This window comes from Glycine max, chromosome 3 (genome assembly GCF_000004515.6).
Source record: "Glycine max cultivar Williams 82 chromosome 3, Glycine_max_v4.0, whole genome shotgun sequence".
NCBI classification, from domain to species: domain Eukaryota; kingdom Viridiplantae; phylum Streptophyta; class Magnoliopsida; order Fabales; family Fabaceae; genus Glycine; species Glycine max.
The window spans coordinates 45,723,937-45,830,905 of NC_016090.4; the positions used below are offsets into that span (position 1 = coordinate 45,723,937).

The 106,969-nt window shown below is 32.0% G+C and overlaps 14 protein-coding genes and 2 pseudogenes across 25 annotated transcripts; 8 read left to right on the forward strand and 8 right to left on the reverse strand.

Annotated features, from left to right (window-relative positions):
- Nucleotides 1–540: 540 nt before the first annotated feature.
- Nucleotides 541–2,893, reverse strand: LOC100801678 (F-box protein At5g03970-like; annotated as a pseudogene). The gene is made up of 2 exons (XR_413708.4): nucleotides 2,769–2,893; nucleotides 541–2,210 (listed from the first exon to the last, which is right to left on the reverse strand). The product of XR_413708.4 is annotated as an F-box protein At5g03970-like (transcript).
- A 7,248-nt stretch (nucleotides 2,894–10,141) lies between these two features.
- LOC100800761 (inositol phosphorylceramide glucuronosyltransferase 1) lies at nucleotides 10,142–16,206 on the reverse strand. The gene is made up of 10 exons (XM_014774031.2): nucleotides 15,689–16,206; nucleotides 15,423–15,543; nucleotides 14,241–14,426; nucleotides 13,901–14,064; nucleotides 12,954–13,061; nucleotides 12,644–12,781; nucleotides 12,417–12,551; nucleotides 11,829–12,111; nucleotides 11,593–11,716; nucleotides 10,142–10,489 (listed from the first exon to the last, which is right to left on the reverse strand). The coding sequence occupies exons 1-10, from the start codon at nucleotides 15,941–15,943 to the stop codon at nucleotides 10,348–10,350; spliced, it is 1,656 nt and encodes a 551-aa protein (XP_014629517.1). The 5' UTR covers nucleotides 15,944–16,206; the 3' UTR covers nucleotides 10,142–10,347.
- A 1,093-nt stretch (nucleotides 16,207–17,299) lies between these two features.
- Nucleotides 17,300–19,357, reverse strand: LOC100802211 (uncharacterized). Its single transcript, NM_001254193.2, is given in 6 exon segments — nucleotides 17,300–17,565; nucleotides 17,653–17,767; nucleotides 18,383–18,492; nucleotides 18,838–18,907; nucleotides 19,020–19,097; nucleotides 19,286–19,357. Coding segments are annotated over 5 exon segments (444 nt in total). The 5' UTR covers nucleotides 19,084–19,097; nucleotides 19,286–19,357; the 3' UTR covers nucleotides 17,300–17,480.
- Nucleotides 19,358–21,971: 2,614 nt separating this feature from the next.
- Nucleotides 21,972–23,433, reverse strand: LOC100801299 (uncharacterized; annotated as a pseudogene).
- A 4,996-nt stretch (nucleotides 23,434–28,429) lies between these two features.
- LOC102667983 (uncharacterized) lies at nucleotides 28,430–29,551 on the reverse strand. Its single transcript, XM_006577685.1, has one exon. The coding sequence runs from the start codon at nucleotides 29,549–29,551 to the stop codon at nucleotides 28,430–28,432; it is 1,122 nt and encodes a 373-aa protein (XP_006577748.1).
- A 7,989-nt stretch (nucleotides 29,552–37,540) lies between these two features.
- Nucleotides 37,541–42,604, forward strand: LOC100802372 (histone-lysine N-methyltransferase SUVR4). 3 transcript variants are annotated; one of them, XM_003520798.5, is made up of 8 exons: nucleotides 37,541–38,020; nucleotides 38,738–39,639; nucleotides 39,823–40,088; nucleotides 40,819–40,885; nucleotides 41,325–41,375; nucleotides 41,642–41,735; nucleotides 41,984–42,067; nucleotides 42,184–42,604. In XM_003520798.5, the coding sequence occupies exons 1-7, from the start codon at nucleotides 37,726–37,728 to the stop codon at nucleotides 42,049–42,051; spliced, it is 1,743 nt and encodes a 580-aa protein (XP_003520846.2). In that variant the 5' UTR covers nucleotides 37,541–37,725; the 3' UTR covers nucleotides 42,052–42,067; nucleotides 42,184–42,604. The 3 variants fall into 3 exon arrangements, with proteins under 3 accessions (XP_003520846.2, XP_014629518.2, XP_040870171.1); XM_014774032.3 differs by having other exon boundaries at nucleotides 37,542–38,020; nucleotides 41,984–42,604; XM_041014237.1 differs by lacking the exon at nucleotides 37,541–38,020 and adding an exon at nucleotides 38,210–38,352 and having other exon boundaries at nucleotides 41,984–42,604.
- Nucleotides 42,605–43,136: 532 nt separating this feature from the next.
- LOC100802743 (peroxygenase 2) lies at nucleotides 43,137–44,879 on the reverse strand. The gene is made up of 6 exons (XM_014774033.3): nucleotides 44,502–44,879; nucleotides 44,165–44,314; nucleotides 43,909–43,994; nucleotides 43,716–43,810; nucleotides 43,511–43,636; nucleotides 43,137–43,418 (listed from the first exon to the last, which is right to left on the reverse strand). The coding sequence occupies exons 1-6, from the start codon at nucleotides 44,611–44,613 to the stop codon at nucleotides 43,265–43,267; spliced, it is 723 nt and encodes a 240-aa protein (XP_014629519.1). The 5' UTR covers nucleotides 44,614–44,879; the 3' UTR covers nucleotides 43,137–43,264.
- A 1,762-nt stretch (nucleotides 44,880–46,641) lies between these two features.
- On the forward strand, nucleotides 46,642–51,035 carry PHR10 (MYB-CC domain-containing transcription factor PHR10). Of its 4 annotated transcripts, XM_014774035.3 has the most exons (9): nucleotides 46,676–47,014; nucleotides 47,260–47,381; nucleotides 48,146–48,714; nucleotides 49,208–49,361; nucleotides 49,452–49,528; nucleotides 49,622–49,661; nucleotides 49,949–50,006; nucleotides 50,244–50,313; nucleotides 50,409–50,971. In XM_014774035.3, exons 2-9 carry the CDS (start codon nucleotides 47,342–47,344, stop codon nucleotides 50,706–50,708), a joined length of 1,308 nt encoding a protein of 435 aa, XP_014629521.1. In that variant the 5' UTR covers nucleotides 46,676–47,014; nucleotides 47,260–47,341; the 3' UTR covers nucleotides 50,709–50,971. The 4 variants fall into 4 exon arrangements, with proteins under 4 accessions (XP_006577307.1, XP_014629521.1, NP_001350645.1 ...); XM_006577244.4 differs by lacking the exon at nucleotides 47,260–47,381 and having other exon boundaries at nucleotides 46,642–47,014; nucleotides 48,151–48,714; NM_001363716.1 differs by lacking the exon at nucleotides 47,260–47,381 and having other exon boundaries at nucleotides 46,784–47,014; nucleotides 50,409–51,035.
- A 704-nt stretch (nucleotides 51,036–51,739) lies between these two features.
- On the forward strand, nucleotides 51,740–55,260 carry LOC100804330 (peroxisome biogenesis protein 12). Its single transcript, XM_003521720.4, has 9 exons — nucleotides 51,740–52,064; nucleotides 52,143–52,282; nucleotides 52,361–52,598; nucleotides 52,742–52,851; nucleotides 53,619–53,693; nucleotides 53,881–53,967; nucleotides 54,281–54,367; nucleotides 54,565–54,702; nucleotides 55,071–55,260. The coding sequence occupies exons 1-9, from the start codon at nucleotides 51,851–51,853 to the stop codon at nucleotides 55,140–55,142; spliced, it is 1,161 nt and encodes a 386-aa protein (XP_003521768.1). The 5' UTR covers nucleotides 51,740–51,850; the 3' UTR covers nucleotides 55,143–55,260.
- On the reverse strand, nucleotides 55,076–57,532 carry LOC102663852 (uncharacterized). Its single transcript, XM_006577246.4, has 4 exons — nucleotides 57,106–57,532; nucleotides 56,941–57,026; nucleotides 55,747–56,860; nucleotides 55,076–55,662 (listed from the first exon to the last, which is right to left on the reverse strand). Exons 1-4 carry the CDS (start codon nucleotides 57,199–57,201, stop codon nucleotides 55,582–55,584), a joined length of 1,377 nt encoding a protein of 458 aa, XP_006577309.1. The 5' UTR covers nucleotides 57,202–57,532; the 3' UTR covers nucleotides 55,076–55,581.
- A 1,511-nt stretch (nucleotides 57,533–59,043) lies between these two features.
- On the forward strand, nucleotides 59,044–65,145 carry LOC100802896 (uncharacterized). Of its 3 annotated transcripts, none has more exons than XM_006577250.4 (9): nucleotides 59,044–59,410; nucleotides 60,031–60,103; nucleotides 60,692–61,041; nucleotides 61,395–61,644; nucleotides 61,782–61,947; nucleotides 62,765–62,867; nucleotides 62,999–63,127; nucleotides 63,391–63,606; nucleotides 63,686–65,145. In XM_006577250.4, the coding sequence occupies exons 2-9, from the start codon at nucleotides 60,055–60,057 to the stop codon at nucleotides 63,965–63,967; spliced, it is 1,545 nt and encodes a 514-aa protein (XP_006577313.1). In that variant the 5' UTR covers nucleotides 59,044–59,410; nucleotides 60,031–60,054; the 3' UTR covers nucleotides 63,968–65,145. The 3 variants fall into 3 exon arrangements, with proteins under 3 accessions (XP_006577313.1, XP_040870172.1, XP_006577311.1); XM_041014238.1 differs by lacking the exon at nucleotides 59,044–59,410 and having other exon boundaries at nucleotides 59,420–60,103; nucleotides 60,692–60,829; nucleotides 60,914–61,041; XM_006577248.4 differs by lacking the exon at nucleotides 59,044–59,410 and having other exon boundaries at nucleotides 59,420–60,103.
- On the reverse strand, nucleotides 64,322–68,986 carry LOC100804861 (ankyrin repeat domain-containing protein 13C). 2 transcript variants are annotated; one of them, XM_006577247.4, is made up of 3 exons: nucleotides 68,736–68,986; nucleotides 66,427–68,441; nucleotides 64,322–65,078 (listed from the first exon to the last, which is right to left on the reverse strand). In XM_006577247.4, exons 2-3 carry the CDS (start codon nucleotides 68,101–68,103, stop codon nucleotides 64,686–64,688), a joined length of 2,070 nt encoding a protein of 689 aa, XP_006577310.1. In that variant the 5' UTR covers nucleotides 68,104–68,441; nucleotides 68,736–68,986; the 3' UTR covers nucleotides 64,322–64,685. The 2 variants fall into 2 exon arrangements, with proteins under 2 accessions (XP_006577310.1, XP_003521769.1); XM_003521721.5 differs by having other exon boundaries at nucleotides 66,427–68,528.
- A 4,106-nt stretch (nucleotides 68,987–73,092) lies between these two features.
- LOC100803428 (uncharacterized) lies at nucleotides 73,093–78,309 on the forward strand. The gene is made up of 9 exons (XM_006577253.4): nucleotides 73,093–73,269; nucleotides 73,351–73,430; nucleotides 73,728–73,915; nucleotides 74,720–76,112; nucleotides 76,241–76,341; nucleotides 76,501–76,560; nucleotides 76,790–76,840; nucleotides 77,556–77,626; nucleotides 77,911–78,309. The coding sequence occupies exons 1-9, from the start codon at nucleotides 73,154–73,156 to the stop codon at nucleotides 78,047–78,049; spliced, it is 2,199 nt and encodes a 732-aa protein (XP_006577316.1). The 5' UTR covers nucleotides 73,093–73,153; the 3' UTR covers nucleotides 78,050–78,309.
- Nucleotides 78,310–81,559: 3,250 nt separating this feature from the next.
- LOC778176 (myb-related protein Myb4) lies at nucleotides 81,560–82,798 on the forward strand. The gene is made up of 3 exons (NM_001250798.1): nucleotides 81,560–81,710; nucleotides 81,790–81,919; nucleotides 82,192–82,798. Exons 1-3 carry the CDS (start codon nucleotides 81,578–81,580, stop codon nucleotides 82,556–82,558), a joined length of 630 nt encoding a protein of 209 aa, NP_001237727.1. The 5' UTR covers nucleotides 81,560–81,577; the 3' UTR covers nucleotides 82,559–82,798.
- Nucleotides 82,799–85,054: 2,256 nt separating this feature from the next.
- LOC100805399 (uncharacterized) lies at nucleotides 85,055–90,662 on the forward strand. Its single transcript, XM_003521722.5, has 10 exons — nucleotides 85,055–85,243; nucleotides 85,398–85,497; nucleotides 85,587–85,691; nucleotides 86,070–86,147; nucleotides 86,977–87,032; nucleotides 87,794–87,851; nucleotides 88,023–88,148; nucleotides 88,260–88,355; nucleotides 88,814–88,885; nucleotides 90,311–90,662. Exons 1-10 carry the CDS (start codon nucleotides 85,149–85,151, stop codon nucleotides 90,371–90,373), a joined length of 849 nt encoding a protein of 282 aa, XP_003521770.1. The 5' UTR covers nucleotides 85,055–85,148; the 3' UTR covers nucleotides 90,374–90,662.
- Nucleotides 90,663–92,435: 1,773 nt separating this feature from the next.
- Nucleotides 92,436–97,032, forward strand: LOC100806463 (probable low-specificity L-threonine aldolase 1). 3 transcript variants are annotated; one of them, XM_006577254.4, is made up of 10 exons: nucleotides 92,436–92,747; nucleotides 93,423–93,870; nucleotides 93,977–94,088; nucleotides 94,677–94,727; nucleotides 95,399–95,470; nucleotides 95,577–95,709; nucleotides 95,846–95,904; nucleotides 96,152–96,252; nucleotides 96,397–96,463; nucleotides 96,694–97,032. In XM_006577254.4, the coding sequence occupies exons 2-10, from the start codon at nucleotides 93,428–93,430 to the stop codon at nucleotides 96,760–96,762; spliced, it is 1,107 nt and encodes a 368-aa protein (XP_006577317.1). In that variant the 5' UTR covers nucleotides 92,436–92,747; nucleotides 93,423–93,427; the 3' UTR covers nucleotides 96,763–97,032. The 3 variants fall into 3 exon arrangements, with proteins under 3 accessions (XP_006577317.1, XP_003521772.1, XP_006577318.1); XM_003521724.4 differs by having other exon boundaries at nucleotides 96,737–97,032; XM_006577255.4 differs by having other exon boundaries at nucleotides 96,740–97,032.
- The last annotated feature ends 9,937 nt before the right edge of the window (nucleotides 97,033–106,969 follow it).

Sequence of the window (106,969 nt, forward strand, 5' to 3'; positions counted from 1 at the left end):
AATCGGCTGAAAATTACATCCGTAACAGAATCCGTAAGGTGGAATCAAACACGCTATTAATCTTTTAACAGCTGAGTTAAGGTGAAAATTACACCCATACTTCGCATTAGTAAAAGTTCCAAAAGATCCCGAACCTACAGGATTCATACGAATTTACATTCGTAGCCGTACCAACATATTGTACTTTCTAATATATACACAATGCTATATTTCTCTAGAAAATACACAATGTATGAAAACTAGCGTAGAATAGCTTCCACTGGTGCTGTTCTCTAGTAGAAACAAAACTACCACCCTTGAGCACACCGAATGTGTTTTGCTAAAGGACATCAGTTTTCAATGTATGAAATTCATATACATAGTTACCATAATCAAACAAAACTATATTCAAATTCTACTTTAACAAAACCAAACAAAAACGGTTAAAAACAAGAGTCTTGCATCTTCATCTTTGGAAACCATTATATGCAGCTTGTTGCGACTGTATCAGGCTGCAATTCTGAATTCTTCTACGAGAAGACTAAATAGAACACAATCAAAAGAGTAATATTTTTCAGCGTTTTGATAAAACAGCAACCTCTAGGCATGTACAAGAGAAATGAAGGACCTACTAATACTATGGCTAGACTTCAAAACAGAACAAACAAGTTTAAAGCGTAGGGTCCGTTTACTTTGACAAAATGTTTTTTGGTTTTTACTTTTAATTATAAAATTGTTACCTTGTTTTCAATTTATTTCCAGTTTTCAAAGATTTGTATAGAAACTAGTGAAAACAACTTTTAGATTGAAAACAAGATGATAGTTTTCTAATTAAAAGTGAAATCAGAAAATAAAAACAAACCCTTAACTTTTAGATTGAAAAGACCAAGTGCATATAGATTGAAAAACGACAAGTTTTCCCTTGTTCCATGATGTCATGACACCGACACCGAGGAAGTGTGTGGCCAAGCTGGTAGAAAGTAAGGAACTACTTTGCTAGATTCCCATGAAATGGTACCTCCACGACCCTGATAATTAACAATTTCCACCGTTTTGGTCTCCAAATCACACAGCAAAATGTTCCACCCCGACCTAATGAAGATAGATGTAGAATTCTGAGGAAGGAATGACAATATCTGAGTTTCTTTAGAATGTGTGCTTAAAGACGGCATCTGCTTCCATAATACTTTAAAGTTTAATCTCCACCTCAGAATCCACTTGTACTTCAGATGAGTGCAGTTGCAGTAAATAGATGAGTTGGCTCCTGCTTCCTTCTCAAGTATCCATATCTCCAGACCCAAGTTATTGCTCTGGCCATACTGCAAAAGCCCATCAGATGACTCCCCAAGAACAGATTCCTCATGCTCGTGTGTTAACACACCTGTTGGTAGTTTTATCAAGGCTATATACCTGTCTCCAAGACGAGGATCATAAATGGCAAGTTTTCCCCACATTGCAAACCAGTGTACAACCCCTCCAACCACCATAGCTGCCGTCCTCGGGCACAATGCTAAGGTTGTGGAGCACATCAGAGTGGATTGCTTCCATTGTCTACTTTTTGATGAGTAAGTCTCAATTGAGACAGTGTTGCGTTCCTTTAGTTTGCATTCACATCTGCACGGATCACCTTGTAGCATATGTCACTATCCAGATATCCCTCAACAATCAATGCCATGCACAGAACTTTATAGAATTGCTGAGGTTCTGGGAGTCATACTTTTGCTTGGTCACAGTATTGTACACATAATATGCCTTTGGATGGAAACCAGAAAGAATAATGCCTTTGGAACTATCAACGAAGTACCCAAGATGTTTGAGGATTCCAGAAAGTTTCAAATCATCACCGTCTTTGCAAGTGGACAAGATTGGGAGGGCAGGCTCCCAACGAGGGCGACGATAGCCATCACGAGGTCTTCCAAGATATAAAAAATTGCATACAAAAAAACCCAAAAGTCGAAAACTTTGTCCCCATTGCCTCACGTAGCATTGACGAAATGAAGGACTGCATATCACACGCAGCCATATTTTTGATACGATAATTAATTTGGAGATAGTTGGTGGTGGTATTCGAAGTAGGATCTCATGCAGGATGTCATCACAGTTAAGTGCAGCGGGATAAACACTATTATTACGTTTCATCCTCTCAGTTTCTGTCAGGCCAGTTATATCCTGCTGAGCATAAACTAACAACATCTTCAGAAGAGCCAAAAAGAAGTACAGACATCTCTTAACTGATAATGAGATACATAAGTTCAGTCATCGACAATATAATAATAAATAAATAAAAAATAAGCCAACCCCATGTTCACCACTAGTCTAGATTTTGCAACTGTGATGACAAATTCAAACCCACTTATTCAGGGTTTCAGACATCAGAGGCAAAACTTAAATACAATGTGCATGAATATCTGACCAAGTATAAAACACGGTTTTCATATGAATTAACATAACCATCTTTTGTTTCATCGGGACAACCTGAATGTGGCTTTATATCAGTTAAAAGTAAAAGCATATTTATAATTTATGCTATTTCACTTGGTTCTTCTACTTTTCTGAGGCTAGTAAGTATTTATTAACACAATTTGCAGGAGACCCAGTTCCTAATCAAAAGTTTTTCTTTTTTTTAACTTCTTTTTGTGAAACACACATGCAATCGGTTAAAAGAATTGAACAATAAATGTATTCCTTCTGCGAAGAAATAAAATCGAAAAGGGAAAGTGGAGGGTACAGGATAATTGAATGCAAAGAATAACATTGACAGAAACAGAAATGGAAATGGATTGACTCACTCTTCAAAATTGGGGCTTCAAAGGTGAGAGCTTGCCCTCGTCGAAAGTCGATTGATCAAGCCAAGAACGAATTTTTAATATTAGAATCACATTTTATGAGTTGGGCATTTACTGTGCTGTTATTGCGTCCGCTTAAATTGTGGATCTGTCTTGCAATAGCCCATTTACACCATCTTATTTTTTTAATCTTTACACCCCGTCTCTCTCACTTTTTTTTAACATATATTCCGAAAATTAGTTTTGGAAATTTTTGGAATATAAATATAATGGGGTGTGCGAAAATCAGTTACTCCGAATGTTATACCATAATGTGTGTTTTTCTACTTTTGTATAGATGGGTAACTTTATTTTAATTTAAATATGTTTTTTTTATATAAACTAGCATAAGAGTTTAATTTTTATATATAGTCAATGTAAAAAAAAAATTATAGTATCATGATTGGGTGACAAAAGTAATTTACACAATTTATGGTTATACAATAATGTGAAGAAAAGAAAAGCGTACTGTCGATTCTAATTTAATTCTTTACATTTTTATTTTATTTTTATTGATAACAATGCCAAAATTATATAGTTTTGAAGAAAATTTCTTCTTCTATATTAGCATGGTTGGTACACCATTTTTTTATAAAACAAAATGTATGCCATTTTTTAAAGAGAAAAATATCAATTGAGAGGTGTATTTTCTTATGTATCCATTAAAAATAAAGGAAGTAAAAATTATAATAGAAAAAATAGCATCAAAGTATCAATTTTTAACACCAAACATGAGCTTATGGTTATTCTTTTTCTTGTCTACTAATATGTAACATTAGCCTCATCAATGCTTCTTTAGTTGTGTAAAGGGGTTTCATAATTGTTCCGACTACTCTGATTTTCTAAAACTTTTTTGTTTATATTTTTTATATATGCTTTTTTTTACACTTCCTATATTCTTCAAAGTTTTTTCATATTATTCATCCATTCTCTTACTTCTCCTTTTTCCCCTTCTTATGCCTCACTTTCTCGATGGAATATATATATTTGTTGAATGTGGAAATTTATTTATGAATTCTGTACTATATGCAGTTATATTAAACAGCTCGTAACCTTTAAAACAAATAATATGGTTGGGTATTTTCATAAAATATTAAAAATTTTCTAAACATTTTAATTACCATGGTAATGTGCAAAAAAAATTTACCGGCAAAATCCATATGTATACACTCAGACTCAAAGATGTCAAAGAAACTCCTTATTTAGATCTTCAATTTTAAAATCATTAGCAACAAATGCAAAATCTCATTTTGTTTTCTTTTGGTAAAGTAGAGGGGGGCACATGTATGTATAGTGCTCTTACTTTATTTAACTACAAATGAAATTAATTTTTATAACTTTTTAATTTACTACAAAATTATTTTCTGTATTACTCTTTATTTTTACCACCATTTTTTTAGTATTTGTATTTTTTTTATGGGCCCAATGACTCGATCCCCTCGTTTCAGCTATAATTCGCGGAATCTTAACCCAATTGGGTAATAGAATATTCATTTCCATTTATCTTCCAAGTTCCAACAATAAATAGATACTACACTACAAAATTAGGTTTTATCACTTTTACTTTTATCTTTTCCATAGTATTTGTTTTTTTTTTCTCAGTGGACCCAATACTTTAGATTCAAATTCTAATTTTAGTAAAATCTAAGAGCTAATAAGGTAATAATATATTCCATTAATAATTTTAATAGGTTGTTAGTGCAAAATATTTGTATTGCCAACTAATTATAATAATTCACGATTAAAATATTATACGACCATGTAAAACAAATATTAATTATTAGTTTATTCTAATAAAATGCAAAATAATTTTAAAAAATGTTATATCTCACTTCGAAATCTATGTCTCTTTATAAATACAACTTGTAATCTCCGGATTCTCAACAAATCTAATCCCCTCTTTCCTAACTTTCTTCTTCGTCTTCAAAGTGTTTTTGAAGAAAAACGTGATGAGACTCTCAAGGTTGAAAACAACATCAGTTTGGTGCAAGATCAAGTATTTGTTTGTGGGGATGTCGCTGCGGTTATTGGAGCCATGGCCAAATATAATACCACAAGAAAAGAGGTAGCAAGAAAGAAACCTGAAGAAATGTGCACTCTAGGCAAGTCTGATGCTTGGCTTTAATTTCATCGATCGATCTATGTTGTAAAACAAGGAGGAGGATTATATGATTTTCTGTTTTATTACAATGTCTTTCAATTCGACCAACCCCTCCCCTCTCCTTGGACATAGATAGATAGATGTGTTATGTTGTTTTCTCTTTCTATTATGTATATGCAGCACTGCAGCTGCATTTATTTTAATTTTTAACTTGTATGAAGTTCTTTTGTTTCATTTTTTCTCTTCTTACTTGTTGTTCAACATGAAATAGAACAATAAAAATAATTAAGCTACTACTGCTTTCTGTTAATAAATTAAGCAAAAACATGCTGGATTCATCATATAGGCTCATAGTTGGGGGTAGTGAGAGCATAATTAATGTTCTGTGGGGTTCATCTTACTTCTCAACTAGCTAGGTGTGGTTGTGGTATTAATTATTTATCCTCACAAAATACTAGCTATATATAGCTAGCATTTTTCACAGCAAATTGGCAATTAATACTAATTAAATAACTAGGTTGCCAAACAAATCGGTTTCATAAGGAGAGTTGTTATTTGTTAACAAACATATGTTTGCGATGAAAATGATGGGGATTCATTCAGTGACTTATGGATAAAGATTAGTTTTGGCTTAGTCGTCCTATAGTTCTCCTAAATTCTGTCGTTGACCGATCACTATATAGCATATATAGAGGTCTTTTCAGGTGTAAAGGCGAAACAGTTTGGCTTAATTGTGTACAAATCAGTTTGCTCTACTGGGTTTGGTTGCTTTCGATCAAGACTGAAGTTTTTTTTATGTGTGTTGGGTATCGGATTTGATAAATTTGAGGTGTTAGACTCGGTTCGCTATTATTAGTGATAATATAATTTCCCTTTCTGGTTGCTGTAAGAGTCCACTTGTGTGTATATTTATATATAATCCTAAACAGTAAACAGGGACCATCTAATAATATACCTAACTGGCTCTAGTAATGATCTGAGTTTGTGTATGTCTTGTACTCATCTAATAATATTTTCGGCTTTTTTATAACAAAAAAATAATTAAGCACGTGTTCCACTCTGGCTGTGTATACCTGAAACAATTCATCCATGATAACCATCCACTTCCCTGATGCTCTATAGTTGTAGCTTATGCTATTGACGAGGCATTAATTAAACCATATTTCAAATTGTACTTGAATATATCGAATTAAATTATAATGTTGCATATTTCTCATCGCTCGATGATATAGTTGTATATAAATATTTGGGAGTAACCTTTATAGTTTTTGGATCAAATTGAATTAAGTTTAAATTCAAATTTAAAAATGATGTTAATTAAGTCTATTTTAGTGATTATATTCTGGTACTTATCAGACCACTTAAATATTGAATTACTTACAAATGTTTAGATCTATAAATTTTACATTTAAGATGTCGGTATTGGAGTGATGAAAATCTCACATCATCTGATAATAACTACAATAGACTATATAACTGAGTCATCTTTTTAAGATGATTTTTGCAATTGAGTTAAACCGATATATACTTGCTTCAGTTTGTGTTGTGGCTGATGAATACTAGCTAGCATGCAATTTCAGTCCAGTGGCAGTGTTAACCACGACACGTACACTTACAAACTGATACAATAAGCATGCCAATTATATAGGCATAGGCATGCATGCTTCTGCATATAGCCATATATATATTTTGTTTCTCACGCTTCAAAGTTAAAAGGGTCATCGATTAATAACTTCAGGAAAAAGTAAGTGTTGAATACTTATGGATAAGATTCATTAAATATATCTGCCTACAATTCACAGCTGCAGAAATTCAGAAGGGGACCAATTAACGTTCACCCTATGCCAAGTAAATAAGAACGATTATTCGTTCGTGACATATACTGACATGATTATTTTAGAAAACCAGTTGAATCTATTATCTATATTATTATATCCAATTAAAAGAGTTTAACAGCAAATCTGTAAAACAAACAAATACGATTAATCATATTGAATTTTTGTCGCAGTTTCAAATTTCCAATGTGTATTTCCTACATTATTAATGAGCTAAATATATATTCTAACAAATTAAGATGAGTCTAATTGATAATTGAAGTACTCTTATCCCACAAGAATATATGCATGGGTTCAAATTGCATTACTAATACTAGAACTTTGTTGGTCGACAATTTATAAGAATCTTTCTGAGTCTTGAAGTGACCTAATCCTAATACAACTCTAATGAGTTTCATAACTCAACTTATCTATATATATATATAATGTATTATTATACATGATACAGTGCGTTGATATATAGTACACTTGGGTTTCACCTTTTTTTCTTTCTGCAACTATATAGCGTGCATGAATAGTTTGTTGTTTCTTAATGAATCTTTTCATAAGTGAATTTAATTACCTTTTATATTATTAATTATGACTCATTACATATTAACTAACATGCATTATTATACATGATACTTGACAATATTTTTTTTCTAACACTTAGTAAAAATATTACTAAAAGCTTATAACAATATTTAAAAAATGAAACCAAATATAAATATGTTATTAATATATTTTCGCGATATTTTATCAAATGCTATATATATCCTATGTCACTAAAATTACGTAAACAAGTTATTCATATTTAACAATATTTTTTAAATATTGTTAAAAGATTTTAGCAATATTTTTACTAATTGTTTTGACAAAAAAATATTAGTAAAGGTCACATGTATACTAGTGATGAAGTGCACCAATAAATTGTTGATTCAATGATACTAGAGTGATTCTTTAAATAAAATCTCGAGTTCTCAAAATTTATGGACGAAAAAAATGTAATTTTGAAAAGATAAAATTTCGTTAAAGGTATCGAGTTTTCTAACAAAGATTAATTATCAACAAAGTTAATAAATATTTTGATATAATAATATAATAAAAATAATAATCTAATGTAAAGTGTTAATTAATATAGAGGATACATGTAATACACTAGTTTTTTTTTTCTTTTTAAGAATGAAATATAGATATTAGATAATTATAACAACTTATGCATATTACTTAATTAATAAGTTAAATTTCTATTGAGAATATCGATATCATTATTTATAAAGTTAATTGTTTTTATCTACCATACTTTATTACTTTAGGATAAGGATTATGTCGTCAACTCCTTCCTCCTTTTGTCCATTATCTTCTTTTTAATTTCATTATCAGATGTGTTAGTCACCTTGTGTTCCCACCTGAAGTAAAGTGATGCGCACCACAACAAAATGTAGTGTAAAGTTTAAAGTTTAAAGAGTTGATTAACACATTTCTACTGGTTTATGAGTCATCTATGGCCAAAACGACAAGGCAAATATGATGATTGACTTTGACAACTTCAATGACATTTCAATTAAACTGAACAAAATCCAGAATTAATGCAATATGAGCTAGCTAGCAAACATGTTAAATTTACTTGAGAAAGTATCTTTATGAAAAACTTAAAAGGCATATATATATATATATATATATATATAGCTCGATTATGCATCATATTCAACCGGTTCACTCAGGCAAAATTTGTCCTTGCAAAAGCTTTTTTAAAAGATATTCACTTAATTTTTGCATATTATTTTTACGCTGCTAATTGACCTGAAAATTGTGTTTCCTTAATAGTAGAATAAATAATACATGTACTCACGGTATAAAGATTTCTTACAATACTATAATTTAATTACAAACTATTATGTGTGATAAATTGATTGATTTTTATAAAATTATTTTAAAATTATATTAAACATGATTTTTTATTAATTGATGGTCGGCACATATCTATTAGAGAGAGAGGGAAGGAGGGAAGAAACTCCAATAAAATAAAGCATGAATAACATAATATTTTCCTATGATAATAAGGTTCACATAAAAACCTGAAAAACGTTACTTTTTTAAAAAAAATATTTCATATTATACTTTAAAGTGACTTTTCCAAAAGTTATAAATAAATATTTTTAATAATACTATTAGTGTACGGATTTTTTTTCCCGCATTTTTGTTATTTCCCATTCATTGTGTTGACTTTAAGTGGGAGTATAGGATATCTCTAGTGAATTACTCCTGACTAACAGTGACGAACCACTTGAGAAGTCACGCTTGTACGATTTTCAACTTGTTAATTTCAACTATTAAGGATAGTTGAAAAGATATTAATAAATAATTTTAAAAAATCTCTTTAGAAGTGCTTGTTACACTAAAATTTAATTATAGATATATTCTATGAATTAGTCCATTATATGGTTTTCTAGTGCGAATTCCACTAGCAAGAAGGCTATGATAGGAAGCTCGCTTAATACACTAGTTTTATTGAAATGAAAATATACTATTTTTAATTTTAACTCTAATTTTGTTTCATTTTTAGAATACATCATATACAAAATAAAAATCATCATCAATTATTTTTATCAAATGCAACCTTAGTATAAATTCGAAACGAAATAAAAAATAATAATCTAAATGGGACGATCTATTTTGTTTTCTTTCATTGTTCTTTTCTTAATGAAATTAAAAGGAAGGAGAATAAAACAAATGATGAACTTTATATCTTCCTTTTTGTTGTTTATTGGAGATATGTTATTATTATATTCTCTAACATGTTCTTTTTATATTTTTTTGTTATTAATAAAAAAAATCATAAATTATGGAGTTAAGAATAGGGCACTAAATAAGAAGTGAAAGTCAGACATTAATTTAATTAAAACAAGTGTATTGAAATAGTTTGTTAGAGAGTACGTTAGTATTATTTCTCCAATAAATAATAAAAATGATCTGAGTTGGCAGAGTTACCCCTCATTAGTCATTACTTGGCCAACCCTTGTGCAGTGCCATCATAACAATAACTTATGCTTAATCTCCTGCACTTTATTAAATCGAGAGTAAATGATGTTCATTAACTTGTTTTAATGATTTTTTTAAAGAAAAATAGACAACTATAAAAAATTTAAAATGATTATTTTAAAATAATTTAAAATAGTAACTTAGGATTAAATAATAGTATAAAACAATTTTATATTATAAGTGTATAGACATTAAACTCTTTTTAATCTAAAAAAACTGTAAAAGAAAATCCAAAATAAACTAGCTCGCAACATTAAATGATAAGTTAACAATTTACCCTCTAAAATATACTGGACAAAACTAATCTTATTTTATGAACCATGTTTATGCCCACAACCACGTCAAATCAAAGAGCTGTTTGGAGCCACCATTATGCGTGATTTCAATAGAATAAGGTCATTTTCTGAAAGAATAACAATAATATTACAACAGGACCTCGGCAAAATACATTGTTAGAAGATAGACAAAATAGACAAAAATTCCTTAAATACATTTTCCACTAGAACAGCATTAGATATGTAAGCTGAAAAAGGGAAGAAAATATCGACCATAGTTTACATCACCACTTGCTATTGTCACAATCAAATCAACATAAGAAACACGAGCTACTATTTCGAGCATTATCGCGCTCATCAATGCCTTTAAGAAATGATCGGATTGCAAGATGTTCGGAAGCATATGTCATGAAAGACGCCAATATTATGCCCCCAACAACCATCAAACCTAACCTGTTAAAAATAAAAATGCAAATTTAATTTCAAGGAAATATTTGATAAATGATCTTTTAATACCAAAACTACTTTGAATTAACGGAAAAATAATGGCTAAATCCACTTCAAAATTAGAGAAGGCACTTTAGGAGGTTTCATTGACTTTCAACCACCACAGATAGTTGCTAGTTCTTACAATGTGATGTGATGTGATGATGTAGGGCAAAAAGTCAAGACAAAAATCTATCAAAAATTAGAGAATGACTGGGAAAAAAGAAAATTATAGTAGTATTTGATAATTTTGGGTTTATTATTCACCTAAAGGATCTTCCATTCAAAGACTAAGCTTTAGCTTCTATCATGATACAAGCTTAAGACCTCTCAATTCTCATATTGCATCTCTTCTTAGGGATTTCAGATTACAAGTACTAACCTACAACTTCCTAGGCTCAACTTACTAAAAAGCAAGTTACTAGTACACGAAAACAACTCCATAAATCTGACCTTTGACACTAACTACCCCAAGCTAATTAAGAGTCATGGGGCCTTTAAAATATGAAACAAAGTCTTAAATACATAACATAAAGTTAACCTGAAATACTACCCATACATAGAAGCCGCAAAAATTAACTAAAATATCTTGAAATTATAAAGATAGAGAACCCTGCATTAATTATAATTTACTATTTGTTTACTGCTCCTATATCATGAGTACAAACAAGTTATCGATGAAATAATAGCCAATTGGGCAGACATTGGACATTGGAAGTTCTTTTATGGTGTGTTTAAATGAAAGGGTAAAAAATAAAGGAGAAAATACGAAAACAATACATTTTCTTTGGTTTGGTTGAAGAGAAAATGAACAAAAGAGAAAAGTTTGCTTCTAGAAACAAAAATTCAAAAATTTCTTTCATTTTCTCTCCAATTCCTCATTTTCTTTCCTCTGAAACATGAAGAGGGTTATTGTAGAATTTTGACATTTCAAAATTGTCTAATAGTCAATGATATTGATAATAACAAAGACATGCCATTGCGAACAAAGATACAAGTTTCCTGAAAAAGAAAAAAAGTTTAGAAGTATTTTAACTAGACTAGCCATAATATATTAGAACATAAATTACCTTAAAAACAAAGCAGTTATTCCAAAAAGACAAGGCAACGATGGAGCTGCAATGGCCAACAAGGCCATCCCTAAACCATAGTACCATGTAGCAGAATCACAAGATGATATCTGTCGCTGATGAACTGTAAATACAGATAACATATAGATTCAATTAAAAAAAAAAAAAAAGTACCTCAACATCACAATTAAATGAAAAACAGAACCACAAAAGAAGCTTTACTCTTGAGAACATACATTTTTCTGAATCATAATCGGACCCAGGCTGTGACAAGGAAGATGCTGCTCGTGATCCCACTATTTTTCCCCACTGATAAATCAAATGGATATAACCTCCAAATAATATAAAAAAAATTGTGAATGTCCATTCATACATCAAAAGCAATCCAGTCCATGGCATCACTTGCTGAGGAACAATCAAGAGAGCTAGTCCCAGAGACACCACTGCAACCATAAAACAGACACAGACAGAAATGCCACCCAAATAAGCAGGAACCTTGTTCTGAGCACCATTTAAGAGCTGTTAGACACCATAGAAACAAAAATTAGTATGTTGAAAATATATAAATCCAACCATTAGGTACATCCAACTATAGGATATGCATTCTCTCGTTTGAAGCCATAACATGACCAGGTCATTTGATGATAGATAGTCATATAGACATAACTTCCTGTGCAGGAAAGAATGTGGGACTCAGTGTCAGGATTTGGGGAAATCACACATGCAGGGCATTGTGTTTGTCTTTCATCAAATGATTCCATCATGTGAGGTCATTGCATGGCAGGATACAAATCCTCAACTAGAAGACAGAAGAGAAAACCAACCTGATGGACAGAATTGGTAGTTGATGCCGAAATACTAGTATATGCAAGTGGCCCATTTGATCTAATCCTATAATAAAGGTGTCTGACTTGATCACATAGTGAGCTTCTACAAAGTGTACTGAAGTACCCTTGATTCTGCAGAAAATACAATTTTATAAGACTTATGTAAAGCCATATTAGCTTAATGCAAAGAGAATAGACAAGAATATCAATCCATGATAGCTGACCTTTGTAAATGAATGATAGCAGCAGAAGAGTAAAGCACAGAATGGTAGCAGAAAGAGAAATTTCACAAGAAAACTGTCTTTAGGATTCTGGCCCCCTCCTGTTCCAGGAAGGGATTCATCAAGCTGTTCCCTTACATCCTAAACATCCCACCAAGGTTCGAACAAACAAGTAAGTATACTTTTTGTAACAAGCTTCAACTGGGAAAACATGGTTACTTAGGCAAATGTGGTCTTTATAAATATGAGGATGAGACCATTTTTTTTTATATTAATAGAAAACCAAAAAAAGGATGATGAGTTGCGGAAGTACCTGCCAAACATCAACAGGTTTCAAAAGCCAAGACGTCCACCAGTCCCAAGGCTTAAGGGGGCCCAGTGTATAGTGAATCACACGGAGTTCATTCTCATCTACCATCCACTGGATAGATCAGCATGAATAGTTAGAATGTTAGACAATAGAATTGAAAGATGCAATACAAATGAATGCTCAGAGACAAATGCATGTAGTATTTGGTATGCAGGGTGTTATACTAAATCTTCTACAAAGTACTTGTTATTTAGGCTAGGTGCCCTATAATAGGACATAATAAAACAAAAATCTTAACAAGAATCTGAACTACTGATTTCTAAATGAAACAATTGTCACACACCTATCACTAATTTTATAAATTAGTGAAACATTTCAGAATTGATTGAAATCAGAAGTTTTGACAGACCACACATGCCCAAAAATTAAACTTCTAACACTAACTAAAGGAAAATGAAAATATGATGATGGAAAATCTTAAGATTTCTCAGATCATCACCTTGACCCATTAGTAAGCTCAGATTAACAAATATTGATTCTAACTGCTGCATGTGTGTTTGGTTTTCCATTGGGAAAGAGCCTAATGTATGTTTGCCTGCACACAACTAGTTATTACTTTTTTGTTTGCATGCTAGGGAATTTGTGCTAATGGAAAACCACACACTGTAAAACTACCACATTGCTAACAGTAATATAGGGTCACTTGAATGCCATAATTTATTCCAATGATCACACAGAATATCTGTTGAAAAGACAGTACATGTAAAACAAATCACATCATAATCATAGAACATCACAATAATTAAACATCATATACATTAAAGTGTGGGACTCTTTCAGAAAAGTTAACCATTGATTTGTAAAAACGACATCTCTCATGCAGTCATGCCTCACTGACTCTAGTTACTTAAAAGGAAAGTACTATCCAGTCATTATCTATATTATAGTACCTTGTTAGCAAGCATGTAAAGACCAACATCAGCGTTATACAGTGTTGATAGTCGCTCCATTTCAGGAATGGGTCTGGAACTCAACACCTCTGAGCTCAAATTTGGCTCAAAAACATGTGCATTGGGAAATCCAGAGTAATATGAATTGAGAAATCCTTGATCGCCTGTCAAAGGGAGAAAGACAGATGAAGACCATTGTTAAAAGCTATCAGGTTTAAATCGACATCTAGCATATATGGTCCTTGAAACAAAAAAATAAATAAAACAAAATAAAATAATAAATAAATAAATAAATAAAACCAAAGTAATAGAATATAGAAGTACCCAAAATTTGTTTTACCTCCAGTGTAAGATGCAGTAGTTTTTATTTTGCTCATCATGTCATTAAAAAGAGTAGCAGATGGCTCCACCACCATGACTCCCGAATTCAACCTCTCAGAATGCTTTAAGTTAGCACAGAATTTCCCACACTTGAAAAGATCATCAATATTTCTAACCACAATAGTGTCCGCATCAAGGTAAACAACTGCACATTCACATTCAACGCATAAACAACCAATAAACCACACATTGTACCACTTATAAGATAGAAAGCTTAAAACTTGAAACCTAAACTGTCTCCCCCAGTTTCACTTTATTCAAAAGCAACTAATAACTAACTGGAAATAAAAGGAAAAGTTTAACTAAACAGCACAGCATAGTAATTACTCCCATTTTTCAATGGCGAGAATTTAATTAGAATACACAGATTTTTATATTATCATTCAATCACATATTATTGGTATTGTCTACTTTAAAAACCATACTTGAGATTATTTTTGTATTGATTGTTAGTGCAAAAGTCTTTAACCAGGGAGTGCATAAAAATTAAACTCATAACCTAAATGAGAATTGTACACCATCCGGAATGGGTATCCAGGGAAACCGATTATGACAAAGGGAACGACTCACCCTTAAGCATTTATGCTACTAGGCTTAATTGGAGGGTTGTACACTATCCAGAATGGATATCTCGGGAATACCGACTCACCCTGAGGGTACTGGTTCTTACAACCGAGTAGCTGAAGCGACGCCCAACTTCCACTACGGCCGATTAGCCAAATCGATGGGAAGTACGGTACAAAATCGTACTCCAGAAACGTGTTGACAGGGTCAGGGAAACGCCGCGACCTAACATGTCAAACACACACAACCATGCACCCCATACAGTGTACAAGGGGGACAGGACTGAATCCGCACAATGGCGTGGCAAAAAGGAACCAACAAGACCCTTACACGTGAACACCATTGTCAGAGAACACCATTGTCAGAGAACACCATGTATAAATAGAGGTGAGCTGCATGGCTCATCTCAGGTTCATGGTTAGGCAGACCTAGGGGTAGACATTGATGGCGGCTTGAGCTAGAGCCCTCCGCCCTCTCTCCTTGGTATTCTCCAAGGTGAACAAGAATTATAAAGTTCCATCCTTATTTCTACAACCAGATGATATATACACACAAAAGGCCAAAAGAAAAAGGTTACCTTTCTTGTAGTCGGTCATGTTAAATATTTTGAGCTTTGTGTAGACACCCCAAAACCTCTTTGGACGCACTCGATTAGGATTAGCAAGTAAACTAATCATCTCCACTATCCACCCATCAGCCTTCACAAAATTCAAACACAAATCCACCAAATAAAGAGTTAAAATCACAAACTACACAAAACTCAGGTGTCAACAGATTCATGTCAAACATAGAGTTCAAATTTCAAATTTGAGGAAGACCCATTAAAAAGAAGATGATGAATACCCGGAGAAGGCTTTTGGCATAATCAGACACACCATCGGAGACCAACACTACCATGTCCTTGTTGGATCCAGTGTTCCGTATTGATTTTCCCAGAACTCTAACACCCAACAAGAATTCATCTCCGTACAAAAGAGTGACGTATGCCTCGTCCGTTTTCTTAGTCTTGGATGCCACACACCCTTCAAATTGAACACAAACTAAAACTATGCAAACTAGTATAGAACATAACCACCATGTAACACCATTTGCTTTCATTGCAACTCGATTCCGATTCGCCACCTTTTTTTCTTCCGTAGGACTCTGACTTTAATTTATAGTTGCGGATTAAATAAAGGTTGGAAGTTGAATTGAATTTTCGAAGTTTTGTTTTCTCCGTCGTCTCTGACAAGAACTCTGGCGGTCTTCTCTGGCTGCGTGCTTACGATTTGTGATCCGCTGCAGTGAGTTCCACGGGAAAACGCTGCCTCCTCCGCTGTCATTTTCAGGGAATCCAAGAATAAATCGCAACAATTCTACAAAAGCCTTTTTTTTTCCTGTTCTTTAACCCTTTGTTCGAAAATGAGGTATGGGAATTTATTTTTTGAAAAAAAAATTAAAAAAAAAAAGAAAAAATTGTTTTTAAAAATTAAGTCCTTTTATGTTCTTTACAACTAAAAAAACCATTATATGTATTTTTCATTTATACATTTTTTCTCTTGCTTAAAAATATCATAAAAATTCATTTTATATATTAAAAATATTTAACAAATATTAATCATTAACAAAATTAATAAATACTTTATACTGATTATAGTGATAAAAAAAATATTCAACAAAAGGGATATATTCAAACAAAATCTTGGTAAGTTAGTTGGATTTAAGTACTAGTTCATCCAATCTCAAATATAAGAAAATTAATTAATCATATTTAATTACATCAATCTTAATTAAAAATTACATAATAATCATTGTATAAAAAACAAAAATATATCCCAAAATGATTATTATTTTAATTTTTTAATGTAACATTAATATTTTTTTACTCATATCTCTAAGAACATCTATAATGCATAATACATAATTGTTTATATGGATTATTTATCATGATTTTAATTTTGTAAGACCTTACAATTTTACATAAATTTAAACATTCTACATTAAATTCACTTAAATGCTAAAGTTGTTGAACTGAGTAATTAATTTAATTTCACAGATCCTACTATGTTTGAAAAATATTCTATTGTATAAATTTACTAAGCAACAGTTACTCATATGAACAACACGATGTCATCTACTCCAATGAAAACGTCACTTAATAAAGTTAAACAATGTAAACACTCTCATAGGAGGATCTTCTAAGAATTTCAACATTCAAGTTAGTTAATATGTTAATATATGCAAGATATATCATTTCAAAAAATATGTGCAAGATACGAGTAAAAGGTAAAAATTAGAGAGATATCTTAGACCTTATCTCCTTTATTTATATTATTGTTGATCTAAGATATGCTCGCTTGTGACAGGAAGAGATGGCAAGTTAAACAGGAATAAGTGAATAACATTCCATCTCCCATGCAATTAGTCGACCCCTTTGGACCGTTTGGCCCACACAAGCTCTCCACAGAAAATTTAACAAAGATCGAAAGCAGATCTATCAACTCATCTATTTCAAAACGTATATCATACATAATGGCAGGACCTGTAATGATTCTACCACCAAGATACTTAGCGGCAACCATCTAAACAAAAATCGGAGTGAAAACAGAAAAATTATCCCTTTGGTAAGTGCATGCTACAGATCTGAAGGATTAATTTAAAGATTTTTTCGCCCTAATTGCCAAGTTAACTGATCAGCAGCTGCCATAGCCCTAGATGCTGGACCAATGGAACCTTCGTACCTGTGAAACAAAAAGATGAGTATACAGAGAGAGTAAATTGCATTAATAGGCCATGATAAATATGATGAATTTGAATTATATGCTTACATAGCAACCAAGATATAAGCTGCTGTTTGTATAACAATAGCACCTTCACCAGCAGGCTTTGATGTGTTTATACACCTTGCACTAAACCAGTTCTCATGAATTGACGTGATCAAGTCTGCTATGCAAATTTCCATTAGTAAAGTATAAGAAGGTAAACTACAATGCACCATGGCAGTAGATAAAGTTACAGATAAGGTATAAAAAGTGTAATGACTCAAATGACATGCATTATCATAACACATATATTATAACATGTATTTCCATGTATATCTGCAATCCACTCCAGGACATGGTAAATTTTCAAACTTTTTTACACATACGTGAGATGTATGAACACACACCTTGTGTGTTATTTATGATCTCCTAAAATAATTAGTAAATGTTCTAATGGAAAACAACTATGCATTTTATTCACAGACAGCCATATATACTTAAGCAATAAGTATAATTCCTTTTTTAAATCTCCTCAACTAACCTCTTAAACCTCTAAAAGATAGCAGGCGTTTAGTTTATATCTATATATGTAGGACTAGAATGCAGGTTATGAGCCCTCCAAGATTCTTAAATTCCTATTACCTAGATATGTGAGAGAATTCTTAAAATAGTGTATTCTTTTGTTTCAGAACCTTCAAATGTCCTTATAGTAGAGGGCATAAAAAAAGAAGTTGAAAAACAGAAAGCTGCAAGTAATTATTTAGGCAAATTAAAATACAGCTGAGTTTGAGCTTACACTGATTGGACCCAATAATGAAGAGCTCTGTCTGGAGTTTATTTTGTTTGATGAAGTCCACAAAGTGACTCAATTCAATGGGATTGGCTCTCATCCCTTCTTGCTCAGCACTGCCAGCATCAAATAACTCAATTGATAAATCCAATATTTCTAGAAATAACAAAGAAAATTCCGAATATGCAATAGAAGTGCCACAACAAAGGCAGCATGAAGTTTACCAGGCAGTTTGTGCAATTTTTCAGAAATAAATTATTAAACTTCTTCAACCACTGACAGTACTAAAGAGATTTTCAAAAAAGAAAAACACAGAATAACTGACAATGTTACAACCACTTTTGTGTTTAGATTAAAAACAATGTAGCAATAACAATACAGCTTCTTCTTAACAGCTTTGCTAAAAAAAAAAAAAAAACCTAAAATTGATAACAAGAATGAAACAAAATAAGCCTTCTTACATGGTAGATAATAATCGAGATGGTCCAGTCGGGTCATAATTAATAAGCAAAGCAGCTTTTAACGGATGACCTAGAAGATACGAGGATCAGATAAATCTCACCAATCTGACAATATGTACAATTTAATTTTTCAAACAGTTTGTATGCATATCAGCGTGGCTTGAAAGCAAGATGTTGCTGACCAGAATAACCAATGTTCGTAGAAGCCCACTTATCCCAGGTTTTATGCACAAAAGCCCAATCCATTGCGTTGATTGCGTCTGAAAAGAAGAAGAAGTTGAAAAAGGAATATAGTTTAGGGATTAGATTAGAGTAACCTTGTTTGCAGTTTAACTGGAAGAAAAGAGATAATTGATGATGTTACAGAGTAGGAAAAAGGGGTATTGATCTGTAATGTATATAGCTAGCCAGGATGACAAATAGAAGAAGCATTAAGTCAAATCAAAACCTTGATACAGTACAGGAAGATGCAGAGAGTGCCCTGCCCTTAACCACTTCAAGAACACAGCGTTTGAATCTCAAGTGCGGTACGGGTGCCAGGAGTACAATAAAGAGTAATTTTCTATTTCTACCTCGTTCCTGAATATAAAGAACGAGTAATCATTAACTGCAATCACGTTATATATATATATATATATAAAAGATGGGAGATAGTATTATCTTAAAACTTTTCTTATAAATTCTCCTCTTATGATAAAAAAAAATATATTGAATAAGAAATGAGTAAAAAAGTTATTATTGAAAACAATGGAAACTATTATTCATTTTACATTTTAAAACCAATAAATCAATAAACATAGGTTAAATTAATATTTTGATGACTCTAATTTATTATTTAGGTTTAATTTTATTATTTAAGTTAAATTTAATCTTTTGTTTTTTTAAATTTGGTTCTCTAATTTTTTTTTTGTTCAATTTAATTATCTAATTTTTAAAATTGATTATTTTTTAAAAAAATATATATATTTTGTGACCATGTAACACTGCCTAATGTGCAATTTTAAGTCATTACAAAATATGATTTCTTATAATTTAAACTAAAGGAGTAACTTAAATGATTTAAATAAGCAGAGGGCCAACTTGAATCAAACAAAATTAGAGAACCAAATTAAACTTAAATAATAAATTAAAAAACCAAAATACTAATTTAACCAACATAAATATTCATCAACCTTCTCTTTTGTTTATTCTTTCATCCTATTCTTTTCAACTACATCATTACATTTTGATTTATCTTTTAAATGGGTTATTTCATCCAACTTTTACAAAAAAAATATAATTAGGTTGAGTGTTGAGTTGATTTCTCACTCTATCTAGGTGAGTTTTGACTTAGCTGAGCAATCCAATTTACTTGCTCTATTAAAAGTTACAAAATTATATTAAAAATATTATTTATAATAAAATATGAAGAAAAAATATTATTTCTAATAAATTTTAACAATAAAAAAATATATTAAAAAAAGTGTGGTTAAATACACTCCTAATATTTCTCAAACTATAATAAAGACAATAGTTGGTTGTATTTTTTCTCGTATTAAAATTAAAGCCTTACCTAACTTAGGCTCCCTAGTTGTGATCCTTAAAATAATCCTATAAATAGTATTTGGGTTGTTTGTTCAGTTATTAGTGAGTAGGATCACTTTAGATTTCAGTCTCTTTTTACACCAACAAAATAATTCACTCCGTTTAACAAAATACTAGTAGTACATACTACATAGCACAGTAACAGAGAAGAATTGATGAAGCAAAGACGGAGTGAGGGACTAGTAGCAGTTTTGTGTATGTATAGAACCGTGTTAGTTTTTATTGGACGTGTGTTAATATTCGTCAAACATGAATATTGATATTGATCAAGATATTTGGATTTTGCATCGTAATTGATTAAGTTCGGAAGACTGTGTTCTTGTTCAAGCTGTTCAAAGTAACTTATAAATCCAACAAAATTAATTTTTGTGAATATTTTTTATTATTTATGATTTTATCCTTCTTCTTTTTTTTTTGCTTTTGAATAGTCAACAATCGTAATATATTTTCATTCTAGCATTTATATCTTTTCTCACCAACCTATCCGTGTATTAAATACTCTTTCACTAATAAATATAAAAATAAGTTATTATTAGAAAATGTGCTGCAGTTTATCCTGCCCAAAAAGAATATCAACTTAAATTTTACTTACTTAACAACATATTTAATATAATAACTCCACGAGGCTTTCCAAGTCCTTCACATTCCTTCAACTGCATGTTCATATTCATGTTTTAGTGCTTTTGTTTTGATTCAAAGGTTTTTTCAACCCTTCTCCTTCTACTACACTAAGTCACCCGAATTCCATCACTTTCTTCCCTCCATCCGTAACTTCTATCTACTATTAACCATTTAAATTATTTTTTTATCATTTTTAAATTTTAACATATTTTTAATATGTGTGATATTACCATAATTTTATTAGAAAAAACGCTGAAAGTGATATTGACTTTAATCATTATAAAGATGAAAACATAATTCTTAATTTATATGATAATTATTACAGTAAAATTGGCTTGGTTCAAACTCAAATTCTAAATGTTATTTTTTTCATCCGAGATGGAATGTGTTTGAGATTCAATAAGAGATCAAATTATAGAATTAAAAAAAAAACTAATAATATTATTGTAAGTCAAAAGTGTATGGTACTTTAAATTATTTTGTATCTATTGCTATTTTATATTTAATTGTTATGCTAATTTAGTTTTGTAAACTTTATTAAATATGTATGCTTTATTTTGTAAATTAATATATTATGCAAATGTTTTCAATTATTAATTTTATTGTACAAAAATATGATATAAATTTAATTATTTATTTTTAAATTATTAATATATATATATATATATATTTAGTGTTCAATTTTTATGTATCTAATATAAAATATCCCCAATTATGTTTTATTTTTAACTATTTAAAATATGTTTAATACAAAATACTTTTCCAAACAATTAATGTCCATTTTAGTAATTTACATATTTAAAATTGATTTTGAGAACGAATTTTCAAATAATATTAAATGTGGAAATCAATTTTCACATACAAGTATTCAAACAAAAATCAATTTTATAGAATCATATTGATTTAGAATCGATTCTACAAAAGCATATTCAAACACGCACTTCATCTCCAACCCAGTTGGCCTTTCCCTTTGGACCAATTGGCCCCTCCTCACCATAAAGCTCCGTAGGAAACAATTCAAACAAATTCACCAAAGAAAATCTAACAAACACAGGAAGCAGGTCTATCAACTTATCTATTTCAGAACGTGAGTCATACACAACTGTAGGACCCCACTCTCATGTAACCAACATGTTTCAGCAATAGCTCCCTCACCAAGATACTCAGCCGCAACAACCTTGTATCTGGTGCTGGAATCCACTGTTAGTTTACTTCTAGCTGCTTCATTCTTTGCTCCTATTCCAAGTGTGGATGATCCCTGAAGGTAGCTCCCAGGATGAGGGAAACTTTGCTCCTCCCAGAGCTGTTTTTACATGAACATAAAGCTCTGCACTCTCTATGTCTCCCTTCTTTACATTATTTCTAGCATCATCATTAGTAGGCAAATCTATCCAATAAGCACCATCATTTGTTCCTCCACTAGGTAATTTTGATCCCTGGTAATCTATTGCTTTACCCTTCTCACTGTCTGTTGAATATGCAAGTGCTCCTTTCTTGAAAAACCATTGCACTGATGATGGCAAGTATACTCATCAGGGTGGAAGTATGCAGTGGGGCCATAATGATTGATGAGTGCATGAACTTGGTTTATGTTTGGCATGGCATGTAAGGTGGAGTCAAGATTCTTCAAGCAAGCAATATCTGCTATTTTTCCAGAGTTATTAGAATAGGTGCTGCAGAAGAATGTCCCGACTGATACACCTCTACCCCGCGTCCCTCTTTTGCATGCCCTTGTGTTCCAAACCTTGAATGAAATTTTTGAAAAAAATTTAGTTCATAGATAGTAATAGATCACAAGTCTCACATGTTTCTGTCAAATCGGTTCGCACACATCTTACTTCTTCAACTTCAGGTTCATCTGGTTTGTTAGTAACTACTAAGCCCATTGCTTTGTGTCCGAGTGGAGGATTTGGCAACCAAAAATAACCACATCCATCATGTGGTGAATCAGCACTCCATATCAAAGAGTAGTTAATTGGTTTTTTAAGAGCTGGAGATTCGGCTTCAGGTTCAGAACAAGTTTCACGAGCCACGAGAGCATGTCCTCTTAATGGCTGATCACTGGACTGGCAATAGTGACCTAGGCAGGAAAAATCATCTGGAATCTCTAAAGGTTTGTAAAATACATGACCCGATGATTTACCATGCGAACTTGGGCAGCTCCAAACTCTCTCAAACTTTCTTACTTTTAAAACTTCTAGTCTTCCAAGGCTTATTATTCCACTAGCAAAACCAACACCTGCACCATATCATTCACAAGTTTAGATAAAGAATATAATAATTACGCCACAAACATTTGATGGCACGGCAATAGAAAGTCAAATACATAATTAAAGAATTATTGATAACAGGATCGGAATTCAATTTTGTAATTAAACCTGCGCCAGACATTATGCTAGTCAATTTTGCAATTATGGCATGTTATTGATGCATTAATTAAGAGCCAAACAAACATCCATTAGAGGCATCATGAAGAACAAGCTGAATTAATAAGAAGTCTCAATAATTTAAAAAAATTATGGCGGTATGGAGGTTAGCATCTAAAATTTCATAAAAATTACCTAAATCCCTCACCACAAGACCGACCTTAAATGGGTCTCAATAATAATTGATAAGACATTAATCAAGTGGAATCAGGATAAGAAACTACAGTTGGAGTACAAGAACAAGAATAGGTAAGTCATGTGGTACTTTGTTTTCCAAAACAAAAACCACAATGGTTGTTACTGCAAAAGGAAGTATTCGGGTACAAATCAATGGCATTTCTCACGTAATATCAGATGTATACTATGCTCCTGAGCTTAAGACCAATCTATTAAGTCTAGGGCAACTCCAAGAAAAAGGTTTAGCCATTCTAATTCAAAATGGCACGTGCAAGATATTTTACCCAGACAGAGGCTTAATTATTCACACTACCATGAAAGGAAACAGGATGTTCTACTTGTCAGCATCTATAGGTCCTAAACACCCCCTGTGCCTCCAAGCTGAAGACGTCTCGGAAAAGGAAACTCAACTATGGCATAGTCGTTTTGAACACCTCAACTACAAAGGACTTAGCACACTCGCAAGCAAACAAATGGTACTTGGGCTACCCTCTCTGAAATCTCCCAAAACAATCTGCACTACCTGCCTCGTTGGAAAACAACATAGAGACTCCATACCAAAGCAAAGCTCATGGAAGGCGTCAACGAAGCTTCAGCTAATCCATGCCGACATCTGTGGTCCCATCTCGCCTCCCTCACACAGCAACAAAAGGTACGTTCTAAGCTTTATTGATGATTATTCACGTAAAGCTTGGATTTACTTTTTGCATGAAAAATCTGAAACAATTACTGTGTTCAAAAGCTTCAAAGCCTGTGTTGAAAAGGAAGCTGGTATCTAAATTGTTTGTCTAAGAAAAGATAGAGGTGGTGAATTCACCTCTAAGGAGTTTACAGAATTATGCACTAATCAAGGTATCTCTAGGCAATTGACGGCTGCCTACACCCCACAACAGAAAGGAGTCGCCGAACGCAAAAACCGAACTATCATGAATGTTGTACGAGCAGTATTACACGAGAAGCAAGTTCCAAAATCGTTCTGGCCCGAGGCGGTTCGGTGGTGTGTACACGTATCGTTCTGGCCCGAGGCGGTTCGGTGGTGTGTACACGTCCAAAACAGAAGTCCAACCTCCGGGGTAGATCAACAAACTCCAGAAGAAATATGGAGTGGAGTCAAGCCACGAGTGGATTACTTTCGGATATTTGGGTGTGTTGCACACACTCATGTTCCAGACCAAAAGAGACACAAGTTAGATGACAAAAGCCTAAAATGTGTTCTCTTGGGAGTGAGTGATGAGTCTAAAGCCTACAAACTATTTGATCCTATTTCAAAGAAAGTCATTGGGAGCAGAGACGTAGTGTTCGAAGAAGATAAAAGCTGGAACTGGCACGGACATGCAGAAGAGAATAAAGCCAATGTTCTTGATTGGGAAGACAAGGAAACTGAAGAAGATGCAGAACTTGTACAACATGAATTAATAGACGGATATGACAGCAATCAAGACGTACTTGAACCTCCCTCAAACTTAGAAAGCAATGCTAACCAAGATTCCCCAGTTGACGCATTACCAGTTGAAGGGAGGGTAACAAGGACTAGAAGACAACCAGCGTGGATGACTGATTACGAAACCAATCTCTCAACAGAGGAAGAGAGCTTAATGGCAATGATGATTGCTAACTCTGACGATCCACACTCCTTCGAAGAAGCACGTACAAGTCTGAAGTGGAGAGAAGCAATGAATACGGAGATGAAGGCAATTGAAAAGAATAATACTTAGGAACTTGTTGATCCTCTAGAAGGTGTTACACCCATTGGAGTTAAATGGATTTTCAAGACCAAATTCAATGAAAGTGGCAATATAGAAAAGTACAAGGCCAGATAAGTGGCCAAAGGATATGCCCAAAGATATGGAGTAGACTATATGAAGGTGCTTGCACCAGTTGCTAGACTTGACACTGTGAGGGTACTTTTAGCTTTGGCAGCTCAAGGTGCATGGGAAGTATTTCAACTTGATGTAAAAAGCGCCATTTTACTCGGTGAACTCCAAGAAGAAGTGTTTGTCCAGCAGCCCGCAGGATTTATCAAGAAAGGAAAAGAAGATCAAATATACCGGTTAAAGAAAGCACTATATGGACTTAAACAAGCACCAAGAGCTTGGTATAGCAAAATTGAGACTTACTTTGCAAAGGAACAGTTTGAAAGATGCCACAATGAACACACCTTGTTCACCAAAAAGGATCACGACAATATTCTAATAGTTAGCCTCTACGTTGACGATTTGATTATTACTGGAAATAGCAGAAACATGTGTGAAGAATTCAAAAGTTCAATGAAGCTGGAGTTTGATATGACCGACTTAGGTAAAATGAGACGCTTTCTTGGAATAGAAGTCATACAAAGTGATGCTGGAATTTTCATTTGTCAAAGGAGATATGCTTGTGAAATTCTAGCCAGATTCAATATGACAGATATTAATCCTGTGCGAAATCCTATTGTTCCAGGAACCATACTATCAAAGGATGATGAAGGTGCTGCAGTAGACGCTATAAAATTTAAACAAGCAATTGGAAGTCTCATGTATCTAACAGTAACTCGACCAGACTTGATGTTTGGAGTAAGTCTGATCAGCAGGTACATGGCAAATCCAAAGGAGTCACATTGGGCTGCAACAAAAAGACTCTTAAGGTATCTAAAAGGAACCACTGAGTACGGCCTATTCTATAAAAGGGGAAGAAAAACTGGTCTCATAGCTTACAGCGATAGCAATTATGCAGGAGATTTAGATGATAGAAGAAACACCTCTGGCTCAGTATTTATAATAGGGATTGGAGCTGTTTCATGGGCTTCGAAAAAACAGCCTGTGGTAAGTTTATCTACCACTGAGGCTGAATACATTGTTGCAGCATTCTGCACCTGTCAATGTACCTGGATCCGAAGAATCTTAGAGCATCTTGGATCGGAGGAAAAGGAAGAAACTGAGATTTTATGTGACAACAGCTCTACTATCCAACTATCCAAGAATCCTGTCCTTCACGGAAGATGTAAGCACATTGCAATAAGATTTCACTTTCTCAGAGATTTGGTACACGACCAAGTAGTGCGCCTGAGATACTGCAGTTCTGATGAGCAACTAGCTGACATAATGATCAAACCATTGAAGCTTGATCAATTTGAAAGGACTCGATGCATGCTTGGAGTAGTAAAAGCCACTAAGTAAGCTAAAATACAGCAGATGCATATAGCTTAAGGGAGGGAATATTGGTCAAATTTTGTGTGTTTTATTTACTGTTATGTGTGTCAGTTAATAAAATCCCTACTTTCAAGGGTTGTTCTATTCTTTAGGTTAGTTGGGTTACTTGTTCCTATTTTATTGTCATACAGAATGAACGTAACTCTATTTTCTGTTTTGTAAGGCTTATATAAGCCAACTATTGCTTATGAATAAAACACATTCTCTCTGAATTCATTTGAGTTCCTGCCCACTAAAAACAAAACGAAAAGGTTGTTTGTGGGTTACAGTGAGTTAACTGATTGTGGATGTCACTATCAATTTGGACACAAGTCCCCGTCCCGCCATTAGCCCTCTGTTTGTTTTGTTAGGAAAGCAGATAATCGTAAATAAGACGTTGGTTTCAGCATTAAGATATGCTTGGTTAGCTATTAAGAAAAAGTGAAGTCGCACCGAAAATTAAGTTATAAGTTCTTCACATTCCTAGGGTAATTGCCTCCTTCATGTCAAATGTTGTCCCTTTTTCCTTGATAGCATACATTGACTTCACTTGATTGTTTTCATTCTCATTTCCTCTTTGTATTATGATGATTCGCTTCATTTTCAAGCCTTATTCAAACATTTACGAGGTTTAATTATTCCAATATTTGCACGCACTATAACAATATATAGCTTTCTACTAACAGTATTGTATGGTATCACTTACCAAACCAAGACACTAGCTAAGACTACATTATAAAACTGCAAAAGAAAGACTTGGTTGAGTTCTGAAAAATCACATAAAAAATATAGCAACAATTTCAGACATATAAAAATTGTCAAACCACTACTAGCTACTCGCAGATATGTGTTTTTGCAACTTACAGAGGATGAAGATAAAGAGAAGAAAGGTGATGAATTAGGTGTGTGGAGGAAAGGAGTCGTGGGCAACGAACGTATCACAAGAGTCATAATTAAGCAATTGTGGCTTCAACGTAGTTGCAAACTTGCTCATTTGGCACCAAATATTTACTGGAAAATAATTGGGAGAGAAAGCATTAATTACAATTTCAAGGATGACGTTGTTCTATAAATAAACCCTTTAGATAATTGGAAAGGTTGAGATTATCTCTAATGTAGGGAGAACAAGAAAAGTGGACTAATTTTGTCAAAAAAACAAAAAAAAAATGGACTGATCATAAAGCATCGAAATCCCATGCTGCATGCATGTGATTGGATTCCGGTAGCCTATTTTCTCATTAAAATTATCTCAAACCAATAATTTGTTGTATTTGTATATTTTTTAAAAGAAAAATACATTAAAATGTAAAAAGGCCTTGTAAAATAACACACGACCAAGAAGATAAAGAGAATACATATGAATTGAATGACACAAGAAAATGAATATTTAAATAAAGAATTGAAAGAAAAAAAAAATACATGACGTAGGTAAACAAAACCCCTTTTGGCTCAATGGACAATGTCTAAACATAAATGTCAAGAAAAGAAGACGAAAGAAAAAAAGAAAGTAGATCGATGAGATAAGAGGCTGTTCTTCTATCTCAGTATTCCGTGACAAGGTTTATATATACCCATTCCATTCCATTAATTCACAGCCACATGCATCCTGTACGTTCCTCAAATATAGGAATCATCGTAAGTGAGTTCAGACGACGCACTAGTTACACGACCCTTGTCACCTCCCCGCCCTTTCCGCCGGTTCCCGCCGCCGCAAGTAATCGAAATCTCAACCCCAAACACCGACCCGAAACACGAACACGGCCCACCGCCCTGCCCGCGCCGCCTCGGCGTCCGACCCACGCGCTTCGACGTCTGCCTCAACACCTTCCGCTCATCAACGTAGTCCTCATACGCCGGAGTAAGCTCGTTCCTCCACCTCTCAATCTTCGTCTTCATCCCCTCCGTGCCGCTATTCTCCGACCACCCATCCATCGTGGAGCTCTCCACCGTGCGCGGCGCTGGCGGCGGCATGGGGTACAGCCCCTTCGCAATCGCAGCCGCCACCACCGACGGAGAGGGGCCCACGTCGGAAATAAGCGAGCCTTCGTTAAAAACGGCACCTTTCCGCATACCCACATCGGAATCCTGCCCGTCGTAACCGTAATGTTTTGCATTGCCATGGTAGGCGTAATCGTTAACGGTGGAGTCGTTTTTCTCACTCTGACAACGTTGTAGCGTCAAAAGACTAGAATCCAAGGGCGAGTGATGATGGTGAGTATTGTCGTCGTCCTCCTCGGATTTCTTTTTTTTCTTAGATGATTCCATGATGTCCCAATAGCCGACAGTGGAGGAGCTGAGTTCAGAATAAAGCGGCATGCTCCGCATGGTGCTGTCGAGGAGGTTGACGCCGATGTTGAGAATCCCTTGCGGGCGGCCGGAGGGTCGGCGAATTTGGAGGGCGACGAAGCGGAGCTTGGGTTTTCGGTTGGGAGGGAGGAGGTTGGTGAGTTGGACGGCGACGGTGCCGATGAGGACGTGGCGGAGCCAGGCGTGGGAATAGATCTCGATCATGATGACGGAGTTGTCGGAATTGAGGAAGCTGTCGTCGACGCGGAAGACGAACTTCTCGTTCCAGGTGGGATTGGTGTGGCCTTCTTGGTCCACTTGGGTGGCCAATTTGCGCTCAGGGTGGAGCCACGCCACCGCGTAGCCCCGAACGGATTTCGACACTTGGGCCAGGTCTTGGGCCGAGATCACGTTGATCTCAAGGAGCTGGTATGGGGGTGCAACCACCGACATGGTTGGATTTGAATAGGGGAGGGATCAACGATCACAACCACACACTCAGCCGTCGTGCCAATTCAAAACTCAAAACTCAAAACTCAAAAAAACTCTTTCTCTCTATTCGTTAATAATTTTGGGTTATGTTGTTCATCATTATATTGGAAGCCTCAACCTTTTTATTTTTGGGTTATGAAACTTACGGGATGACAACATGCGCTGGGAACGGAAAATACACAGCGAACCCTAACCAATTGTAAAAGAATTGGGTGAGTATCGTTTTAGGAAGGGGACTGTTGGAGATACGTTCGGAAGTGCAGCAGCTAGCTGAGTTGCATTTGTTGAACAATTTTGAGCTAGCTAGCCAGCTTGAATTCAATGTGACACCACCAACACACCCGATTCTGTTAGGACTTGGTGCACCAGATAAGCTAGCCTACATGCGTTCAACACAACACGTTAATTCAACCAAACAATTCTAATAATTAAAACATGTTTTTCGTTACTTTAAAATTAAAAATTTTGAAATTTATTTCGGTGAAAAAAATTATATATTTTTTATCTTCATAAAATTAAAATATGTTGTTTTTTCCTCGGAGCTGCAACTACTTACATGTTTTTTGTCTTATGAATACATTTTTAAAAACTTTAATTAAAAGTTAAAATACATTTTTCATCCCTATAAATAGAAATATTGAAAATTCATCTTACAAAAATTTGAATTTTTTTTCCTTGAAAAAATTAAAATATGTTAAATTCAAACCTATTTATCACTCTTTTTTTTATTGGCTTCATTGATGATTATGAGAGTGAGTGATTTATAGGGGTTAAAACCCCACACAAAATACAAGAAAAAACACTCACAAATTTGTAAATCTCTCATTTCCAAACTTTTCTTTCCTAACTTTCTTCATCTTTAAGAGAGAGGTGAATTTGGAAGTCAGATTGTTGAATTTGTGGATGACATTTAATTTTACAAGAACATTGGAATTGGTAGTCTTAACATTGAGTTTGAGAATGAATGTGTTAGTTTTAGGGGCAAATTTCAAACATGTCAATATTTATATGGATGGAAACATATTTTAATATATGATTTAAGTTTTAAAATATGTCACGTAGACTCGGATTGGTTTAAGCTTAATTTTGGATCAAAAAATAACATATTCCAATTTTAGAGGATGAAAAACATATCAAAAATTTTACAGGTTCAAATTTCAAATTTTTTGATATTTGCAAGAACGAATTTCAAACTTTTTGATATTTACATGGACAAAAAATATATTTTAACCTAATTTTTAAATATTAAACATTGTTTATTTTTCATGCACTAAAGTATTAAATTTACTATTTTCACATTTTTATATTATTATGATTTTATAAAATATATGTGTTAATATATATATACATATATATATATATTAAAATTTACAAAATATATTATTATCGTTGATCTATAAAAACTTAAATAAAAAAAACATACACAAATTTTTCCACTAAACAAACATTCTCATGTATAAACGCACCATACGTTAACACTATGAATTTAATGGTTTATTCATATGACTATTAATTCTACATTTCAACCAGAAATGCTTATTTAAACAATTAATCACATAATTATTAGAATCATAATAGTTTTTAAAAATTAAATTATTTATGATAATGGAATGTTAGCTAATTGACCTAATATTTGAAATTCAAATATTTACAAATCATTAATTTGATTCAAATTTACTGCAAAATCAAATTAAAAAATTCCATGATTTGTTCATTTAAATTAATGGTTCATAATTTAATATATAATGATTACTTAAAATCAAGACAAGTATTTATTTATTTGGTCATAAATATTAATGAAGGATAGTTATATATTTTTTTATCCGTCGAAATTTAAGATAGGACCAAAAAATTTACATCGATTGCAGATGTTCAACTAAAAAAATTACTTAAAATCAAGATTTTCACGACAAGTATTTATATTATTTGATAAAAGTGACGTAATATTTTTATTAAGGTAAAAAAATCAAACCAAAAAAGCTAAATTTTCACCTTTTATGGAATTTTTTAAGACAAATATAATAATTTTTTTTTGATGAAATAATGTTTTCTGATAATATTATTCTTAAAATAATAAATAAAACATGAAAAAATATTCTAAATTAAAATTTTCTCTTATACTATCAAACGCCATAATATTGTTTGTTATCCCCTATTTATTATGCTCTAACGGACTCGGCGTGAAAATAGACGATTCTGCTTCCGCCGCTCTCTCTCTCTCATCTTTTCATTAGCACGCCTCTGGAAGGTTTAATTCTCAGCACAGGGCTGTGTGGCTGTGAATCTTTGCTCTTTTTTCAGGTAAATAACTGCTTCAACTATTTACTTTTTAACATTTCAGAGTAATGTATCTGTCTACTTCTACTCTTTTAAAGTGTGCCCGTGGTTGCAATTTCTTCACAATCCTTCATACTATAGGAGATTGTTAGCAATGCCACCATTGATAACATATTTTTTTATAGTTAATAAGCTTAAATATCTTTTTAATTTTTATAATTTCATTTTTTTATTTTTTCTTTTTATAAAACTATTTTTCTTTTTATTTCTTCAAAATTATGTTTGTTTTATTTTTTTGTTTTTATAACATGTTTTAGATAATATTTTTTTATTGTTGAAAGTATTATTTACGACATTTTAAGGACCGAAAGTAAAACAAGTTGTAAGTCTAAAAAAAATATAAGAAAGAAAAACAAAAAATGCTAAATTGTAAGAATTACAAAGATATTTAAATTTAATTAATATTGGCAACCAAAATAAATTCTATATTTTGTTAATGTGACTTTTGAGGATCACAATTTGGATTAGATTTGTCATATGGGAGAAGTGTTGGGAATACATTGTTTATTACACTCTCAAACATATTTTTTAATTTACTTAAATTTATTAAAAATAATAAAATCAAGTGAAAATTGATTTTAAACAAATCAGTTTATATTTTTTAAAAAAAAGAAAAACTGATTTCAAACAATATGAATAAAATCACCAAATATTTATTTATAATATAGATTATTGTTCACTTTTTAAGATGATAAATTAATAAAAAAATAAAATAAAATATTAAATATGTCTTTTTATGTCATTTGACACTTATCAACTAATTTGTTTGGCAAATTAGCTGAAAAGTTAAGGTCAAAAGCTAATCGGTTGAATCATAACTATTTAGTAAAATTATATGTTGAAATAGTTGAAAAATATGAATTATATAAAAGATAAAACTAATAAAATTTTTCCTTAAATATAAGAAATCAAAAGGGGAATCTAATAACTATTGAAAAACAAAAAATGAATAAATATAAAAAGCTAGAATCTAGAAAGTTAGGTATTTTAAAAAACATTACTTCAAAGTATAATCTCAAATAATATTAAAAACTACTAAAAAAATTTATTTACTAAACAATCATCCAAATTTTCTAGCTAATAAAAAAAATTAAAAATCAGTTGAAATATATTACCAAACACACTCGTTGAAATATACTACTAAAAAAATTAAAAATCAGTTGAAATATACTACTAAAAAATTTATTTACTAAATAATCATCCAAATTTATTTAGTTAGTTTGACCAACTACAAGATCATATTGAACACATCATATTGTTAAATTCATTTCATTCCTTTCTATTTCTCTCTTTCTATCACATCATATAACATAATATCTATAATTTTCTCTTTTTCCCTCCCTCTTACTAAGTGTAAAGTAGCATAATTGGTGTTCAAATATATTTTTCCATACTATAATTTTAGTTTCTTAGGTTTTAATTGTGTATCATAAGTATTACAAACTTACAATTTTAGTCTTAATTTTTTATTATGTCAATTCAGTTCTCAAGTATCCCTTGTTTTAGTCCCTCCTTTTTTATGGACTAACATTATTCTTGATAATTTATTTGAGATACTACTTCTATTTTTAAATATAAAATTATTTTAAACTAGTTCACACCTTTTAAGAAAGTCAGGTGTTTTAGTTAGAGACATTAAATTTGTTATAAATTTGTATTATATTTTAAAATTATTCTTAAAAATATTAGGACTTATCATCACTTAATTACTTTCTTCCTAATTAATCATTGTAAGCTAATCTTTTCTTTGATCCTTATAACAAAGATAAAAAAAATTTGACCTTGTTAATTCATAAAATTTATTTTAAAGTAATTAAGGGTATTTTGGTCCAAAGATATTTAGTGCAAAAGACAAATTGTTTATTTTACCTTATTAATTTATAGCATTTATTTAAGGGTTTAATGATTATGCAATGATAGTATAAAACAATTTTATACCTTCATTCCATCTCAAATCTTCATTTGAATGACTTTTAAATTAATTATTATAAAAGTCAACAAATTTATTATACAAGATATTGTGATTACATAACTATGTAATATTATTTTATATTATCCGCACATAATATTTTTTTATCTTTATTTTAAAGTAGTTAAGGGTATTTTGGTCAAAATACAACTTAAAAATAATCTAATAATAATGGACAGATAAATATAAAAAGTCTTATATTTAAGAAAAGATAATAATACATATTCTATTAAAAAAGGTAGTAATATGTATAGATTAAAATCATTTGTAGTAACCAATAATTATTTTTATATAAATATATTTTTGCCAATTATGTATGTTATTCAATAAAATTTAAATGTGGAAATGGGTTGGATTGAGTCAGGCCTTGCCTCTAACCTGTATTATATATTTATAGTCCAAGTCTAAGTCTTTTATCCATTACGAGCTTGATTCTAGCCTTTATAAAAGTTGGTCAGACCAACTTATATTAAGAAATGTAAAAATATATATATATTTTAAACAAAATCAAAGATTTTTCATTACAAATAATAAAATAATTTTAAATAACAAGATATAGACAAAATTTGCCTACAAATATTATGTATGATATGCTACTAAAGTCTTTTAAATTCCACCAAAAGCAAAAATCAATATTCATGCTACCCATCAATGCTTATGTGAATTAACCTATTTCAAACATGAGTTAAAATGATTAAAATCATCAAGCTATAAAATAATTTTGTAATTTAAATAAAATAATTCTAACACTATATATCATATTAATAATAATATTTTTATTATAAAATATTATATTACTAAATGGGTAGGCCTATCGGACTTCATAGGTTTTTCTAACCAATTTAACTAAATAGGACTTTTTAAAAATCTTAAGATGAACCTTTTACGAAATGAACTAAGTTACATCAAATCTTAAATGGATTGAGTCAACCGATGGTTCAACCTATATCCAATTTTTTTTTTGTTTAATATATTAAATTTAGATACCAATATTTAGATATATTCAATTTCAGTACTTATAATATATTATCCTTGAATCAATAATACAGTAAAAAAAAAAATCTTTGAACCAACCATGTACCTAAGTCAAATATATTTTGTTTATTTTTTTTGTAGATATTATTATTTAAATTTATGTGAAAATTTGAAATTCATAAAATTAAATTTTGACACTCCATATTACACTAGTATCTTAATAATTGATCCACCCAATCTACTTTTAAAATTTAAAAATACTATCTTTTTAATTTATTTCATTCAAAAGTCTTATTTCTTTAATTTATTATGATCATGATACTATACAATAATTTTTTGTCCTTGAAAATGAAGAAATATATTCTATTATATTTTATTTCATATTAAGAGACATGAATTTATCATAATAATGATAATATTTTTTCTTTTTATATATTTTTCTTTGAAATTATATTTTTGAATTGATCTAAATCTTAAAATATTTGTGCAATACTCTAAACCTTCAAAAAACCAGAAGGAAATACAAACAAATGAAAGTAATGGTACTCTTTAAATTGAAGAGTAATTTTTCTTTGGTAGTGAACGAGAAAAGACTAACAAAACCGAAGGAAAGATAAACTACTCCCTAAATTTAATGTATTAAAATTCAAGTTATAGTTTATTAAGATAAGTTAAATATTTCAACTTAATATGAGATTTTGAGTTTGAGATCTTAACATGCTGGCAACTATATTAAATATTTTCAATGGAGTAAACTTGTGATTCATATTAAAAATATATTAAATAAGTTATTTTATTTATTTTCATTCCTGTGCCCAAAGGCGGAAAGGAAGGAAAGTGAAAAAAAGAGAGGGTTATGAAATGGAATTGAGCTCCCAATTTCATTCTTTTCCCTTGGAAAGATGGTTTTGCCATTTGGTTTCATTTTTCGTTCTTTTCTTACCATAATTTCCTTTTCTTTTCTTTACTATCAATTCAAACCAACAACCCAAAAATGATATAACATTGCGTCTGAATTTAATATTAGACATAGGTACAAGTAGTTTAATAATGTTAAATGTTGCAAACGTGTTCGATTTTGTTTCTCTGCAATTTTGGAAAGACACTCATTTTATTGAAGATAACGCTGTCCTGGAATTTTCTCATTGCTTACTTCAGACTTCAGAGATCTATTGCAAGATGTTTCACCTTCATAATTTCAAGCTCCCCTAACATTGTTTTATATATATTGAACCTGTACAGGACTCAAGTCTTTTGTACAAGTGACTCCTGAGATAGTGGTAGATTCAGGTGACACTTTATTTTTTGGAACTTTCATGGCCCCTAATCCAAGAGTTAATAAGGCCTTTAGCTTTATGAAGGCCTTAGGAATTTCTGATAAGGATGTGAAGCCAGTGTTGATAAAGCTGTTCCGAGTTTATGAAGGAAACTGGGAACTTATTGAAGATGACAATTACCACACACTTGTAGATGCATACTTTGATTTTGAGAAACACAAGGTTCCTCTATATTCATTCTTTGTTTTTTTAAGTATATTTAAGCATATTTTATAAATTACCATGTGAATAATCTATAAATTTAGTGATTATTCACCAACGTTAATATTGTAAAACATTTTTAATTGTGATTAAATTATAAATTATTGTTTGTACGATTTTTAAAATAATTATTATAAAAATTAATAAACTTATTATACATAGTTATTTGTGATTAAATATTTCTGTAAAATTATTTTATATTATAAGAAAATAATTTTTTTTCTCATGATCTATTTATGTTGACTTATGACTTATGTAGACATACTTTTTGGGCTTACATTCTTCGTATTAGATAGTAATTATACTATTTTAATCTTTTAATTTTTAATTTTACAAATTATATTTTTCAAGTATATAATTTTTTTGATTTTGTTTGACATGACACTTAATGATGTTGTGGTAATAATAACTTGATTGTATCGTTTAACATGTTTGATTTTGATTCATAGATAAGTTTGACTTGATGATCAGTCTATGGTTTAGTCTTTGATTAAGATGATTAGATTTTTTCGTGACTAAGATTGGCTCAATGATTAATTCATATACTAACATGACTTAATTTTTCTTTTGATCTCTTTAAAATAATTGACCTATTTATTATTAATGTTAATTGTCACATCTTTGACATTTCATTATCCACTTTAAAAAATAGAAAATAAAAAGTGAACCGATTTAAATTTTTCTTATAAGTTAAAATTCACTTAATATTTTTTTTTGGTTTAATTATGTTTTTATTCATTTATACAAGAGAGGGTAACCATTTAGGCTGAGTTAGTACGTGTGTAGTTGTGAAGAAATAAATGAAAAAATGAGAGAAGTTTTCAAAATTTTGTATGAATCTCGGATTCTTTATCTTTTTTTTTCTTCTCTATTTTAATTCAAATATTTCTTATAATTTCTCTTTCATTCTTTTCTCTTCTAAACAAATAAATATTTCCTACTCTCAATTTTAATTCAAATATTTAGTTACTATTTTTATTTGAGGGGAATGATTAAAAGAAATTATCTAAATTAGGCCCTGTTACCTGTTTAATGCCCGTGTACTTGTTAGCATCTTGAGAAGATGAGAAGAGAATTATTTAATGCTCAGTAGTATCTTTGGTTGTATTGTATCATTGGAATGTGCATCAGACAGCTTTTTCCCCTTTTGTTTTTTGTTTTTCTTTTTTCTGCACATCTTAACATTTATTAATACCTTCTTCAAATAGGGAGTCGAAGGTGAGAGAAAAGCTAATGACAGTTGTCATGGTGGAGAAAAACCAAAACGGGGACCGCTTTTGGTAGATGATGATGATGACGACAAGGATTTGCAAACAATGGACAGTTCAAGTCAAATGTTAAGTGCAGAAGACAATAAAATATCACCAAAGACATTTGAACAGAAAATCATTGAGCCATCTCAAACATTCATGAAAGATATTAAGCCCAAAACCAGTTCACAAGCATCACATACAATGTTGAGTGAGGTAGAAAAGATCTCAAATTTACCTCGTGTGGCAGCTAAAGATAGAAAATCATACCCTGAGAATGCATCATCTGCAGTTGAGAAAGTGCTAGTGAAGCCAAGAACTAAGAAACTCAAGATGCAACTTGCTTCAACGAATCATATTGGTAATCATGCCTACTTTTTCGAGTATTAAGTTTTTTTTTTATTAAATACAACTTTGGTTCTTTATTTTTTTAAATTTACAAATTTTGTCCCCCTGTTTCAAAATAGACATTTCACCTTCTTATTTTAAAAAAATTATCATTTTGTTTCAATCTTTAATTTTGCTAATATTTAATTCTTACATTTTGATTAATTAAATCAATTTAAAGATCCCCTCAAATGTTTTTCCATCATCATTCATAGTCACTTTCCATGTTTTCCATAGCCTTCAACGCTCTTGGTCTCTGCATCCAAAAGAGAATTAGGGGGAAAACTCATGCCTAATTTTTAGTGGGTTAGTGACTTAGTGATACTATGAGTTTTAGCTGTTTTTTATTTCTGATGTAGATTAAGCGTGTGATTAGTTTAACATTGGAGAATTAATTTTGGATCCTGAATTGATTTTAGATAAATTTTTACATCTTTGGTTTCACGTTGGGCAGAGGATTTAATAAATAGGATCTCTCTCCTGTTAATGGTAAACCGTAAATAGGAGAGGATCCAAATCCAAGGAAAAAAACTTTCTTTAAAATAAATCCTTAATTTTAGAGAGTCCAACATCCATTGATTCCTTTAGCCAATCTTTTGTAGTGGCGCAATGAATGGTTGTTCTCGTTTTATATTGTTTCTTCTTATATAAAAAATTGCTATGTAGTTAAATTTTTGTTGATTTTCTCTAGGTTTACCTGATGCGTCGGATGAAAAACTGTGTCTCAAACCTCTGTCAACTCAGGATCAGGATATGGAAAGTAAAGATGATGTTATATCCGCCTGCGACCGTAATACCCCAGCTTATAATGGAAATATTACGATTGCTAGTTCTTCACGTCTGGGAGAAGTAAAAATATCTTTGAATTGTGACTCTGCGTTGGGACAACCAAACTTCAGTATTCCTAATTTGGATATTGTTATGAAGTTCATGGACAAGAAGTACATTCGCTCTTGCAACACTGTTGAGCCTCAATTTTCTATGGCAAAGCTATTGGATGACCTTTGCAGGATTTATCTCAAGTTGGGATATCGAAAGGGATCAAATTCCAAGCGTGCCAATTTACAGCAATATGTTAATCAAGGTGAAAGGAATCCCTTTCGTTTTATCAGTGACATAACAAAAGGTTCAGAAAAGGTGAAAATATCATTAATAGATGAAACTGGCAGTGAAGACTTGCCAAAGTTTAATTACATACCATGTAATATAACTTATCAAAGTGCTAATGTAAATATTTCTTTGGCTCGGATTTCGGATGAGGGTTGCTGTTCTGATTGTTCAGGCAACTGTCTTTCCTCACCATTGCCTTGTGCATGTGCTCAGGAAACTGGTGGAGAGTTTGCTTACACTCCTCATGGTTTGTTGAAAGAAGAATTTTTAACAGCTTGTGTATCTATGAAGAATGAACCTCAAGACCATCATTATGTGTACTGTCAAGAGTGCCCTTTGGAGAAGTCCAAGAATGAGTACATGCCCGAACGATGCAAGGGCCATATGGTTAGAAAATTTATAAAGGAATGTTGGAGAAAATGTGGATGTGACATGCAATGTGGGAATCGGATAGTGCAACGGGGCATAGCATGCAAATTGCAGGTAAGCAATTCTCTGAATACTGTTACAACGTAGAGCATATGCTTGAATTTTTGTTTGGGGTGCTCTAAATTCAGTTTGGAAAGTAAACTCAGTTTTTTGGCATGTTTGGTTATGAAAAGTATGTTTGCTTGGCGCTACCAATGTTAGCTGTTGATGAATACATTGTCATCTTTCCTTCTTCAGGTGTTTTCAACTCGTGAAGGAAAAGGCTGGGGCCTTAGAACGTTAGAAGATTTACCAAAAGGAACTTTTGTATGTGAATATGTAGGAGAAATATTAACCAATATGGAGTTATATGAGAGGATTATGCAGGATACTGGCAACGAGAGACATACATATCCTGTAACTCTTGATGCGGACTGGGGCTCAGAACAGGGGTTAAAGGACGAGGAGGCACTATGTTTAGATGCAACAAAGAATGGAAATGTCGGAAGGTTCATCAATCATAGGTAACCATATACCAAAAATTATACTACCTCTGGTCCCATATATAAGAAACAAAAGGCAACATTTTCTTGATCCTAATTATAAAAATCATATAACTACTTTATTGCTAAATTTCCTTTTTACCCCTAATTAATTGTAAGGCCTATTGATAATACACTCATTTCCCCATGAAAGTGAGTGTGTTTATTGAGTTGTCATCAAAAGAAGACATACTCATTGCTTGAAAAATTATCTTTTGAAAAATAACCTCTTTAATCATTAATGTAATGGATAGTCTTGAAATGAAATTAAAATTTATGACTAGTTAACTAACCTTACTACTTTTATTGATTTTGATAAATTAGGTAATTATTTCTTATATACAGGACAAGAAGTTTACCGTTTTGAAATTCATCAATAGCATTTTCCATTTAAAATTAGAATTACAATGTACCGATTTTTTACACTATCATCTAATTACAAATAATCGTGTGTGATAATTTTGTAAACTTTTGTCATAACTACCTTAAAAGTCATACCTTAGATGATTCCTAATTGGTTGAAAATATAAAAAAAAAAAAATTAAAGTGAAAATATAAAAATCCTTACAATGACAGTATGAAAAGTAATCTCTTAAAATTACTATTTGCAGGACCAAACATAAAATTTTGGCATCTTTAATGGCCATGTTCAGTTTTATGTTTCACTGTCTACTGTTCACCAACCATTATTGATCTTTGTTTGTTATTGCAGATGCTATGATGCAAATCTCATAGACATTCCTGTCGAAATAGAGAGTCCTGATCATCATTATTATCATGTAATGATTAGTTTCTCTTATATTTGCATAGTTCTCTTTTACCATACTGATTTACTTAATTTCTGTGCAAGAGGATAAAATTAAAGGTTTAATTGTACTTTTGATCTCTCAGATATAATAATTGTGTGATTTTGGTATCTCAGTTTCCAATTGCACGAATTAAGTCCTCCAGTTATCACAATTGTGCAATTTTAGTCACACTTTTAGTCCCTATGATATCACATTTGTGAGAGACCAAACATGATGTCATCATATGTGTCAAGCAACATGTCAGCTGCCACCATCATCTAGTGTCATGCCAACAAAATATATTTTACAGAAGAATGATAGAGGGATCAAAATTGCACAATTGCAATACCTGGAGAACCAACATTGTTATGAAGCTGAAATTAAATTCGGGCATATACTTAGATTTTTGTGTTTTGTTCCTTTTGTGCAGCTTGCCTTCTTCACCAACAGGACAGTGAGTGCAAATGAGGAGTTGACATGGGTAAGTCAGTTGGACCGATTTAAGACATACTTTTTGTTGTGCATTTGCATTAGTTTATGAATTTAGTTTAATGCACTGATGTTGTAAAGAGTTTTTGCATTATCATTTAGTTATAAATTGTCCTGCAACGTGACGGGTTTTAGAGAGCTTTTGGCAAAAAAAAAATAAAAAATCCTTCAACATTGGTGAAAAGCGTGCTTTTGTTTTGGCACCAGGCATGGCTTTCTGGTGTTAGGTCCACAATACTTATATGACATTATCTGCAGGATTATGGTATTGATTTTGATGATCACGACCATCCTATTAAAGCATTTCGGTGTTGTTGTGGAAGCGTCTTTTGCTGTGATAAGAAACAAAAAGGTTAGTTCAATTAAACAAGTGTTGTTTTGCTTAGATATTGTTTTTCTGTGATAGTTTGACTGGCTTCTCCATTCTCATCAAGCTTTATCCGTATATTGTTTATGCTTCCAAAAAAAATATCTGTATATTGTTTGTTACGTTCTAATAAATAATGTTTAGGAGGCTTTTGGTCTTTGACTATGTTGTTAAAAAGAGTATGAGAAGACTGATGAAGTTTCTACTTTCATTTATGATGATTCAACTTGTAGGAAAAGGAAAAATAGAAAATCAGATTAATGTAACAAGAGGGATGTCTGAACTCAAACAATTGGAGTAAAGTGAAGAACTCGAAGGTGGGAAACAAATAAATTCCTTGAGGGATTCCTTGTTCTATTTTCATTATGTGTCTAAACTGTTATTTCACCTCCATTTGGTTCACTTCATATATTGAAGCATCATGTTCGTACAGATTATCACTTTTAATTAGATGATTGTCTGGAAATTTTTCTCTCCAATGATGTCTTCTATGAAGCACTCTTTGATCTGCTTGGTGCCTTGGCTTAAGATGCCGTTGCCTGTCTACTACTATTCATCATTTGGGGAAGGAAGTACAATGCTGAAAATGAAAACTATGAAACTCAGGTGTCTAGATGTACAGGTGGGAGTAGTTTAGACTTTTTATGTTATTTTTGTCTGCAAATGTTTTAGGCATTTGTTGTTAATTGATTTGTAATTGTAACATCCTACCCAAAGTGGGAATATAAATAACTCAATTTGAATTTAAGTCAGAATTTTATTGTAGTCAATTAGGATTGAATCATCCTTTTAGTTAAGGATAATTTGAGATAACAATCCGAGGGATCGTTCTATATGGAAATTATCTTAAAGTATGCCTTCTTAGGCTATTTGACAAATTCAACTGAAAAGTGAAAGTTGATAACTGTTTATTTATTGAATTATAAATATTTGATAAGAAAAGAATTATTCATTAACAATGTAAAATAATTTTGTATAATCACACATTATCATGTAAGATGTTAATTTTTATTATAATTACTTTACAAATTATAAAAACAGTGATTTATAATTATTTAATATAAATGTATGTTGGTTAACTCTTGATAAAATTATCTATGATAGTCAATAAATATAAAATGACAAAATTAGACACAAATTGCAACAATCATGGAAGATTTGTAGCTACATCTCATCTCTCTTTCATATATTTGTTCTCTTTCTCTTTTCCAAATTACCATTAGGAAGGATAAAGGAGATTCTGATACCTAAATTTTCTAAAACTGTTTAATTGTGTTCTTCATTCTTGCAATTCGTTCAAATTCTAAAAATTTCAGAAAATTCTTTCGTATTTTTTGGATTAAAAACTAATTATTTTTTTAATAAACTAGAAAGTAAGTATATATATACCATATAATAATTAGACTTCTATAAGACAGCACACATACAATACAACTGCAAGACAATTTTGCACCGAAGGACGTTCTGTTTTGCAAATTTCGGTGAACTTAAAATACAGTAGGGAACAATAACTGTCAAGCCATCTTTCCAGCAGCACCTCTGGGGTTTTTAGCACAATACTCAAATAAGCTCCCATCAAAGCAACGCCTCACAGCTTCTTTTGACAGATACCCTTGTTCATCTCTTGCTAGGACATACAAAACTCCCCACTCAAATTTACTGGCAGCCCTGCAGTTAGTTAAAAAAAAATCACCCATTTTCGGTTCAAGATTCCCAACATGTGTGTGTATGCAAAAAGTTGAAAGAGAAAGATAGAGGACCAGCCAAAGAAGTCATATGCAACTCTATTTCCTTCAGTCATGTGCCACAGCTCCTTCAATGTCAATTTATCAGGCACCTCACGTGCGTACTTACTAAAAATGAATTCCAAATTTGCTGGCATGAACCTGCAAATTGCAATACTTGATGTTACCATTCACCCAAAACAGGCATAAACATGTCACTCTTATTATTAATTTTACTTACCTTCCCTCTGTGTCATAGGTACCAGTGTCACTTCCATGCTTTGCCCTATGTATGTTTTTTATGTAAATTGGGAAAAAAGGTGAAGGCAGCCATGTCTGTGTTAGAAATCATAACATGTTACAAGTAAGTGGGAGTAGTAATGGTAAGGTAAATCAAATACACTTGGGCCAGTTCCATGTAAAGGGTGACTCACAGGAAGAGTAGGGTAACTGAGAGTCACATGAATACCAATCGAAAATATGAAGGAAAGAATCACATTGAAACCGAGTGCACGGAATCCTGCAAAATTATGAAAAAAAAAAAAAAAAAAGGTGTCTCCTTCGTATTAAAATAATACTACAAAATTGATCAAATTAACAATAGACACGTATTCAAAAGAAAATGGGTGAGGTGTATTAAAATCATGAAGATAAGCATAGAAACAATAAACAAGATTGAGAGTGGAGTACCCTTATATGTCTCCAATGGGTAGACCACACCATCATTGTTTAGGTCGAAGAAGGATACATGCTGCTGAAGAACGGACATGTCGTTGTGTTTGTGGCCCCGCGTGCCATTCACATTCTCCGTGTCAGGGGCACTCAAAGCTCGTGGCAAATCTGAATTGATTAAAAATAACAGATAAAAGTCCAATTCCCACAAGTGCAAAAGACAAACTTGATCAAACCCCATTAAAATTTCCTCCTTTGGAACCCTTAATTAGATGACATCTTAGGCTAGCTAGAATATCATATTCTTTAATCCCATCAAACACACACAAAAAAAGAAGAAGAAGAGAATGATTACATGGTTTGGGGAGTTTGGTGTCCAAGTCCTCAGGGAGCTTTCTCTCAGAAGTGATTGGTGCCTTGTTGGCCACTGTAGCCATAGCTTCATGGGATGTTTCTACTGTTGCCATTACAATATATTGTATTAGCGAACTTGGATGAAGTAAGAAGTTCCTTGTGTTTTCTTTTCTTTGTTTTGGATGCCGAATAATAGTAATATGCTAGGGAAGAAGAAGAACTTAAGAAGTGTGGCGAAGAGAGAAGAAGGGAAGCTACACGCTAACAGTAACAGATTCTTCCTCGTGACTAGCGTTGCAATGGGGCACACAATCTTTAACAAGTTGAGTTTTGACACCTTACCATACCATACCAAACATGCATTATTGCATTTTTTTTTCAAACAATGTTCGATTATGATTTGGCTACTCAAGAAAGTAAACTTGACGTTCTAACTTAGCGTCACGTCACAATCAGATTTAACGCAAAAGCTTGAAATGGTATTAGCATTTTAGTTTCACGTCCATTAAGCTACGCGCACCTAACAGTCACCCAGACGCAAAACCAACCTCTAGCCTCTATCTTGATCTTAATTATAGACCGAGCCGTGCAAGTCCATGCCTCTTTACCTATTTTAATTTTAAAAAATAATGGATAATTATTAGGAGAGAAATAATCAAAATTTAAAAACTGTCAAAGGATAAAATGATATAGTAAAATGCCTACACCAAATGAAAATGTTTTCTTTATTATTAGTATTAGTACAGATGTATAAATGATTTCATTAATTTTTTTATATTGATTTGATATTAGAGGTTATTTATTACCCTTTCTAATGGAACAAACTTACACTCTCTAAGGGACAGGCAACTTAAACTTTGAAAAACATTAATAAATATTTTTTCTTTTTATCACCATCATTCGTATATTCTCTATATTTTTGTTCTCGTCTTTATTCTTCTTGTTTCTTGTCAATGTTTATGATTATGAGGTTCAAATGCAGGAACCCCGAACCGAACTACAAGTGGAGTTGGATTTTTTTCTTCTTGCTGCCGTGGGCTAAGCCCAATTTGCTTGTCTTTTGGATCCTACACTCCTACTCCACTATTGCATCTTGCACCTCAAATTGCATTTCAAAAAACTTATTTGGGATTATGGGCATGTTTGGGTAAGCTTCTTTAGAAGCACTTCTAAAAGAAGAAAAAAGATGAGATGAATTTTTTCATAAACAAAAATAAGCTCTTCATAAATTAATTTTTAGAAGCTCACCAATATAGCTTCTCTAAAAGATGAGATGACATCTACAAATTATCTAATGGAAATCTCATTTTAGCTAATGGAGAATCTCATTTCATTTTTTTTTTCTTATTTTCTTCTAGAAGTACTTCTAGAGAAGCTTACACCCAAACAGACCCTATAAATTTGTATTCTGGATTAGATTTTTCGGAATACAAGAGAAGGAAGATATAATAGTAGTAGCGTAAGAAATAAGAAAATTATTATTTCCACTCCCTCTAGTTAGTAATACACTCCCCTTTATAATTATTTTTCCTAAAATAGCCTGGAAATTATAATTTATAGTAAACGTTCTCCAGAAGACCGCACCCCCTCCTCCGACCTGTTGCATATATACTAAATGAATAATTATTTCAACTTTGGTTTGGTAATGAAAGCGGAATTGCTGCATCCGGAAAAGGTGAGATGGGAGGAGATAGCTAGTGAGAATGACTCCAACTAGGTCAAAGCAATGTGGAAGAAGAAGTTCAGAAGTTGGGATTTGGTAGAAATTGGGGATTAAGGGAATTGTTTGTGCAAATGGAATTTGGAAATTAAATGTATGGAATTATGCACACCTTCCATACTGTATTTGGTTGGTGCGTGATATTTAGCTGCCATCCATGAAAATATGAAATTTGAGAATTATTAGTTCATTAGTAGGAAGGTGGTACGAACTACACAGTACAGCATAAGCATGGCTTCTATTCATTTTCCACAAAATTGACACAGCGAACTTGCCAAGAAAGTGACTTGGATTGGCCATTTTGGACTTGTGTGCGTGTGTGTGTCCAGTTTCACACCACTCATCAGCAGCCAACATTACATTACTTGCTTGCGTTATCAAAGTCAACAACTTGCGAATGGCAGCTAAGAACAAACAAACAAATAAACGCAATCATACGACATGGACTAGAATCGGACGGCTCAGAACCAATGTGACCCACACGTGTGAGCCGCAGGATGTTTTTGTTCTTTTTCTTTTTCGCTTCACTTTGTTACCATAGTCACTCTAGAACTAGAATCAAAAGCAAGAGCCTATAGTTGACGGCGTTGGTTGGGGTTCTAAGATTGTTTTGTTTGAGTTAAACGCGACAAACTCAAATACGTGTGCATTACAACTCCTAACCCCTCACCATCCTCTTCTTCTCTCTCATTCATACCCCTCCTTTTTTATTTGTATTCTCAGCTTTGTTAGATTCCGTTTCTGGTTTTTCCCAATTCCATAGTACTCTGTTATCGTCGTCATCCCTTTTATAGGTAAGATTTTCTGTTCACCCTTTTCACACGACACTGCTTATAATTATTGGTTTGCTTATGTTTACACATAGGATTGTTAATTATTAATTGAGTTTCATCTATTATACTTCTGTATGCCTTGTTAAATTTTGTAATTTTAGTTGTTTTTTTTTTTTTAATGAAATTTCTTTGAATCTGGGAGTTTGATTTTGATCTGTTCTGGTCTGAATTGGGTGGTCTCAACGAACGATTATTGGTTGCAAAAGAGGCATCTTGTGTGGCGGGTACCTTTTTCTTTAATTGGTGGTTGTAAAGAGCGAGGTGTGGGGTGTTTCTGTGACACGAAGGATGACACTTGTCATTTGTCAATGTTTGCCTTTAACTAACGGTGAATTTCAGTGTGATGGCCCCCTTTAACACTCTTTTTCTTCAAGCCTCCATTCTGCCAAAGCTGATGCTTGAACTGAACTCGTTTCTAATTTACCATTCATATTGGTATTTTCTATATTGGTTTTTGTGTAGCTTTGTTTTAAAATGCAACAGCAGCTCACAATTACCACCACCCTTTTGTTTTTGTTCATGAGCTTGGCTAGCTTCTAATTCATGACTTCAAGCTGATCACTTTTTTATTTTATTAGTTATAAACAGGCTTGTGCTGTATGCTATGCTTCTTATTTCATGTTATTTACCTTGGCGATTACAACTTGTTTTTATTCTCAAGATAATAAGATTCAAGGTTAAATCAATGTACACTGTGTGAAGATGCCTCTGATTTTCTTTTTGTACCCGTTATAAGTTGCAGATATTGTGATTCAAATAACATTGTTTCTGACCTTGTGTTGGCTAGCATTTTTTCCCTTCAAAGGCTTTTGCCATTTTTTGAATAATATCCATGAAAACTGTGATGTGTAGGGGTATTAGGTAACTGTGTTGGTGTTTCATTACTTCTATCTGTTTTCTAGAGCTTTTATGACTTAAACCCTTTACTTCTCATAGGATTAAGCTTGAAATCTAGACCAGTGAGATATGAAAAGGCAGAAAAAACACTACCTTACCAAATTGCTGTATATTCTGTCCAGTAGGTGGTAAAGATAACTTATTATTAGTGGTTGATTAGCTGACATACAACTTTTTTTTTTATGTTGAAATCAGGACAGACAAAGCTGATTCACTTAGGAGCCTCGAGAGCTATGTCTACATCTTCTCGTGTTCTTCCCACTCCATTGGAAAACAAGTATATGAAACCCCCAGATTCTTTTCAGCTTTCGCCAGTCAGAGATCTGACTGCAAATTCAGCCTCATCAAATTCAATCAGAAGTGCTGGGAAGATGTTTTCTTCACCTTCTAAATGTCCCGATGACTTCCCTTTTTCCTCTGTTTCACAGCATGATAGGCAATATCAAGATCCCCCCTTTGTTTCTCAGACAATTGGTGATAGCGTGTCTTCCGAAATACATTCAATGACATTCATTTCTCACCCTCAAGAAAATGAAGATCTTTCCTGGGGACCAGATCCATGTCAGGATATTCTTGGCTTTCCTGAAAATGTTTCTGTCCAGCATGATCAGGTGGAAAACAATGGTTGTTACATAAATGATGATAATGTCAAAAGATCTGATTTTGGGGAGTGGGTTGATCAGTTAATGTCAATTGATGATTCTCTTCACCCGAGCTGGAGTCAGCTTCTTGCTGATGACAATGTAGCAGAACCAAAACCAAAGGTTTGTTTCTCGAGCTGATTACTGCCATGCTTGTTCTCACATGTGAAGTTCTAGAACCAGTAGGTGGTATCTCATTTTTGGATTCCTCTTTGTGGTCTATGGGTCATGATTTTCATACATGAACTAGTTACCGATGCAGATGAAAGTTAAGTTAATCTTGATCTTTTTATCTTGTGATGACAAGTGAGTAAAATGATGGCTATAAATCTCCGTCTAAGTTTCCCCTTAAATTTACCTTTCTACATGGAGATGGTTGTAATTTATTTGGTGCATGTAGGTGCTAAATTCTAATTTCTATCTATTTCATCACCATGTACATGTGAATTTGTGTAAATAGTTCATTCCCTCTTCTCTGCTATGTGTAAATGTGATTCTTAACAGTTTGAACTCATGTACCTTAACTTTTTTTGTTCAATAGTTTCTCTTATTGATGTATATTGTGTTTATTTTTATTGCACAAGTTGCGGAAACATATCCTACTCTGTTGATGCAGGCATCTCAGGTTCCTCCGCAGCAGCATATACCATCTGGAGAAGTTGTTGGTAATTCAGCATCAACTGCATCGCAGACTAAGGCTAGAATGCGTTGGACTCCAGAACTTCACGAGGCCTTTGTGGAAGCAGTTAATCACCTTGGTGGTAGTGAGAGTATGTTTACGTCTCCATAATCTTATACTTTTTTACCTTACTTCTAGAATTTTTCTTGTCATCTCATGATGGTAACAACTTAACACGCAGAGGCTACTCCAAAGGGTGTGTTGAATCAAATGAAAGTTGAAGGTCTTACTATCTATCATGTAAAAAGCCACTTGCAGGTACATTTGTGATTTATCATCCTCTTAAATAGCTTATGGGTGTGATGTCAATTTATTTAATCTAATGTTTTTCACATTATTTTTTAATTTCAGAAGTATAGAACTGCCAGATACAAACCAGAGCCATCAGAAGGTATGTAAAGTGTATTTATGAACTCTATTGTGCATATAACCAGACATCAAGGAAGATGTTCTTTTTCGTCTTCCTTAATCCTATTTTTGGATTGAGAAAGAAAGTAGTGAGGAAACAAAAGGAAAGTGTTGAATGCCATTTTTCCTGCCATTCTCCATACATTTCAACAATAATGCCATTTCTTTAGGGTCACAGTGCATTATAAGCATTAAGCACACAAAAATTCCTTTTCATTTTTTGACAAAAAACGATTAAGGGTGTGAACGAGTCCTTTTCTATGCCTGCAGGAACGTCTGAGAAAAAGGTGACTCCAATGGAAGAAATGAAATCTCTAGACTTGAAAACGTGAGCTCTGTCTCTTTCTCTCTCTCTCTATGTTAGTTATTGCATAATGTAATGTTTACTCAATGTAACTTTCCTCTAATTATTATATATTTTAATTTGAGATATAACCAAACAAAGATTGGTACCAGTTAGACGGCAATACAAGTTTGAATTTCACTGTTGCAAGATATATTTTCATGTCGTATGTGAACAGTTGCTTCATAGATTTTCGTACTTGAGTTTGTTTTTCTTTTGCAGGAGTAAGGGGATCACTGAAGCATTACGTTTACAGATGGAACTCCAGAAGCGACTTCACGAACAACTTGAGGTAATTAATATAGTAGTACTTGAGGTTTTCTTGAGGAGGAGTTTTGTTTGCTTTGCAAGTTTTTGGCATGTTCTGATATGGCAACTTTGATACAGATCCAAAGAAAGTTGCAGATTCAAATTGAAGACCAAGGGAAACGTCTTCAGATGATGTTTGAGAAACAGAGAGAGATGGGTGACAGCAAGGTTAACGTCTCCTTGGACGAGCCTTCTGCTGCTGCACCATCAGAAACAGTAGAAACCACAAATGAGGAACGCCACAAATTTGAAAGCATTCCAAAAGCCATACCCGAAGAGAAGGAGTCAAGCACAACAAAACAAATTGCAGGTGAAGCTGAAGAAATGATCAAGGAAGATGAAGTTGCACCACCCACAAAACGGGTGAAAAGTTCGTAACAGCAGGATCGTTGTTTTATGCCTTCTAGATTTGTTTAATATTCTTAGACTGGTTTGGACTCCATGGAACTTGTAGAAATATTATTGGATCCAAGGATGTTTCAACTTGCTCATTTATCACAGCCATTTCCTATGAAAATATGGCATGAGTGCCACAAGTAATGGTGGCTCATTGTGATGGAAATTTTGTTACCATCCTCTTAGTGGTCCTTGAGGTTTTTTTTTTTTCTTTTCTTTTTCACATGTAAACTAGCATTTATTTATACCTGTGTTTAATGTATTATATAGAAAATCAGAATTGAAAAATAAAAGTAATATTAAGACTCCAAAGAAATAATACATTTTCAAAAAGTTCAAGAGGGCGAATTTTCTTTTAAAGAATTTGTGTTTGTTGAAAAGAGATATAGAATGAAGTGAGATGAAATAAATATTACTATTAATGATAAAATAAGATGAAATTTAGATGAATGAAAAATGAAATGGAAAGAAATAAAATAAAATAATTTTAGTAGTTTATTATTTAAATTACTTAAAGTAAATTGAAATAAATAACGAGGATAAAGATTTATTTGAGTTTAATAGACACGTACAGTTTTTATATTATCAATAATAGAAAATAATAATAATAATAATAATAATAATAATAATAATAATATATTTATTGAAGTAAGTATTACAATAAATTGATAAGTTTAATATATATATATATGTGTGTGTGTGTGTTTTATTAAATCAATGCATATATTATTAATCCAATTTATTTTGTTTAATAGTACTACTATCATGCAATTTTATTATTTCAGAAACAATGAAATAGATATTTTATTTTGCTTTGTTACAAGAGGTTAATTTTAGTACAATTTTTTTTTAAGAATAATTTGAGTACATTGTATCATTAACTAATTAAAAATCATTTTAGATATATAGTAATTATAAAATTAACAATTTTATATAATAATAATAATTTAAGATTAGATTAGATGAAAATGTAAGATTTGTATTTTAATTAAACTTCTATTAGAGATAATTACATGTGTAAACAAAACATAGAGCAAGTAGAAGAGATAGATAAATGGAAAGCGAGCTAAGCATGGCGGTGGTTGGTGGTGGTGCCTGCCGGAATTGAATTGAATTGAAGAGAGATGTTGTTTCAGGTGGGCGGGCAAGGCAGTCGCCCCACCTTCTTCGAGATGGCGGCGGCTCAACAACTGCCGGCGAGCCTCCGCGCCGCTTTGACATACTCCATCGGCGTCTTGGCCTTACGGAGACCCTTCCTTCACAAACTCCTCGACTTCGAAGACGAATCCTTCGCCTTACTCATGCTCGTCCTCGAATCCCACACCTTACGAACCACAGGTATAAAAAAATCAAACACACCCTCACTCATAATAATAACATCAACTAATTCATTCTTCTCTCCTTCCTTCTTTCTAGATGCTTCCTTTTCGGAATCTCTCTACGGCCTCCGAAGAAGGCCCGCCAATATCGCCCTCAAGAATGACGACGCCACTACCACCACCACCAGCAGCAGCGCATTACGGAGGCGCCAGAGAGTTCTTTCCGTTGTTTTTTTGGTACTTTGCTGTTCTCATTTCTCGTGTAACCCTAATTTCCTCGATTCTTTCTGATTGAGTAGTGCTGTGTTGGAAAAGGTTGTGTTGCCGTATTTGAAATCCAAGTTGCATTCAATCTACAACAGAGAAAGGGAAGCCAGGCTTCAAGCCACTCTATGGGGAGATGAAACCCAAGGCTTTGATGATGGCCGAGGAGATTATTCTCCGGTGTCAACGCTAACTTCTGATGCCGCAGCCTCCATTTCAATGCGCATCGCAAACAGAGTTCAGAGAATTGTTGGGTTTTGCTACCCGTGGTTACATGCTAGTACTGAGGGTATGTCAAATTCAAATACAAATTAACATGATTTTAATAATTCAATTTTTTTTCAAGGTTATGCATTCTATTCTATCTGTGACAATTATTTCTTTGGAGTCTGAATATCCTTAAAGGTCTAAAGTATCATATTTACAATGCAGGCTTGCAATTTGCTTACCAACTCTTATACCTGTTGGATGCTACTGGATACTACTCGCTAGCACTGCACGCACTTGGGATTCATGTTTGCCGAGCTACAGGGCAAGAGCTGGTACACAATTAGAAATTAGGATATTGCATTCAGAAAAATCTTCATTTTGTGTTATTTGGAAAAAAAAAAAATTGGCCATGCATTTATACATAATTTTTATTTGCTCTGTTTCTTTTGTTACTCCAGTGTTTTTTCTTTTACTTTTTCACACGAGCAATATCTCAACTCTCAAGCTTGCCATACATTGGCGGCAGCCTCCTTGTTCCCAAAGTGTAATTAAATGAAATAACTTTTCCACCATGCCACACTTGTCAACATTTAAAAATATTCTTACCATCTGGTGGTTGTTAAGTGATAGTATAGTGTTATGGGTTGCATGTTTGTTTGTTTGTTTGTGAGTGTGTGTTAAAGTGGTTAATGAGTGAATTATGAAAGAAAAAATCTATCGGTATGTAATATTAAACTATATTTGTAGTTGTTGCTAATTTAATGCACAATCCTTCCAAGAACTCCAAACATGTTTCAAATGCAATGAGTGGTTGTCTGCATCAGTCTGTCATGTACCTATGTTCTATGGTGTTGTAATTATGCTTGAAAAAATATATACTAATATACTATTATTTGCCTTCTTCAATATGTCAGACTCAAATAAATAATTCAAAGTAACAATTTGTGAGCTTTGTTTTGTGAGTGTATAACTCTGTTAGTTACTCACAATTTTGTGGCTTAAAAACATTATAATTGTTGGGTTAATTGGTGAAAGAGAAATTTGTTCATTTCTGTTTGTGTGATTGATTTTGCTCTTTTCTCCTTTCATGTCAAGATAGATGGATACCTCTTCTAGGATTTCAAAGATGCGTAACCGTGAACGTGAGAGGCTTCGTGGGCCTCAATGGTTGAAGGTATGTGATTTTTTTATCAGTATAATGACTTTTATCTTTCCCTGATTTTCCATGAATTAAGAAGAAACTGAAGAAGTTAGTTAGTTAAACTTTTTTTCTGTATATTTCGCATGAAGCATGATAATGCTGACTGTATGAATTAATGTTCTTTTTATGCTCCATTTTAACCACATGATTCGAATCTCAGACATTGCAAGGAGCATTGCTCAGCTGTTCGTACACTGTACTTGACTATGCACAAACCGGATTGATTGCAGCAGTGTTCTTTTTTAAAGTGAGATGGCTAATCCTTTAAATACATATATGTTTTTCCTTTGTTCACTGAGTACTAACAATATCCTGAAAGATGTACTAATGATGTTGTAGCATGGTAGATATTATTGACTTATTTAGATTTGATTTGTATCCTAACTAATTATCCAATATTTCTACTAATGGGAGCTAGTTTATCTTAAGTTTGACTTCTTGTTCTGTCTAGAGGTTCCCTTAAGTATGCTTTCTGGTGATATGCTGTTAAATAGGTTAGCTTTATGTGCTTATTACTAAGGAGCATAATTATTAACACATCACCTATTTGAATTATGTAGATGATGGAATGGTGGTACCAGTCTGCCGAGGAGAGAATGTCAGCTCCTACAGTATATCCTCCACCCCCTCCTCCTCCACCACCAAAGGTGAAGAAGCAAATTTAAGCTTTTCTCCCACCTCTCTCCACGGGCAGTTGTTTTGACTTTGTTTTACCTGAATGAATTTTCTGGACAAATAAATTATATCTATTTTCAACTTTCATTGTAAAAGCTTCTTTTTCTTTTTCACTACATTTTCTATGTAGTGTCACACACTGTCAGTAATTAGAATCTTGTACAAACAGGTAGCGAAAGAAGGGATACCACTACCACCAGACAGAACAATTTGCCCCTTATGCTCGCAAAAGCGTGTAAATCCATCTGTAGTTTCAGTTTCAGGGTTTGTCTTCTGCTATGCTTGCATATTTAAGTATATTACTCAGGTGAGAGCTCTAGACATCCTTACTGTGACTAATATATAACCTACATATAAATGCAAACTGGTTTTACTTTTCATGATTCTCTATACTGACGACTTCATGACTAAATTTAAACTATATTACGAGATACATTAGAAATTTCTGGGAAGTTCAATTAGATATATTGCGGATGCATGAAGCCTTTTGGTTGCCAGAATTTACATGATCCCACTGTGGTTGTCAGATGGGGATCACTCAAACAACTGAATAACAATGTTAACTCATTTCTGTCATATTTATTATGAATATCTTGCAAATCCCACTGAAAATAATCAACTGATGAGTCGTCACTCGTTTTATCTAATGCAAGTTTTCGTGTTTCCCCATTACAGTATAAGCGCTGCCCAATTACTTTAATGCCTTCAACGGTTGACCAGATAAGGAGACTCTTTCATGATGTCTAGGCCAGTTGGAGCGGAATTGGTAGAAATTACAGTTATCTTGAGTACATAGGCAAAAGACTCCCAATTATTGTTGTACTACTACTACTACTACTAATATAAAGTATATCTTTTTCTTTTAGTAAGTGGCTTAATAAGAGGTATCATTTTTGTTATTTTCCTCTTATTCATTCGTTTATGAATACTATATACGTCGTCGTCGCTCAGTAGCACTGGTGGCACTCCTGGCTTTGGCAAATGAACTATATTAATTATTACTCGACATTTGCCCAAAACAATTGCGAAAGTAAGAGCTTCAACTTAGAATTATCTATGCATTAAATGATTAAAGAACTGAATAATATACTAGTAAAGAAATGCATTTGTCACGAATATCCAGGGCTACAACAAAAATCACGCTTCTCTATCACCGCGAGAAAAGAAAAAAAAACCACCTCGTAGCTCAAACTCCTGCAGCACTGGCTTCAAACGCTCTTTCTAGTCTGGTCTGCAATGCCGTTGAACTCCTCTTTGGTTTCACATCCTGCAATACAAGCAGCTATGATTTGTCTACTAACTTCTAATAGTAATGTATAAAAACATAATCGTAAGTAATTCTGATACTTACCTTTCCACTTTTGTTGAATTCCAAATCCATGCTCTGCTCTGTGTGACTCCAATAGCTCCCAACAGTACCTATGATGGGTGTCTCGTCGGGACTCCGGCTTCTAGACCTTCTTGAAGATGCAGATAAAGACAACATCCTGATCTCTTCAAGGGTTAATGCTCCTAAAATTGGCCTATCCTCATGACTCCACGGTGAACCTCTTCTTCCTTTTGGTGTTTGTTCTCCCACAGAACTGGTATTGTTGACGGAATTCAGGGTGGTTTCCGATGATTCAACCAACCAGCTCGAGAGGCTGGTGTCCACCCCAATTTTGTCATCGAACCTCTGCCTTGCCTTGCGGTTTGACAGCTTCAAACTAGGCTCTGGACTAATGGGTATGTTGACATCTTTCACTACCAAGTTGATGTTTTCTTTATCGTTCTTCAGTGTTGCTTTGACTACTGTCCTCTGACTTGGATTCAGCACTGACGAAACATCTGGAATCTTTCCTTGTGTGATGCTGTTTGTGCTTGTAGCATGAGCTGACATTTGACTATTAACTTCGTTCTCTGCTTCAGCTGATGAAATTCGTATTCTAGAATTAGCGGACATAGAAAAGAAAGATTCTGAGGACTCTTCTTGAACCCATGTTTGGTTAACATCAGCGCCTTCTACCCAATCTTTCTTCTCATTGGAAGGATCATCTTCAAGTGTAGCATCCAAACTAACATTTAAATTATTATCATCGTACCCGTCATCATCAGGGCAATCTCTATATCTATACTGAGTGACAGGGTCATTCGCTCTTCCTTTTTCACCTTCCTTCTTGATTAATTCCTTGGTGGCAGGTTGCTGTTCATTGTTCTCGGATGGTTTTCCTTCTTTAACACTTGGGGATGACCCAAATGTGCATACGAGTTGTATTGGACTGTTAACTTCGGCCTCGGCATCTGAAACTTTATTTCTAGAAGAAATGGAGAGGGAGAACAGTGACTCAGAAGACTCTTCTTGATGCGATCTTTTACTAATCTCATCATCTTCTTCTTCCTTCTTACATATCTGAGGTGCTTCCTCTTCCCTTGACCGCTCCTCCTTGGTTTCAACACTCTTAATTGATTGCTCTACATTTTTTATTCTGAAAGCGTAAATGAGGGGATAAATATGTATAATCAAAATACTACAATAAGATCATAACGGAATGAATGTATGGTTTACTTTGATTCTGCTATGCAATCAATGAGTTCTTCAACATCGGTCTTTTGGCGTGCGAGAGGTTCAAAAGCTCCTTCTCTCCCATGGGTCTGTGACAAACAAAATATTTGAATCGTTAATGGAGAGAGAGATGAAGGAAAGTGAGAGAGGTTTTGCTTGCTTGCTTACTTGGGGTTCATCTGTGGAGGGTGTTGCATCGGCGGAACGCAATTGGTTCCTCCGTTTAGAAGTAGGAAAGCAAGGTAGAAAGCAGCACCTCATCATTAACTAATTGATTTTGTGAAAAAAAGTGACTTTAATTTGATGCTTCTAAAGAAGAGAGAACTAGAGTGAGAGTGTTTTGGAGGTCATGGGAAGAGAGAAGGGATTTGAGGAACAGAACAAAGAAAAGAAAAGAGGGATTATTTGAGGAACAGAACAGAAAAAGAGAACCAAACGGTCATGAAAAAGGCTTCAGAACCTGGGATCAGAGCTTTTCAAATTTGACCGTTAAGATTCCCACATCATTCAATAAACACTCAACTCTATTCCTTGTACTTGTACAAGTCCTTGGAATCTGTATTCTCGCACCGTAGCACGTTCCAGATGACTATTTCACTTTAATTAATACCACTATTTCTTTTTCTACACCATCACTCGCTCTTCTATGTTTTTTTATATAGAAATCAAGAAATATAAATAATGACAATAAAGGTGTAGTAATCACAAATGAGTAAATTATGTGATCTTAAAATAATTTTTTTCCTTCAAAATAATCAATATAATACTCTGAACGAATCATATTAGAATAATAATCAATATAATACTTTGAACGAATCATATTAGAATAAGATAAAATTTTAGAGATTATGTAAGTGTGAGATTAGATAAATTAAGAATTATTTATATTAATAAAATACATTTATTTTATTTTATGTAGTTAATTACTTAAAAACTTCATAATTAAGTGTTTTGTTTAACTTTAATTAATTATGAAGAAGTTTTAGTGGAAAATATGTGAGTGAATAAATGACCTAATATTTTTTTAGATTTTTCAATACAATAAATAAGTGAAAAGAATTAAAAGTATTCAATAAATAGTATTAAATAACTGATAATAAAATAATAAATGATATTAAATATCCTTGAAAAGTTAAGCGTGTAAAAACAAAATGTATTAAATAAACTATTAAATAATTTAAAATACTATTTTACCCGTAATACTAGTATTTCTTATTAAACATTCTAATAATTTGAAGAACGTATTGATTAAACTATTCAGTTAAATGCTTCTACATAAAGAATATAAAAATTATTAAACTAAATAATAATATATTTTCTGGAATTAACATTGGAGCAACTTAAATATACCACCAGCTTTTAAAACTGTTATTTTGAATGAGTCCTGAAGATTTTACTTAAAAGGAGCGTTTTTATTAACATATGATTGAGATTTTTTTGTTAAAATTCAAACCTAAAATTTCTGTTTTTTATCATTACAAAAAATAGTAGGAAGCGCAACGGAGCATGAGAGGATCCTATGGCTTATCTTTATATATATATATATTTGGTGAAGGCTTATCTTTATATTATGCATCTAGTTTTCATATATTGTGCATTTAGTTTTTATTTATTTCTTTTTATAAATTTAAATTGATTTTAATTTTAAATCTTAATAAATTAAAGATATTTTAATATTATTGTAATTTTAATCTACTCCTATATTATAAATATTTTAAATAAGCATACACAACTTATCTCAATTTGACATTCCAAAAAAAATCTTGCTATACTCTCAAACCACTTCCTTTATATTGGGATACTTCTTATATATATATATATATATAGTAGTCCACTCTTTCATCTTTATTTTTAAATTGAATTTTAATTATTTTGTTGAGAAAGGATCAATAATTAAAATAATATTATATTATAATTTAAATTATTTATTGTAAATCTAAATTTAGTTTATACGTTTAAGAATATTTATTTATTATAAGTTTTAATTATAATATCATTTATATATTTGAAAAGAGTGTGAACATATAGTTTCTGTGTACTTTCTTGCCTTCTACTGTTTTGTAATTACATGAAGGGAATGTTGGTTGTGGATTTTTGGCTTAATAAATAAAGCCAAAGGGAATGTGGGCACATTTTATTTTGATTGAAGTTGAGGTGCAGCTAGATAGAAATGAAAGAAGAGAAGAGAGGGGACCATCATGGTTCATGGATTGGGCACACAAGACATTATAGCAGTAAATGCCAAGAGGCACCACTTCTCACTTCCCCTTCACACACAGAAACCTGTGAATTCTGATTATGTGGCATCAAAATGCTGCATTTCACTCTTCTCTCTTTTCTTACCCCAACTTCAACTCAACATTCTCATTCATTTACCCTTCTCTTTTAATCAATATGTATAAATAAAAGAAAAACAAAAGGGACAGGTAAGAAAAAAGATAAATCAGGCTCACAGTTTGTTGTCTTGCTCACGGTATGTGTCTTTCTTTGCCACTTTTGCTTAGCCAGTCATCAAGTCATGGCTTCTCATTCCTTTCTTAATTTGCAATGCCTGTATTAGTAGTTGCCGCTTCCTTCCTACCTTCATCCAACTTTTATCACGCTTTTCTTGTGTGTATAGACAGGATCCCCATATTATATTATGCTCAAATTTTGTATCTATCTTTTTTCTTAAATATACTCAAATTTTAATATGACTCTACACTTATCTAGTTTCTATTTCTAATAAGAGAGATATACCCAAATTTTCTGACACTATAAGAATGTAGCTTCCATAAATTCTCATCATGGCCCAAAAAATAGTGTCTTTAGAGAAGTTGGAACAAGGCACGGGTTTGAAGCTTTATGGATCATGAAAAGCTAGTTAGTCCATGAAAATTTTTGAGAAAGAAAAGAAAGGAGAAACATTTTTCTTTTTTTTTTTTAAATGAAATGGAGGCATTGAATGAAAGATCTCTTGCGAGAGTGATTTCGCATAGAGTCCTTCAAATGGGAATCTCATTCCCATGTCAGATTTGTGTTGTGGGGTTTCTTTGTGAAGTCTGTCTTGCCTCTTTCATCTTGGCTGCTCTCACTTCCTTTGGCACTTTACAGCTTGATCGATTTTCATTCTCAACCATGTCAATGCTTAATTTGTCTTGGAACTCTGATCTCAATAACAACATCAGTGAGTTAATTTCCATCTCACCATTACTATAAGTCTATAATTATTACTTTAATTTTATGTCTCTGTTACCTTTTGAAGTTTATTAATAGAGTAGGAGCAATTCAATATACTTTCATTCCTTAGTAACTGGTTTAACAAGTCAAACGTAATTTTTACCAAAATTGTGCACAAAAGAAAAGCAAGGATCAAACAATTTCTCATTACATTTTTCTTCTTCTTTTTTGCTGAGTCCCTACCGTTTTTCCTAAATTGAATGCAAATAATTATTAAATTCAGTTGAAACTTTAAGGACACTGAAATAAGCTTGATGAGTATGACTTTTATGACTTGTAACCGAAGCAACTTATAATTATACTAATGTTTATGCACTATGCACATTGTTTTGCTTTGCATAATCACTACTACAATAAGAACAATCTTGCATACACCAACTGTATATAATACTATCATACACATAAAACTGGTCACTTTAATGTAGTAACCCTTTAAACAATTTCATTACCATTATCATTATGGGTATATAAGTATATTAAATTAACTTAACAGAGAATATCTTTTTCTTTGGCCTTCTTATGGTGACAAGAACAGACTGCAATTTTAAACCCAAGGAAACAGAGAGATTGACGGATTTGAAGAGCAGGGAAGAGAGAGAGTATTTGCTTTATTCAGCTTGGAGTTGTGTGTTGACTAAATCTGAAAGTGAGTGCTTGCTGAAACTTGGAATTAGTAAGTCCAGTTTGCCTAAATCCCCTCATTTGGAAAACTGCAAGGTGAAAACGCAGCTATATGATTGTCTTGATAAGCGCACAGGAAATCATAGCTTCCCCCCATGGACAAGTTGGAAAGGATTGTTGGACACACACCCTGCTGCTGCAACCACTGAGCAGATTAAGATATTAAGGCGTCAAGCTGTACTTGAGAGTGCTTATCCACCTTGGGTATGTTTCTCAATTATTAGTACTTTATTATGGACTCACTGACATTATTATTTTAGGAAACTATTATCATATTAGTTTTGTATTTAATTAGGATTAGGATTTGATTACTATTGGGTTACAAATGCATTATTATGTAATGGAGTTTTGATATAAATTTAATAAAAATATTAAAAAAAAATCAATTATGCGTTACAAATTCCAACATTTAGGATACAATTGTTATCTGAACAACAGCATGTAAAGAAGATTCATGAACTGCATCATTCAGATCATAAAAAAATGACAATTAGATTTGTATCTAAAAAGAATGTTGCAATTACCTGCCATGATTATTATATAGAAGCTTTTGGCAGATTGCAGGATCTGATGAAGAGAACTATCCTTTAACTAGAAAAGTTCAACGTGACATATGGATCCATCAGCATCCATTAAACTGTAACAACCCGAATGTCAAGTTTCTTCTAGCTGATTGGGAGAGATTACCTGGCTTTGGCATTGGTGCTCAGATTGCTGGAATGTGTGGGCTTCTTGCTATTGCAATCAATGAAAGAAGAGTCCTTGTCACTAACTTCTACAATAGAGCTGACCATGATGGATGCAAAGGCATGATAAATTATTGTGATCAATACTCTGGCACTGTACCATTTTGCGGTTATTGTTCAATTAATTTTGAACAACTTGTGTACAATGTGAACATTGGCTAGAAATTGTTACTGTAACTGACACCTGTGTTCATACAGGATCTTCCCGGTCTAGTTGGAATTGTTACTTCTTTCTAGAAACTTCACTAGAATGTCGTCAACGAGCGTTGGAACTCATGAGAAGTGAAGATGCATGGAGTAAAGGAATTGTGACTACAAAAGAAAATTATACATCAAGGCATATATGGGCAGGACCAACTCCAAGGTAGTCACAACAAAGATGCATGGAGTAAAGGAATTGTGACTTAAAAAATAAAATCACTTAAATATCTTTTTAAATTCTGATATATATATCTAGGAAGCGATGCAAGAGACCAAGGTCGCTTTGGAGAAAATCGTGAACGTTAGGTTAAGCGCTGCAGCAATCCGCGGAGTTCAATTCGGGTGTTAAGGATGGTTGCGGCTGCTTCTCAGTCATCTTGCCTACTTTTCCAAGTCATGCAACCCTATGTTGCATGACCAGAAGGGAGATCAATAACAGGGCTTGTCATGAAAATGAAATTTGTCCTCACTATATCAGTAATCTCCACTGAATCAGCAATGCTATAATCTGCATCTCCCTTAGTCTTTTCACTCCCACCTAACCTAGAACCTAGGATAGTTAGAGGTTTAGGATCAAGACTAGCCTCAGCCATGATCTCCTCGCAACAGGTCTCGGAAGCCCACGGTGGTGGCGGAGTGGGGGCCCACCGAGGATCGGCGTCAGCGGAGACGCAGAGGACGCAGAAGTGGTTGAAGGCAACTGGGCGGAGGAGGAAGTGGTCACGGAAGAAGGAGATGACCTTCGATATTTTGATTTATTTATTTTACTTAAAAATCTTCAGAAAATTTAAATTTAATTTTAAAACAAATATTAAAAGGTTTTGAGTCGTCACAAATTACATCAGATATCATGGAGCGGATAGAAGAAAATTTTTATCAGATGCAAAATTTGAATATATATATCAGGCAGCATATTTAATTCAAAGAAAATTATACATCAAGGGTTTTTACTCTTTCATTGTGAATAATGTATGCTGCAGGATATGGGGCGAGCCATGGAACTATTTGCAACCAACAACCGATATAAATGGAAGTCTGGTGGCTTCTCATAGAAAACTGGATAGACGATGGTGGAGAGCACAGGTACACTCCGATACTTTTTTCCTCATTTTAGCAATTTGCCTCAACAACAATCTTCACTTTTATTCTTGTTTCTTCACTTACTTTCATTATTTAATGTTGTTGCCATAAATAAATATTGGTAATATTTTCAGGCTGTACGTTACTTAATGAGGTTTCCAACTGAGTACACATGCAATTTATTGAATGAAGCCCGGCATGCTGCCTTTGGAAAAATAGCTGCGGAAATGGTTCTTGAAAGTCCGGCTGAAGAATGGCCTGAGGTAAACTTTGGATACAGAAAGTAGAGAAGAAACATACATGAATATGCTCTACATCTATATACCTATGGGAAGAATGAGAAGGGGGTATTAGTTTGGAAATCTACCTAATTTTCCATTCAAGATAATTGGGATGATTACATGATAATTCTGATGATAGTATGGAAATTTTCATGTAAATTGACCTTTAACTTGAACTCGGTGATCAAAAGCATGAGATTGTATGAAAACTGTGTTCTTGAAAATTACTTATGGTGATGTCTTAGGAAAATAGGAACAAGTCAGGGTCTGGCATTGAAGAATATGTGTGGTCCAATCACAAGCCATGGATCCCTAGGCCTCTTCTAAGCATCCATGTAAGGATGGGAGACAAAGCGTGTGAAATGAAAGTGGTTGAGTTCGAAGAATACATGCAACTTGCAGACCGGATCAGGAGGCATTTCCCAAACCTTAATAGCATATGGCTGTCCACAGAGATGCAGGTACTGCAACTATATATGTTGGATTTTTCAGCTTTCTTATTCATCATAATACTTGTTAATCGATTTGATTTGATTTCAGGAAGTCATAGACAAAATCAAAGAATATTCTGGTTGGAACTTTCACTATACTAAGGTAAGACGCCAAGGTAGGACTAATGTGTCAATGGCGAAGTATGAAGCTAGCTTGGGGAGGGAGAGCAGCACTAATTACCCACTGGTTAATTTCATGATGGCTGCTGACTCTGATTTTTTCGTTGGAGCGTTGGGATCTACTTGGTGCTTCCTCATAGATGGAATGAGAAATACTGGGGGAAAGGTTATGGCTGGCTATTTAAGCGTTAACAAGGACAGATTTTGGTAGGGTCTGTAAATTAGAGCTAGTCAACGAATATGTTGTCTATATGATATTAATGATACAATGTAAAATAATTTAATTTTGTTGTACGTAGTATTATTTATCATTGTACATGCCATAAATAGCACAACATGATAACGAATCTATTGAAAATAATTAAAGAACAAAAATCTGGAACTTGTTCTGTATCCATTATTATTATTTCAGTTGCGCATGTTTTATGCTAGTTCCTGGGACTGGGAGATTTGTAGACGATTCGTGAAACAATGAATTTAGCTTATACCACGCAACTTTCAATTCAATCATAAATCCTTTTAAAACATCCAAAATCTTGAAACAGTTAAAACTGGAGATTACCACTCACGAAAATGTAAAAATCGATAATCATCGACATAGGTGTAGATACAAATAGTGGTATCTAAGGACAACTAGAATGAAGCCAAGCGAGATCTAGGGAGCAAAACACCCTTGCTCTTCAATTCCTCTTCACTGGCAATACAGCAATTTATAGAAGACAAAGCTTTCTTCGTGATACGAGGAAAAAAATAAAGGCACCTTTTCCTTAACTAATAACAATTGGTTGCCCGAGAAATTTCTAGTAAATTCTTGGACAAACCCTCCAACATAGAACTGTAATGTCAGTTGTGGCTGTGCACAAAGCAAGACTCTGTCTGGCAACAATTATCAAAGCCCCAATTTTACCCAGAGATACCAACCCACGATATTACTGTTCTTCTTCTACGTCCTCGGTCCTCTGATGCTGCACTCCATCTCCACCTTTTGCCGCTGTCTGCTTCTTATGTTTCTTGCTTTTGGCTTTCTTCGCCTTCATTCTGCGTTTCTTCTCATTGGCATCCACCCATTTGTAGTCCGCAGGTATGCTGAAAGGATCAACTTCATCCTTATATCTGTGACTATCTGAGTCACTGGACTGCCCCCCACGACTTCCTTTCATCCATGAAATCCATGAACCAGAACCCTCTGATTCCTTGGATTTGGCATCATAGAAATGAGCTGGGCTGGAAAGTGGAGTTGAAAACTCCTCTACTGGCTGAAGCTCCTCAAATTTCGTAAAAGTGACAAGCACCCGAATAGTAGGAACTATTGGGATAGCGACCTGAGTACCAGATGTTATTAGCATTAAAACCAGAAGCTTTTATAAAAAAAAAACAAGCATGGATGCTGAAACATGCCACAAGACAGACAGTGACAGATAAGTAGAATTTGGGCATAAATTGCACCAACATTGATTTCTTCGTAAAAAATTGATTTCTTGGCACGGTTTAAAATAACAATTAACAGTACAGAAGTATCATGTGATGATTTTAATTACTCAAAGAGACACCTACAATCTACTCATGCTGAACTATCAGCACAAGAATCATAACATAATAAAAATAAACTCATGTCAGTCAGAATCTCATCAAAGATGTGAAATTTGAGCATCTCACCAGCTTCAGGAAAAAATCAAATGTTCATCAATCATCGGATATGTGTATATATAAGCCAATGTTGTCAAAATCACGTGTAAGATTGTAAAATTGCACAATCTTACGTGTTTTGGAGGGGCTCTCTGTGCTGAAACAGAGCTAAAATCTAGTGTTCCCCAGTGCTGCTGAAACAGAACTGTGATCATAAATTGGTATGATCAGAGATTCAGAGTGTTCTCGCCAATCTAGCTCAACATCGTGGCAGCAGCAATTTTTTGCAAGACAATTTTGGCTAATGCAGCTGGGTTTCACAAGTCGAGTTTCACAACCCAGTTTGCAAAAAACATATAAATAGATAAACAAATAACTTCAATATTAGGATTCCCTCATTTGTGTCCTACTCTCTTGGTCTCTCCCAAGATGTACTTTGTCTTCATATGCTCAAATTTCTCCCATTCCCGCACTCCTAGCTCTTTCTCTCTACTATCTGCCTTCTCTCTGTATGTTGACTTTGGCCTTCTCCATTCTGACTTCAGCCACCTGTGTTTCTGGTCTTAGCCTTGGGTGTTTACTTCGGCCATCTGTGTCTCTGCCTTGTCTATCTGCTGATTTCACCCATCTGCAACTGCATTTTGGTCTTGGATTCTGACTTCAGGCCATTTGTTTGTTTGCCTTGTATTCTGATTCCAACCTCTCTAGTTATCAGGTCTCTCTTCTCTGAGTTTTGGTGCTTTCAGTACTTATTATGACTTGTACATGAATTTATGGGTATGAATATTCAAATTTAAGTTTACCTGTTTAGTTAAATAATGTGATTTTGATGTTATTATTTTTTATGCACACATATATGCTTTAAGTATAATTTTGCATTTTCTTTCAGTATGGTTCTAAGATCTGCATTACAATCATGTTATTTTAGCTCACTTACTCCCTAAAAAAAACAGCTACAGGTAATATGAGCATGCTGTACTGTAAGAGTGCAGAGCAACAGTGCATAAAAAACAAAAAACTAATGGGTTATGGTATTTAGATTACCTTGACAGGAAAAGTTCCATGAGGAAGCTTTGTTGTCAAAAGCTCTCTGAGTCTTCTAATAGCCTTAACCTTATTTGCTAAGATGTCAAGCAGAGGCAGCAGCTCATCAGTTTTCAGAGGAAAGTCTGGCGTCAACCACAACACAGGTCTTAAACCCTTTTTATACTCACTCTCATTCTTTGACTCATTGTTGTTTGCTCCTTTTTTCTTCTTCTTTTTAATGTTTTTATCTTTTCCCTTCCTAGAGTCTACACTATCCTCCCTCAGAAAGTCAGATGCTAACTTCGGCTGATCAGCTGATCTCTGATTGCTACCTTCTGAGCCAAACCTGGAATTTTTCTTCACAGCTTTGGAATCCTCAGGATCATCACTGCTACTCTTCAAACTTTTCTTGTTCCAACCAAACCAGCTCTTCTTTTCTTTAACCACACCATTGGCTTCAGAATTCTCACGGGAAGCTGCAGAACCATTTTCTTGACCATCAAAGGCTCCATGTTCCTCATCCTCATAAGTACCATCAGAGTTCCCCATATGCAGTGCAGAATCTAATTGCATTCTTTCCTCTGCAGTCAATACATCATCATACTCATCATTGTTTTCCCCATTCATCATGCTTTCTCCATCCTCCACGGCAAAAAGCTCTTCATCTGTCATAGCACCTGGAACCCGTCTTGACTTCACACTAACCATCACATGAAGCATGTCATAAACTTTTGCCTTCCAATTCCCAACCATCTCAGTCTTCTCCTGACGCCTCCAATTTAAATGGGGAACAAGTTCAGCCTGAGTAACATCAATACCTGGTCTATACATATTTGTCTGAGACATCAAGGAAACTTCATGAGCAACTTCAGACTCTGTTGGCTGTGTACCAGCTCCTTCCAAAGCATTCGTGATTTCCTTCTCCTTATGAGAAAGAGCAATCAAAGAACCAGGTGGCAGAGTAAAATTACCCTCCTCTGCAACATAGCCCTCACCGAGGAACAAAAAAGTCTGGTCCGATCGCTGGATGCGTAAGCCATCAAAACCAGCAAGGGTCATATCAGCACGGAGATTAGACCCACGCTTCCAAATCCGATAAGTATCTGAAGGAGCTATTCGCCCAATAAAAGGAATGACAGAGCTTTCAAAATGAAAACTTATCTCCATATAAAAATCACGAATTCGAGATGCTGAAGCGACGATGCGGGGAAGTCTACGACACCATTTAGCCCAAGCCAGAGGTTGATAGTGCCGTGCAATAATCATGGCAATCGCTTCCTCTCTGGTGCACACTGCTTCTTGGAGAGCACTCCAACCATGTTCATTCTGCAGACTCCAATCCGCACCAGCAGCCATCAAAATCTCAGCAGAGACTGGATCCCGGAGACGCACAGCAAGGTGAAGAGGAGTCTCCCTACCAGGAACGTCACGGCAATCAATAACAGTAGAGACCTCATCAGCTTGAAGTTCAGAAGCAATAGATTCTACTTCTGTGGTGACCTCACCAGCCTTAGCAAGCCTAGGCAAGGCAGAAACAATGTGCCTTAGGGCAGCATGGTCACGCCTGGCAACTGCCAAGTGAGCAGGGCTGTGTACGTATTTACTTAAATCTTCCATCGTTTTGTCTCCCACCTCTCTCTTATCCCTTCTCCCCGCTCCTAGGCTACTGTCATGAGTGATTCCATTGGCTTCCATGGTCCGTAAATCTTGAGTTACAAAGCAGATACAGCATAGGCTGCACTCATACCTTGGCCTTGCCTTAGACAATCAAATCAACATTTTCCATGGCTCCAATGACAAAGGGAAAGCCACCAAAATGGGTAAACCGAGTTTATTTGTAGCCCAAATTCGAACCCTCCCCTCCCCTGCCACAATGAACGAACCTCTACTATCAACTTGCCAGAAATTACTTCACTGCACTGGCATTAACGACTTAGAAACAAGAACACGACTTAGAAACAAGCAAGATTTCGAGAACTGTTTTTGGTCCAAATTCCCGAGTCCAAGTATGCAGGAAGCCGATCCAATCAAATCTGCAAACAAAGCAAGTCTGAGCCTAAACCACCCAACAAAGGTTCACACATGGAGCGCCAAGATTTACAATTAAAGCCACTCAGCACCTGTTCATTAAACAAAACTTCTCGAATTATAACCGCATACAGAAGGAGAAAAAAACGTTGTAAAACCTAAATTAAAGACACAAAGAGGATTGAGCAAGTAGAATAACAGAGAAAGAAAAACAAAATAAGAAATACGAAGGAAAAGAACAGAATACGATTGGTGTGGTGGCATGAAATAAGGAAAGAGAGGAAACAAGAATCAAAGACCTGGCGAGGGCGAGAGAGCGGTTGGGATCCCAGTTGATCGTCTGGAGGGTTGCAGGAGAAGCTTGCGCTGGTGAGAGGTTAGGGTTCTTCGTTCAGCCAAACAAGTTCATACTCGCACACGCATTCGCGAATTGAAATTGAAATTGAAATAGGAAGAGAAAGAGGAAAAGGATCGGACGGTGGGAATGGAATGGGAAAGATGAGATCGAAGGGTGAGGATGGATGGGACCATTAATGCTGACAAATGACAACACGACTCAAAAGGAATCGGTCGCGACTCGGTCCTCCTCTGACTCGGAGGTCCCTCCCCAACACCCCGCTCACTGCTGTTTAATGCGCCTCTTTGCTCTTTACTTCTTTTTTTATTATTTACATATGAATGGAAACAAATTCAATATAAATTAAACAATATTATGGCTAATCTGTATTTTAGTCTTTTAATAGATTATTCATTTAACTTTTAATTGTTGTGGTTAGATTCTTTAATTTCTTTAATTAAAATAATTTTTTTCATTTAAATATCTTAATTTTATTTTTTGATGAAGGCTAGGGTGGACAACTGTCAAAGGTGATCCACCATGTACCAAAATTATCAACAAAAACAAAATAAAATAATGATGAGTTCTAGTTTTTTTTCATATATGATATATGATTTTACTCCTTACATAACCTAAATTAATTGACATGAATTTATTCTTATTGAGTGTAAAATTTAAATATACGACTACATCCAAAAAAAATTACAGTTAATAATTGTCCTATTCAACTCCAACATATATATATATATATATATATATATATATAATTGTTTCTGTTTAAAAAATATTTGTATTTCTTCGTCCATTACAACAGTTTTACAGGGCAACATCATTCACCCCTAGTTACTGGCTTCACAAAAGTTATATCATCATGAGCCATCATTTTTAATGTATGCGTACGTTGAAATACTCGTTTGCAAGAATTTCGGTCGAGGGTGGCTACCATTTCAATTTTTCAATGATACAAAAATTTGAAACATAAAAAAATATAAAATTTTGAGGAAACTTAATATTTTTTTCATCCAAACGTAAATTACATTAACACAATACTTCAACTATGGAAAGTTATATCAGAATTATCACTGTGAAAATAAGGAATTGAATTATAACATTATTTTAACTGAAGGGAATTTTTTTATAATTGAAAATCTACTCGTTACTTTTAACTTTAATAAAATTAAATTAATCTTGTTTTCAATGACTAATTCGATACTACTTTCGTAAAAAAAAAATCGATACTACTTTTCAATGATTAAAAGAATAAATCACTGCCTTATAAAAGACCAAATTAATAAATAAAAAAGAAAATTGATAATACTAATTATTATTGTTTTTGTGGACGAAGATTTTTCACTAGTTTTGGTGGAAACAACTTTATATGGATATTATGATTATAAAAAAAATTAGAGAACCCCCCTCATTATTTCCTTACATTTTTTGTATAGATAAAAGTTTGCTTCATGAATCTCAAGTTGCAAACTGAGTTACATCTCAAAAGATTGATTTCAAGGATCAATTTCTTTTCAGTCTTTTTCTAATGTTTTCTCAAAATAAATTCGATGGCAACTCCCTATTTTTTATCAATAAAGTTTTTTCAGTTCAATGTTGATCCTATATGTAATAGTAATTGTTGTTGTTCTTGTTTATTAGCAAAAAATGCTAGCCAGTTGTCCTCCCCATTTTAAGCTAAATTGGGGTGAAAGGAAAAGAGTGATAGGAAGAAAAATATAATAAATATTGTGATGAGAAGAAAATAGACAATTAGGGAAAAAAAAGATGAAAATGAAATAAAAAAAGAAAATAAATGTATATTTATAATATTCTTTCACAACAAACATGATATAATGAAAAAATTAATCTTTTTGAATGTTTCTCAATATCTTAAGAAATTAATCCCTAGTGTTCGGATAGGAAATATTTGAGTTAGAAGAAAAAAGATCCTAAGCCCGTGGGTTTTATATCAGTCAGCACGGAATCAATTTACAGAATGCTGTCCCATTTTGCTTCCTACCACGATCCGACAAGTTTGGGTGCCCAATTTTTGCTTCATAGCAAGCATGGATGGCTTCTTAAACCGTTCTTGGTCCCCTCACTCCCCATAGGCATAGTTGCATTCAATAACATGTTTTATTTCCCACCGGCACCCACAAATATATTGTCACTGAGATATAGAAATTAAAGAAAAAATGGTACAAGATCCTTGTGTCTGGTTAAAGTACAATAATAAGAATCAGAAAATAAGTACAAGAGCCAACAAAGCATAGGCAAAGGAGAACTATGATAAGTATTGAAAACTATGACCTATTTAAGAAGAAAAAAAACTAAATAAGCTTTTAAAAATAATATTTAACTTGACCTATTTAAACAAGCTTCACTTTTATATGAGTATTGTATAAGTTCTTCGTGAACACCCAAATTTGTTAAGGTAATCAAATAAAAAATACAAAAAACTGAGAAAAATTTAAATAAAAAAGACTAAAAGAGCAATGAATATATAGCAAAAAATAGAAAAATACAATAAAAACAAAAAGGGCAAAAGTCAACAAGTCATATAGTATATGCACAAAACTAAAGAAAAAAGTGCAAGTTTCAATATGGGCATCAGGAAACAAAAGCTCAATTTGGTGAAGTTTGATTTCTGTAACCACCGATGGCTTATTTATGGCTACTGCTTCAACTCACATAAAGGAAACAAGTACTGGTCTGATGGTGCAGAGAAAATGCAATCAATGCTGAATCCCCAGTCTTCATGATTTTTTATGCTGAATCCATTTTATTCACTTTTATCTTTTTGGTTTATTTGTTACTTAGTATTTATTATTGGATTATGGTATAATTTATTTTTTTTATCACGATTTCAACCATAATAAATAGTGATAAAATCAGTTTAGAGATAAAGAAAACAGAATTGAACATATTTACTTACGTTATAATAAATTAGAATATAGAAACTTAAAAGGTTAGACTATCAATTTTCTTATTCTCTTAGATATTGTCAATATCATACCTAAAACTTGTTCTTTTAGCTTTTTAAAAAATATTATATGTTCTTTCTCCTTTAGATTTATATTTCACGCACTATCTTTACAGATTAATCTCTCAGTGATTCCAAACTGCTATTTTTTATCTGTATATTTAGAAATATTTATTTCTTATAAATTTTAATTATACTATAATTTAATATTAAAAGTATTTGTCTATTATATATTTTAATTTATCTTATGAAATTAAGGCTAAGAAATTAGATGAGTATAAAATCCGAATATTTGGATTTTTTTTGAAATTTTAATTTTCGATTATTTTCTTTTTCGTCCATAATGCGCCATTCTCTTTAGGATCCCACTCATCTCTTTCATATTATTGTCTCATCGATAGAAAAAAATAATTGTTAATTAAATATCTTTAAAGATATTTTCAATATATTTTTATTATAAGAAATAATTTATATTTAGCAGTTATCAATATTTTTTGGATGTTTTAATCTTTTCTTTTCATATCTACAAGTCGTAAATAATAAAAATATCAATTCTTATCACTTAAGTAAAAAATAACTGTTAAATAAATATTTTTAAAGATATTTTTAATATATTTTTATTTAAAGATATTTTTAAAAATATTTTCAATATAACAGTTACTATTCTTTAAAATTTTATGTCTATTGTATAAGATAGATTTATCAATTATTTTTTTATTGTGTTTTTTAGTTTATTTTAATACTACTAACTAATTTTCTTATTTTTTTAATTAATGAACATAACAAAAAAAATATGAACAACACATAAATTTAACTACAAAAATACATATAAAGTAACTAAAAAATTATACTCTAATTTTATCCAATTTTTTTATTTTTCTTTAAAAAAATAAAAAACAAAATAATAAAATTTAATTTAATAAATAAGTAATTTTAAAACTAATTAAAAAATTATATAACATAATATTTTAAATTAAAAAAAAAAACAAAAAGAAGAGAGAAAGTCTCACCCAGTATATATGAGAATTAAATTACAATATAATATTGGGAAAAAATAACAGAGAAAGTATATTTACGGAAAAAAAAAACTTTTATTTTGTATATACCGAAAAACAATGTATTAGTATTAATATTAATTAATACTAACAAAGATACTTAGTCCAAATCCAATGGGACACATCACACATGTACTGTAGACCTTAGTTTGCCTTCGTTTATTTGCAGGGTCTTGATACAGTGCACACGCTTTACTTGACGTCATCTTTTGGTTTTGGTCTTTCTCTATTCCCTATTTAATTTAATTGATTACAGTAACTTATTTTTCCAAAAAGATACTATTTTTCCTTCAAGTTCAAGCAACAGTGTATGTAACCATTGTGAGCGTGACACCCTCTCTGCACCCTAAAATGGCCAAGAACATAGAAAAGTCAATTGTTCCAAAAGAAGAAGAAGAAGAAGAATCAGGGGAGGAGTGGTGTTTTGAATGCAAGGATGGTGGACAAATGGTCGTTTGTGATCACAAGTGAGTCTTTTTCTTTTTTTTCTCCACCAAAACCGGTTACTTACTTTGGTGCTAATTAATCTATGGGTATCAACATTTCAGCGATTGTGGAAAAGTTTATCACCCGGTCTGTGTTAACAAGGACGATTCTTTTTTTGACATTGCAAAATATTGGGTTTGTGGTAAGTTCGTTGGATTTATTGATAATGTATTACTTTCTCACCTTACTAACCCATATGTGAGGTTTAGTGATAGAAATATGAGAGTAACGTTTTGCATGCATTGGGATTTATGTTTTTGATCCATCATGTGCGGAGGGGATAAGTTTATTTGCCACATTCCTTTGTTTCCCACTGAATATTTCCAAGTTTTGTAGTCAGTGTTCTCTTTTGGGGAGTGATTAACTGTAGTGAGAGCTTTATGCAAATATAGTTTAACTTATAGTGATGTGCTTTTCTTTCTGTGTTTTTCAATTTCAGGTCGGCATTTTTGCTTCGACTGTAATGAACGTTCTAAGTTTCATTGTATTAGCTGTCCAAATGGTGTGTGCAGAAAGTGCTTTGCTGCCTCTGATTTTACGGTTGTTCGAGGGGTAAAAGGCTTATGCATTGACTGTTCGGAGCTTGCGGTGATTATAGAACGAAATTTGGACCATGACTCCGAGGGGGTAGGTGTGATAACATGAATTTGAATAGTTCTTAACAAATTTACTTGTTACACGAACCAGGAATCTCCCTGCTATTGGGAGTTTAACACATTCACGCTGTGGACTAGTTGTAACTGTTGGATGAAGATCAGATGGATCATATTTTTCTCTTAAATCAAACTTAAAATATGTAAATGGAATTTAAACCGCTCAATCTTCATCCAACAGTGATGATTCACGACTGTGTGAATGCACTGAATCTGGTTCCCTTGTTATACCCTTGCTTCTCTTACTATAACTGCACGTAATTTACTTATCTTTACTTCAACAAGATCCTTATCTTTACTTCAACAATATGTTAAATATTTTAAACATTATTTAACAAATTCCTAAAATCTAAATTATTCATTTTCAAGCTGGAGACATGCAAATACCATTATTTATTAGAGCGAAAAAGGAAATAAAAAATAGGGGATAATGGTGTGAAGACAAAGATTTGGGTGATGTCAGCATTATAATTTTGTGGAAGCTAAAGATATTTTCAGTTTTTAAATGTAAAAATAATGTGCAACATTGGGGATTTTGTACTGCGGAAACATAGCTTAAATCTTGTAGTTAAAGTGAAAGTGGCTGGTTAAGTCATTGTGCTACAGATGAGTATAGAGCCAAAATTGTGGAGTCCATTTTTTTGCTGTTGGAACAGCTAAACTGATTTAATCAGATTGGTAGTACATGTATTGCTTATCCCTGTTCTTTTTATGTTCAGCTTATTTTTAAAGAGAGATATCTTTATATTGTCCTTTAAAAGTTGATTGTTCATTGCAGAACAAAATAACCTTAGATGACACAGAAACATATGAATATCTATTCAAGGAGTATTGGGACATTATTAAGGTAAAAGAAGGATTGACTAGTGGTGATATCCTTGCTGCACTGCCCAACTACAAAAAGGGTAAACAAATTCCGCATCATAAACAAATTTGTAAAGGTGAAGAAGAAAAGCAAACTGATTTGATGTCACAGGTTATTGATGAAGATTATAAGCCAGATGAAGATTATAAGCCAGCCAAACGTAAGAGGTACAATTCAGAGGTAAAAGACGGATTGACTTGTGATGATATCTTTGCTGCACTGCCCAACTACAAAAAGGGTAAAAAAATTGTGCATCATAAAAGAATTTGTAAAGGTGAAGAAGAAAAGAAAAATGATTTGATGTCATGGGAATGGGATGTTGTTGAAGATTATAAGCCAGCCAAACAAAAGGGCTACAATTCAGAGGTAAAAGAAGGATTGACTGGTGATGATATCTTTGCTGCACAGCCCAACTACAAAAAGGGTAAAAAAATTCTGCATCATAATTTTTTTTGTAAAGGTGAAGAAAAGAAAAATGATTTGATGTCATGGGAATCAAATATTAATGAAGATTATAAGCCATCCAAAAGGAAGGGGTACTATTCAGAGACAAAAGAAGGATTGACTAGTGATGATATCTTTGCTGCACAGCCCAACTACAAAAAGGGTAAAGATTTTCTGCATAATAAAAAATATTGTAAAGGTGAAGAAGAAAAACAAAATGATTCGATGTTAAGGCATAGTGATGAAGATTATAAGCCAGCCAAACAGAATTTAGAGGAGTTTGAGGGATGGGGATCAAAACTTCTCATTAGCTTCCTTGCATCCATTGGGAAATGTGAAAGTGAACCATTAACGCAATGTGATGTAAATTCTCTCATACATGAATACATTAAGGAGAAAAATCTTCATCACCCTGAAGATAAGGGGAAGTTCCTCGCTGATGAAAGGTTGTTTCCTATATTTAGAAAGAAAGTTATGCCAAAAAGTCAGATATATCCTCTACTGGAGTTTCACATTGCCAAGAAGTTGGATGATTCATCTGTGGAGAAAAAAGATGAGAAAATAGAAAACAGTTCTACAGACAAGCATGTCAATGATCAGAAAACAAGCATGGGAAGCAGACTATCAAGTTTAATTGGAAAACCTCCATTGAAAAAGGGATCTTTTTTTATCAAACATAGCCGCTTTGTGTCCATTACTGCCAATAATATAAACCTCATTTACCTAAAACGAAGTTTGGTGCTAGAGTTATCAAAACAGCCTGAAAGTTTTGTGGTTAAGGCTGTTGGAACTTTTGTCAGAGCCAAAGTGGATTCCAATGATTCTAGGCAAAGGAAGTCTTACCATCTCTTGAGAGTTCTAGGTACAAAATTACATACAGATCTGATACTGTGTGCTCACCACTTTTTTTCTCTACTTTTGTTAAGTTACTTTATATTTCTTAATGTGGTTCTATGCATATCTTAAATGATTGACTTGTTTAACTTATAGGTGTTTTCTTTGATGAAATATCAAATGGAACTCTCTTGCAAGTTTCCTTCATGGATAAGGCTGTTCCCATTTCTGAGCTGTCAGATGAAGACTTCACAGAGGTAAATGACTTGCAATGAACCTATTATTATTTTCCCAGAGTCAATTATGAACATTTCCAATGCAACTATGCATTGGAAATTATATGGTTATTACATTAACTATGGATTCTGTCGCTGTCCTAGAATACATTATAACCAATTGTGTTACCTTGCTTACAGCAAGAATGTGAGGATTTGCAGCAAAAAGTGAAAGCCGGCTTGCTCCCAAAATTAAGTGTTGTAAGTTGTTTCATACATAAAGAACAACTGTTTTATCTTTTGAAGGACACAACTATCAGAAATAGGAATTAAAAATCTAAAAATTAGTGTAATTGGAAACCATATTTCTGCTACTTATTCTTGTATTGATTTTTTGTCTGTGTAGTTTACAGTCAGTTCCTGAATGTATCTTGTCATAGCTTAGAAAATGGGATTTAACTACTTTGTTTTCCCCATTGGCGTTTGGCAGGTGGAGGTTCAAGAAAAGGCTGAAATTCTTCACGAGGATATAACAAAACACGTAAGGATCCCTGACTCTATGCTTAGTGAACATTTATCTTTGTTCCACTACTGGATCGAAAATTTCTGATCAATAACTAATTTAGATTCACTTTCTGGATTGTAGCAATCCAAGATTCAGATATCATTACACCAAATACAGTAGCTAAACCTTTTACTAGAAAAATCAATTATATTTGCTTTTTATATCAGTTTTCTGCAAGAGTTTATAACTTACAGGTTGAAACCTTGACTTTTATTTTCCTTGAGTAACACACAGTTAACAGAATATGGGAAAGAGGGAGCTCCTTTTCTAATTTATCTTGATTGATATAGAAAAAAAGTTAAAGGCACACCCCAATTTTGGAGTGCTTGATAGGAAGAAAAAGACAGATAGAGAGGAAAAATAAAGGAACAGAGAGAAACTGATAGATGCGGCAAATGATAAAATGGGAAATAAAGAGAGATAGGAAAAAAAAATGAAGTGAAAGTGAAATGGGAGAGAAAACAAGCGTATGAATATAATAACCCTTGATTAAAACATTGGCATTTTGTACATGTCACTGGCTTTTACTTTTTCCGCTACATGAATGTGTAACAAAATTCTTGCATTTGTGATTCAGTTTCTTCTACTTTATATGTAATATGAATTATTTTGGTTTTAATATTTGTTATACTGATAGTTTGTAAATGTCATTCATATTTTTCTGACCCACTTTATGAATATGTTCTTGCAGAGGATTCTGACTCGCCTAGTCTATTTGCAAAATCAAATTGACCGTGCAAATCTTAGAGGAAGAAATAGAGAATATCCTTTATATTTTTATATAGAAAGAGTAAATAGTTTATGCATCACCATATAAACAGTTTTTATATTGTCAATCAATTGGAAATCACCAAATATAGTTGGTATTTTTGTTAACTTTCACAATAATTATCTTACAGGTTATACTTATTATAATTGGTTGACAATGTAAATTATTTTTAATAGATAATACAAAGAAATTAAACTAAAAAAAGTAGATCATAATTATTCATAAGAATCCTAGTATCTTATGTGCCTCCTTAACGTGTTGACTATTTGTGCTTTACAAAAATTGAATTACTAGAGGAAAAGGAACAGCTTGAACAATCATGGAAACAAGGAGAACCGTTAAAGAGCAAGCCATCAGTTCGGCCGGAGCTTATTGAGGCAAAATATGATGAAGATTCTGAAGAAGATGACCAATGATTCCTCTTTATTGCTCTAAATTTTTCAGATGGGCTCAATCTTGGACTTAGCTCTTCAATTTCTTAATGTTGTTTGAAAAACTTATAGGTTATTATGTATCAGAAATAAATACCCAGGCACGGTAGATTACGTTATGAGTTCCAACGTATATGGAGCTCGTCAGAAAACCTTATTATATTCGATCATATATGGTTTCTTTGTCTGAAATTATGGAAAGAGATCTGATGATACAATGAGATAGGCGTGGTAAATTTATTTAATTATAATCTCTGGTATTTTAGTTTTAGTTTTTGTAATGTAGAGGATAACTGTAACAAAATCTCTTGCATCTGTTTAAAAAGTTATACTTTATTTCATTAATTAGAGTCCTTAAAATGCTTATTAACTTTTATCTTGAATAGTAATAATTAATAAAATAATAAGGAAAATGTTAGTGTAACAAACATTCTTTAAATATTGATTAAACAATAAAAATAAAAATAAAATATATTTACACATTCATTATAACTTTTAGTAATCTTTTACTAATACCCTTAAAAATACTTTTGACAAAATTTAATTTTTAACAAAGTGTATTATATGTAAGTGTTCTAAATTTTTTAATATTGTATTTAATTGTTAAGGATAAAAAAATTACTGATATGGTCGTAAACTTTTTCTTTGACTTTGTTTTATTTTTTAACTATTTTTTCTCATCCTATGTATATCTTTAATGTAAAATCCGTTGTTAAATATGACCAATAACTAAAACTTAAAGAAAACTAATTTTAATTAAATTTAAACAAAGGAACACCAGTTGATGTGATTGCTTGAGTTTTGCAATTGTGGTCTAAGGTCAATGTTTTGGCAATTGGGATATATATGCATAAATTTGTAGTTCATTAATTAATTTGAAGGCGTAATGATCGTAGTAAAGAAGAGTTTTTCTCCTTGTTTTTTACACACCAAAGTCAACCTTTGTCATGATGATTTGACCTACCTGCAATTTGCCCAAAGAGATACGGAGACACATTATTCTATAAGAAAATCTTGCAGTGCTGCTATTTATTATTCCAGGTACCATGTGCTAGCGCTATTATATATATATAAATGAATAGAAACCTTAAGGTAAAAAAATGAGAATTTTTAAAAAAATATAGGACAAGTATTAATTAATGATAAAAATATTTATCACAAAGAGAGAAATATAATAAAAAAAAAATTTGCATTAAAGAATGGCGTGTAATATATAAAATATAAGAGTTAATTTATTACTTTAATAAGATTTTTAATTTTAAGAAATCATTCTTTTTCTTTTTCTTGAAAAAGCCACTTACCTGCCTTTATAAGAGGAACCACGGGAGAGATGTTCATAGGATGCCTCACAAAGCGAGAAGAAGAAGAAAGGGGATGAATGAAAATAAGAAGATAAAGTGCATTAAATTAGATGGATTCAAAGCCCGTACTCTTCATGAATGTCTAGTGCGTGACATTATGTCTTGATTTCTTCTTACTACAGCAAGTTTCATGTTTTATAATCTAAAATCAGAATTGATTTTGGAATTAAAATTAATTATAATTTAAAGTTATTTTGAATACTTTTGTCTTAGATGAAAAAAAACATATATACTGAATTTTATTTTTAACTTATATTTATAAGAAAATCATACAATTATAAATTAGGTTACTTTAAAATCAATTTTAACTAAAATCAATCTTATCAAGATTGATCAAACACACATTTATTCTAAGACATTTTCTATTATTAGTTATATAAAATTATGAATATGACTTATTGAATAAAGAATGAGATTTAGTTAGTTTTATGATTTTTAATAAATATATATCAACAATAAAGAATGCATATAAAATATATACTACTAAGATTCTCATATACACAGAGAGAAGATCACGAGAGAAAAAGAGAGCACATAAAATAATAAAAAATGAACTTCAATTGTATTACTCAGAAATGAACAATTAAAATTAAAGTTAATTATAACAAACTTGATTATCAAGATTAATTTATATCACCGTTTTAATTATTTCATAATTTTCATTCTCTTATTTTTTTTCTCTCTTAATTTTTATACATTTTTTGTGCATTTACAGATAATTTGGTATATTTATATTTTAATCGATTGAATTAATTTTTAATGATACCTTAAATTAATATGTATTATTGTAAAATAAAAAAATGATATACCTATATTTTATTTTATATACTCTCTTTTTGTTAATTTGAAACACATATCAATTTTTAATGTCAAATCTTCCTTTCAATAAAAATTGAACTAAAATAAAAGAAATAAAACACTCTAAAAATTGAGAGAGACTAAAATTATTATTTTTTAATGCAGAAATTAAAATCACAAAAAGATAATCAAAGAACCAAAATAGTATTGATAATTAAAGAGAGATGAAAATTACAATTTAACTTAATTTTTATTTATTATTTTCGTTTGTGACAGTAACTGAAGTATTCTCATTTAAAAAACTTATTACTATATAAGTACAATGCAACAGGAAAGAAAAATATATAATGTGTTTTTTCTTGTTGTATTGCAGCAGCATTGAAGATGGTAACTAGCACGCACGCACTTAACGGGGACAATGGAAAGAAAAGGCGGCAGAAACAGTAGCAATAGCAAGACATGATCAAGAAGTCCATTTTGTCCATGCCGCGCATACTACTTTTGACCCACACAACATAACATAACATAACATATATCATTACTTTTGCCCTTTACAGGACGCCCAAGTTTTAAAGAGAAGCAACCTGGAAACTCAGTTGGAGTCTACAAAGCATTAATTGCTACTTTGTCACAAAACGATTCAAAGTCATTATTGTTGCATTTTTAATTATGGGAGCAGTTTCTTCAAGCTAGTGCCCCATCTCTCTATAGATTATCACAAAACTGTGATAAGGTCTTCCTATATATTTATTTAAGGAAAAAATGTGTTTTTTCTTTTTTTTTTTTTACTTTTTATAACATGGTTACATATAGTCAAGGTCTTTATATTCTTAATTATGTCCATAAATTTTATCTTCAAACTTTAAAATATATGTAAATTTAGCTTCTCGTGTTAAGAATTTAATATATTTTTTAAAATTAGAATACTTTTAAAATTTGAAAACTAAATTCATTATTTAATTTAAAAAGTATAGAAACTTTGATTTGATCACACATTTTTGCAATTATTTAATTTCAAAGTGTAGGTGTGCGTGCTTTAATTTGGAGTAGTAAAACGGGAATTGGAAAACCCACGAAAAGGGATATGATATGATGTGATCACTATCAAGTACTTTTGTTTTGGAAGCCATATATGCTGTTTATTTGGACCACATATATATATATATATATATATATATATATATATATATATATATATATATATATGTTGTATATTTTCCCTAATAAAGGAGCCGATCGAAGGTACCTTGAAAGAGCGTGAGCGCAATCGAGGCCACAGCAAAGTTATTAATTAGTAGAAAGAAAAGGAGCTTACATTATTATTGTGTTGTGTTGTGCAGTGCAGTGACCGACCATGACGAGAACTCCTTGTTGTGAGAGAATGGGATTGAAGAAGGGACCTTGGACTGCTGAAGAAGATCAGATATTGGTTTCTCATATTCAACGATATGGCCATGGAAACTGGCGTGCGCTTCCTAAACAAGCTGGTCAGTACTGTGCTAATTACATTCCTTTTTCCTGTATTATATATTTTCTAATCTATATGCTATGATATGATTGTTTTAGGTTTGTTAAGGTGTGGCAAGAGTTGTAGGCTTCGTTGGATAAATTACTTGAGGCCAGATATTAAACGAGGGAAATTCAGCAAGGAAGAAGAGGATACCATCCTAAAGCTACATGGAATTCTTGGAAACAGGTTGGTGCATGTAGGGTACCTAACATATATATTGTTAATTGACTACACTGTTTTCTAGCTCTATTTCTCTGTCTCTCTCCGTGAATGAGTTCTGGCTACGGAAACAAGAACTCCAAATATCTCGTGTGTACTGATTTAAAAAGATGCCATGCATATATCATTTCCTATTTTAAAGATTTCAAGAAGATATGAGATGTAACATATTTTCGGTGTATAGTCTTTTTTCTCATTATAGAATATGATTGTGAAGTGTGAACCCCTTGATTGCATAGATGGTCTGCTATAGCGGCAAGTTTGCCCGGAAGAACAGACAACGAAATAAAGAATTTTTGGCATACCCATTTGAAGAAGAGGATCCAGAAAAGTGGAGTGCACAATGGCAATCCTTCCTCACGTATCTTGCAAGAGGCACAAGCAAATACTAGTTCGAATGCATCAAGTGTAATGATTGCCAATTACGGTTTACCCTCAAGGAATATTAATCCACCTATTGCAGGATTTTACGGTGCAGTCTCCTCAGATACTTTTGGAGAAATTAAGGACAATCATGGTTCTTGTCAGCTCAGTGAAGAAATGGAATTTTGGTACAATATATATTCATCAAATCAGGGCAAACATCATGAGACAATGGAAATCTAGGATATTATATAGCTAGATTGCATGAGATACTACATATAATTTGTCTCACTCCTACAAATTAACTTTTTATTTTTATTTTTAGATATCAACCTTTAATTGGTTTCAGCTTGGTGTTTGTGTACAAAACTTAAAATCCATTTTGGCAAAGCAAATTGCCAGATGAAAACTAAAGATGATCGATGGATAATTTTTAAATAAAGGCTCGAGAGAAGTTTGTAAATGCATATATACTGAAACAAAGTACTTTTGACTGCCATTTTTTTTGGTAGTGACTTTTGACTGTTATTTGAGGCAAAGGCAAACTTTTCCTTCAACTTTAAACTTCAATTCAATTATGTAGTTCTTAGTTCTTAGGAATCATTGCAATTACAATTATTATTTTTGAAAACTTTTTTCTGTTTTTAAAAATAAAAATAGAAAAAAGAAACAGTGATAATAATTTTTTAAAGTATTTTCCAGTATAACATCTTCTTTTTAAAAAATAATTAATATTCTACTTTCAATATTTTATCATTTATATTTTTCCAATTCAGTATCTTATCTTTTTTGCTTTTTATTTCTATTCTAAAAAAAATTGTCTTTTTAATTACAAAAATAATACATACACTTATTGTGTACTTTACCAATAAAAAAAACCTTACTGTGTAATTTTTTCTAATGTTGACAATACTTGCCTATTATTAAATTCTTTTTAAAACTGAAGAATCGAAGTAAAATCTAACACGGCTTGCCGAATAATATTAAACTCTTAAAAAATAACAAGTCTTAAAATAGATTGACTGTACTGCACAGTGGTGATATTAAACACTTTGTTTTTTTTATGATAATATAATAATGGCCCGTTGATGTCGCTTTATGATTACTATGTTAGTTTCAAATGTTTTCCACAGTAGGAAAATTATTTTGGTTGTAGGATATACCGTAAGACTTCCTCCTACACTGGATTATTCTTTTTCTTTTTAAAAAAAAAACAATGTTTTCCTTTCCTATTATGCAAATCAAGTTCACTGTCTCCCTTGGTTCCATCAAGCTTCTTCCTTTGCTTCCCACAGTGTCATGACCTCGTCTACAAGAAGCTGTCGTTGGTGTCAAAAAGCTCTCCATGGATGCCTACTAGGGCTTTTTTTGGGTTCACCACGGAAATCAAAATATCCTGAGTAAACTCCACCACACCAAGATCGCATAAGTGTTTTTTTTTTCAGTTTAGTTTTTATATATTTTAATTTATTTTATTATGTTCTTAAAAAAAATTATATTGATGCTTGTAATTTAATTTGGGATCTGGTGAATATATGGTGATGTTTGTAATTTAATTTTAGATGTTGGTGAATAAATTGTGGCTTATTTAAATTTGATGAAATGAACAAGCATATAGATACAATAATGGAGAAACGAGAGAAGGGAGTAAGAATCTAGAAGCAAAGCAATGCGAAGAAGAGGGGTCATTTTTTTTGTTTTAAAAAAATCCAGTGTAACCATTCTTACAGTGTACCCACACTTATCTCAAGAAAAAAATGCATCCTACGACTAAAATGTTTTTCCCACTGTAATAGTTTTAATTGGCTCTTCCACAATAATAGCCTGCTTCTGTGTAACTAAGCAAACATCTTTTGACCTTGGATCATCCATAGATTTGCTTGTCCTTGTACTCCACATTAGAATGGAGCCGTTAAAACGAAACATTAGCAAATTGTTGAAATGGTTCTTGCATTTTTAATTTATGTTTCTCTCCTTTATAAATATTAGGATCATACTTTCACTACTGTATTATAATTTCACTACTGTAGTTCACTAAATTAATCGACTTCATGCAATTTCTCTCACTTGGTTTACCTCTATTTTTTATGCACTATACCACACTCAATTAGATTATGTCAATCTCAAATTCTCCATACATTTGACTGTGAGGGCTTCCAATTTTTAGGCCCTACAATTAACACAAAATGGAATTTACATCCATCAAGTGTGTATATACAGGGATTTCACCTAAACTATCAATTAAAAAAAAAGAAAAATTAATTTTAACAAATTTTCAATTTTTTTTGGAAAAATATTGACAAATTTACAATTTATTATATATGCATAATATTTGTTGATTTTCTTAGTCAAGGTTATTTTTTTTATTTAATATCTACACACTCACCGTGTAAACCAATCTTATATTATTATTTAATTATAAATCATCATTTAAATTATTTTAATATAATTATTTTAAAAATTAATAAATTTATCATATACAATAATTTTAAAAATTAATAAATTTATCATATACAATAAAATAAATTGTGATTGAACGATGATAAAAAATTTATATTCTTATAGGACATAATTTTTTATTTTTATATTTTTTAATGACTCACTTATTTTAGAAAGCGTTTAATTTTATTCATTTTTCAACCTAATTATTTATCTTTTTTATCTCTATAAAAATGATTTTATTTTTCTAACTTTAATCTAAACCAAATACTGTATGATACTAGTATCCGAAACAATGAAAGAAGAAATTGAGAAAGATAAAGCAAAACCCTATAAAACTTAAATTTCAGGCATAAACTGAGAGAGAGATAACATCGTTGCAGTGGCGCGCCCAATGGCTCTGGGAATCTCTAACATACTGCACTGCCCCAAATTGAGTTTCTCCCACAATAATTTTCTCCCCAAAGTTCCAACCTCTATCAGCCTCAGGTCATCCGTTTCTCTCTTTCTTTCTATCCACTTAGTAAGATTAAATTTTCGTTTCAACTTCTCTTGTTTTCCGCATATGACGCGTTTCTTATCTTTGTGGAGCTCATTTCTAGTTTCTAGGGTTAATAAAATGCAATTTTGTGTGAGTTTTCAGGTTTCCCCAGACAGCAGCATGGAGTGATAGAAAGATTATCTGTGCTGCTGCATCTGCGGCAGGAAGCTCTAATCCCGATGGTGAATTTAATCCTTATGAGGTAAAAAGTGAAAAACTTCACCATGATTAGCTCATATTTTGGAATTTGAAGTCATTCAAGTTGTATCTGAGTTGCTGTATGTGATGTAGGTGCTAGGTGTAAGCCCTATTGAGAAATTTGACATGGTCAAGGCAGCATATGCTAAAAAAAAGAAGGAGGCTGAGATGAATGGCGATGAAGCAACTGCTTCAAGAGTAGGTTAACTGTTTTTCCGTTGTTTTTAGATAAAATGGTTTTGATAAACTATTGGTATTCCAACAATATTATATTGTGGAACAGTCTGTGATGTCATTGCTGACATGAAAACTAGTTTTCCAAGTTTCAAATGGGTGAGGTTGATTGTTTGCAATCATGTTTGGAAATTGAAAGTATGAGCTGAGCAATATGTATAATATAATATTTTAAGTTTACTTCTAATGCTTGTCCTACAAAGTAAAACTCACATATGTGATATATGAGGTTGATGATTCCATTATTTTTTTGGTTCTTATTGATGTGTATTGATATATGATTTTTGTCAAAGTTTAATGCACTAATGTGTGGGATCTTGTGTGTTGTGAATGTATGATCAGCTGGAAAAGGCATATGACAAACTCATGATGGCTCAATTGTCTAATCGGAAAAAGGGTGTGACTTTTGGATCATTTAAGGTAATGTAGGGAAATCTTTCTTTTTTGTGGATACTTAAAATCACACGCATAACTTGATGGCATGACAACACTGAAATACTTCTTGGTTAACTTGTGTTTGAGGTTGAAGCTACTTTGTTAATTTAGTTTTGGATGTATTTGATGTATTTTCCCCTTCTCAAAATAGTGCATTTTTATCTTGAACTCTTGCTATTTTTCATTGTTTTCTTTGGGCTGCTTTGGGTGAGCAGGTGGGGGAAGTTAGACAGAATGACATGATGAAGTAACTGCCAGGATTATGATTTATCAATTCCCGTCTTAGAATCATTGATAACTCTATGCGGACTGTACCCACCCAATCATGATTTTTGCTTCAGCTATGCAATGCAAATCTTTCATGCTTAGCATGGGCAGTGGATATTGAAAAAGTATACAACAATCATGATTTTTGCTTCAGCTATGCAATGCTTTCATATTAGCATGGGTAGTAGATATTGAAAAGTGCACAACTATCTCCCTAGGAGATACCTTTATGGAAAAAAAATGCTCATTCAAATATGTGTTGTGCCTTCTTCCTATTTTTTTCCAAGTATTTGACCCCAAGAGAAATGCTAGCAACACACTCTTTACTATTAGTTGAATTTTTTTGGAAATCACAATATTTTGTGTGTGCCACTCCATATTTAATGAGTTCCACTCATAATTTTGTAGTTTCCTATAAATTTTAACCAATAATATAGAGTGTGAGAAAGGATGTGTTACAGTGTGTTGCTAGCATTGCTCTTGACCCCAATATGTTGTTTTTTGTTTGCATCTCAAAATCTTAATGTACCTATTAAACTAAATGCAGGTTTCAAAGGAGATCAAGTATGCTGACAAGCTTCCAGTTATACCTTGGGGGCCAAGGTTTAATGTTGCTTTTTATGATTAATGAGATTGTAGTTTTGTTGTTGTATATTGCTGTTGCTACCATAAGTTTACTAAAATAATTGCTGGGATCACTATAGGTTGCTTTGCTGCATGACAGTCTACCATCCCCCCGAAAAAAAAAAATTTGAATTTGGTGTAAATCTAAATCAATCATGGTTACAGCATGTTTGTTTCAAAGGAAATGATCTCTTGTTTTTCAGAAGCGCTCTTAGAAAGTTGAAAAAAATAGGTGATATTTCTTTAAAATAAGCCGAATAAAAAAACACTTAATCAAACTGCCAAATAAATAGTATTAATTAGGATATCCTTTATTCTTGATATGATTCAATTACTCTTATATTATTGTTGCTTTGAGAAGATCACGATTTCTATTTGGATTAGTTTAGTTACCACTTACCCCCCCCCCCCCCCCCCCACACACACACACACCATTTTAGTACTGATCCATGTCATTTTGACGTGGCATTTCTTATAGTTTTTTAAACTAGGGAGACCAAACTAAAACAAAAAAATTCAGATGAGGAACCAAAATTGTATTTTGACCTTTTTTTGTAAATGCTTTTTGGATACAATAGCTTGGAAGGAAAATCTCATTTTTCCTGCTTGCATGAATGGATTACATTTATTTCTAGTGTTCTACATTTTATTCAAATTATTGTTTTCCCCCTTATCACTATCAATCTATTAACAGCTACTTGTATCTTTTGATGTTATTTTGTCCTTCAATGTAATTTCAGGCTTACTAAATCAAGTCAAAATGACATGCGCATCAACTTGGCAATATCTGCTGTTTTTGTGAGTAGGATATAAGGGATTATTTTATTTTATTTTTGGGAAAATATCACCTTGTGGGATAAGGCTTTGTTGTTGTTTGGGAAAATATCAATGCTCAAAAACCATATCAATCTTGTGTCTTTTGTCTTAAATTGTAGTATTTAAACAGAATTGTTTATCATCTGTCTGCAGACAGCTTGGATCCTTGTCAAGCGCAGTGCTGAATATAAACCTTTGCAGTTTTTAGCCTTTGCCTTTGTTTATAGGCTTTTTGAGAAGTTAAAAGCCTCTGAATCTCCTGTAACCCCCAAATATAATGTGAGTTTCATCTCTTATGACAGCATATTTGGTGAAATTTTAAAATCTTAGTTTTTGAACCATGTTGGGTTATCATTAGAATTGTATAGTTCATGTTACTGTTGGCTACAGGAAGAGGGTGAAGACACAGGAGAAGGACTCCGCATGGGAAAACGACTGCTCCGATCACTAGCCTTGGTTTTTGGATGTGTAGCTATTTCATCTTTGGTATGATGATTCCTTAGATCTTTTGGTGTGACTCATGGATCAGTACTTTGATATCCCTAATTTTTGGCTTCTGTAACAATTAATAAGGAAGCTGATATATTTTTTTGGGTACTCGGAATCTGATATAATATATCTAAATGATTTTTTCCTGAAACAAAGAAAGATAAAAGAAACAAGGAGGAAGGGAGAGAGGGATCAATTCATCTTATCATCCTCTTTTCTTATTTCACTTCATGTAAAACCAAATTGTTTTTCGTCATGGTATGACAGATCATTAATATTCCTTTTTTTTTAATCTTTATTGAATTTCTTATTTGAAGAGTATTTTTAAAGAAAGAAATTTGTGGTAGCCCATTTACAGAGATTTTAATTTTGTATTGTGTTTGACTTCCACTTGTACCAAGTTTAATCTTTATTTTCCAAATAAAGATTAATATTTTCTGGTTCTTTTCTTGCAGGCATACACTTTCATTTTGAACATAATTGAGTTTGCAGGTGGTTTTATTCCTACTCTTTTGTACAACAGTCAGGTATACTATTAATACATGAGCAGTCCTTCCTGGCTTAAAATATATAAAGATAGAACTATCCACTATCCTTGTGAATAATATATGCATGGCCTGCAGTTGTTTTTGCCTTTGAGACATTTTTTATTCCTGATTTGGAACTATTTTTTGGTTACATGAGTATTATATTTTAGTTCATGTGGTGTGAAGGAGTTGAGAACCAGCTGAAGTACATATTAGTGTACCAGAGTCCAGTAACTAATAATACAGCTGAGAACCACCCAACAACAAAAAATTAGTTAGCATCACCCTCCCCCCATACAAAAAACCAGCCTTAATGTTGCTGGACCAGTAATGGAAAGGTATATTGAAGTTTTTCTCAAAATTTTATAGCCATAGCTAGCAAAAAAATAGAGCTTGTTCCAAGACTTTCTGTCCATGATGTTGCTGTTCTAAAATGCTGTAGAGTCTCGGGTATTTCCCCAACATTGACTCACCTCCTCCGACCCAACCATCTTCCCAAAACTTTATATTTTTACCGCTCCCCAATTTCCACCTCACAGCATTGTTAAACCACTTGCCTTCCTCTATTGCCCCACACACAGCACATAAATCCTTCCACCAAATCGAATCCTTTTGATTCCTTCTTTCTTCATCCATATTCCTCCATCCTTTGTACTTTGATTCCAAAATCTTTGGCCATAACTCCCCCTGGTTCTGAAATAAGTTCCAATGTTATTTCCCTAATAGGGCAATATTAAACTTCCTCAAATCTCGAATCCCCAATCCTCCTTACTCCCTAGATGTGCAGGTATCCGTCCAACTGACCCATGATATTTTCTTTTGGTCATCTCCCCCTCCCCATAAAAACCACCATTGCAAACTTTCAAACCTACCCACCACCTTCTTTGGGACCCTAAAGAAAGAGAAATGGAAAATAGGAATAGGTGTTAACACAAATTTAATTAGAGTCACTCTCCCTCCAAAGGATGTGTCTTTGTCTTCATTTTGATAGTCTTTTCTCACACTTTGCAATGATGGTTTCCCATGTCTCGCTTCTTAATGTGCATATGAATTTAGAATCTATAATAAAATCAATTAACTAAGCACAGGTATTAGCCATTTTTTCCCTTGAACTACCGAAGGTACCAACTAATGTTTTCATCTTTGATGATAATTAGTGGCATTCATTTTCCTTCAAAGACCAATTTGATGTCGTGTAACTGATTTGATATATTTATAAATGGAGGAGTTCGAGAAGTTGTTTCTTCAATGACACATTTAAAGACCATGCATTGGGTTTTTATTAACTCTGGAAATAAGACCACACACTGCTGTTATTAATAGTTTTTTTTCCATGTTTTTTGATTGCCCAATGACAAACTTATGTATTATCCCATTGGTCAGTGTGTGTTGCTGCTAAGTTGACAACCTTTATGGTATCTGCAGGAGTTGATAATCACCACTTCATCGGCACTCATGCTTTATATCATGGCATCTTATTATAGATAGTGGAGTGTGTCTTGAAGACGAAGAAACCATGCATCTATTCACCATCCCTTTTTTTTTTTAAGTCTTTTTCCTCCCTTCTCTTTCTTTTGTTCTTATTGTGAACTAAAGTGCTTTTCTTACAAATTTTGTCAAAAGAGATGCTTTTTCCTTGTTTTAATATACTAAATTAGGGATAGTGTCAACTTTCTTATGGTACTTTTTTCTTTTCTTTTTTGGGAAGGGAGGGGGGTCATTTATATTGATTTTGACTATTCACATCATAGTGGTATATAAGTCTTGTATTCTTGCTCGTTTTTCTCGTTTATCTATTCTAATCGGAAATAAATAAAAAAGGTCATTTGAGAGTTCGAAACTTAGAATACTATCATGTAAGATACCTTATTTGATCGTGTGGATAAATGAGATAATTTTTACACTTTCGTACGAGGAAAATGTAAATAAAGAATTTGTATGCTTTAGATTCCAAACAATGAAGAGGATAAATAAAGAATTGTATACATTCAATTTCATACAATGAGGGGGAAAATTGCTTCTTTTTGTTTTTTGTGCTACAAATTTGAAATTTTAGAGAATAGTTGTATAATTCAGATTGGAGGAAGATTGTGTCAATGGTTTTGTCGATTCCACGTGAGTCAATAACCTGAAACTGAAAAACTTATATAATATTGAGTTTAAGTTTAATTGAATATAATTTTATTTTAGAATGGATGAAATATATGATGTGATGTCATTAATTAAAATAATATTAAAAATTAGATAATAAATATAGCAAATTAATAAAAACATTTGACACATGAAAAGTGTTTGGCTTTTGGTGGTATCGATTTTGTTAGGGATGGCCAAGTATGACATAGTACCCAGTCTGTGAATATGCTCTCCAGAACTTAAAGAGGTAAAATGAAAAGTAAAAGGTGGACAAATTTTGTTGTCATACGCGAAAAAAGGTGAGTCCATATATTGAGAGAAATCCCGAGAGTTAGAATTGAAGAAATACCTGAAAATATTGATCTGGTGGCAATGTGAACATTATATGGAAAACTCCCAAGGTTATTCAGTTCGCGTTGGCTAGTTGGGTGTTAACTCAACGAACACAGTTTTCTCACATGGACCAAAATAAAGTCCACACCCATCAATGGTGAGGACATTCATACAAAACCATAAAGAAGTACAACAACTAATGATCCTTTGTTCAGTAAAAAAGAAAAACTAATGATCCTTTGTTGGATATTTTCAACAAATGTTTCTTTGACCCAAAATAAAATAAAATAAAATAAAGCACAAAATACGAGTCATAACTCATAAGATAATCAATTCATAACAATTTTTTTTATCCATTTATAACAATTTCTTGACCAAGAACAAAATAATAATTTATCATCTATGTATAACACGATACTTCTAGAATGACATCCTCTTAAAAAAATAGAATGACATCCTCTCGTTAATGAACTGAGCGAGAGGATAAGCATGAGAAACATATAAAATCAGGGTTATTTTGATATTTTATTAATTTATTTTTAGTTAATATTATTTTTATTATTTAATCTATCCATTGTTTATTTTTGTTGGTGATATATCACTCATATATATTCATTGTTGATTCATTCTAGAATAAGTTTGACATTCTGTTGCATTAAAACTTTAATAAGATTTGCATGAATTTAACATAATAACAAAAATTGTAAAATCAATGTGGTAATATATTTTTATTATAGATTTATATTCATGGTAAGTTTTATATGCGACAATATATTTACGATTGAATATTATAAATATAATAATTATTTGAAACAATAAATATTATCTTATAAAATTTAGCGTGAATATTAACACTGAAAAACTAAAAAGGCAACAAACCATTTACTATACAATAAGGCTAAACAGATAGACTTTTACGGATAAAAAAAACAGATAGACTCTTATTTAAAATAATAATAAAAAAGACTAAACAGGTAGACTATTAGTTTTATTAGTGGTCGTATTTTTTTTTTGGTGACTTTTTTATTTTATTACTGGTCATAGTAGAATTTATACATTGATAAGGAATTATTTTTTTATCCGTTACATGAAAACTGACAAAATGGATATAGACAAACCAATAGTTGGTGGAGAAATCCATTGAAACTGCACTGTGGTTACAATACAACTTGAATAAATAAAAAACAAAAATTATCCATCGGTTGTTGTTGAAATGGTCCAAAAAACAATTTGATTCCTTTCTTCTTCCTCATGTTGTCATAGTATTTAAAGTCATATTTGTTCCCATCCTCCTCAATTCAGTACGAAGTTCTTGGAATAAGTGTGTACTGCAGACACCGTTGCCTCAGTCATACTTAACTTTTTGGGTTACTTGCAATCTTGTTGGAGTATCTAGGTAATTAATTCCCTTGACTCTGTTCCTTTCTCTGCCACTGATTCTGTATGATGGAAAAAGAAAGCATTATTAACTCCATGTTTCGTAACTAGGATTCACTAGCTGAAAACCACAGTAGTATTTGCCACTTGCCTTGCTTGTCTCATGTTCTTTGCAGCTATATATCAGTGCTCATATATTTTCTTGTGATTTTTACTGTTGTTAATTAAATTGAGAGTAATTAGCTAATCTATCACCCTGTGGCTTTAGTAAATAGGAAACTGGGCAATAATTCTGAAAAAAAAGTAATTTGATTTTATGGAATTCTGGCTCAACTTGAATTCAGCGAGGAGTTTGAGCATGTAAATGCTCTATTTTCCCCCATTTTATTTCTTGCAAATTCATGGAAGCTATTTTCAGATCATTTGTAGTGTACCATGGGGAACTTGTTCATGGAGACTATTTTATGATCATTTGTAGTGTAATCATAGGGAACTTGGGTTTTTCCTTTTCCCCCAAAAATGTCTATTAATTATGGAATTTGAATCCAACAATGGTTGCCAAAAAAAAAAAATGTCACTGTAAGCATTAATTTGTATAAAATTGTTTATGTGATTTGGTGTTTCTAGTCTTGCACCAAATGCAAATAATGAGAATGGCACATAACATTTACTTTTGGGCTTGTTTTGGTGCCAGAGAAAATGGTACCTAGGATAGTGGATCTTCGGTCAGATACAGTAACCAAGCCAAGTGAAGCAATGCGAGCTGCTATGGCGAGTGCTGAGGTTGATGATGATGTTCTTGGCCGTGACCCCTCTTGTTTTCGGTTAGAGACAGAGATGGCAAAGATATTGGGAAAGGAAGGTGCACTTTTTGTTCCATCAGGCACTATGGCCAACCTTATATCAGTGCTTGTGCATTGTGACATAAGGGGAAGTGAAGTTATTCTGGGAGACAATTCCCACATACACATTTATGAGAATGGCGGCATTGCAACCCTTGGAGGGGTGCATCCAACAACAGTTAGAAACAATGAAGATGGAACCATGGACATTCATTTGATTGAGGCTGCCATCAGAGATCCAAAGGGGGAGCTAGTATATCCAACCACAAGGCTTATTTGCTTGGAAAATACTCATGGAAAGTAAGCAATTATGCTGTTCAAAAATTTTCTAAATAGTACATTAATTGGTTAAATATCCTTTATATAAGCAGTAAGAATGATTGGTATTTTTTTTTCCTGATTGTAGCTCTGGTGGTAGATGTCTTTCAGTTGAATATACAGACAGAGTAGGAGAGGTTGCTAAAAAACATGGATTGAAGCTTCACATTGATGGAGCCCGAATATTTAATGCATCAGTTGTAAGTAAATTTTGTTTACTTATGATTTGATTTTGTTCACAAAACTTTAAGTAAAATCACTGCAAATCAAGAAAAATTTGTGCCTGAAAAATGCACCTAGCTAGCTGAATACTTACAAATGTGGGAATAATATCTGTCAGTCTAAAATCTCCAATAATGAAACGTAAGATTGATCTTTATTCTACTATATGCTCTATGAATACATGTATTTGTGTCAGCAAAAGATCTCCATTAAAGAATTGGTTATTTTTATAGTATGTTTTGTTCAATTCAACTTAATTCTGGAAATAATTGGTTAAAATAACTCACAAGAAGTAACTTAAAGCATTCAATCGAAATAAGTAATTATTTCCTAAAAATAAGTCGATCCAATGATGCACTTTTGAGAATGAAACTTAAATCTTTCAATCCTTATCTAATGATTCTGACTTGAGTAACTATATAAATGCTCCATTTCCTGATTGAAGGGAATCCGAATTCTTGTTTTTTCCAGTGAGTACTTTGATTTTTTTAATTGCACTTTCTTACTGTTGTAGTACTCCAATACTGGAATAACATCTGCATGTCTTTTTATTGTAAATCTTACAGGCACTAGGTGTCCCTGTGGATAGGCTTGTTCAAGCAGCTGATTCAGTATCGGTGTGTTTCTCTTTTATCTTTTTTTTTGGACAAGTTTCATGGAAAGGCTCTTCTGAAGTAAGCCTATTTTTAAAAAGAGTAAATAAGATTGTGTCTAGCTTAAATTATAATTAGCTAGTCTAGTGCCTAGTGGGCTATCGCAATATATTTAGATCAAATTAATTTCATCACTTTAGAAACAATTTCATTTTAGAGGAACATTTTTCAAGATTTAGAGAACCTTTGTTTTTTTTATCTTAAACATTACTTTAATTTAAAGTTAAATTTTTTTGGGTAATGAATGAGTGAAAACATTTGGAATTTCTAATATAAAAATTAATTTACAATTTAAAAGCATTTGAAATTTCAAATATAAAAAAAGGGAGAGAGAAAAACTCCTATGAAATTTACTTATGCAAAAGTTGTTTTTATTTTTCTTTAATAAAAAATTAATTTCATTTTTAATAATCTTTTAAATTATACTAAACTCAAATTGTTTCTTTTAAAAGAAGACAAACAAACATTAGTATGATCTGTTGACTTTAGCAGTTTTAGCTATCTTATCTTATTCATAGAAGTTCTAGAAATCTAATTTTATTACCAAATTCAAATCAAACTTTTTTTTACCTATATCCTATTATATAATAATCGAACTAACCAACTTATGATTATTCCTTGAATATATGAATTAGGTATGTCTATCAAAAGGCCTCGGTGCTCCAGTTGGATCTGTTATTGTTGGTTCCAATAACTTTATCACCAAGGTACTTAATCTTTTGGTGGCTAGATTACAATAAACGATATATATATATATTCTGAAAGAAACTTGATACTAAGTCAAGTAGTATATATATGCATCTGCTATTTTAGGCTAGACGGCTAAGAAAAACATTAGGTGGTGGAATGAGGCAGGTTGGCATCCTTTGTGCTGCGGCACTCGTTGCTTTGCAGGAAAATGTTGGAAAGCTACAAAGTGATCACAATAAAGCTAAACTTTTGGCTGGTAAATGTCATACAATTATTTTAACTGTCCTTATCTTTTCGAAGAATTACAATTTTATATACATCTTTTTTTTTATTCTTTTCCCCCCTAAATTTCACTTGCTGTTCTCATATAATTTTGTCCTTTTTGTTTTTAGATGGATTAAATGAAATTAAAGGACTGAGAGTGGATATCTCTTCTGTGGAAACCAATATCGTGAGTATTTAGCATTATTGTTGCTTTAATTACTTTGTTGATACTTGATATTCTATATAAATTTCCATGCCATTGCTTAATTAGTCTATTAGGCCAGCAACTTAGATGATTAATATGTGTAATCGGGAGACCAGGCTATCCCTTATTAATTAAACAGTTTTTTTTTTTTGTGTGTGGATACTTAGCTTGAAACAAGTATTAATTAACGACGACCGGCCATTTACAAATAATGTTTGATATATACTAGATATATGTTGAAGTTGAAGAGGGCTCACGAGCTACAGCAGCAAAGCTATGCAAGGACTTGGAAGACTATGGTATCCTTCTTATGCCAATGGGCTCATCAAGGTCTTATTTGCACTCTTACTATTTGTTTAATCTGCAATTAATTAATTTAGATGAGTTTTGGTAGTACTATCAAATAGCCATTGCAGTATTACTTTATGCTAATTGTTTCGAAGAGGTTGATGACAATATTTACTTTTTGCACAGATTGAGAATTGTCTTCCACCACCAAATATCGGCTAGTGACGTGCAGTACGCCTTGTCGTGCTTTCAGGTGATGACTGGGAATCCATTATTATTAACATTAACCCTACTCTTTTTAGTACATGTTTGGATACTAGTAACAAGAGAAGAACTCAAAATTATTTTTATTTTTAAAGCGACAAATTTTCTTTTTATTTTATTCTTTGAAATTCGAGAACATATATGCATTATTAGACTTTTACTTATAATGTGTTTAATTTGTTCATTGACTTTTATTTGGCATACATTTCGCGTTGTTAGAAGATGAAAGTTGAGACTCGATCTCTTTTGTTGAATGTTGTAGCAAGCTGTCAATGGAGTTCGAAATGAAAATGGCAACTAGTGGACGAAATTGAAATTTGCAACCTTCTGCCGCATATATAACTATATTTATTAATAATCAAATTAAAGATCAAATTCCATTCGATCATGTGAATAAACAGGAACCTTTGTAAAAAGGTTTGAACATGACATATATGGATATATATGATGTCAACGTGTAATCCAAAAGTTTCTCAGCATGAGTCTGCAGTGGTAGAACAGTGAACAGTGAAGCCTTTACGGAATCTTAATTTGCATACTCTTTAATATTCTTTTCTAGCTGTATCTCGAGCAAAATGTGATTCTTCCTTTCGTACACATTTAATTACTATCTCATGCAGAGAAATAGCAGCAAAAGTAGGTGCTTGTTCCATACCTAGGGTTTAATATATAATCTTCAGATAAATAAAGAGGAAGAAATGTAGTGGGCCAAGTAGTAGTGACAAAGGTTCGATCACTGGAGATTGAGCTCACAGTTAGCAACAAAATTTTATTCTTTAGTTTATTTAAAGGTTTGAATTAATGAAAGCATGCCTTTCTCGTTTGGTTAAAATAATAAAAAGAGAAAAATTGAGTGTAAAGAGTATATAGTAGAAAATTCAATGAAGTTATAAAATAAGATAGATCAGCAAAAATTATGAAATTATCATATATTTTTTCTCCTCGTGAATAAAAAAATTATAACAAATAAATATTATTTAACATATAAATTATGATTTAAATTTATGATAAACAATTTATATAGTGATACGTGATTATTTTTTACGGTTTATAATGTTTTAAAAAATTAAAATTTAATTTAAAAATAAAGAAAAAAAAGAGATTAAGACAAATTTCTAAAAATTTTATCGTTGAAAAAACAATCTTATAAACCCTCCTATTTAATATGGTTATTCTAATTTTTATATACAAAGGTTTATATTGTAATATATATATATATATATATATATATATATATATATATATATATATATATATATATAAGGTTACTTTATTGATAATTTCTTTAGAAAATATTAAATCTTAATTTAGAAATAAATATAAAAAGAACAAATTATGGCTGAAAACTCTCTTATTGAAGACAAACTCTTAAAAAAAAATTGTTAGAAAATGTCTCATCAAGATGCTCTCTTCAATATAGTTTTTTTAATTTATATATAGAGTTATGTATGAATGTCGTTGCAAATTATAGACTCAATTTATTTAATAAAATCAAATCAAATTACTTGAGAATAAAACGTAATTTTGTCCTTAAAGATATTTTTTAGTTTTAATTTTAATTTAAATATTATTTTTAGTCTTATATTTAATAAAAATAATACATATTTTTTCAAAAATTAAAAATACACATACTTTTTAAAAATTAGAAATAATACAATAAAATAAATTTACTTGAAATCATTGTATTATGAAAACCAATATTATATTTCAACTTTAACATAATAATAATAAATATTAAAAATAATAATAAGGCCAAATGACTTGTTTAGTGTTTTATCTTCTTTTTTTCAGTTTAATCCTTTATCTTTTTAAATTAATTCAAAATGATCATTTCATCCGTCTAAAGTTAACATCATTAATAAAATAAAAATATTGCCAGATAACAATCATCACAAAGGGTGAGTTTTTTTATCTTCATCTTCATTTTCTCTTTTTTCCTTTGCAAACCCATAACCTTAATAGTATTTCTTGTTCCTCTTAAATCTCAAAGCTTTATGATCCATCACATGTCATCTATTACAAATTCAAAATTAAATCATTTCTCATTTTCAAAACACATCAAACTTAATGACAACCACAACAATTCAAGTCTAACATTTGAATTTACCCAGAAAACTACAATAACAACTGCACATATATACCCTTTAGCAAATCCACAAAGAATTGATAGTTCAAAATCAAAAGTTAAAGAACAAAAAAAACCCAAAATCAAATCTACACATTCAAAGCCCCTAGAACCCAAAATCAAATTATTAAACGCCAACAAATAAACCTCAAAGAATGAAACAAAAACATATTAGAGAAATTGAGGTTGGGGAAGAAAGGATTAGTGGTGATCACAACGTTATATGTTGAGACTCGTTGTCCCTGACAATGCCGACAGAGGAAGGAACGATCCCATCAGGGACAATAACTCAAACCTATTGTGAAGTGTGACCATCGCACTTATTGACATTAGCTTCCACAGACTCATATTTGTGATTGTTCCGCTGCCAGTGAGGATACAGATCCTATGTCAGCGACGACGCACGTAATTGGCGATGATTAGGAAGATGTTGTAACTACTGTCGACTTTAAGGATGTGGACACGAAACTTGTTGGTGTTCCCCCGTGCTATGATGATTAGCGACTTCGACTTCTTCTAGGACCCATCTGTAGGCTATCACGGCTGTCGCCCCCACCACGTGGAGGTATAATACTAATACTAGGAAAGAGTTAGGATTTTGGGAATAGGAATTTGAGAGAAGATTTCGGTTGTGTAAGTAGAAGAAGAGGAAGGAGAAAGAGAAACTGATAAATACATTTTTAGCGGTTTTTAACCACCCAATATTTGTAATTATTAATAACGTTAATTTTTCATGAATAAAAGGATTACTTTGAAATTATTTAAAAAATAAAATGATCAAAACTTTTAAAAAATAAAGGAGCAAATAAACCAAATAGGTCATTTGGCCTAATAATAACAAAAAAAACATTTTCTACCTCTCAAATACCTTGCTTTTTATCTTTATTTTTTTTATCATATCTCATTTTTTATGCCTTTCTTTATTTTTTAAATTATATATTTTTATTTTTACTTAAAGATTAAGATTTCATTAAGCAAAAGTATCACATAAAAATATGAAATGATCCAAACACAGTATTATCATTATAGGAAGATACGTTGCCAATAATCTAACATTGGTTCTAAGTCCAGCAATCAGATTTAAAAAATAAAAAAACAAAAAAAAACTCTTGTGTCATTTCAAAAAAGCATTGACGTTACAACTTACAAGACTTGTGGGCTCACAACATGCTTGCCTCTTTTTTTTTTGCCTTTTTATTTTACAAAAAGATGTTTTTTAACTAAAAAACGCAGTGACTACCTAGTAACTACACGCGTGAAAATGGCAATCCCGACAAGTTATATTAAGTATTAACAGACACTATGGGGAAATTTTTTTCTTTTATAATTACAGTGTATTTGTTTTTTTTTTTTGGTGAATTTAAAGTGGATTTGTTTTTGTTGTATAATTTTGAGAAATTAATTTCCAAAAGTATGTAACAATTTTTTTTAAAAAATAAAAACTATGCATTTTATTACATACATATTAATTAGTTGCTATTTAAAAAAACCATTAGAATCATTCCAATAGCAGGAGTTTTTGAATAATTTGAACGAAATTTTAGATTGAAATCTCGTTGAATTCATTGATATTGAAAAAATTGTTGATATTTAAATAATAAAACTGAATTAGAAATAAAACATAATATAAAAAATATCAAACGAGAAAAAACAACTTTAGTAGTAACTTAAGTTATGTTGCTATTTAAATGAATTCACTTGAGGGGGATCATTTAAGAATTACCAGTAAAAACATATCAAATGAATAAAAAAAATATTTTCTTGTTATTTTAAAGTCATTTAAAAGAGTATTATTTAAAAGTTACTTAAATTTGTATTACTTAAATTGCATCGTTGAAAATGGTATTAACGACATAGAGGCAATTCAGCATTTCCTAATTAAGCTTCACCTCCTGCAGAAAGTAGAAATTAGCAAGTAAAACGCTAAAGGCAACCCTATCCGTGCAGGGTTTGGTGGGGCTCCAACCACATATATTAATCGGAGGGAGGCTACTTGTACTTCATAAGTATATATTATAGCTACTATAAACTACAGCTTACAGTGTAAAACCAACGAATCACAACACAGTTCGATCAATAATTGGATTTTTTTTTTAAGTATACTGATAATAGTTTGATTCTCTAACAATATGTATGGATTGATTTTCGTGTGTATGAAAAAAATTATTTTAAAAAATAAAATTCTCTTATACTAACAACTTGACGTTGAATTAATTTTTGTTTGCATAATTTTTATAAAAAGTATATCACAATATTATTATGAATTTATATTGTAACTTTATCAGTGTAAAAATTAATTTAGATCATTAGTAAATTAAATTAAATATTAATACAATATCTTTTTATTATTAATGTAATTACAGAATGTATACATTAGTCTATATATATGAAGGCTAAGCTCATCCTATTCTGCTAATTTTTTCCATCGGTTGTTTTTTTTTTTCTCCTTTCTTCATATTTCTCTTCTCTCTATCTCTCTTTTTCTTTTCATTCCACCTTATAATGGAGTATAGTCCCTTCTTTTCTGTTTTGTTAAATCTGATTTCACTGATGGGAAATTGCCTTTAACGTAGGTAACTTGTGTATGCAACGATAGTAGCACCTTTAAATTTAAGAATTTTCTCGGAAGACACTTTGGAATTTTGGATGTTAATGAGAGACGTTTTCTACAGTCAGTTTTAATGATATTTAAAGACAAGAAAACCAACCAGGAAATAGTTAGACTAGTTAGATATGCCAAACAACATGTCAACATGCTTCTTGACTCCTTGTTTAGTAATGGGCCAGGTGTCTGCTTTTTACAAAACAGCAAGTTATTGTTTCCAATGCTTTGGTTTCACCTTTTTTTTTTCTTTTGAAAATTTGTATTTATATGTTTTTACAATAAAGAGATAATAAGATAACTTTTGATGTTATCATTTTATTTTATTTTATTATAAATAAATTAATATTTTAATACGTGTATTGTACGTAATAAATATTTATTTGAGTTTAAGGGTCATATATTAAAAATATATAATAATTTTATATTGTTAATCAATTAAAAATCATGATTATTATATATATGATAATTTGTAATTAAATGATTGTGTAAATTTATTTTACATTATCAATGCAAAATATATATTTTTATTTATTTTATATAAATAAAATTTATAATAACAAAATATTTATATAAATATATATATAAATATATATATATATAAATATATATATATATATAATATTAAAATTCAAGTTAAAACTAAAAATATTAAAATGAAAAATTAATAGAGATGAGAGATTAATTTTTTCTTCATAAAAACACTTTTACTTGTTTATAAAAACACTTTTATAAAAAAACACTTTTTTATTTTATATTATAAAAGCACTTTTATAAAATAAATAAATAAATAACAACTAAAGGTCCTTCGTATAACATACTCGTCTAATATAAATCCTCTATATGTCGATTTTTTTTTCTCTCACAAGTGTATTTGGTAAGAAAGAAAGAAACAGTTAAGCCATATAAAGAATGAAAGTAAATAAGAAAAAAAAACAAAAAAAAAAAACTATTCTATTTAAAAACAATCAGTTATACAACATTGATAATCTGGCCTAACCTCTGGCCTAACCTCCTTATTAAGTAAGTTGCGTGGTTAAAGACTTTTAAACTCCCTTGTTAGGTAACTTAAACATAACGAGCTAGATGAATTAGAATTATCCCATAAACTTAAAGTCAAATTGACAATGAGTCATGACCAGTCTTTTTAAGTTATAATATTTTTTTTATAAAAATCAAAACAAAAGATAAATATTAAGAGATACCTAATAACTCACATATCATATTAACTAAATAATCTAATAGTATAAAAAAATATTAAGAGATACATAATGTTTTTTTATACTATTAGATTGATCAATTATGATACACACACATGTAAACCCTAAAATTTAATATAAGGAGATATATTATACTTTATATTTGAATGTTATTGAGCTATGTATCTTTTCTCGAAGCACGATAGTTACAGCATCAATTACTTTAATGATTTGAGACATAATTTTTAATATTACCTTATAACATATATTGTATAGTTGATTAGTTGTTTATGAAGTTACTTAAATGATTTTTTTTATATATCTTATTCAGTTATTCATACATATATTAGTTAAAATCGAAGAACTTTTACTATTTTTTTTCTTTCTCTAATGATAAATATTAAAAGGGTCTTATATAATTATAATCTATTCAATTTTTATACTAAAAATTACTAACACAAGCTCTTAATTATTAAAAAAAATTGTTTACAGTTACATGTAGAAGCACAAGAATAATTAATTGTAATAAGGAACAGGTGATGTAACGGAGGGGACTGGTGACTGTGACGTAGCAGACAATACATTGAAGTAATGAAGAAATAGTGAGTGAGTGAGTGCTATAAACTCTCCCTTTGCCCTTTGGTCCGCGCCGGGTCCTTCCAGGATTTTGTCTTTGCATCATATCTCACTCTCGTACGTCCTGCAATTACTACCACCTATAAAGCCTAAACCATACTCAACCACCGTACAATCCCCATGTTTGAGCAACTGAGCTAGGTGTATCGCAAGAGAAATTAATAGAAAGATAACATGGTGATAATTGTTCATCTTTTAATTTTTATATAATAAAAAACTCCTATAATACATGATGCAATGAATTTGGTTTAGTTTCCTGATTCGATGTTCTATCCAAAAAGCACTTTTGATAATTCTTTGTTTGAGGTTGATGTTCAATTTCAGAACAGTCGTTTTCGTGACTTTCTTGTGTGTAGATGGGCCCTCATGCTACATTCCTTACTGAGATTACAATGAAGTTAATTTTCACAATTAACTTGTTTAACATTCTTTGTGTGTGTGTGTGAAGTTTATGAAAGCTCCACCTCTTACTCTATCTAACTTACTTAACATACAAATATATTATTTTTATAGTTTTTTCAACATAAATTCAAATGAGTAAACCACTATTTCAGTCTTTAGAAGTAAGTATAAAGTATTCATCCCTAAAAATTTTAAATTAAATTTTATATTATCACTTTATTTCTCAAACTTAACTATTTATTATTCCTTTAGTCTTTAAAAATATATTAGTATCATCATTTAAGTTATAAGACTTATAAAATTTAGACTATAATAAACGATGGATATGATATTTTTATGAAAGTTATTATTGATTTAATTATTTATTTAATTCTTATAATTTTTAAATTTATTTCTTTTAGTCTCTATAATTAATAAATAAATTTTTTAGTTCATAAAATTTATATTTTAATTCTCAAAAGATTTATAGCGTTAAATTATTTTAACTAATTGAGTTAAAAAAATTTAACAACAAAGACATTTTAAGAATTAAAATATAAACTTCAGAAATTAAAAAATTTACTTATTAAAATTTACTTATTAATTATAATTAATTATAAAAATTAAAATAAATTAGTTTAAAAATTATAAGAATTAAATAAATAATTAAAACTTTATTATTTTTAGAAACTAAAATTACAGCACCTCAAACTTTTAAGAATGAATTTGGGTATTCCCATTAGAAAAATACAGTATTAAGATGCACACGAAAAAGTTTAAGTTAAAAGGAGACAAGGAATGAGGAAAAGCTGAGCAGATCAAACCAAAGGGATACATTTGTGTAAGAACATTGCACGCGCTGAGAGAGAGAGGAAGGTATTATGGGCAGTTTCATTTTTTATTCTCAGTCTGTGATTCGGAATCCATGAGAACGGGGAAATTAAAATTTTTGCCCTTTCAAAAACAGGGTTCAGACTATCTCCAGAATTTTTTCAGGAGAAAAGAGAGAAAGAAACGATAAATATGTAGGACTATAGACTCGTTGTGTCTTTCTCTGCGGAGGAGTTCTATTCTCAAAGCTTAGCTAGCAACGATATGAAACACCGGATGCCATATTTTCTGTTTCCGGAGTCCAATAATGAAGAGAACAGAGAATCAAAGTAATCAATTTATGTCTATTTCAACGTTAGAGATCATTGCACATTTGTAGCATTTCTTTTACATTTTTGTCATAGTTAATGTTACAAGAAAAAGAGAGACTCCATAACAACAAAAAAGAAGAGAAAAAAAGGAAACAGTCGTGTAAGCATGATATAATAAACTTAGTATAGAAATAAAAATATTATTGCTAAATAAATTAATTTAAAATGTCCAGTAAAACTAATTATTTTATAAATTTCCTATTTTAATGATTAAACTTTATTTATTCATTATTCTGGAAGGGCCTAAACGGCCAAACAAGACAAAGTACCTTTTATATAATCACTATTTTTATACTAGTTTGTTTACATAATCAGTATTTTTATACTATTTTTGTCTCGTAATATATGAACTATTTAACTAATCCACACATGACCTGAAATAAAATTAATTCTCATATAAATTAAGAAAGTTATTTAATTTAAAGAAGTTACTATCTTTTTTATCGTTGATTTATTTATTTATTTACTTTTAGTTTGTAATCTAAATTGACTAATAAAAGTCCAAGAACTAATTAAAAATGTCACTACTACTAGTTTATGTATCTAATGTGGTTGACTAATGACAACGAAGTTGACAATTCTGTTTTACATTGTTATCAAAGAGTGTAATGGAATGATTATATGTAATTTTTTTTAATAAGTTGGGGTTTTAATTTTTTTATCAATTAGGTTAACATCATCAAATAATTCGAACATATGACATTAGATTTATCAATAATTTATAAAAAAAAATGAATACATTAAATAATTTAATTTTTTTTATAAAATTTACCAAGCAATTTTCTAAAAACATAAAACTTGGTATGTAAAAAAAGGGGGGGAGGTAGTAAATCAGTAAATTTTACTAGCATTAGGCATTTTAGCATTTGCTTAGACAATATTCGTACACAATGAAATAATTTATTGTTTCGAGATGAGGCACAGTAGCGGATTGCTCTAATTACAAGAAATAGATGTACCCATTTATTGGCTACCGGCTTCCTGGCACATCCACAGCCACCAATCCGTTGTGAAGTCCCATGGCTGCCTCCATTCGTGGGTTTTGAGATTCCAAATGTTGGAACTTATTCCTTACGACTCTAAGAGGAACACAAACCTTTCATCATTTTTACCATTTTTAATACTCTCTGCTTTAATTCATTAACTTGTCTTTCTGCTTTTTTATCTCCAGTTTTTTAAAGCTTTCTACAGTATATTCTAGTAGTTGTTTACTTGTACCTTTTTTTTTATCTCTCTATTTCTTTTTAAAATTACTCTAATGTATACTACATGTTATTAAAAAAATTAAAATGACACTGATTGTCTTTTAATTTTGCTTTACATAAAAAGTAATAAGAATAAATAATAATAAATATAATGTGAAGTAGTTGATAAATATAACTTAGTATTTTTATTTGCCTTGAAATACGTTTGTTTCTTCTTTAGCCAGCCACCGGCGTCACAGTCACCAGAAACAGCAGCAAATTATAAACCTCAATGTTGACTTCAAACGTAAAAGCACGTTCTGAAATGCATCTAAGGAAAACAAAACCATTGAGCCTCCTTAAATTAAGGTGAAAATAATCAAAAAGCAAAACGTTACATTACTAGATGTATCTGGTATCGTTCTTTATATTGAATTGTCTTTTTGCTGTCTTTTTTTCTGTGGAGTTTAAGTTCATATTATTTATTTTTAAATACAATAAATTCATATCGAATTAATAGTTTATAGAAACTAAGGTGCAATAGAAGAGGAATTAACGTTATATGAATTTAAAAAATTCAAAAAAATTGTATGCTTATAAAATTAAAATATTAAATAATGAATACAACAATTTAAAACCAATTTGTTTGATAATTTAATTTTTCATAATTAAAATCTAAGACCCTGTGCAACTACTCTCCGGACACACACACACACACACACATATATATATATATATATATATATATATATATATATATATATATATATATATATATATATATATATATATATATATAAGTGTGGTGAACTAAGATGTAAATAACATTTAAATAACTTTCTCATATTTAATAATACTATTTTAAAAACATCTTTACAATTATAATAATTTCAACATATTAAATATTATAATTTCATTGACTATTTAATTATTTTATGAAACTCTTAACAAATTATTACAACAGGTATGTTTGGATTTTCTGTGTAAATCTTCTAAAAATATATTTGAGAATAAATCAATTTGGAATGATATTTAATTATCTCCTAAAATATATTTGAAAATGAAATTTTACCTTTCCTCAATTTTTTTTTTAAAAACTTAGAGATATATTTCTTTTTACTAATTTAGTGGTAAATTTAACCTAAGAACTCGCTGGACAGACGAGA

Bases quoted from the DNA above. Each gene is read 5' to 3' on its own strand.
- LOC100804861 (XM_006577247.4), bottom strand. From the start codon at position 68,103: ATGGAAGCCAATGGAATCACTCATGACAGTAGCCTAGGAGCGGGGAGA. The intron at 65,079-66,426 runs GTAATCTAAATA...TCTGGTACTCAG, and splicing joins ATGGAACTTTTCCTGTCAAG to GTCGCTATCCCAATAGTTCC.
- LOC100802896 (XM_006577248.4), top strand. From the start codon at position 59,869: ATGGAGGCATTGAATGAAAGATCTCTTGCGAGAGTGATTTCGCATAGA. The intron at 61,948-62,764 runs GTAGTCACAACA...TGTATGCTGCAG, and splicing joins TGGGCAGGACCAACTCCAAG to GATATGGGGCGAGCCATGGA. The intron at 63,128-63,390 runs GTAAACTTTGGA...GTGATGTCTTAG, and splicing joins CGGCTGAAGAATGGCCTGAG to GAAAATAGGAACAAGTCAGG.
- LOC100802743 (XM_014774033.3), bottom strand. From the start codon at position 44,613: ATGGCAACAGTAGAAACATCCCATGAAGCTATGGCTACAGTGGCCAAC. The intron at 43,995-44,164 runs GTACTCCACTCT...ATAATTTTGCAG, and splicing joins CCCATTGGAGACATATAAGG to GATTCCGTGCACTCGGTTTC. The intron at 43,419-43,510 runs GTCCTCTATCTT...AACTAACTGCAG, and splicing joins GCATATGACTTCTTTGGCTG to GGCTGCCAGTAAATTTGAGT.
- LOC100800761 (XM_014774031.2), bottom strand. From the start codon at position 15,943: ATGAAAGCAAATGGTGTTACATGGTGGTTATGTTCTATACTAGTTTGC. The intron at 15,544-15,688 runs GTATTCATCATC...AATTTTGTGAAG, and splicing joins ATGCCAAAAGCCTTCTCCGG to GCTGATGGGTGGATAGTGGA. The intron at 14,065-14,240 runs GTAAAACAAATT...TCCCTTTGACAG, and splicing joins TACTGCATCTTACACTGGAG to GCGATCAAGGATTTCTCAAT.
- LOC102663852 (XM_006577246.4), bottom strand. From the start codon at position 57,201: ATGATGAGGTGCTGCTTTCTACCTTGCTTTCCTACTTCTAAACGGAGG. The intron at 56,861-56,940 runs GTAAACCATACA...TTACGCTTTCAG, and splicing joins GATTGCATAGCAGAATCAAA to AATAAAAAATGTAGAGCAAT. The intron at 55,663-55,746 runs GTAAGTATCAGA...CTTGTATTGCAG, and splicing joins AATTCAACAAAAGTGGAAAG to GATGTGAAACCAAAGAGGAG.
- LOC778176 (NM_001250798.1), top strand. From the start codon at position 81,578: ATGACGAGAACTCCTTGTTGTGAGAGAATGGGATTGAAGAAGGGACCT. The intron at 81,711-81,789 runs GTCAGTACTGTG...TGATTGTTTTAG, and splicing joins TGCGCTTCCTAAACAAGCTG to GTTTGTTAAGGTGTGGCAAG. The intron at 81,920-82,191 runs GTTGGTGCATGT...TTGATTGCATAG, and splicing joins CATGGAATTCTTGGAAACAG to ATGGTCTGCTATAGCGGCAA.
- LOC102667983 (XM_006577685.1), bottom strand. From the start codon at position 29,551: ATGTCGGTGGTTGCACCCCCATACCAGCTCCTTGAGATCAACGTGATC.
- PHR10 (XM_014774035.3), top strand. From the start codon at position 47,342: ATGACACTTGTCATTTGTCAATGTTTGCCTTTAACTAACG. The intron at 49,362-49,451 runs GTATGTTTACGT...CTTAACACGCAG, and splicing joins TCACCTTGGTGGTAGTGAGA to AGGCTACTCCAAAGGGTGTG. The intron at 50,314-50,408 runs GTAATTAATATA...ACTTTGATACAG, and splicing joins GACTTCACGAACAACTTGAG to ATCCAAAGAAAGTTGCAGAT.
- LOC100805399 (XM_003521722.5), top strand. From the start codon at position 85,149: ATGGCTCTGGGAATCTCTAACATACTGCACTGCCCCAAATTGAGTTTC. The intron at 86,148-86,976 runs GTAATGTAGGGA...AACTAAATGCAG, and splicing joins TGACTTTTGGATCATTTAAG to GTTTCAAAGGAGATCAAGTA. The intron at 87,033-87,793 runs GTTTAATGTTGC...ATGTAATTTCAG, and splicing joins GTTATACCTTGGGGGCCAAG to GCTTACTAAATCAAGTCAAA.
- LOC100802372 (XM_003520798.5), top strand. From the start codon at position 37,726: ATGGACAGTTCAAGTCAAATGTTAAGTGCAGAAGACAATAAAATATCA. The intron at 38,021-38,737 runs GTAATCATGCCT...GATTTTCTCTAG, and splicing joins TGCTTCAACGAATCATATTG to GTTTACCTGATGCGTCGGAT. The intron at 39,640-39,822 runs GTAAGCAATTCT...TTCCTTCTTCAG, and splicing joins GCATAGCATGCAAATTGCAG to GTGTTTTCAACTCGTGAAGG.
- LOC100804330 (XM_003521720.4), top strand. From the start codon at position 51,851: ATGTTGTTTCAGGTGGGCGGGCAAGGCAGTCGCCCCACCTTCTTCGAG. The intron at 52,599-52,741 runs GTATGTCAAATT...TTTACAATGCAG, and splicing joins GTTACATGCTAGTACTGAGG to GCTTGCAATTTGCTTACCAA. The intron at 54,703-55,070 runs GTGAGAGCTCTA...TCCCCATTACAG, and splicing joins TATTTAAGTATATTACTCAG to TATAAGCGCTGCCCAATTAC.
- LOC100806463 (XM_006577254.4), top strand. From the start codon at position 93,428: ATGGTACCTAGGATAGTGGATCTTCGGTCAGATACAGTAACCAAGCCA. The intron at 93,871-93,976 runs GTAAGCAATTAT...TCCTGATTGTAG, and splicing joins TTGGAAAATACTCATGGAAA to CTCTGGTGGTAGATGTCTTT. The intron at 95,905-96,151 runs GTGAGTATTTAG...GATATATACTAG, and splicing joins CTTCTGTGGAAACCAATATC to ATATATGTTGAAGTTGAAGA.
- LOC100803428 (XM_006577253.4), top strand. From the start codon at position 73,154: ATGGCCAAGAACATAGAAAAGTCAATTGTTCCAAAAGAAGAAGAAGAA. The intron at 76,113-76,240 runs GTACAAAATTAC...TTTAACTTATAG, and splicing joins CCATCTCTTGAGAGTTCTAG to GTGTTTTCTTTGATGAAATA. The intron at 76,342-76,500 runs GTAAATGACTTG...CCTTGCTTACAG, and splicing joins CAGATGAAGACTTCACAGAG to CAAGAATGTGAGGATTTGCA.